We start from the raw sequence: 121896 nt of genomic DNA, 5'->3' as shown, positions 1-121896 counted from the left end.
CTTTGGTAAGGGAACTTAAGCTTGAGTAAATTACACACGCCACACAAACGGTCTTCCATTGATACACAGAAACTGATATCTGAAATCAAAGTCCCTTCTGGCCGTTACACATCACAAACTTCCAATCGTTTTATCCCACAATGTACATCCAGTTGACTTAAGAGGACAACGTTTACTGGTGGACAAGCAAACTGGTAAGAATGTCACATCAAACCTGCCTTCATGACACATACCAGCCATGGCACATCAGCTGAGTTTTAGATGGTGACCTCATTCCACATCACATTTCCATTTTTGTTTAAAAAAAAATCTGTTCTGAGGAAAAATCTAGCCTGCAAATATTATCCCTATCAGAAAAAGAGAGGATTTTTTTTTTTTTTGTTGCTGCATCTAATATTCCCAAAAGAACACAAAATAAGCCCTGGTGTCCTCATACAAATGCTTCTTTCAGCTGTAGCATATTAAAAAGTGCTCCCTCAATTATTTAGTCTCATTTTCCTGGGAGAACACATGCACAGATAAACACATGCTGTTTCAAAATCCTATCGGTTCCTGGCAGCAGCAGCCCAATGTGTTACATTAGCTTGAAGCATTCTGGCTCATGAAACACATTAAGGAGCACACCCATCAAGGAGCATCTGAAAGCAGAACTGGAGGCTTCAAAAGAAAATGCATGTACTAACCGATAGAGAAAAATCTTTGTGGCTCCTTGTATGTTTGTGGTATAGCTTGCTGGACAAGACTTGGCAATGGTCATCACTTATCTGACACTTGTGGTTTGGGTGTTCAAGTCTTTCTGACTTCGAGGTGTGCCTTCACTCTGTCAACCCATCTAACAGGTTAACAGCTTTTGAAATGTTCAAACTGCTAACAACATCTAATTTATAGTCGGGAGGGGAACTTTCCAATAATAGAATTTTCTTGACAAGCTTAAATATTAATTGCTCACACCTGTGATGCTGTTTTCTCTTTTCTGACATGGAGAAGGGAGATCCTGGCTCCTGGCAGCTAAATCAGAAGTAAAGGACATCTAGAAGGAGATAACATCAGTGTAATAGGGTGGAGGAACAGAAACTAAGAAGGGAAACAAGGTGACTGAAAATACTTGAAAACCTGCTTGCTGACTAGCCAAGAGTAGAAACAAGGTACTACACAGGCTGCTCAGAAAAGCTGGTCTTTTATGTAGAGGCTACATGTGAGGAAGCAAACAAAAAATGAAGACTAAATAGAAAAATATCCTATCACTATCCTAAGTTTTGCAAAGATTTCAGGGAGGGCTCTGTTCATATAATTATTTTTTTTTGAGATAAATGACTGGAACTAAAAGAAAAAAAGCGAATGAAAACATTCAGAATTTCAGTGCTCCACCTTGGGTGTAAAGGCAAAGGCTGCTCAATTCACTTGCAGTTCTTTTCAGGAAGAGCCTACAGAAGAGCAATGGGAAGTCCCCAAACTCCTGAAGACTTAAGCTACTCCTTGAGCCTTTGCTTTTTGAGCCACACACCATCAGACAAATGGAAACCGGCTTTCAATCACATGTGCAAGGTGCTGTTGCTTTCAGAGCTGGCACGATGGTGGGACCCTTATCTATATACAGCTGTTTGCTGTATATAGCCATCTTCTTCCCACGGCATCTTACCTTCATCAGCGTACCTACTTGTTGTTCTTCAGAAAAGCTCACAGAATTCCCTTCATCGCATCAAGACGGGACGTGTCACGGCTGCAGCACTGGAGCGCGGCGCACAGCCGGGCTCCTGCGGATGTTTGACCCAAGGCCACCGAGGTGGCATGGCCGCAGGCCCCAGGCCAGGCCGGCCTGGCTATCCAGAGCAGCGCAGGCTGCTGCTGCGGCGGGGGGACACGGATCCCAGCCCGGCCCCGGCGCCTCAGCTCTGCTGCAGAGAGGCCGCTCGGCTCCTCAGGGGCTGCACGGAGACCTCGGGGGTAAAACCGCTGTGTCGGTAAATGCGCAGCCGAAACAAGACACGCTCCTCATTTTGACACACTTTTACTGACATTGCTCTTAATGTATACAATAAAGAGTCTGTTTATTTTCCCATTTGTGAGTTATGCTCACACCTAAAGCATTTATTTCATTAAATCAATACGGCTATCCGACCTCAGGAAGTGAACCCTTTTTCTTATCATCAACCTAAAATCTTTTGTTTATTCCCCTGAATGCCACCTGTACCAGGGACCACACGTCCAGGTCTCACAAACAGTTGCCGGAACCAAAGCCTCGGGAGCGCGTTTCCGCCGGAGCCGGTCCGCCGCCGCGGCGCTGGGAGCAGGCGGCCGGGGAGGGCCGCAGCTATGGCCGACACTGCTGCGCCGCCGCCGGCAGTCGCCCCCGCTCCGGGGCTTCCGACTGCCCCCGGCAGCAACCCGCTGTCCCGCAAACTCAACAAGATCCTGGAGACTCGTCTGGACAACGACAAGGTGGGACGGGCGGCGGCTGAGGGGGCGAGGCGGGGGCCGGGGCCTGCCCGGCGGGGAGTGCCCTGCGGGGAATCGGCCGGATGAGCCGTCAGGGGCTGCGAGCCCCGATAGGCTCCGAAATTGGGACGCGAGCCCTGTCATACCCTCAGTTCCGCTGCGGAGTCGCAAGCTGACGTTTGCAGCGTTACTTGAACATAAAATTCAGTTTTGCTTCTTCGGTGACATGCCACGCACCTGCTCCTTCCCTTCAAATCGTAGGGAGGTTTGTATCGTTTAGGTTGGAGGGCACTTCTTAAGCTTTTTCTGATTTAAATGTTTTTTTTTTTTTTTTTTTTAATCTATGGATAGGTCATGCTTTAACAGAATGTAATCTTACTGACTAAACCTATTCTAGAATAGTAGACAAAATTGTGCGTTATACAAGAAGAAGAAAGACTCGGCAATTATTTTAACTATTTACCAACTGATCTGGAGTGTGTTTAGGTAGTTTTTTCTCTAAATTAATGTTTTGGTTTGCTTGTTTGGGTTTTTTTTCCTAAGACCGTGAACTTGGGTTGGTTACAGACTAGGTAACCCACTTCTTTGTAACTGCATGGAAAGTTAAGATCTTTTTTATTTTCTAGGAAATGCTGGAAGCACTCAAGGCGCTCTCATCCTTTTTTGTCGAAAACAGTTTGCGCACCCGAAGAAACTTGCGTGGAGACATTGAACGACGAAGCTTAGCCATAAATGAAGAATTTGTCCACATATTCAAGCAAGTTAAAGAGGTAGCGTTTTTAGAGCGTGACTAGCTATCTTGCAAGAGTACTGCTATGTAATTTAAAGTTAAAAAAAAAGGGGGATTAAAAGAGATTTTGACTTTCCAGGACAAATGTACTTTTACAGTAAAACTGTTTCATCATTTGATGAAAAGCCTGTGCAGAGAGAGGTGATGTTTCAAACAGATAAAAATCCCAAGTGAATGTTGATCTTTAGAGGTGCATTCTCGCCATTGATTAACAGGGAGCCTAGAGCAACTATGGTCCTTGTAACTTGGGCATCTGACTTTGGTGAGATGAAGCTGAGCCTAGGACTGGCATTTCTGATTTAAAACAGTTGTTATTTGACCTTATTTAGGAGCTTGAGAGTATAAATGAAGATGTGCAAGCAATGAGCAGCTGCTGTGAAGATATGTCCAGTCGTTTGAAGGTAATATATAAATAGATACACTTTGTTTATTTTTCCTTTTGAGGTGCAACTACTTTCTTTTAAAAAGATAAATAATTATTTGGGAGGATTAACAGCGACACTGAGATGTTTCCATAGTATGCGTATAGTGTTACTACAGGACATTAATATATTTCTTTTTACTTGTTTAGAAAATGTATTGAGAAAGTCATTTTAATTTCTTGTAAATTGCAATTCAGAATGCAGCAATATACTTATTTTGAGAATAGCAATGTGATATGCATTTGTATGTGAGTGGAGAGAAAATATTTTATTCAATTGGATGTGTGTGAGATTAAAGGGTTAATTACAGTTGTGTATTTCCATGTAAAATGTATGTGCCTTTCGCATTGAGGTATTTAAATGAACACAACAGATGTAGTCAAGTATGTTCATAAGAAAGTATCTTGTAACCCAAAGAGAGAGACAAATCTAGCATGCCATTTTCGTTCTATTGGTTTAGTTTCATGACATTGTCTCAAAATGCTGATATGCAGCAAAACCAATTCTGTTTTGTATTAGTCCTGAATCCATAATGTTCTAGGGGAAATAAAAAGTTGTGTTTTATAATGCGTTACTAAATCTGGCTTGGTTTTAGTGTACAAGTTCAGTATTTGATACAGTGATGCATTTAAAAGGTTTATGGATGCTGAAGTATAGATGTTTTGCCAAACCAAATCTGTTCTGAATATAGCACTTAAGTTATAGTATGTGAATGAGAATTCTTCACTAAAAAGTCCTGTGAAAACAGTTGCTTTTTCCCCTCGTAATGTGTGTGTGGGGACATTAGGTGTCCCCCTATGCGGATGAATAGGTTTCATAGTCATTGTATGTAATTCCCATAAGAACGCTTGTAGTTTGATTGACTTGGTTCCAAAAAGTGTGAGAGTACAGTGTAGCCCACTGCAGTACTTAATTTTCAATTTTGGAAGGCAGTGGGTAATAACACCTCAGAGGTCTCAAATCTCTTTGAACACTGTTAATGTGGATGTATTCCCTAGTGCAGTTCAGGAACTGTTTGATTAAACTCTTAGATGTGGAAATGAGTCAAGTGTCCATGCAGATTTTTGCTCTTCTCTGTCTTTAGATCATGAAGCGTAACTATCATCTGTGATTTTTTTTTTTTTCCCCAGAGTAGAGCCACCCTGCAGTGATTTCTTTTTCTATTAAAGTCAGTAGGTAGTGTCATTCCGTGCCCCACAGGAGGTTTCCTCCAGAGCCGTGTAGAACTTGTAACTTGTCTCAATTCAACCCGTGTTTTCTTTGTCTGTGTGAATGTAAAGTAAGTTAATAAGCCCATGAACTAGCACTCGGTTGTCAAATACTCTGGTATTTTGTCTGTAATAGGACATGAACACTTGCAAGCATGTGCTCCAGTGGAATAAGACAACAAAAATGAACGAAGTAGAGCAAATAGAAGATAGAAAGAGGGGTATCTATAGCATATAAGGCACAAAAGTGTGCTGAGAGATGTATTAAGAGAGCAGAACAAATACAAGATATGAAAGGGACTATATATTGATAAGCCAAAAGAATTTTTAACCTTTTTTATTTTGTAAGTTTATAATACCATCCAATCCAAATAACCAGATACTGTCAAATCTGATGTCAGGACAGTAACTTGATAAACGCAGTGGCTGAAAGGGAGAGAAGGAGGCAAGTGCTGGAGTGGAATAAAGCACGTTGAAGGATAATGGAAGTTTTAATTAGTATACTGAGGTGGGGGGGGAGAGAAAAATATTTCTATTTTGAATCTACAATAAAATAAACATCAAATATCAACTTTCTGATTTTTCTGGCATGTCTGACTCTTTTCTGCCAGTTACCTTGTTTTGCTTAGATGCAAGTTCTTACATTACGTACACACAGCAATGACAGTATCTGGCATGCATTTGAATGCATATAAATAAAAACTGGCTTCCTGATGTAGCAGAAGAACTGCTTTTCCTTCCTTTCTGCTGTCATGCTGTTAGCCGTCTTCTTGGCAATTAGTACTTCTGTCCAGAAAGTACTGGAAAGAAAGCAAATTTCTTCTTCTTTTTGGTGTATTAAAATCTGCAACTCTGAAGGAAGGGGGTAAAAAAATGTCTGGAATTAGTAGATAATTCAGTTCCAGTCTTTTTTTGTTAGGCTGAAGCATTGAAAATCAATATTACTAAAAAAAAAGTTTAAATACAAATAAATTAAAAAAAAAATAAATATTATTATTTATATAAGATATAAAAAAGCTTAAAGATATCTTAAATTATTTTGGAACTACTAAATGTTAAGTAAATTCTGTTGAGTTTTTATTAAATTTGCGTGCTAGTGCATGATAGTTTCCTTTAGAAAATTCAAAGCTGTCACCTCAGCGATGCCCGCTGTCTGTATTCGTGGAACAGCTCAATCTCCCTCCGATGACTGAAGTTGCACTTGAGTGGTTGCAGTCCTCCTTTCACCTTTCAAAGTGTTCCTCTACCTTGGCTGCTTTTCCATTGCAGCTAGTGCAGTGTGGCATATAGAAAGGCTGAAGTGAATCAGTGCACATGTATACTGGCATAAGACCTCTCACAGGCTTTGAGACTGGCATCTTCTTCAAACGCTGTGATTTAGACCCATTACAGCCTTGAAATTATTCACACAGAATATCTTTATGGCTGTTTCCACCTCTTCACTTGCAATATTATTTCATACTGAATGCATTTTGGTTTCAGGATTATTTTTTTGTTGTTGTTAAATCTTATTTTTCTGCCTAAGTGATAACTGGTAGTGTCCAGTGGGAAACCACAGTTCTGGATTTCTTTTATCTTCTTGCTGAGTGACAAGTTTCAGAACTCTTTAACTTCAGTTGCAGCAATCCCTCTAGTCATGCAGCTGGTGCCTGTAGCAGAATTGTTTCTACATGGATTCCCTTGCATTGTCATCACTGAACATTTAGGGCTATGATGAAGAACTTGAGTGCATTGCACTTGGTCTTTACAGCCCTATAAGCTGCTTGAACTGTAGAGATAAAATTTTAAGACCAGCAGAGCTGTATTCATGTTGTCTAAAATGGCTGGATGGACACTGGTCCTGAGCAGTTTAGCATCCAAAGGAACTTGTTTCACTTTTCATTTTGTAACAGCAAATGATTTACAGTTGACGGACAAACAGAATAATCAGAACTATTTCTAATATTTATAATAATGGGTTTTTATTAAATATAAATTAAAAATTAACTGTGAATATAAATGTATAGAAAGATGAAAATGTATATGGATAAGGAGATTAATTTATGTTTTCGTTCCTGAAAACAGGGAGTTAATACTTCTTTCAAGAAGGCTTTTTGTTTCTCAAAGAGTACACTCTTTAAACTGCTTATAGTCAGAAAGCTTCAAAAGTATTAAATATTTTAAAGGTTGTGTAATGCATTTGATATGTTTATGTTCTTCATATTAATGATTCTAATTGTATTCTAGGCAGCAAAGGAACAAACCCAAGACTTGATAGTAAAAACCACAAAACTCCAGGCAGAAAAGTATGTATACCACCTTATTTATTTCTTGAAGACATGACAGTACTGATGGAATTTTCTTTTAGATCTGATTCTGCCACTTTTGAGTAATAACTTCGGGGTTTTTTGTATTTGTGTTTCGTTTTTAACACTATCTGTGTTTGTAGCTCAATTGGAATTAAAAATACTGAACTCTTGAGTTTATTACTAGAGGATACAAAAAGGTAAGAACATGTGTTAGTGCTTATGTCATAAAATTGACCATTTAGGGAAGAGAATCAGTTACAGTAGTGCAGCATGCTGAATATGGATGTGCTTTACCTAATGTCAGTTAATAATGTAAGTGATATTGTTTTGTAACAGATACAGACCTACTCAAGGCTCTCGTCAGTTTCACAGTCTTCTTGTTGTTAATGCTTCATATCCAGTGGAAATCACTGTCTTGTTCAGGGACTGTATGTAGGAACAGAAAGTTGGCTTATAACCTACTCTGCCATATTTAAAGCTAACTGACATAGATAAGTGCTGTTTAATGAACCTAACGCAGACCACTTTTTCCCTTGGTGCTCCAGCCTCTTGTGGAAGAAAAGATTTGTATTTTGCTCTTTTCAGTAGTTTTATTCATGGGAAGAGGATAATAGCCTATGACAGACTCAAGTAATCTCTGTAGTTTTTACAGCTAGGGCATCTGGTTTTACAGCTTTAGCCTTTGCCAGTGTAGAGAAATGAATTTCCTTGCTTTATGAGCTTTCTTCTGAAAATTATATATAGTTCACTAGAGATTAGAAATAATTATTTCCAGTGATAAGTTTCTAGTAGAAATTATGATTTTGAATAACTCTGGATGCGCTTTCAAAATCAGTAGGTTCATGTTGTGGACTTCAGAAGGAAGTAGATTACATCCTGTGAGAGTCTGAATGTGAGGTTAGAGTGTGATCTGTACATATATTAAAAGTTGAATGTAGAATAACTGCATAAAATACCATACTGGTTGATATGAAATGGAGGATTTAGCAAAGTTACAGTTTAAGTAAGTGGGCAGAAGTCAAGTCTTAGAAAATGTATTATTTTAAATATGAGTATTTGAAGTAGTAGGACAGAGAAGTGGTCATCTTTGATGTAGCCTCAAGAAAAGGAAAGCTGCTTTGATTCCTTGTTCTGAAGCAGAATGGAAGATACCAAGACCAATCCCAAATGATGGATGTCTAATTGGCCTTAAATTCCATTAAAGGGGATTATGCAGGCTGTACATCAGTACTTTTACAATATAGTCCTTACTCGCACGATAGTTGACTTAAAAGACTTTCTGCTAATTCCTGTAAGAGACAGAACATCCCCCTGGTATGAGGAGGAAAAGAGGTTTAGGAAGTAGCCTCTCCTTCTAAGGGTCTGTGTGACCTTAGAGTGCACATGTAGGCAAAAGTTTTCTTTTGAAAGGCTATTTTGTAAGTATAAATGAAGTACCCACTAGCAAAAGCCAAACTATATGTGTGATCTTACAACATGATGCTCATGGAAGAATCATTTATTAACAAGTGTCATTTATTAACAAAGTTAACTTTTTTCCTGGCTAAGCTTGTGAAAAATTTAAGCAAAAGATTTTTATTTTTTTTTATGTGGGGGACATTGGAGTCACCTTTTCTTTTGACCCATTAGATGTTTCCTCTGATGCATCGCTTGGTTTACATCAGGTACATGAAGAGGCCTCTGCTACTGAATGTTAGGGGTTTCTTGAAAAGCTAAAATCTTGCTAGCAGTCAGACAAAATACAGGTCTTAAATTGGTGATTTCTTCAACTTAACAGGTGTTACTTCTTATCCTACAAAGGGGTAAATGTTGAAACATGGCTTCTCTGTCTTCTGAGGGTTGTCCTAAAATGTGATTGAAATGCAGAGATGAAAGCTGGACCCATCAAAAGAGAAGGCAATTGAAACAGTGACTGTAAAGCAAGAGCAGTCTAGGACAAAGCAGTATAATAGAATCATAGAATGGTTTGGGTTGGAAGGGACCTTAAAGATCATCTAGTTCCAACCCCCCTGCCATGGGCAGGGACACCCTCCACTAGACCAGGTTGCCCAAAGCCCCATCCAACCTGGCCTTGAACCAGTAATTGCTGAGCATAATCAATTTTTTAGAGTTCTTCCTATAAAAAGATGTCTCTTTTCTTACTATGAAAGACAAAAGTCATCTTCAGATTTGGTCAGTCCCAAATGTCTATGTCTACTCCCTGTGGTCCTGCCAGCTGTTTATTTTATGATAGGCTTTCCACAAGAAAACATGAATTAGGTAGACGTTTCTTGAAGTTTAGGATAATGGGAATTTGTATTCAAATAGCACAATGTAGTAGAACTTCCTGTGTAATTTTTTAATTTAACATCAAAATATTAAAAAAACCTAATTACATACCACCGTGTTTGTGAGTTGTTTTAGTTCTTAAATCAGTACTGAGTAATGATATGTTTTTAAACATTAACTTGAAAAATAAAATTAGTTATCTTCTTCTTTTGCACAATGATAGTTACTGAACATTTTGTAATAGCAGTGTCGTGGTTTTGCCCCAACTGGCAGCTAAGCACCATGCAGACACTTGCTCACTCCCTGCCCCCGTGGGATAGGGGAGAGAATCAGAAGAGTTAAAGTGAGAAAACCCATGGGATGAGATAGTTTAATAGGTAAAGCAAAAGCCATGCACGCAAGCAAAGCAAAACAAGGAGTTCATTCCCCACTTCCCATCAGCAGGCAGGTGTTCAGCCATCTCCAGGAAAGCAGGGCTCCATTACGTGCAACCATTACTTGGGAAGATAAGCACTATCATTCTGAATGTCATCCATCACGTGTCATCCCCATTCCCACAGTCACACACACACACACGCCGCCCCTTCCCCCAGCTTTATATGCTCAGCATGATGTCATGTGGTATGGAATATCCCTTTGGTCAGTTGGGGTCAGTTGTCCTGGCTGTGTCCCCTCCCAACTCCTTGTTGCACCCCCAGCCTCCTCCCTGGTGAAGCGGTGTGAGAAGCAGAAAAGGTGTTGGCTCTGTGTAAGCACTGCTTAGCAATAATGAAAACATCTTTCTTTTCTGAATCCACACCATTTTTGGCACAAATCCAAAACATAGCCCCATACTAGCTACTATGAAGAAAAATTAACTCTATCCCAGCCAAAACCAGGACAGAGAGATAATACATTCTGTCATTTTGCTGAGCCAGTTTTTTACACTGTCCTTAAGGTATTTTGATTTTGTCCTTCTCACTGAGTACTACATTAAGTCCCATTCTGACGTTTTTTAGCAGTTTTAAAAAAATTATTTCAGCAAGTATTTTCATTTGCAGTAAATGATTTGCTGTGCTAGCTATTGGTCAAAAAAAGTTCTTCTATTATGCTTAGCATTTATCTCATTTACTTTAGCTGGCCATTTTTTCATAGAAGGAAAATGTTATGATTTGATTCAATGTTCTAAAACTGAAGGGAGACAGCAAACTTTCAGATGCATTTAATGCATTTATGGTAATTCGGGATGTACATTTTAGAAAATATTTAATTTTTGTATTTGTCTGAAATTTTAGGGAAAATGGGCTGCTGTCTTCACTTGGATAATATGATGAAGACAGAAGGTTACTTAGGGAAATACCCGAGTTAGTAGGTCACAGCTTTTCATTTACTTCCCTTCATTTTCTGAGAATACATGTTAGCTCTGGCTTTGATGAAAGATGCGTAGTTGTCTTTCTGTAATAGTCTTAAGACTGTTTTCAGTAAATGACAGGTGGAAGCTTTGGCTTGGGTAAACCTTCTTCATGCCTGGTCAGTTCTTGTGGAAAGTAAATTTTGTCAAAAGATGTTATAATTAGTATCAAGGCAAACTGCAATTAAAAGAACAGACATTTCAAAACCAGAGAAAGAAAAGTCAATAGCCAAAGTTGTAACTTTATTCCCCTAGCTATACAAAGCAAATAAAGGGAAGATTGAAATAGTAAGTGAAGTATTTTCATAGGGTGCAACCTTGCAAATGTAAATTTCTCTTCAGAAGTTTTTCCCTATGTGGTATGTGAACCTGTGTAGTGTTTTTCTTTTAATCAAGAACTGTGTGACAGCACTGAAGAATAAAGTTTCCCGAACATGCAGAGTGGCCACTGGAACTTGAGTATGGGATGAACATTTTAAGTAAGAATGCTTGCTCGTGCTTTCATCTTTGCATGTATTCTTCTGCAGTACTCGCAAAGGGGTGGCTGCCTCAGTGGTTCTGTCCAGATACTGCTACTATACTAAGTAGTTTTTGTGTTGTGTTACCACCTATATAATTAGATATATTTCACGATGATTTTCAGTTTCCTAAGTTTCTTACCTGAACTCCTTTCTGGTCATCCTAGTCTCTCAAATCTGTAGTTTGAAGGTATTGTGGTGCATCTGCAATATCCTGTAGGTAATCCTGATGACTCCCTATCTTGATAAAATGTGTAATTTAAGACACTTGGTTAAATAGTTGGGGTGGAAAATAAGATGTTCATCTCAGATTTAAGTTAAGACTTCTGCATTCTTAGGCTGTTGCTTTGCAGCACTGTTTTTCTTGTAACTTAGTTTGTGAGCTTTACACCCAATTTGGCATAAATGCTAAATAGAGTGTGTTACTTAGATAACAAATTAAAAAAAGTAATCTTCCATCAATACAATTGCATTTTTATATTTGTGAACGTGGCAGAGTTGGTGCATTTCTTTGGTCAATTAGGTTGCTTGTTCTGAATTTATTTTCTCTGTAAAGACTAGTTAAAATTACTGTATGTTAGAAGCAGAACAGTTTTCTTTCACATTATTTAAGTTATGGAATCTGTTTAACATAGGAACTAGGGTGGTTTATTTTCCTCTTCTCTCCTTAAAATTGAGACTTAGCACAACTTAATAGAACCCATGTAGTGTGAAATAAAGTAGTCCAAACCATTCAACCTCTCTCTATTAACTTTATGTTAAGTTCAGTAATGTAAAGTCTTGAATAGAACGTTTGTTTTAATGTATTTCATAACAACTTTGATAATGAAGAAAAACCAAGGTAGTTAATTTAGGCAATTTCTGTGAATTGTTAAAAATTAAATTCCACTCTAGTATCTTCACTAGATTTCTATACATTTACCTTAGCACATTAATACTACTTTCAGGTTGCATTAGACTTTATGTACAGTAATGAGGAGATTAGTTTGTTTTCAAACAACATCTGCTGTGTTTTAAAAGATGTGGGTTTGCTTATTGCCCTTGCTAATATGCTGACAGAAAAAGGATCTTGCTCATTGAAGTGAAATTTTAATAAAAGCTCCTTGTGACTTACCAGTTCTCTTCCTGTATCTGAGTTTAGTTCTTTTTTACTTTGTGCGAAGCTATAAACCTACTTGCAATACTAAACTACTTCGCCTTGCATTGGAGACAAGTGTCCTGGAGTTCAGTACAGTTCCCAAACCAGAGAATAACAGTTCAGTTCCAAAATACTTTATGCAGAATGCCAGAAGCCTGGCTTCATAGTAGCTCTACCAGACATTTAATGGTAAGGTACTGTGCAAGATTGTCTTTGAGGTTAGCCACAAATGACAGTTGTGGATGTAATGATTGAAGAAAGAGACCAGAAGGTAATAGTTACAATATTAATTCTTATAAAATTAAATAAGAGTGATTCTGTCAGTGTATGTATATGCTCAGGGAGAGTACAGAAAATAAGCCTGCAGAAATGGAAAACCAGTGAAAGTCAGAAGTAGTTTTCTGGAAGTAAAGGTGGCTCTGAAAACTGCATATGAAAGAATGGGAATGGAAGTGGCTCGGACAGATAATTTTTGAGTCAGGCTAAAGTTTCAGAGCTTTCATTGATGTTATGCACTTGAACACCTTTACACATTATCTTCTTTTGCTAGTTTCTGTTAATTGTGTTATTAAACAGCAAAATATGTGTTTTGATGTCAGAGTCTTTATGAGTTACATCGATTCTGGAAAATTGGTTTCTGTAGCACTAGGATTGTTTCACTTTTTAAAAATACAGTTAAATATGATTCCCAAACATGTTTTGGAATGCAGCAGTGTGTATTTCAATTTATTTTAATTGAATTACATTCAGACTTGCTCTTTATTTAAATTTACCAAATACAGTTCTTGGAGTTCAGTGAATGATTTGACTGTCACCTCTGTGCTCAATACAAGGTCAAAAGTCTAAGGAAAAATGTTTCTTAGTGAACATCTGCTGCTTCAGCAGTGCTGTACTACGGATCTCTCATGCTTGTCTCTTTGGTGATGCTTTTTTCATTTTCTTTTTTGCAAAATACCTTTTTTGTCATAGTCAATTTGGAAATGATGCAGAAAGTTCACCAGTATTTGTAGCACGTTAGAGAAGTTTGCTTTCATCAGCATATGCCAAGAAAAGTGGTGATCTGGTGGTTTGTGCCATGAGATGTATTTCATGTCTTGACCTTTTGAAACTTGTAATTACATTTATTCCTGTGAATATGCTGCATGAGAAAAAGCAGTGATTGCCTAAACTGAATTACAAGTCATTGTGGGGAGGGTGAAGGTTTGAAATTCTGAGGCTGATTGTCTTCCTTGATTTGTACCAAAGTAAAGCATAGGTAACAGGACATAATACAGGTATCCAAACAGCTAAAGTGGATCTGAAGAAAACCCTAATTTGTCACATTCTAGCCATTACGAGCAGAGAAAGTGCAAAGCCTTATTTCCTGCCATCTTTTCTACCTGGCAACCATGTACTCTGTTGAGGCATGAAGTAGTCTTGATCAGTATGAAGTGAGGCATGGTTCTTACAGGTTGAGAAACATTCATCAGAAGTGCAGAATCATGCCTGACTGATGTTTGTCTAATCTGCTCTTAGAAGAAAAGTCCAGGAACAGAGAGCCCATGGGCTTACCTGGAAATTGATTTTGTTTTTTCATTATCTTCCTACTATCTGATTTAGTTCTCCTTTTGCTGCTGGTTAAGCTCATTTGTTCTGATCTTATTTCAGGTGGATGTAGAGAACAGTGTGGTATTTTCATGCCTTTGGCAACATTTTTTAATTCGATGGTAAATTTGAAGCTAGACTAAGCAGTCCCCTTTCAAATGTCTTTATATGAGATTGTAGAAAAGATTTACTGAAGGTACGAGTCTGGTATGATAGTCTCAACTAGCTGACCTCTATAAGATAGAAAATAATCTGTTTACTGGAAATACACTGCTTTTTAACTTACTCTCTGTTTACAAGTTGGAAACCGTATCTTCTATCTTAAACATTGCTAAACAGTGATTTACCTAATAAGTATATGTATCACGATTGCTGTGAAGTTTTGCATGTGCAAATTGCTTATCCAGACTGTTTTCGTAGATAAGTATCAATGATGCTTATAGGAAGCCCAGTCAGTATGTAGAAAACTATTAAATTATATGAGCTTGTTTTACAGCATATAAGCTTTTTTATTCTAGTGTTTAGTAATCTATTTGACAATGTTTGAATAATTTCAGTGCAGTTAGTATCTTCTGTTGCTAAACTTTTGATTTAGCCTTTTTGATTTTTACCTATTTATTTTTAGAACAGAATGTATTATATGCAGGGCTGCAGCACTGCAGGCTAGCTGTCTTTAGACAGGGATTGCAGATGGAAGAAATCTTCTAAGTTCAGGTCCAGTCTTCTGCTGCCAGCTATCATTTGCATGATGACTTTCGTAAACTCATCGACTGTTCAATGCATAACTAGTTAATTATTTTTGTATTTTGTACCTGTTGCTGTTCTGGGAACACTTGGCTCAAAAGCTTGTTCTTTCCAGTAAAAGCCTTTTTCTAACTTCCAAACTAATTCTTCTGATTCTTGGATAAAAATCGACTGTTTTCTCATCTTGTCTTTTATCTTAAGAGCTTCCTTTATCTCCTCTCATAAATTAGGTTCTCCATTCCCATCATCATCCTGCTAGCTCTGGTCTAATGGGAGTCCATTGTTCTGGAACACAGATGATCGGGTTTGTGATCTGTTTTCCAGATGAGGTCTCACTAAGGCCTTCTATAATATTACTGCTATTTTCCTGTATCCTGGGAATGTTAGATAATTCACTCTGATTTTCTGTGCCTTCCTGTTTTTTAATTAAGGACAAAATTTCATAATTATATTCTGTGATGGAATTAGTCACTGAATACCTTCTCACAATATTTCAGTTCTCCTTTAATAAAAGACGTGACAGACAAAATGTAGAATAAAACCATTTGTTCTCAGCATTTAGAAATGCATTTTTGTACCTGGTACTTAAGAGTGGTTTTCTAACAGTTACTTGTGTGTAGATGTTTTGTTAAATAGGTTTGTATATTTGCCTTCCACTAAAACCATCACAGAAAAATGACTTTTCCAGCTGCTGCTGAAAAGTATTTATAGATGTCTCTTAAAGATGGTTGTTATTTCATTATGAGATAGAAATACTCCATCTTTTTGAGGCTTTAAAAATGTGTTGAATCCTCATTACCACAAATTGAAAGTAATTTCAGAACATACTGCCAGGACTCGTCCCAAGTATAGGAAGCTAGCACATTTTTATGCTGTACTTGGTGGCAAGATAAAATTAAACTTTGGAAAAGCCTGTTTCTCCTCCACCTCATTTTTTGAGCTGTCTAGGTGATAATCCTAACAAACAGTGCACATTTGTACTTGGTTCAAGGGAAAAGTGCATGAAGTGCATAGTTTTCCCAGCCTTTTGAGTTCCCTTGCAAAAGAATTCTGTCTCCCTGGTAACGATTAAAACTGGGGAAATTGCTCTTTGTTGGATTCCCGTCCCCCGCCCAAGCTCCAAAGTCTACCAGTGCTTGGCACGTCCCCCTTTGCATTGGTGCCGTGTTCCCATGATCTGTGAGGCTTGTTCCTTTATGCAGGGAAGAAAAAAAACCCACTTTGGGATAACAGCACAGTGTGGCCTTTCCTCTGCTGTACTGCACAGGTTTAGAACACAATTTAGAAATTGTTATGTTTACAGAAAGGCCAGTGGGTCTTGAAATGTCCAAGTGTCTGTGCAGGTACTGATTGCTGTGGGTTATATGTAATATGCCCTTACTCTAGCTTTTGTTACATATTGTGTTTTGTATAGCACTTATCACAATGAAATAACTATAGCAAACTTGAGTGATATTTTAATCCATTTCCCTGCTTTAATAAAATTGATTAGATTCTAGTTAAATAGCTGTTAGCTTATGCCAGAGGGGGAAAAAAAATATATATGTGTATATATATAAAATTAAATACCTTTGCAAATCTATTGGTCTCATTAATACTGTATACTGCCAGGTAGACGTCAAGGATCCGTAGCGCTTTACATGTTTCGTTCCTGATCCATCATCTAGGAAATATGATCTCTCTCTCTCTCAGTTGGATTGATAACCAAGGCAACTTTCATAAACAGAGGTGGCTAACCTGGGTTTGGAAACTGTGTAGCTTGTTGAAATCCCACGTCCTTTGTAAAGAGCCCAAAAGAAATAGCTTTATCAAAATTCAGATGCGTGTTTTTAGTTTAGGTTTAGGATAGATGTTTCTCACTGCTTCTGAATCACTATTTTGAGAAAGATAGATGAAACGTTACTGCCACCTTGAGGCTGTTACTTTGTGATCACATTGTGGAACTTTTAACTTGGCAGTATGTTAGAGTTTAATATATTGACTCTGTTTTGTAAAAGTTAATTATTGGAAGTGTGCAGAATGTGTCAGTGAGCAGTTACAGTAGGTGTTAGCCAGAGACACAGCCAGGGAAGGGAATGGCTTTAGAGCATGATGTTTGATTGAGCCTTGTTCTTCGTAGCAGCAAAAAAGGAATGGAGGGAGAACTGTATGGAGTGGGGACTTGCAGGAGGAGAGAGATTCAGTAGTGAGATCTGCAATTGTTTGTTTTTATAACCACAGGAGTGAAGTGGGCACAGGGTTCCAGTATGGGCTAACGAGCCTGAAGTTTGTGCAGTTTGTGACTCTGGCTCTTGTTCTTTGAAAGTCTACAACCCTAATTCCAACAAATCTGCAAAGCAGACTGAAAAAACTGTTATGTTCAGTATACTGCACTTCTTCGAATCAGACTTTCCCCTACCCCCGGTTTTGTGAAAGTATGCAGGCTAGTGCTGAGAGCTCCTATAAAAATACATTAAAAAAATCTGAAGAATAGGAGATAGTAGTAAATGGAGATCTTCTGTAAGAGCACTTAAAAGTTATGCACACAGGAGATAGGTTCAAAGAACAGAAGAGTTTTTCAACATCCCATCTGCTCCTGTGTTTCGGGGAGATCTTGTTTCAGCTGAAACCAAAGAAGATCTTGCTTTCTCCAGTCTCTTTCCTACCTTCCTTCTTTTCCCTAAAGGGAGGGATAATCCAGTGTAAGTCTTTTCAGCTTTGTGGTTTTATATTAGATTGAGATTTCCATCACAAGAGGAGAGACTCGGAGCAACTATTAAATAAAGTTAATTCACTAAATTACATTGTCTGCTGTTTCAACCAAATCCAATGACGATGATGTTGATGGATTAGACTTCAACAGCACAATGGTGTGGAATAGGAGAGCACTGTTGAAAGCACCATCATTGGTTGAAGTTTTAAGCCTCCATGCCTGATTTTCAATTTGTCGTATACCTCTAGGTTTTTGGGGGGAAGTTGAAAGGGGAGGGTCGTGTTGTTGTTGTTATTATTATTATCTGACTGTTGAAATGACCTCTTTTTATACCCCAGAAGAGTTCTGAAGTGTGGTTTTCATGACTATTCATAGCAGCAGTGAACTAAGTAGTCATTACCCCCCTGCCTCTGGCAGCTCGCTCTGCTTTACATGACTTAGTACCCCACAGTCCTTTAGTACGGGCCTGTGGTAAACTGAATTAGAGAATACATGTAACCTCCTTCCAAGAAAAAAATTAAATAAAAACTGGTTTTGTCCTGCCAGATTTATTCCCTGATCCAATTCACTACATGATACTATAAACAATGGTTCTGGCACAGTGGAAAGGGCAATACAGACCAGGGATGAGCAGGGATGGCTGAGGCAGCCTAAGCAGAATGGCTAAGGCATCATTGCAATGATGAAATATATTACTACAGAGCAGACCTGATCCATCTTTCAGCTGTGTTGTGAGAATGACATAGTTATCATAAGAAAACCTCTGACAAGCCTAATATTTAATTAAAAATGCTCTTTTGTTGATTTCCTCCTGACTGTTAATTCTTGTTGAGTACGTTTTGTAGACAACTTCTCTTGGTATTTTTTCCTCTATCTTCCACTGAAGTTACACCATGGCTTCCTCTCTTCTGATTTTATTGCCTAATCTTCCTGCTGAAAATTTGTGGAATATGTTCAAAATGGTATTCTTCAGTTCTCCATCCACTATGTTGAGGTCTACCATGCATCCTGTCAGAAAAGCGTATCAGCAGGGTTGAAAACAGTGCCAGCTCTGTTTACTTTTGAAGACAGTCTTGTGTGTCCTCACCCCGACATGAGAGATTTACATAAAGTTACTCTAAGAAAAGATGGGGCAACTTCAGTCCCTTGAGACTCATGACCTTGCATGTCTCCCTTCTCTGCCCCCCAGAGTCTTTTGGTACTTTCCATGCTCTCCAAATCTCTTACTCCCTTTTTCCTATTCCTTGTGGTAGAAAACTGACTCCACCTCCATGCCAAACCATCATCATGCTTCTCAATCTCTTTCCTCTCTTCCAAATAACTTTTCTCACCTTTTTCTTCCTGTACCTGCACTTTCTCATTTCCAAGGTGCCTATGCACTCCTGAGCCCTCCCTTTGTAGACCTCTTCCCTGTTCTTCCTCATTTGCAGTGAGCTACCACCAGATTTCTTGGAAAGGACTATAATTTTTATGAATGCATCTGCTGTCATTGCCTGTTTAGTTGGCCAAAATTAACCTCAATCAGTCTTGTTTCTTCCCTTCCTGTTTCTTCCCTGAATTTGCAATTGTAGAGTTTATTTAGAGAAAATTAAATAGCCAGACAGACGAATTTTAAGCATTGCAAAACTGTCAGTGTAAAGGCAAAACAGCTACATCTGCATAGGACCCTGGGGAAACCAGACTTATCAATTAAAGATGTGGAATTAAAGCATTTAAGTTTTTTGTTTTCCCTTTTGCTTAGGTGTTTTCCGTGTAACTTAGAATCATAGAATCATTTTGGTTGGAAAAGACCTTTAAGTCCAGCCATTAACTTAGCACTGCCAAGTGTACCACTAAACCATGTCCCTAAGCACCACATCTATGTGTCGTTTAAATACCTCCAGGGATGGTGACTCAACCATGTCCCTGGACAGCTTGTTCCAATGATTTATAACCCTTTCAGTGAAAAAATTTTTCCTAATATCCAATCTAAACCTCCCCTGGCACAACTTGAGGTCATTTTCTCTTGTCCTATTGCTTGTTACTTGGGAGAAGAAGTACTGGGTTGCTTTCCCCTTTGATTTTCATAAATTCTACTTTTGAAACACTGTTGGATTTTATATTCCCATCATTATCACTGTTCACTATACTAGAGCACTGACTATTAGGAAACATTTCATCTGATCTCTAAAAGAGTTTGTGGAACTGCAGGATGGGAAGGCAGTCCATGTCCGCAGAAAGGAAGCCAGTTTTCCCTGCTTCTTACAGCTGAACGCAGTCCAGCCACTAGTTGGATAGTAGAGAGGTAGTAAATAAGTAAAAACTTACTTTTCAAGCTTTGATCTTGCAAGGAAATTTAATTATTGCAGTCAGTATTATAAGTGTACTTGCCTGTCTTACCGCCCTATAATAATAGTGTATTTGTCTTGCAGTAATTACATTGGAAGCTGAAATGGTCTTGAAGTAATTGACCCTGGTTCTACAAATAACTAATTAGTGTCTTCCCAGTGTCCAGAAAATGTAGTTTTTATTTCCTGGAATGCTGTATGCATTTTTCTGTTGCTACTGGAATTTCAGTCCCTTCCTGTGGAATAAAACTCTATTCATTTGGTTCCTTTTGTGGTTGTCTGTGACAAAACGTGCAAAAAGGTGCTGCCCACGAGATGGCGTTTGTGTATTACGTTGCTGCTGCGTTTATTTTGGGGAGGGTGATACAAGAGAATGAGCAGTTACCTTTTGATTGCTTGCGAGATTAGTAAATTTATATCCCAACTGTATGTTGTTAAAAAGAAATGGATCTGTTCTACAGAAAAGTAGATTAATCCAATGATCATTTTCTCATTTTGGGTGCTACAACTTTTTTGTATCTCTGAAAATATGAGATGAGATCCTATTCTTTCCTTGATTAATTTGAAAAGAAATAACTGCAAGCATTACAACTGTACAAGCACAAAGTATCTGGGTTAAGTAACTTGTGATACAAACACTAAAGGAGTATTTTTTTAAAGAACTTACTAGTTTTCAAATGTGTTAACTTACCTTTATATTGCTTTTACTCAGTAATCTATGTAAGCTTAATAGAAAATTGTATGTGAAGATACAACATGAGTGTTAAAATGGCAAGAATGTACTATTACAATTTATTAACACTGATTTCTAATGCTAATTATGTTTCCAAAAGTATGAATATGCAAAATAAATCAGAGATAAGCATAAAAAGGTAATGTTCTTTTAACCTTGTTTCATTACAGTCAGAGGCTAGAAATGAAAGCACAAGTTGCAGATGCATTCATAGCAAAATTCCAGCTGACACCAGATGAAATGAACCTCCTTCGAGGCACAAAAGATGAGCCAATTACTGAGGTAACTCAGTGAACATTAAAAGCTTTGCCCTGAACTAAAATGTAGCAGCATTGTAGCTGAATTGTACATGAGATCTTATTATCAGTTTGTAATTTAATTTTTTATGGAGGAATGTACCTTTTAACAAAATGGTGAATTTCTGATGAGTTTGAAATGTGTGATGAAAGATTCAAGTAACAAGAAAGAAAATCAACATTAAATTCTAGTTTGTGTAATGAATTTAAGGGGCAAATGAGGTATCATGTGGTTCTGCACTTCAAAAAGACCTTTGCGAAGCCTGACTTTTCAGTGAAGATGTTTTAAAACTTCATCACACTCAAATAAAGCAAATGAGAAATTTGCAGTGCTTCAGTAATATGTAGCACTACCCTTGTGCATGTGTGTGTGCGCTTTGCATGTGCGTGTATATAGGTATTCAGTGACTTGAAACAATGTAAGCTGAGGTTTTCCCTCATTATTCTTTGATTGATGAAGATATTAGGTGCTGATTCACTTTTACCCACTTTCCAAAACAAGATTTTGAATATGTTTATGGTTTAGATAAGAACGCACATTGTTCTGCAGTAAAAGCAAAATGAATAATGAGAGAACTGAGTACACTTAACAGATTTTTATTAGTGTAGTTGCATAGAAACTTCACTTAAATGTAGACTACCTGCTGAGACACACTATCTTGTTTCCACAAGCATCCTGTCTGCAGTTAAAGCATTATTAAAGCCATGGAACAGATAACCATAAACAGTGCTAATGAAAGCGTAAATGGAATGTGTTAAATGATTGTGCACTTGAGTAATTGCTGTATGCTTTCATACCAGCTATTGCCATGAAAGAACATTCAGGTTTCTAAAAAGGATGTGTTGCAGGGAGCAATGACAGCAACACTGTGACATTTATTCAGTGCTTGGTTCACAGCAGAAGGATTAGTCCTTTTGATACTTTGGTCTGCATAGAAAATGTGCAGAAGTGACTGAGATACAGTTGTGCTACTGAAATGGCAGACTTCAGTAAAATCGTGTGTGCTTTTCTCCTATGATAGAATCAAACAGTGTGCTTGAAACATTTTTAGTTAGGCTTCTGTTTTGGTGATTATTTTTTTTTTTTCCCCCTGAAGGAAGAGTTATTTTGGTTTTTATAAACATACGATCTTCAAGGCAGTAGGTTAAATCATTTGACTGCTTCACTTAGAATATGTATATTTGTATACAACTTGAGCCAGAATGGGACCATACTTTTCTGAAGCAAACCGGGTTGAGGTCACAAAAGGTGTAACAAACAGTTATATCTGAATTCTTTAGTCTCCCCCATGATGTTTGGAAGATGACTTCGTAATAAAATCTGCGTTTGAAAATGGTAGTGCATTGCCATTTGCTCTCTAAAACAGTAACAAAATAACCTGTTGGCCATATGTCTGTGTTTTCTAGTTGGTGGTTTGGGTTTTTTTCACTGCTGCTGCCGCTGAGTTATTTAGAAGGGGAAGATTGTCATGGAAAGCTTGATCTAGTCTATTGCAAACATTTATTTTTTCTTAGAGATTGTTACCCCATTATATGAAAACAAAAAAAAATCAACCTATAATCATTATACTTTATAACGTTTCAATTTGCTATTTAGTTGCTCATGTTAATAGAGGAAAGATGATAGAATGTATAATAATGTCCTCAAAGTCTCCCCAAAGTGTTAACTGATCAATGTAAAACACACACATGCTACATAAAAGACAGATTAAAACCACATCTTTGCTGCCTTTTTTTTTGGAAGGGTATGATGCAATGGGAAAGAGAAAATCTTAAGGCTATTAATGTGGAATGAAGGGTGAGATGCGAGGGGTGGAATTGTATTTTCAGAACAGTACTTGGAACACAGACCTGCAAGGAACATAAATATGGATTTGAAATGGGGAGTGCAGAATGCTAGAGGTTTGAATGAGAAGTTACTGCTTTTGAACACTGCTTTTGTTTTTTCTTTCAATTGATTTAGGATTTTTTCAAGGCTTTGGGAAGAGTAAAGCAAATTCACGATGATGTCAAGATTCTCCTCCGGACAAATCAGCAGAGGGCAGGGTGAGTACTACTTAAATGAATGCAAGATAACCATTTCCTCGTTAAAAGCAGAAGTTGCAGCAAGGTCTCATAATTTACTTCATATGACTATATAGGAGCATTTAACATAAACCCATAGTAACATATTTTAAAATTTTAATAATTTCAATTATGGTGTATTTTATTTTATTTGTACATGCCTTTGCTAGTACTACCAAAAATAGTATTTGCAAATAAAATCTTTTTTGTCTTCTAGCTTGGAAATTATGGAACAGATGGCCTTACTGCAAGAGACATCTTACGAACGACTTTACAGATGGACTCAAAGTAGGACTAAGAATGTTTTTATGTTTATGAATATTATTACGATGATTTCTTTAATTCCTTGATGTGGATTAAACTCAGCAAAAACCCTTTCCAAGATTCGGTAACAAGGCTGTGGGTTTCCTTCTTAGTAAAAGATTTGTTGTGAACCAAATAGTTAACTGGAGATTGTCTCCTTTTTTGGCCCAGTCTTATCTCTGTTTGTAAAACTGTATTATTTATTTGTATTTTCAGATAGTTTTCCACAGAGAACAACTACAGTTCGGTAGTCTAAGCAAATTGTTAAGTGTATTGCAATTCATTTTTTTGCAGGTCACAGAGAAGTTCTTGGTTTTGACAGTTTAGTAGTAAGATCTAGTTTAGTGTGAGGAGTGGTTTTTTACCTTTAAAAAAGAAAAATAAACCCCAAACTTACTTTATCAGGATGCTCTTTTGAATGATAGTAGATTATTATTTTTTTTCATATGTACTGTGGATCCAAGCATGTTCAATGTAATGTTTTGATAGTGTAAAATGTAGATGCTTTTGTATTATTTCTCTCTTCTCCCAAGACACTGGCAGGAAGATTTATGAAGAAAAGCTGGTACAATGTGATATTATATTAGTTAGCTGTTCTTCCGTGGATGCTGAAGCCTCAAATCATTGTTATGATTTCACCCTAATGAAAATTCATTATTATTCTGCTGATGTTTGATTTAGTTTATATGATTTCCACATTCATGCATGGAATATACATGATTATATAGTTGATGTGATTAAAGTTTAAAAATAACAAAACAAAACCAAAAAACTAAAACAAACCCACAGCTTGCTTCAATGCTCAAATGCTTGTGCAAAGCATTTGACGCTGTCCCATGTGATGTCCGTGTCTCTAAATTGGAGAGACATGGATTTGATGGATGGACCACTCGAAGGATAAGGAATTGGCTGGATGATCACACTCAAAGAGTTGCAGTCAACAGCTCGATGTCCAAGTAGAGACCAGTGACGAGTGGTGTTCCTCAGGGGTTGGTATTGGGACTGGCGCTGTTTTAACATCTTTGTCAGCAACACGGACAGTGGGATCCAGTGCACCCTCAGCAAGTTTGCTGACCACACCAAGCTCTGTGGTGTGGTCAACACGCTGGAGGGAAGGGATGCCATCCAGAGGGACCTTGACAGGCTGGAGAGGTGAGCCTGTGCAAACTGCATGAAGTTCAATAAGGCCAAGTGGACGGTCCTACACATGAGTCAAGGCAATCCCAAGCACAAATACAGGCTGGGCGAGGAATGGATTGAGAGCAGCCCTGAGGAGAAGGACTTGGGGGTGTTGGTTGATGAAACATGAACTGGCAGTGCGCACTTGCAGCCCAGAAAGCCAACCGTATCCTGGGCTGCATCAAAAGAAGCGTGACCAGCACGTTGAGGGAGGTGATTCTGCCTCTAGTCTGCTCTCATGAGACCCCACCTGGAGTACTGCATCCAGCTCTGGGGGCCCCAGTACAAGAGAGACATGGAGCTGTTGGAGCGAGTCCAGAGGAGGACCATGAAGATGATCAGAAGGCTGGAGCACCTCTCCTGTGAGGACAGGCTGAGAGAGCCTGGAGAAGAGAAGGCTCCAGGGAGACCTTATACCAGCCTTCCAGCATCTAAAGGGGGGCTGCAGGAAAGCTGGAGAAGGACTGTTTACAAGGGCATGTAGTGACAGGACAAGAGGTAATGGCCTTAAGCTGTAGGAAGGTAGACTTAGATTAGGCATAAGGAAGAAACTCTTCACTGTGAGAGAGGCGAGGCACTGGCACAGGTTGCCCAGAGAAGCTGTGGATGCCCCCTCCCTGGAAGTGTTTAAGACCAGGTTGGATGGGGCTTTGGGCAATGCGGTCTAGTGGGGGGTGTCCCTGCTCATGGCAGGGGGGTTGGAACTAGATGACCTTTAAGGTCCCTTCCAACCCAAACCATTCTGTGATGATTCTGTTATTAAATACTTGCTTTCTTTTTTCTTAATAGTTTACCTGAAATGTGGGAAATAATTTTAAAGGAACCTGACAGAATTCTGATGGTTGCATGATTTAACATTTGTACATGGGTGCAACCAGATACTAAGCTTCCTTTAATGTTTCTTATTGTTGAGATTTGTGATGGGCATCCATTTTACAGCAAAGTACTGTTTATGGGGGAATTTAATTACATTAACTTGAACTAGGCCAGGTAGCATATTCTGAAGGCTTCAATTCAAAATTAAAAACCTTTGACTTTTTAACTCCTTTTCTCATTTGACAGCCTGTTATAAAAGGTATTACAGCATAAAGAATGTGCTTTTATCTGTGTTGATATTTTATAGACGAATGCAGGACTTTGACGCAAGAATCATGTGACATTTCTCCAGTTCTTGCTCAAGCCATGGAAGCCTTACAAGATAGGCCTGTCCTGTATAAGTAAGTAAATGTTCATGATTATTTCTAACATAAATTAGTATTTCCAGCCTATAAAATTTATAGGCATGAATTACAGTACCAAGGATGGTGGCAATTTAGTCTTATGTCAGATTCAAAAAAAATAATAATAAAAAAATCATATTTCAACTTCTTTGAATTTCAGAAGTCGTTTTAACATGATTATGATACAGTAAATGTCATTGGACTTTTTCCAACTTACTGCTAATTAAAGTAAAATGTCAGACTGATTTTGTTTTAAGCTAAATGAATTGTGAACTTCTGCTCTTCTTGTAGGGTTTTTCTGAAGAAAAAACTGTTGTTGAAATCATGTGATTGTCTCATTTAAATTCCCAAAGTAAAAAATTGATAAAGGCTAATTAGTTTTTACTGAAGTGCTCCTGGTTGTAAGAATGTCTTCCATTATGAGTTGAACAGTAATCTGTTAAAAACAATCTTCTACATATGGGCCTTTAAAGCATAGAGGTACTTTTATTTATATATATGTGTGTGTGTGTGTATATATATATTAAAAAAAAAATACAGTAATGTTTAGTTCTTGTTCAGAATTTGCCCAAGGGACTTTTTAACATAATGAAATAGTAGTTAGTAGAGACAACTTAACCAGGAGGTGGCACTGTAAGAACTGTTTTTATTGGGGTGACCATACCTGAAGAAGTACTTCTAATGCTATTTTTTTTTTTTTTTAAATGCATTCATCACAATTTGCAACTATTGCAAATTACTTTTAGCCACAGGCATCCAGGAGAGCAGAGTACGAGGCTGTCTTTCAAAGTCTACCCTTGTCTTTGATAGTCTCAAGCATGCGAAGGTGGGGGTATGTGACATGGAGCTCTTCATGCGCAGAATGCATAGTGCAAGTGGACCTTAAAAATTGCATCAGTATAAGAGAAAGTGCACATCTCGACATGCTCAGTCAGTTCAGTTAGTTGATTCAAGGGGAGGTGATGTCACTCGACCTCCCCACCTATTGCATGTGGTACGTTGCAGTACATTGGGCCATAGCTGGGGATTGCGGAGTCCTTTTTTGCATTCCCTCCTCCAGGCCCTTTTTTGCAGCTGTAAAGGATCAGTCACAGCTGTGTTCACAACATTTTATAGGACTCTTTATAGATGCAGTTTATATTTTCTGTAATAAACATTTTTTTAAATTAGGTTACTTTCAAATGTCATAAAACTATTGTTTTGCTTTCTTAACAATTATGGGGAAAAACCCCGTCTTCTAGATAAATCCACAGCTGGCGAGTTTAAAATGAATCTGCAAAAGAGACTTCGTTTTTCTTCTGACATCTCTCCCACAAACAGCAGTACTAATGTTGCTAAAGGTAGAACTTGGTAGGTAGGACGTTTCTTCTGCCAATAAAGGTAAAAGTAAACATTACTATTGAAGATGCAGCCGTATGTCTCTCATCATAGATAATCATGGTTAACTACTTACTACAGCAGTATTGTCAAAATGGCAGTACTGATGCTTTACATTATAAATCTCAAGGTTTAGTTTATTCCCTTCCAAAATTTTTTATATTCCTTTAGTACATAACAAACTGCTGAGTTCAAAATGTAAAACAGTATGTCATAGAAGAAAGTAATTTTAAGTTGTTGATTTTATGCACTTTTCCTCTAAATCACTGTCCTTGCATCTGATAAGGATTGTGATTTCATTGGGTGAAAGTGAGTAAGATGGAGAAGGGCAGGACTTTAGAAACAAAACTACAAGTTCTTTTTTTCTTATATTAACTTATGTCTTGTTAACTTTAAAGTGGCGGAAAGATTGCACCATGGATGGACTTTTGGGAACTGTGGTCAGTAGGGATCCGAAATAAACATTTCAGTTTGGTTTTCACTTCCTGGTTCTAACAGAAAAATTGAAAACTGTTTCGTAGAAAATACATGGAGTCATAGCTCAAAGCATGTTCCTTTTCCTTCCTCCACTGTGATTTTCAAAGGTTTTTGTTCTCCACCTCCTTCTTCTACCCTTCCAGTGATCGTTACTTTACTGGGTTTTAGAAAATTGAAGCTGGGTTGAAAAGAATCCAAATGTTGTTTTCTTCCCCTAACACGAGTATGTGTAATAGCGTAGTAGTAAATACTGTGTTTCTAGTGTAAATAATAGTTATTACTGAATTTTTTAAAAATGCAGCATTTTGTCATAGTTATATCCTGTTCTACTGAGAGCAAAAAGAAAATTAGTAGTCTTTTTCATTTTAAAACAAAATTATCATTATTAAATGCTGTTTTCTAAACTAATAACAAGATCACAAGATGTGTTTTGCTGCTGTATCTTTAATGATCATTATATAGGTGTTTATTGGAGGGAAAAAAAATCCAAACCTTAGCTGGTTTCTGTAAGTACCTGAGATTTTTCACTACAGCACTGCTACTCCTAGACTGTAGGTAGTCAGCAGATCCCAGATCTCTCCCACTTTTCATTGCATAAATTTTGTAAATAGTAATTTATTAAAGACTTTTTTATTAGCCTTTTTTTTAAAAAAAATTGCAGATATTTACTCTCTGAGTTAACAAGTACAGTGTATGAAGAAAAAGATTTAAACAGAAATTTCAGGATTATTCAGTGTGCTTTTTTCCCCCTCTGTTAAATAGTGATGTAGATTGAAAAGAGAAACAGTTTATTATTTTCTTTTGTATTTTATTCTCCACATCTGTTTAATTGTGAGTGCAGTACTCATTTAACATCAGTCAGTGAGTAACATGATTTTTATTATTATTATTTTTCTATCTGTTCAGCTGCTGGGTGTCATTGGTAAGTGACACCATGCTTACTCTTTGGCATTTCTTCAATTGTATTGGAAAAATAAACTGTCGTGTTGGGTTTTTTTTCTCCTTTGTAATTTATGTGTTTTGTTCAAAATGCTTAAATTCAGTTTTTTAAAAAAATAGAAGTGTTCTGTGGCTTGCAAAAATCCTGTTTCTAAGCAGATGTAACAGAGATGTTAGCATTTCCCATCCTTCACTTGCTATCATGCTTCAGCCCCAACAGGAAAGTAGCGTGCTCCAAAAATGAGCCTTGTGTATGTTCTTGGTACTTGTACTACTACTAGCAAGCCATTTGAGATTACACACTCTGGGCTGTAATTGTCCCTCCATTAAGTGTCTAACCAAGTCTGATTTGATTAAAACCAATGAACAACTATCAAATGAAAATGACTTTTTTGCTACTAATCATGCGGTAGCTTAGAAAAAGGAGAAAGCCTTGTGTTCCAGTGCAGTAAGTTGCTGCTTGTGTCTGTCAGCTGGACAACATGTGAACAGGAGTCCTAGACCTGCCAATACATACTTACATGTACAAAAATGTGAAAGCTGGTTTTACATTTATGTATTTATTTGTGTGGGGTGAGGGAATGGGAGGGTCAAGGAAAAGTTGTCTTTAGTGTCTGTTTAGAGGAGGCAAGAAAATCAGATGGTTTTGAATGCTTCATAGTAGAAGCATTGATGCAAGATTTCAAGAACTATAAAAATGGTTACTCATATTAACTGTAAAGCTGAGCTAATAAATGATGATGAGGTGAACCGTTTTGTTTTACCCATTTTCATGTTTCAATAACAGGTACACCTTGGATGAGTTTGGAACAGCTAGGAGGAGTGCTGTAGTCCGTGGCTTTATAGACGCTCTTACTAGAGGGGGTCTGGGAGGTACTCCCCGCCCTATTGAAATGCACTCCCACGATCCTCTGAGGTACAGTACTAGCAAGAATGTATATGAAATAATCCTTCTTTTGCTTGTTAGCACTTTGAATCCCTGACACCATAAACTGCTGATTTACACAGAAATTTCTGTGTTTATTTAGGTACGTAGGAGACATGCTGGCCTGGTTGCATCAAGCTACAGCTTCTGAAAAAGAACACCTAGAAGCTATGTTAAAGCTTGTAACTATTCAAGGTAGTACCAGGTTTTTTAAATATAAATTGGAAAGTGATAGAAAGTGAATGTGTTGTAAGTCAGAAAGTGTGATTAATGTCTTAGGCTGTACTTCAGCTATGAGAGTCTGAGCTTAGATTTTCTTTGAAATAATTTCAGAGTAGCTGGTAGTTGCATTTTGCCAGAAGAAAGCCCTTAATGAAGAAGAGTATTTCAAAATGCACTCTTCATTTTACTGTGCTTATAATAGATTTACACTAAATTTACAAAGGGACATGTTAGACTAGTTGAGAGTTCAAAAATTGTCTCTAATGTATATGAATACATACCTCTGAAAACATTGTAGGGTTGCTTATTGATATGTTGAGGATTCCTGTTACTCCTTTTTCATTTGTTTAGGGGTTTTTTTTTTAAATAATTCCTTCTTCCTATAATTCTCTTCCTTCTATGCTACAAGTAAAATGGAATTTTCTTCTGTCATGTAACATGTCATTACAGGTTTACAGAGGTCAAAGTGCTCATGGACATGTGAAGCTTTTTAATATCAAAGCTCTCCTTCATTAACAGAACTACAGATACTCATGCTTATTCTTCAGCCCCTTTGCTCTCTTTTAAGTACATTGGACCTCTACTTTTAAGACTTTTATCCTGTAGCACCTGTAGTATGATTTGCCTCCATATCTTCAGCCAAAGACTGTTGTAAATAAATTAAGCATGTGTACTCAGTTGGAACAAACTCGGTGTAAGAACTTATATTTGATCTGGATCTGGTGAGCTCTTCAGACTGTATGTCTTAATTGAGTCTTGCTCCGAGATTTAAAGTTAATTTGCATTCTCATTTCCCTTACTGCTGGAAGTAGTAATTGACTTTCCTAATTAATGGTATATGAGCAAGGAGGCCGTTGTAAATCAAACCAAAGGAATGTTGTTGGGTTTTAAGCACAGTTACAGCATACTACAGAATTGAATTTAATATTTTTTACTGACTATCTCAGGAAGACAGGAAAGCGGGCCTCATGATGGCTGTAAGGTAGAGAAAAAGACATGGCAATTCTCTGTAGATGACTTATCTGATACTTCTGCTGAACTGGGGAGTCCTTCCGGAAAAGCTGGCCACATAGAGGATGCTACTGTATCTGGTTCTGCTGTTGATAGTGCTACTGCTGCTGCCCAGGCCTGTGTTCACTTCTGAAATTGTCCCACCTCCTTGTGCAGTGCTTTATTTAGCTATTAAATCCCTTGGCCTTCTGGCAGGAAGTCAATCTGAAATGCTATGACCACATAATCAGATATATTGAGAGCATTTCAGCCACAGATCAGAGCAAACTACTTGAGAATACAGATAATATGAATGTTTTGGGGAAAAATGTTCCAAAAAACCCACCAAGACAAAACTTTTTTCCAAAGAGACTAGTCAAGTATAAACAAGAGAGTCAATATTTCTGTCTGAAGCAAAAATATGTTTTCCTAAGCTCTCCAGGAATGGGTTTGCCCTCACTGTTGTGCAGTTTTCAAGAAATGTAAAGAATGATTCCTAGCTTCATGTTGGGAATGAGAAAGCCTGGGAGATGCTGTCCGTTAACTATTCCTCTGCATCTTTGGGAAGTTTTTTTTGATTACAAGGATGGTTATGCGGTAAGATCTGTAAGGTGAAAGTAAGTACTTTATGAGGTACCACTGAGTTTGACAAGAAACATTTATGGGAAGTGCAGCCTTATGTAGTACCTTGAGATTATATGCATTGTATAAATACAGATCCTGAGTTGGTAGTGGCTAATTGGTGAGTACAGTGTCTACGGTACTGAGAGATTCAAGTTGAATTTCCTGTACTATCGTACAGTCTCCAGGTGTCTGGTAGTGCAGGCTACAGCAGAGATTAAGTTAATTTCACTTCGCCATTCTAAAAAGTGAACATCTTGTTTATTTGTGTTTATAGATAATGACAGAGATTTGCATCTCCAGAGGGTAAATCTTAGCGACAAAAGTTAGATCTGAAGTAGGCATTTCTGCAGATTTTCATCACAACTGTTAGAGGTTTTTTCCCATTCCCTATAGAGGGAGCCCAAGCAAGTGGTATAGATGAGACATCTAGTTGAGAGTCTAAAGTTAGGTGAGATGTATCTTTTTCTGTAATATGTGTTAACTTTAGTTTCAACTTCAGTAGCTTTTTGCAGATGGAACTAGTTTTGTTATTTTAATTCAGGAGTCTCTGTTCTGAGTTCAGATTTCTGTTTAAATTCTCCTGTAAGCTCTTTTGTCATTTCAGGACTATGGAGAATGTGGTAAATCACAGCTACACAAAAACTTCCCTTCTCTTCTTAAAAAAAAAAAAAAAAAAAAAAAAAGAAGAAGCAGCAGCCACTTGTATAGCTATGGATGAGATAGAGGTGGATTTAGTTCCAGTGGAAGAAAAATTGTGTGAATGCCACATTTTTTGAGAAATGTTTCCATCTTGCTTTTTACTTTAAAGAGAACAATGTAGCCCATAATCAAGTATTCAAGAACAGCTTTTAAAAAGTGTTAAAATTTTAAGCTTGCAAATGTTAGCTCTTTAAAATTAATCTGACCAAAAATGCTGTTAAAATCTTAAGAACTAAAAACACATTCAGAAAAGTTTAACTATTTTGATTTGTACTGGCCAAGCATAAAGCATCTGGTTCTCTTCTGTGGAGCTTAGGTATTCGGCTAACAGGAGCCTTCCAATGTTACAGAGATCTTGCACTTGAAAGGAAGGGAGAATTGCAGGCATTCTGTTTAGGAGAAGCAGTAGAAACTCATTTTTCATGGAGTTACAGAAACCCAGCTGGAGAGCACAAGCCAAACAAAGTTCAAAAAAGATCTCTCCCTTAAAGAAGGGCATGCAGACAAAAATGATACGTGGTGTGTAGCAGGGAGCCAAAAGTGTATTGTCGGTAATTGACTGTTTTCTAAAAGTGATTTTGGGTCTCTAAGAAATGTCAGCATGACGTACTATTACTTGTAACAGTTACATAACCAATTGTGCTGGAAGATTTCTTTTTACTGTTTGCTGGATCTAAAATATCTTAATTGGATATGAAAGTATGTGAAAGCACAAGCATATGATATATCAAGATTGTAATTCTATGTCCCTTGGTGTTTGAACTTGTATATTTTTGCATCTAAAACTTTCATGCCCAAGAAGTTGTTGTTAAGTCAATCTGGTCTAGATACACGATTGCAAATATGTGCTAGGTGCTTGTTATATTGATGAACAGTAAAACTGTGACTGTTCCTACTAAAAAAATGTGTAAATTGTTAGGGTGTTTCTGGGAGCTAGTCATTACATAACACACCATGCATCTTGTGGTTTGTAATCTTGCTTTCTTCCTTGATATCGTACTCACATATACAAACATATTTTTATTATCTTACCAATTTAGTATGCTGAAATTCTTACAGCCACCACTTAACGTGGCTTTTCACGTATCTTGGTGTAAAGAGACATTGGCACACATCTCTGATCTTTTATAATTTTTACTCTCAGAGGTAATCTCTTTTAGTCTCAAGAGCTGCAAAACAGAGCTTCAGGTCACCTGATTTCTATCACATGGCACAGTCAGTTTGTTTACTGTTCATTGCATGGGTCCCATCTGAAGATGAACTCCTGTTGACAAGTTTTAAATTAGAATTAAAGTATTGCTGTCTCCATAAATCTATTCTGAGTTGTTACTGAAGTGAGAGCTTGAAGATCTGTTGCTTTCAGTTTGATTGATTTATGACAGTACCAGTTGCCATGCAACAATTCATTTGTGTTCCATGATAAGATAGGGCAATATTCACTTTGGTATATAGTTCTGTGAAAGATGAGTTTCAATTGCTGCTGGGGAGGAAGCGTTTGCTAATGCTGCAGCACACGGCAGTGTGGAGGTACATATGTGATTCAATTTGTAACAATGCCGTGAGCACGTCAGTACCAAATGCTGACAGATGCGTGCATTTTCGGTTCAGGCCTTTCAAAATGGTATGTACTGTTGCTCCTTAACCATCTCACTGGCCTTTTTTTTCTGTTTAGTTTTGTGAAGTGCTAATATTGAGCTTTAGTGTGACAGTTTCTTGCTAGATCATTTATTCTTTCCCTTGCTCCTTCTCCCTCAAATCCCCAGGCACTATGCTGTGCTTGGAAGCAATCACATAGCATAAGGTAATGACTCTCCAGGACTCTGTTTTGTCATGCAGGTATTTCTTAATGCCTAGATTTGAAGTTCAGTGGAGGTGTAAACTCGTCTTGTGGAGAAAAGAACATGCAGTTCATAATGCTTTTTATGGAGGAGTAGCTCCTACATTTGTTTATTTGTTTTGTGGTCTTGAAGAAAAGAGAATTACATTTGCATAATCTTAGCATGTGTTTGCGTTAACCGTAGGTGTAGAAGAAAATATTCAAGAAGTAGTTGGACATATCACAGAAGGTGTCTGCAGGCCTCTGAAGGTGAAGTATTTTGTTTTCCTTAGCATTCTAAATATAAAAATTGTTCTGTCCTGTTTTTCCAGAACCTGTTCCCCATCTCTACAATGTATTTTCATCACCCTTGGTTGAGAGTCAGATTCTCAACTCCAATCATAAACCCCTTCAAAACTAAAGATTCAATACTTCATAGATTTCTGGTTTAAATAGTCATAGAGAGAGATACTAGGATATTAAATCTCTATCTTGATTTTTCTTCCACTTTCCCTAAAAGCCAGGAGTCCTTATGTACAAAAATTCAGCTTTGCGATAAGAATATAGGAATGACTGTAGTGGGTCAAATGACAAATCAATTTAACTTACTACCCTGTTTTTCATAGTGACCAACCATTAGCATATGCTTTGGGAAGAGTGTACAGGTTATGCAGTTGTGTCGTGATACTTCTGTAGAATAGTTTCCTCCCCCATTTGTGGGCTTACTAAGGACATCCTGAGCCATAGCTGCTGTCTTTGTATTTATTAGATCTTGATAGATTTTTCTTATATGACTATGTCAAGCTGATATAAATTGTTGATATTCATAACATATCCTGCAGGAGGGAAGTGCATGTTTTAACTGTGTGCTGTGTCAAAAGCCAGCTCCTTTTGGTTTTGTTTTATTTAACAACTCCAGCTCTTGTATTGAAAGAAATCATGAAAAATTGTTTCCTGCTTACCATCTTTATGCTACCCTGATTTGCTGTATTTCTGTCTCATACCTCCACAGTTGTTGTTTTTCAAGCTAGAGTCTCAGCCAATTTAGGGGACCCATTTTATAGAAATAATTAATAATGATCCATCAAATGATTGACTGTCTTATTTATTGGATGTGCTTCGCATAAGCACAAAATAAAATAATCGACATGATGAAGCTGATACCAATAATTGCCTGACCATGCAGTGTATTTTAGGATACTGTAGCTATAACAACTGTGTCCAGTTGCCAAATACTTAGTCTCAAACATTAACGGGTAGGTTCTGTATGCTCTGCTTAAGTTCCTGATAAGAAAGAGATAAGATCTGAAGAGAGGTAAAAATCAAGAAAGTGCCATTTAGAATATTGCAGAATCACAGAAGGGTTGAGGTTGGCAGGGACTTGAGGTCATCTGGTCCAAGCCCCCTGCTCAAGCAGGGCCACCTACTGCCAGTTGCCCAGAACCGTATCCAGCCAGCGTTTGAATATCTCCAAGGATGAAAGACTCCACAGCCTCTGTGGGCAACTTATGCCAGTGCTTGGTAACCCTCACAAGAAAAAAGTGTTTCCTGATGTTCAGAGGGAACTTCCTGTGTTTCAGTTTGTGCCTGTTGCCAGATAATTATGATCAACTTTCACAGCCTTTAGTTTTTGACCTGTTGAAAAAAAACCTGTCGTATTAGACAAATAAGCTATTATCACAATAAGATCCTTCCTTGGGGAAGATCCTTTCCAAGCTTTCTGTGTTCTTCTTGCATGCTTTAGTTCTCATAATACTGAATGCTGATGTTTTGAGTTCAGTGTTTCTGTGCACTCCAACAAAGTAATTAGGGATAGAATCAAACCTTTGTGTAAGTCAGAGGGAGTTTTGATCTTGTTTTGAGTAGTTGGGTTTGTACAGTTTGGTACAGAATACCTTCCGATTTGATTGCCAAACTCTTTACACTTGTATCCTTCTGCTGTCTGTAGAAATATCCCTGAAATATCATTAGTAGTTAGTTACTGTGCTAATAAAAATGAAAAAAAAAACAAAACTAGAGGAACAATTAAAGACTTCCCATTGTATTCTGTATTTTAATAGGATGCAACTTATGTTAATTCACTGCCAGTCTAGACTTCCCAATGTAAAATATGCAGTACTTATTGTTTCCCCTGGGGAAATCTTCCATAGCAAAAAAAAAAAAGAAAAAAACCAAAAAACCCCCAAGCAGAAAAGCCTTCATACAATGCAGTTAGATAATTGCAAGCCATCGTGTTGAGAGGAACAATAAAAATAGACTCAGTTTGGACGAATCTTTTCTACAATACATTGTTCTTGCTGAAGATTGTCCACAATAAGAAAAACAACTGCATTAAATTCAGGGAAGACACTCTTTGTTGTAGTTGTATGGCACCACAGTATACTGCTTTTCTAGTGGATTTCTGCTGATGTTTGCAAACCTGTCACTTTGATTTGAGTTGATGCTGACAAACAAAGTAGCCTGATTAAACCCTAGTCATAGCATTTCCACAAGCACTTTTAAGTACTTAACAGAATTACGTAGAGTTTTCTTACGATTTATGCCGTTCCATGTGAATGTACAATATGATACAGTTTCCTTACTTTTGAAGGAGGATTATGCTTATATGCAGTATAATTTTTCCACATTTCTTACTGATAATGATTTGAGTTTTAGGCATCCAAGTGAATCTTGAGTAGTCACTAGTGGTGGATCTTACCACAGTCTTCTCATTTCAGATGGAAATAGGAGAACCCTAAAGACATTTAAATTAAGGTCCTCATCTTTTCCATAGCACTTAATATGAGGTCAAAACTGAAAAAAACACTTTTTGATACCTTACATAGACTTCTGATAGTCTTTTATGGTCAACTGACTACAGGACGCATAGGATTAGGAAACGATAAAAACTGTAAGTCCATGACTTCCATGAGCAGGTTAGGTTTAGTCGCTTGCAAATTGTGGTTTTCCTGTGCAGTGAAAACTTCTGTATGGGAAGCAGCAATGCTTCTTTTCCTGCTTTATTTGTTTAATTCTTATTTTTGTTTCCTAACCCTAAAATCTTTGGGTTTTTTTTTCTCTCCTCCTGCCTATTCTATCTTTTTCTATTTCTTAATTCTTTTCTTTAATTTCAGTTATAGCTATTTTTTTGTGTCAATATTTTCATTTACATCTTTTTCCCCTGCCTGCCTTATTCTCTTTTGCTGTACACCTGGAGTAGACTCAGTATCCCTCTCCAAATGACCCTTTAGGCACCATTGGAGATAGCTATTTGTGTATGTACCTCTGTATATACATATGCAGTTAAGAGCAGAGTTCACCTGAGTGTTGAAATTAACTGTGCGCATTGAGCTTTGCGAATAAGAGTCAAAAATTATTCTTATTTTTGGTCTCTGACTTAGATGCAAAGGGGAGAGGATTGAGGAAGTGTAATTTTAATTAATTCTCCCTGCAGCTGACTCTGAGGAGAAGGCATTACTGCCCATCATGCTCCATTGAACTGCAGACAGAAAACTTGGGAGAGCGGGTGGCGGCTGGTGATTTGTGTGTAGCCCTTTCACATGCAGGAACGTGGGAGAACAGAGCAGTGATAAGTCACTGTCTCTCACTGCTTCATGAGTGCCCAAAGACTGACCCTGGGGCAGCCTTTTATGAGAGGATCGAGACTGCGTGTACCATGGAGACAAGACATCAACTGTCCAGCTATAAAGACAGTCAGCACTGTTTTGGTCTGTGTAGCCAGTATCTCCTCGTTGAGATAATCAGTCGACATAGCTGGTCGTTTGTTATAAATATATCTGATTAAATACCAGTAGGAAGTATATAATCTGTCCTTTAAGTGAAGGAGAGATTGATCCAGGTGAAATTTTGTCTTTTGGGTAAAATATCTAATACTTTGGATGTTCTGAATTGCTGCATGATGCTAATGATCAACTGTTGTAATTTAGGGATTTTGCAGCTTTGTAGCTGTTCTTGCTATTCAGGGCTGAGGAGAATTCCACTATGTACTGGTATTAATTCATCAAATGAACTCATTATTTTTAAATTTTCAGTAACAAGTTGCAACAAAAATCTATAGGGAAATGAGATTTTTTAATTTTTTATTTTTTTTTTTAAGAATACATATACCTGCTTGTTTTCTACCTGGAGGCATGGCAACCAAGAAGCACTTTGGTTCAAGCAGAATGTTACAGTTAACTGGACATTCTCTTTTTAACTTTATTTCTGGTTAAACTTATTTTCCAAAAATCAAACATATATTGCATATAAAATCATAGAGGTTGGCTTTTGAAATGTATGACCTGAAAGATGCTTATCTTTCTTTATTCTGCAGGTTAGAATTGAGCAGGTGATTGTTGCCGAGCCAGGAGCAGTTTTACTGTACAAGATTTCTAATCTTCTCAAGTTCTACCACCATACAATCAGGTATGCAAAATTACAAAGTATGTTAAAAGTTGTCATTTTTTTTATGGTATGTATAAAAATTAATATAGTTAAAAGAGTATTTTCGTGGCTTAGTTTTTACTCTGTACAATGGAATCAAGGAGAAATGTGCATGATATCAAGCAGATGCCATTTATCTGTTGTCATTCCTCAATTTATATGAAATCTGCTTTGGAATATAGTATCAATTTGCCACAGAAACTTTCTTTATTGTTCTGTGTACAGATACAAATAGTACATGAAAAAAACTACATAAAACATTTAAGATGACAAAGTCAAGTCCCCTTTGAGAAAATGTTAGAATTAAATTATCTCTAGAACTTGAATTTGTCTTTTCTTCCTTAACTGTTATTTTGCTACCGTTTTTTCTAATTGTGCACATGCATTTTTCTATTGGAAAGATGCTTGCCTCATTCCGCATCTCGCTGTTGAAGGTGCACCAACCATCTTCCAACCTTCCAGATGCCATTGGGAACACAGAAACTGGAGAAAAGCTAGAACCACTGGGTTTATACATTGTGGCATTTGCAGTAGTTCATATTGGATAGAAACAGCAATAGCAGAAAAATCTTCCTCCGCAGCCCTGGACTGAACTGCTGAGAATTTGAATCACTACTATGAATACTTGAGCTTCTTTTCTGTCTGAAAAGACATTTAGATGTTGGGCAGGCTGAGATAAGTGGTTCTTGGGCATCTCATGCTGTATTTAAAACCCTCGATTGTGATGGCACTACAGGTCTGAGGTAGAACACCTATAAGAGCTATTCCCAATTTTTTTGTCAAAAAAAGCTGAAATATTTTTGCTGTCATTTTTCTGTCTCCAAAGTTTGTGGTTCCCAGTGGTTATAAAGCTTGGTGCAATTGAAAATGTGATGTTAAAATGGAAGGTCTTAGACAGTCTGATCTGTTGCTTTCTGTGTTGTTAATGCGTTGTTTAAAGACCACTGAAGTACCTTCTGCCAGCTGAATAATTTCTTCTGTATAGAGTAAGTGCACCCAAGTAATGAAGGGAAAATGCAGGCTGAGAAACTATTAAATGCAACAAGATTATAACCTGAAAATCAAGCTACAAGTTTAAATTTTACTTTAGACAGAAGGTATATCTGTCAGAGGAGCATAGTCATGTAGTGCCATTTAAGGTTTATGCAGTACTCATGCTAAGTGTAATAGCTTGACACATGGAATAGCAAGGCATGAATTATTATATTTTTGGAGATGCCTAACATCGTAATGAAGAAAGAGCGATTATACTATCCCTAAAGGACATAGGACAGAATAGTTATCCACCCTTTTTTATTTATGTAATCTGTTTTCTATAACAGAAGGAGATTTTCTGAAGAACAAAACAAAAATCCAGTAAATTTTAGAATTTTACTAAAAAGTTCATGCAAAAATTTAGATATCCTGTACGTAAAATCTGCTTAATGACATAGTTGATGATGCTTGTTCTCACGGTCGTCTTACGAGTGAATCTCTCAGCTAATATGGAGACTGTTCCCTGCAATTGTTTGTTGTTAATTTTCAACTTTGAAAGTAATTTTATTTGAAATGCTGTCCAAAGTACCTGACACTGTCATGTTTCCCCCAGTTCAGATTATTTAATTAATCTTAATTTTGTTTTCAGTGGTATTGTAGGAAACAGTGCAGCCACATTGTTGACAACAATTGAAGAAATGCATTTGTTGAGCAAGAAAATATTCTTTAATAGCCTGAGTCTTCATGCAAGTAAACTAATGGACAAGGTTTGTTTCAAAATCATACAGCCTTCATGTTTCAAAACACACTTTCATTTCCCTTTTGTCTAGTAAGGTTGTTCAATGAATAGCTGGTTTAAATGTCAACATTTTCTAAAACTGAAGTTTTGTAGTTTCTATATTTTAGCTATGAAACTACATTAAAAATTCTTGTTTATGTTTTAATTCTGTTAATAGTTCTATTTTTGTGAAAATATGGGTAAAATACTGTTGTTAGCAGTATTTGTTTACACAGATTTTACATAATTTTAAACTCTAAGAGAAGTAACAGAATTAGGAAATTTCCCTAAGTGTGGTAGAGCAAAGTCAGCTGATTGAACCATATAAGTTATATTAACGCATCATCAGATCAATAGTTAATTACTCATGTGCATAATTCCTCTCTTGAACTTACAAAATATATCCCAAGATAGTAAAGATAAGTAAAACCAAAACTTAGGCTTTTCTGTCTTTTTTATAAAAATAGTTTTACCACATGAACATTGCTGCCATTAAAAGCAGAATATACATTTGTTATACCAAACAATTGTACCTGAGCCAACATCATTTTCCTGGTATCTTTTCCTCTCCTGCTGACCGCTTTGAATTGCGTTTCAGTGAACTTCCCATTATTCAGTAACAAATACAGTTCTTTTTAATTTCTCCCTGTTCTATTTGCATCATGTTGCTGTTGGTGGATATGTCCATTAAATCTCACATTTCTAAAATCTAAGCAGAGTCAAAGAAAATTGTTAGGCTACACATCCCTACACATTTAATGTTCATCCAGCATCCCTGTGTGAGATGTGGTGAGTTGTCCAGGCCCTAAAACCAAGGAGAGATGCCTTTATTATTGCACAATCCCAGAGTTCAACAAAGCTCTCACATTACTGTTTTTACCATTTAAAAAAAAAAAAAAGTTTGAAAGTGGAAAACAAACAGTGAAGTTTTGTAAGTGTATTTCTAAATAATTTGTATTTAACCTACAAGAAAAATTAAAAAAATACATAGATTTACATAAATTATTCTTTGTACAAAGCCTCGTAATTTGCTGATCATTCAGTGGGGTTTCGTGAGTTTGGTCAGCGTTGCTCTGTGGTCTCAAAGTAGTTTTCTCATTCTGCACAGTTTGTGTCTGGTCCCAATTTCTGTCTTTCTGCAAGGGCTGAGGAATGACTTTCTCAAAGGAACAGTTGTTCCTCCTCTTCTTCGTTCCATAGACTCCCTTCAGTGGTTTCATTCCTTCATCGGGTTACTCCTTTGTTGCTACCACCCACAGTCCATACTACTGAAGTCCTCTTAGTACATTGTTTGTCGTCATGGGGTATTTCCATTTGAATGCGGTGTCATCAGAACAGTAGTTCCTCTGCTACTAATGCTTCTTCAAGGATCCATTAAAGCTTGAGTTCATAAAACATACAATGGACAGGGACAATATGAATTTACTAAATAAATAAATAAATAAATAAATAAATCTTACAGCTTGCTATGGGCATATGCTAGCTGTATATGAATTCCTCTAAACACTTACTGATACATAAGCTAAAGTAAAATATCTGTGTACTTGTTCCTTTTATGATGAGAAATCAGTGACAGACCTTAGCGAAAATATATGACTACTCTTTACTTACAAAGAACATGCAAACAACGTAGTGCTTAAAGAAAGAAATTTTCTTGGCTTGAAACTGTAAGACAGCTGTGTATTCGTCTCTGTTGTATTTAGCTCTGTTGTATTATCCTCCTTACAGGAGGTCTAGGGAGGAAGACCCTTACAGGGTCTTACATCTGTACTCAAACAGGATCCAGCATAATTTTTCTACTCACATAACTCACAATCTTTGTACTTTTGTTTTGAGTGATATGCTGTTTTCAGTATGGAGACACGTAGAATTCAGAAGGAGGAGAGGTGATAAAGGAATCGGATCTCCCAGTTCATAGTGCGTGTTCTTTGTATTGTCACTCTGGGAAGGTTGTGCAATCCTCTTTGCCCTCTTAGTTCCCCTTCCCTCAGCCCCAGCCTGGATGTAACTGGCTCTAGATGCTGCCATTGTTTTATAAAGGGGTCAAATTTGGTTTTACTGACGTTAAATGAAGGCGGTGATTGCACTGCCACCTTCAGTGGTGTTTTATTACAAATAATGAATGGCATACCGAGCCTGCTATGTAGTGTAAAAAGATCGTAATATTGCTCTTTCTCATAAACACATTTTCTAAATTAAATATGAAACATTGACAGTTTTACATTGCATATGTGCCCTATGAAGATCGTTCCTCAGGATATAATTGAGGTTAAAAGCTTAGAGACTCAGAAGAGGATTAAATATATGAGTAACAAAGGCATCCACAATTATTTATTAATCTCTGTGCTTCAGAAGTTAACAACGAGGTAACTCCGTCGCTGAGAAGGAATCTTATTGTACTGATGTGTAGTTCTTGTGACTGAGGTCTAGATAGTCCTTTGAAGCACTGTATATTGTTACCCTTTATGAGTGGACTACAGAGTTGATAGAATAATGCCTTATCTCGTCATGACTGAAATTAGTTTTACTTCACAAAAAGTACAAAATTAATAGGCTGAATTACACTCGGAGAAACATGTTTCCATGAGATAAAGACCATATTTTATCATAAATTTAATTCTCCTGTTACTTAGTTTATTGTGTGTTAATATACAGATAACCAGCTTTTATGCCTTTTCTTAGGTCTTCATTAATTTAGTAGTGAATGTCACAATGCTTTTACATTTTGAGGAATCTCAAGGTTGCTTTTTACCATCGTTTTTATTAATGTGTATTCAGACCAAAATTGTGTATATGTATTAGTAGGATTTTCTTCACTTCCCAACTTTTTACCAGCATTTTGCTAATTGTGTATGCATTGCAACTGCTTCCAGAATTTTATTTTCAAAGAAGATTAAAGCACTGAAAGCAGACCCTTTGTGCTTACATGTGTGATTGCAGAGGCTTCATTGCTGCTCCTGTTATGCACAAAGAGAATACTCTCTTGTAAAATCAGTAAATTACTCTTCGCTTGGACATTCTGGAAATCATGGTTCCTTATTTCTGCTTATATTTTGCATCTTAAGGAATTGATAAACTTGTTTCAAACAATATCAGCTGTCCATTACTTTGATTAAAATATGATTCTTAAGGCAATTTAAATAACTTTGGAAATAGATTAAAATACAAAGAGAGTGTTCCTAAAATATTTTTATCTCTATAAACTTAAGTGCCTCTTTTGTTTAGATCATTGGAAAGTGGTGAATACAGCCTGTGCGAGTTACACCATTGTAACCAGAGTATTTCCTCAGTATCATCAGATATTGCTGATAGTCTGAAAATCATAAGCAAGAAATTCTGAATGGAAATCAGTTCTATATTTTTATTTAATTTAAAGAGAACTTTTCTTAATTGCTGTTTGTAGATACAAAATTCCAGAAGAGTAGGTCATAATTACCAGTGAATTTGTAACTTCACAAGAGTCTCTTTAGCCCTGTGCACATTCTCTTCTGCTGTTGTGTGGGGAGAACTGTCTAGAAACACTGGTGTGTTACTGTGTCTTGCTGTGGTATGCTTTTTTAATATCTACAGTCTATCTAGTAGTTGATAGACCAGAATAGTATTTAAGCAAATCTTGCTCTTAAGTGTAGCTAGTTGGGAACTTTTTTTAGACAAAGCAGGTTTCATTAAATATACTCACTCCTCAAGATCCCTTCCTTTGAATGTAGACAGATGACAGGATGATAATTTGACTCTGATGTCCTCATCACCACAGACAATTTTGTAGGTTATTGATTATGCTGACTTGAGCATTGCCTTCAAACTGCCTGGAATTTAATTTCTGAAGCACTATGGGAAACTGAGACTTCAGACTGTCCTTTCTAGGATGAGAAAATAGCTTCCTCTTCACATCTATTTTTGAGAAGAGTCCCATATTACATAAGGAGTGTCACAAGCAGAGAGCTGTATGGAAACTTAAAGGCAGTCTTAGATCAGGATTCTCCCTCTTGGTTGTCAAGCCATCAGTGTAAATGATACAGGGAAATCCCTGGTTACTTCAGAGTACTTACTGACTTGCTCAGAAGCACTTTCCTATTAACATTTTCTTTCATTACATCAGAAAAATCTCAAGCATCCTGGTTGTAATCTGAAAATAAGGTAGTCGGCAGTTCTCACAACTTCAGACTCTTCAGTCTGAGAAACCCTTTTTATGGTGTTCTCGTTCAGACTTCTCAGGTAGCTCTTTACGAGCTGAAATCTATGTAACAGAAATACTCAGCATATTGCCTGAAAGTAAGTCCATTGTTATCACAAGGGAGTCTCTCTGTCGTGAAGCTTGGTAATAGAGTCATTGCAAAGCCACTTTGTTTTCAGGGTTTAAAGTGCCATTCATAGCTTTGAGATTCTCTGGTCATCGTAGAGCTCAACACTGACATCATGTACAAGCTGTGCACCCTTCTCCTGTGTCACTGAAGGTTCAGTGCATTTTAATGCAAACGCTGTCTCTCCTTTGCATTGCTGGTTCTTACCTTTCAGAGGCAGTGTTGGGCAGTCCTGCCAGTGTTTTCTACCTCTGGTAGCAATTGGTTTGGCCCGGTTGTTGGTTCAGCCAGAATGTTGTTTGAATGTTAGTGTCCCTGTGCTGAAAAATCGTGCTTGTATTTGTTTCTTTTTCTCTTTCTGGAATCCAGCCATGGGTCTACCAGCCATCCTAGTTAAGCAGATCAGAATTATAGGTTCAATCCTTATGTAGCCTTTTATATGTTTCCTTTGACCCTGCTCTAATAATTGAAATGTTTAGGGATTTGGGATTCTGCTTGCATTACTCATTGTCTGGATCTAACTAAGAACAGCCTGGTGCAGATTACCATTTTACAGATGATGATAAATCCAAGAGAAAATACTAAGTTAAAATAATTATCAGAACAACAGAAACTGTTCCAATGAACTGGAAGCAAAGTTCAAAGTGCCTCATGCACTGGAGTTGATGGACTGCTCTTTCAGTTCTCTCGTAGTGAGAGAATTGTCATTTGCAATTGTGAGTCCACTGGTGAGGCATTTTAACAAGCCTTTTAGACTTACCTATGCCAGCATGTTTTATTGGACCAGCTAATACATGAGGAGAGTGAGAATTTTCAAACACACCTGTCCTTACTCTGGCTTCAGTAGTACTCTAGTCCAGTTATTAAAAGAAAGAATAATCGCAAACATTGAATTAAATGGAATGAGAGTTATCATAAGGGTAATAGAGATTATGCCAAACTAACCTGTCATCTGCTGGCTGCGCTGTTAGAAGACTATTAGTAGAGTACCCCAAATCAAGTTTTGGGATTGTTATTCCTTAGTGGTGTTCTTTTTAGAGTAGATATATGCAAATTAAATGTTGTGATGGCATTATCTATTAAGTTTGTCAGTAGGAGGGGTATTAAAACATTGCATGGGAATAACTGTAAACTTCTCCCTCATAATTTGATTCCTGTCAGAATGAAACCAATTAGGTTTCTGGGAAAGCAGATATGAGGCAGATTAAATGAGACTGGTTGATGTTGTGATCTGAATGCTGTTGTGGTTGTGAATGGATCCATGTGAACAAAGCAAAGCTAGCAAGAATTTTTCTGTTGTCTTTTCTTTCATGACCAACTTGATAGCTGAAAAGCATTAGGCATTCTACTTTGGTGATCTCTGTAGGATCCTAATAGGGCTCAAAAGAACTTAGGACAGCTTCTGTGAAGTTTCTCTGGTAGACATGCACTCAAGTTTCTTAGACTGCTGCTGTTTCATTATGGTGAATATTGTCTCAATTTGTAGAATAAACTTCTGTAGTTGGTGCTACTCAGTTGTGACTGACAGGATGAAACATCCAGATACCTTTTTACAAGGTTTCACATCTGTAGTGCTTTGTCTCTACCCCCTGCCAGTGAGGTTTTTAAAGGACTATATTAAAAGCTGATTAGGCCCTTAAAAAAACCCACCAACCTTTTGTTTGTCACTCTAAGCAGTGCTTTCTCCAAGGAGTTCTGTGTTTAAAATTACCTTCTTGTTTTATTTAATACTAGTATTACAGAATTGCAGAATGGATGAGTTCAGCAGGAACGTCTAGAAATTGTCTAGTCCAACCATCTTGCTCAAAGAATATCAGCTAGAGCAGGTTGCCCTGCTCTCCAAGGATGGAGACTCAACAACCTCACTGTGCAACTCTCTCCAGTGTTTGACTAACGTCACTGTAAAAAATCGGTTTCCTGTGTTTCAGTCTGTGCTCGCTGCCTTTTCACCTGTCACTGGACACCACTGAGAAGAGTCTGTCTCTCTTTTCTTTATCCCTCCCATAAGTGATTTATACACAGTGATAACACCCCTTCTCTTTTCTCCGGGCTGAACACAGCCTCTCCTTGTGTAGGAGACATTCCTTCATTAATTTTGTGGCCCTTTGCTCAACTTGCTCCAGTATGTCCATGTCTTTCTGTACTGTTAACTTCTGATATTCAAGTAGGATAGTATATAAATAGTTTTGCTTGCTTGCCTTTTCAGTATTTGCAGGTGCACGTATGAGCTTCTAACAGAGCTGCTCCTTAATACCTGCTCCAGTCCTTAACAGAACTAACTGTATTTACTAGGAACAAAAATGGCACTTTTTTTTTCATTTAACCTTCTTTGTAAATGAGAAAGGGAAACAATTAATGTACATGCACTCTCTTCGTGATTGTTGATACTGACTTTTCTTTTTCTTGTGTTTTCCTTTGCTGTTTGTTAAATCCTTCAAGATATGCTTTGAGCTATTTGCTCTCATAGACAGAGAAGCCTGCTCTGGTTTGTATATTTGGAGGAAGATTACTGGCTTAGTAACTATTCCCCACTGACTGATATGCAGAACTTTAAATGAAGATAAAATCTTTTATACTCAACCTCATGTACAACTTTTAGTGTCCGTTGTAATTTTAGGAGAATTCATTTCAGTTTTGTATATTGGATTTTAAAAATTGGAAATTTTGTCTTGTTGTCTTTGAAAGGCTGAACAGCTGATTGGCCACATTTCTGCATGACTGCACTGCTGGTTATAACTGATTAGACACTACTGTGTGAGAGTATGTTTTAATGCTGTTGAACTAGTTGCTACAGAATTTCTCTGATAATTTTTTAGTTAGCCCCTGTCTGGTTTGCATCTGAAGCAGGTATTTCAAAGGTAGAATTCAGCATGCATTTCAAATCTATTTTTCTGGAAATAGCATCAGTTATAATAGTATTTTAGTGCAAATAAAACATTCAGGGCTCCATTTTTTTTTTTTTAATTAAAATAGTGATTTAGCTCTCATGAATCGGTAGGTTCATCTATAAATTAGATACGTGTTTTTGAATTTTCCTTTTTAATTCTGAAAAAAACCCATCTATAGTCATGTGCAAAAGTGTCCTGGTTCTGGCAAGGACAAAAAGTTAGAATTTTCAAAATTAATATAGCACTGCTTTAATTTTCCTTCCCCTTACTGATAATTCTGCCTCTATTGCAGTAATCAGGAATTTCAAGCTAACCCCAATAGAATCTAATGATCTAAACCTTTATTCCTTGCTGTATTTTCTTCTTTCATAATGTTGTTCCTTGCTCCCATCTAGAAGACAGTGGACTTTAAAAGAGCAGATTAAATGAAAGATGAAGCTAATTTAGAAGCTTCTGGCCATCAGCTACTTCAGGAGACAGAAATTCTGTGCAAAGAACCCTGAAATTATTATTGCCATGATGTATGTGTGTGTTGGAAGTGAAAACTTCATCAAACTCTAGTCTCAAATTAAAGCCAAAATATCCCTGAACACGGTCCAGTTCAGGTCTGAGAACAGTGTGTTCAGGGCACAATCAATACCCCTAATAATAACAAGAATAAACAAGAAGAAGGTCACTCAGTGCTGTAAATTTCACTGAACTTTGCTACTAATCAGCACTGAATAAGTGTCTCTTTCTGAATTACTGTTACTTCATTGCTAGAATATTTGTTTTATGCTTTCAGGACTGCTTAGGCTGAATAAGTGTTCTCTGAACCTATTAGATTGAGTTTTCCATTAGTTCCTCAAATTCAGTGTACTTTCTTGGAAAGTGAGAATAGAGGAACACTTTGTATTCAGAAGGATGCAAAAAAATTTTTGTTCGATCTGTCTTGGTAACAGCGAGGGGACATGTGCAGTATCTCAAATGTTTCAGAACACACAAAGCGTGAAAGCTAGGCCTGGCTCCAGAGAGAGTTGTTTCTTCTTTCTCTTGTGGCATGTTCATTAGGTAAAGATTCATTTCCACAAGGCCCTGTAATGCTCCACTCTGAAAATGCCTCTTAGGCTCTCCTTTGTTTCTTTGGCCATCAGCCTCTGCCCCTTTGATATTTTTTTTTCTTCCTTGAGGACTCAGACATCCATGTTGTTATGCTATTAATCAGTAGTTTGCATTTGGGAAGGTATGGAAAATGTTGCCGGTGGCTTGGGGATCCATCCAAAGCTGCCGCCTTTTCTCATTGAGCTGGAGCCTTAAGAGCGTTGCAGAAGTGCACGCTGCCTTGCTCTGCTGCACCCAAACACCTTGAGGGAGATGCACAGGCCAGTTCCAGGCCAGGCCAAATTTAGTTCTCCCTGCATCCTTCTGGGAAGAGATTATGCCTTGAAAAGTTCACTTATCCTGTATTGCTGGGGATCTCCTTACTCCCACGCGATCCAGCCAGATCTGTGTTTGCCCGTGGGTAGGCAGGAGACGGGAAGGTGGGAAGAGGGTTGTTGGCAGCAGGGAAGGAGGGCAGCAGCCTGGGCTGTAATGAGGGTCTGGAGGCAGCAGGAAGCCAGTTTCAGGCAGCATGGAAGACACGAAGGTGCAACTACATTTGGAGTGGAGCCTGAGGAGTGTGGGTTGGGAAAAAGAGATGTGCTAGTTTTTATATTATATAAACATTTTATGAAGCATTTGGTAGGTATTTGCCTGTTACAAAGAATGCCTAAAGCATATGAACCTGTGTTAAAAATAGTGTAGAATTTCAGTTCATTTCAGGTGCTCCAACTTTTCATAATTTGACTCTGAAAGTGTGCTTTTTCTATGAGATTTACCAACTTTTATTCTTTCTGGTTTTTAACCATCTGCAATTCCTACTTCTTGTCTTTGATTTAGGCCTGCCTTCCAGTTCTTGCAGTATCGTTGCAGTACGAAGGTGTACTTGAGTTAGCTTGTACGCAGTTCATTTGTATACTAGTAATTTAAGGTTAAAACTTGCTAGGGATTAAGACTGTTGTATCTGTGACTGCCGCTCTCATACTCAGCATGATAGGGGCTGTGCAGCCTTGTCAAGAAGATGACTTCATTCAGCTGTTGCAGTATGGCCCTAATATCCCAGAGCTCTGCCTGCACTAGATTCTGGAGTGTTTACTGCTCAAACAGTACTGCTCTGGAGGTCCTGCTCAAAGTGAACTCAGTGGTGCCAACAATGTGGCTACTCTTTGGCACCTAATCTAGCAAATGTATTTTTTTTACTGCTAAAAATGGTAGTGTTTGGGTTTCTCTAGATCTCTAGATCATAAAATAGGCATAGTCTAAGTGAAAAAAGAAATTCAGTTTTGCTTGTTTGTCACTGAATGGGATGGTTCCATTGAAAGTTGCAGGCGATTATTATCTGCAACATGCTAGATTTGTCCAGTATCAAATTAAACTTCTTCCCTGAATGCATACGTGTAATTTTATTATTAGCTGTTTGCATTTGTGCTAACAGATTGGATGGTGTTTGCTGTAAATTAAATTTAAAAAAACCCCACAAACAGATAATCTTGTTCTTCAGGTTGAGCTCCCACCTCCTGATCTTGGCCCAAGCTCTGCACTAAATCAGACGCTTAACTTGCTACGGGAGGTTCTGGCATCTCATGACTCATCTGTTGTTCCACTGGATGCCCGTCAAGCTGACTTTGTGCAGGTATAAGAATGATTGCCTTGAAGAGGAGGGGGCAAAAAAAGTATGTGTAAGTTAGTCTCGGTACACAAAAGATGGGTGAGATATTACTTTTTTTCTGGTCCCATTTTGGAGCTTTCTAACAAACCTGAGTTTGTAAAGATGGTGACTAACAAAGTAGATAATTACAGTACAGTATGGAGTGCTACTCTTCACACAGTATCTAAATTCTGTTATCCAATTACTAGTCCATTAAGTAAATACACCCTCAAGATGGCACAATTACCAATTATCTAATCTGGGTTACTCTTTCTCCTGCTATGTTAGAATCTGTTCTCTGGTTTTTATACTTTTCCCATCACTATGGTAGCTGATCACCTGCTGACAAACCCAGTAGAGAACTGCTTTCACAGTTGGAAACTCTGATTTCTCTTTATTCTGCTTTGGGGAATAAATACATGATAGAGACAGAATGAGCTGAGAGGCCTTGTGTGACATGATTTCCTCCTTCCCCTCCCTCTTTTCTGTGTGTTTTCTATTTTAGGTTCTGTCTTGTGTGCTAGATCCATTGTTACAGATGTGTACTATGTCTGCTAGTAATTTGGGCACGGCTGATATGGCAACTTTCATGGTAAATTCACTTTATATGATGAAGACTACTTTGGCTCTCTTTGAATTCACTGACAAACGTCTAGAAATGTTACAGTTTCAGGTAAGCTTTAACAACCCCAAAAGGAAATTAACTTATTACTGATTTTTTTCAGACTATAACTTGTGATGTGAACCTATTTATCTTTGATAATGTTGGCTTTGGGTCAATTCTAAATCAAGGAATTGGGATAAGAGGGGTTCTTATCAGACACCAGAAACAAATAGCAGGTATCAGAGTTTATGGTACACAGCATCTTTTATTTTAAACAGACAAAAAAATGATTAGAAGATTTGGTTTGGCTTGGTTTAGTTGCAGATAAACCCATATCAGTGAACATTTTCGTTATCCTAATTAGGCTAATACTTATCTGCAAACTTTGTGAGAAGCAGCAAATGGAAGTTGAAAGCTCAAACAGTCAAATGGCTGACTGTATTCCATCATATAGGTAATACTAGATCATCATCTAGTTTATATTAGAATATAGTATAGCTGAAGTTACTACTTCAGTCCTTCTTTCTCCCTTTCTTTTCTCATTTGTTCAATTTCACCTAAAGTGCCAGGATAGTAGTTCATATGTGGTACCAGTTTGAAATGGAAATGTAGTTTATAAACCATTGACTTGGGAAAACTTATGCCCTGCCCGTTTATAGTTTTGCTGCATGAACATCTCTGCAATATATCTCAGGAGAGCTTTTGGAGCTGGGGGGCTTAGAAAAAAGTCACGACTTCTTATTTGAAGGCATCAGTAAAGATTGGCTGTGAGCCATTTTTCGCTTTCTACTCCTAATTAGAATTTCTAACACCTTTTAGCTCTGAAACAAACAAACAGACAACCCCACCAAACTGTCTGGGGCATTTCTGATTCCTATTATCAGAGTTTCTTTTTCACAGTAAATGTTGCAATTGATTTATTCTTCAAATAAGCAGTAGAATTGAAGGTTATGCATTTAATACCATTTAGTTTCTTCAAACATTTTACAAATACAGGAACAGACTGAAAAAATATCTTTAAGATTATACATAAGTAGGTTATTAAAGTGGAGTTAGAATGGCATATTTAATAAGAAAAACTTTTTTTCATAGAAAAAAAAGAACTCTCTAAGACAGTTAAAATCTCCAAATTGAAATATTAAGAGTTCCCTTATGATTTAAAAAGTGCATTTTTCTAAACAATTTTAGAAAAGAAAAAGGTGAACTCTTAACATACCAGACATGGGACATTTTACTAGAGTTTGATATATTATAAATTTTTGCTTTTCTTTAGGATTGGAAGAAAAATAAAAGAAATGTGGGTACTTATCTGTAAAAATGAAGTAATAATGTTTATATACCCAAATATCTTTCAAGACTACTCAAAGTGAAAAATGATTGCTGCTGCTGTGACTGGATTTATTGATTATGTTTCTTTGCAAAGTGAAAATTATACTAAGAATGTAAAATACGTTTATGACATTTTTTCATATGAAGATAATTAAAGCAAAATCGATAGCTGTAATTTCATTGTCTATTGTTCTTTCAGTTAACTTTTTTCAAATACATGTTTATCAGTATTGAATTTAAAAGCATTACTGATTATGATTCAGTTTCAGTTTTACTTTCCTTGTAAAAGCCTGTCTCTTTCTCTTGTTTATTATAAAACTGCCATGCTATTGTCAATATTTTCAACAAGAGTTGGATGATTTTTATCACATATTTTCAAAGAACTATAGCAAAATAAAATTATATAGCAGATTTTAAGATTAGAGCTTTGGTATTCTTAATTTTTGGTGCTGTTGAATTTACAAATACAAAAAAAATAGGTTCTGTTAGTCAGACATGAAAAATTTATCGATATTTTTATTATTGGCTCTTTATAATATGGAAGATATAACTGGATAAAATATGCTGTATCTGTTTTTGTTTTTTTCTTGTTTGTTGATCACTCGCCTTTTCTTTGGGTTAGTTTTTTTTTGTTCTTCTTACTGTGTTTCTAGACTTTTTAACCCCAGAGCTTGTTCTATTTAATATTCTCATGCACATTTTATAAATATCTTATGCTTAAAATTTCAGATTGAAGCTCATTTAGATACACTCATAAATGAACAAGCTTCCTACGTGTTAACAAGAGCTGGTCTAAGTTACATATATAACTCTGTGCAGCAACACAAACCGGAACAGGTAAGCTTCTATAACGTACGTGCTGAGGAGGTACTGCATACCTGCCGACTAGAAGAATTTTGGCACTAATATTTTTGAAAATCAAGCTTCCTCTGAAAGCAAAAACGCAGTAATATCTGTTGGTTTTTCACATGGGAGCAGGACTGCTAGACAAAGGCACCTTGCTAATACAGATTTTCCCGATATTGTACATTCAGCAAGCCTAGCAGGTCTGGTGTGCAGCAATCCTTCTGTGCAGCTTATCTGTGTACCATCAACAGACTCCGTACACCACAGACATCCTGTACATTCTCAGAGTAACTGTATAGGTAGTTTAATATGTTTCAGAAAGTGTCAGAGTCAAGCTGGCTCTAAACCACAAATACTGGGTATGTATACCACTTCCATGACATCTAGAACATATCAGATCTACAGTGCATGCAGCATTTGGGTTTCTTCCATTGCACACCGTACACGGAGTGGATGCCATGCATGCATTAGGCAATTACTGCTTTTTTTCTTCTGTGTTAAGTTGGCAGAGGAGTTTAATAGTAATTTGGAATAATTTCTGCTTTTGTCCTTATTCATTGCTCTAGCTATTCCAGCACCAAGACAGTGAGATTCTAAAAGTGAAAACTTCCGATCTCTTAGAGTGAGCTGAAAACTGGAATTCAGAGCTCATGCTCTTCCTTTCCTGTGAACCACAGTTGTTAGGTGTTAAAACAGCCCCTCTCCCCTTCAGCTATGACCATGTCCTTTTGTGATCTTTTGTGAAGATGAAGAACAGTGTTTTCTGGAGAAAGCAGAACTCTGTTGGAGAGCTTTATGTTGTTTCTTCAGCTAATAATTTTGCATAAAGTGCCCAAACTCAACAGATTTTTATGTATAAAGATGAATAAATAAATGTATAAATAATCTGATTAATAACTCAGCTTAGTTTCCTGTTCATGAGCCGATCTCCTGTTCTAAAACCAATTTCAAATATACCAGGGCACGTTGTTTAATGGAATGTAGGAATTTTCATTTGTATCTGTCCAGCTGCCTGGCTGCAGAGGTGACATCCTCACAGGATTTGCTGGGGGGCTAGGCAGCACGTATACATAGTAGCGCCATTCCTGCACAGAAGATTTACTGGGAAGCAGGCTTGAATTCTGCACAGTCCCAGAACAGATGAACAGAGCTAGGTTGTCCTCTGTAATTCTGGAACATGAAGGGGATGTGGCCAGTTTGTAGTTCAGTTTTTATCATCAACTTTGTGGAAGGCTTTTCAGGGGGTGTATGATTTAATGGGGAAGAAGGAAGAAAAGGACTTGAAAGGATGTATTAAGAACTCAGTATTCTGATTTTTTTCATTTAAGAGAGTGGTAGAATACAAATGAACTGTTACAGCATTCCAGTATTGATATGGTGATTCAGTTTCCAAACAAAAAGATTCTGTAGCAGGATGAAATAATTTAGTACTGAACTGTTTGTAGAATTTATTATTTCTTATCTTTTTCCATATGCTAATATGACCTTTTTTTCCACCCCTCTTTGGCTGCTGATTCTTAGGGACCTCTTTCAAATTTGCCAAGTATGGATTCCGTGTCCCTGAAGGTCGCAATGGTAAGCATTTTACAATTTCATATTATGGTGCTGATGCTGTAACATGGGAAAGAATACTGTTAATTGTGTGATGTAGTAGATATTCATCTAACCAGTCATAGTCTTTAAGAAAAGCTAAATTACATGTCTGGGAATACTTTCTTCATTTGTAGTAATTTGACCACTTGAAGTAATAAATACATAAATTATTTATGAATGGGTGGTAATAGAATATTAGTTTCTGAGCCCTGAGAAACAGAACTTTACTTACAAGACTGTTATCCCATGAGTCATCTTAAATTGCTAAAAGCAAATACTTAGCTCTAATTAGTTTTAATCATTGAAGGGGTGGTTTTGCCTGTATGCTTTGAAATATAGGTTCTGCTATCATTTATAATTTTAGTCCTAAGGCTTTGATTTTATGCAAATAGTTCAGCTAAACTCAGAAGTTAGGTGCTGGGCATATGTCGCAGTTACATTTTTTAAGTCGAAAGCTACAATATATTTTAAAACAAATTATCAGCTGATATTTTTTCTTAGAGTGTGTGAAGGCTATTTTGCATAGAAATAGCAGTATCACAGTTCAGTAGGCAATAATATATGATCTGTCACTCTTCTTGCTTAGCCAAGTTTAGCTTTATTCTGAAAGTTTAACTCTAAGGCCTGCTCATCCAGCAGTACGTGTATACCCCCCTGGAAAAAAAAAGGGGTTTTTTAAAATAATTTATTTTTTTAAAAAAGGTCTTTTAAAAATGTCTGTGTTGAATCCCTCTTGATTGGGATTCAGGTCAGTGTAGCCTGTTTTCCTCCATTCAAGGTTTAAAACAGTGATTCCCAAGCTGGTTGGATGGACAGAGTTCTGGCACAGAGCACTCAGTGGTTTACTCAGATCAGCATGCATTCTTATCAATATTTATAATTTTTGCATTTAAATATCTTCTGTTTATCATGGTCTTGTAGACCAACGAGGGATTTGAAGAATATAGCTTGGGGACCATCTCTTTAAATTATATATATGTAACTCTATTATCTGTAACAGTACATAATAATTTCACTTGAATAGTTCGAGAAGAATCCAACTGTTTTATTTTGTTCATGACTTTCTTTAATCTCTACTTGTGTGAACATACTTGAACCAGAATGGAACCCAGCATGCTGAAATCAAACCCACATAAATCCCATCTATCAGCCTAATCTGTTGGCTTCCCAGGGTTTAAACCATGTGAGGGAGTACTTGCAGGCAGATTCACTGCCTCCCAACTTAACCTGACAGTTTTCCAGGTCCCAGCCTTTTAAGTTGTTGATGTGTGCTTACAAATGCTGTTCTAGTAAAGTCCGTACCTCTCTCCCAATTAAAGCTCCCTTGCTTTCTGAATGAGGGTAGATAACCCCAAAAACTTAATTTGTGAGAACTGTAAGTGACTTCATTAGTCATTTGTGCCCACTTTTTGCACAAATGGGTGTATGTATGTGGATTTTAGGATTTACCAGCTTGAGAAGGTTCATCCAGTGTTCAGGAAGGTTGCCATCATTAGATAAAGTTGCCAAGGGCCTTGCCTTAGTGAGTAATTCCAGGGATGGAGATTATACAGCTTTTCTGTGTAGCCTGTTCAGTGTTTAATGACACTCCTGGTGAGAATTTTTCCTCTTACTATCTAATCAGAATTTTCCTTAGTGTAATATGTGTCCAGTATTCCTCATGTTTTCACCTGTGAGAAGGCCTGGTTCCATCTTCTCTGTAGTCACCCATTTGATCATAGAATCATAGAATGGTTTGGGTTGGAAGGGACCTTTGAAGATCATCTAGTTCCAACCCCCCTCCCATAGGCAGGGACACCCTCCACTAGACCAGGTTGCCCAAAGCCCCATCCAGCCTGGCCTTGAATGCTTCCAGGGACGGGGCACCCACAACTTCTCTTACAGGTAGTTGAAGACAGCACTAATTTTCTTTCTTAGTGTTTTCCACTCCAAACTACTAAAATCAAAGCACCGCAGTTTTTTTCACTATATTATATGGGGGGAGGAGAAGTAGACCTAGAAGTAGTTTGAGGAGCCTAAGCTAGGTCCCTTGCTCTTGTTTTTCCCAACATAATTGCTTATTAGATTATTAAGCAATGACTCCCTGCCAAAAAGTAAAAAGAAACGTGTAAAAAGAAACATGCAACATGTCTAACTTGGACAGACTACATTTCTGTCTGGAGGCTACTGTATTCCCTCTGCACTGAATAGACTAGGTCTGATCTTCAGAGGTTCATGCATACATGCACCAGCTGCATAGGAAACTTAGATGGATAATTATGGAAGCTGGATTCTCATTATTTGCCCTTCCACCCATACTTCTCAGAGTCAGAAACTTAAAATGCTGGTGACAGAGGTGCTGAAGTTAGACATTAGGTTTGGACTATTAAGTTCTACCTTAAACTTTTGTATAGTACGTTAGGCTCTATCTTAAATATATAAAAATAGAAATTTTTATCAAATAAGGTGGCATTTTAATGTAATCACTATTCAGAGATCTGTGTTTTTACCTATTTTCATCTAACAGCAACTTTTTAATATGTTGATCTCATATTCTCTTTTTTCCCCCCACCCTTAGGCTCAGTTTGATCGCTATCTGTCTGCTCCAGATAGTCTGTTAATGTCCCAGCTGAATTTCCTTCTGAGTGCCACTGTGAAGTAAGTACCTTACCTTTGAATTTCTATTATGCCTGCATAATGATCAGAAAGATGAATTTGGTTAAGTTTTAGTGGCTCATGATGAGAATTCAGGTTATCAGCTGTAATCACATTTGGATTGTCCTTCAGGTCACAATTCAGTGTTGTTCTGACTCTCCTCTTCTTGAACAAGCAGTGAGGAATATGTAATTCTGTAACTTTCGGAAGTAGTTACTCTTGATTTAACGGACATCGTCAAAATGAATTACATTCCTCTATTTTCAATGCGTTCCACTGTGTCAGCAGTTTTTTGTCAACTTAGTTGTGAATTGGTTTAGAACTATTTTGTAAGCATTCCAAAGACAGATAAAATATGTAATTTTCCACTCAAGATTTCTTTTATCCCCACTGCTCCTTCAGGTCTAGAATTTTCAACTTTGTTGTCTTCTGCTGTAGAGTATTGGCATTCTGTCTCATTGAATATTGTGCTGAGATACTCTTCACCTATTTTTTTTTTTTTTTTAGTGATTTCTTCTTTGAAATATAGAAGCAGGAACTTTATTATTTATCTCTTCTCTTGTTTTTTTGAATATAACTAAACCCTAAGGCTAGGGAAAGTGCCATGAATTTCTTTCCAATTAAATGCAAATCATATGAAGACATTTTCTAATACTTAAACTTAGAGAATTATGTGCTGCACTGATCAAAAACCTTTCTTGACATTATTTTTCACACTTTTGTGAAGAATGCAGGTTACAGAATATACCAAAAATTGAGACCAGCATGTCACATTTTATATAATGCAACAATATTTGGAGTCTCATTGCTAGTACCTGTCCTCAGTGGGTTGTATTACAGCATTTTGCAATTAAAAACTGACATATGTCAAGGGAAAAATATTTATTGTTGAGAATTTATTAGACTAGAATAGAATAGTTCAGTTGGAAGCGACCTACAGCAATCAGCTAGGTTCTCCTGCTGTATTGCTCAGGTTCTTCTCATCCAAAGACTTCCAGTTTCATGCCACATACCTGGTGCATGGCTTGGCATGGGGGATGTTGGTGCTGTTCAGTAGTTCATTGGGTCTCTGTGCTTGGGTTACCATTCCTGCGCCTCACCAGTGGAGCTCACCCTGTTGTGTGAGAGCTCTTCTGCACCAGTACAGATCAAACAGGGTAGCTTGAGCAGTAATGTCAGTGAAGCATTGCAACTTCTACTTCTAGATGTCAAGCTATTAAACCTGTATTTAAGCTCTTGGTACTTTTTTTAATGTAGGTCTATTTAAAAATCATAATAACAGTAAATGTATTTTGAAAGCCTCAATTTTTCACTGCTAACATGGAAGCAATTTTTCAGAGGTAGACTTTATGCTACCATAAAGACTCAGGCACAGTGAAATTACTTTGACTTAATCTTTCTTCTGTCAGATGAACCAAGGTAAACTGGTCATGTATGCACTCTTAGCCTTATCCCATTGATAAGCTTTATAAACCTCTTAGCACAATTTAAGCCGAATTCGTGTTGTCTTGCAAAAGTGGGCAGCTGAGAGGTGAGAGGGGAGCCTGGGTGAGGATGATTACTATAGCTCAGCTGACATGAAGGATTTTATTAACCTGCTATAACTCAACACTATAGATCGGGTTCTGCTTAGAATTTAAAAAAAAAAACAAAAACCAAGATCTGTTAGCCTGTTAACCTTCAAACATGTAGCTATAAACACTAGCAATCCTTTTGAAGTTAAAATACCTATCTACAGAGATGCATGCTTGTAGAATCACAATCTTGATAATAAAATTTTCTGTGGTAAGTAAACCTTCAAAATTCAGAAGTTTCTCAAAATTAAAGCAAAACATTTAACTAGTACTATAATTTTAATCTCTGGCTGTAGTAGTTGAAATTTTCAAGTTAGTTTTGCAGATGTTTGATGTGAATTTTGAAGATGTCTTCCTTGAAATCACATAATTGTGATCCAGTGTTCCAACAGTTGAGCTGGAACCCAAGAGTTCTTTGGTTCTCAAAATCAGACCACATGCTTTTGATAAGGGACCAGTGTATTATATCCTCACTGGCAATATCATTTAAGCTTTACAACTACGAAGAGCATTCTTTCCAACATTTGCCAGTACATGCTCTTGTCTTGCAAATTCCTTTGCTCATTTAAAAAGTGTTAAGCTATTTATTTATGTGGTTGTTGGTCTTGTAAAGTTCTTTTCATTCGTGTTGGATCACAGAAACTGAATGCTGGCATTACTATTTTTAGAAAGTGCTGCCATTTGTGTTAGTGATAAAATGTATCATGTTGTTATGGCAACTGAAATCCTAATGTACTGATTAATGACACTGAGGTTATTTGATGGAAAGACTCACTGGATGCTGTTCAGTCCTCTGGAATAGTTTAATGAACTTATTCTTTTAATTTAGTATTATTTGATGCAATACAGTTAGTTTTATATGAATTCTGTGTGCAATACTTTCTTAAAAGATTGTCATGTTACAGTAACTGAACACCTGGAATATATTTCCCTTACAATAGCATTTTTAGATTTCCTATTATAAGGCCAGTCTTTTTTTCAGGTGTTCTAATAACCTAGTAATACTGGCAGTTGATCCTGTATATCAAAAAAATGGATAATGTGCATCAGAATAAAATGCAGGTTTTACCTTTTAATGTTCTTTCTCATAACTTCTGTTTCTTAGTATTTCCTGAAAAGACGAAGATCTTGGTCTTTGAGATTTCTTTAACTTGTCGATTCCTAATGGTTGGTGAATTCAGCCCTGATTTTAATGGATGCAGTTTTGGTCTTTTTGTTCCTTTGCTGTGTAGTACGGCAGGTCTGAATCTGGATTCATGGTTACCTTGGTTTCCTCAGCCTCTCCTGGTGTTCCACTTGCAGGGGTTTGGCTGTAAAATAGTTGTAGCTGCTCTTTCTGATAGATAAAAATGCATCTGCAACTGTAAAGACATCACCGTGGTGATTGAAGTAAACTGAATCAAGGGGCAGTGTAAAATCGAACTGTTAGTTTCTCTTCAAGAAATATTAAACTTTCCAGTTAAATTTAGCCTCCAGTCTCTGTGCATTAGTACTCATTTAGATCCAGAAAAATAACAGGACACAGACTTCATAGCGTTGTTGGTAAAAGGCTGTAGCAAGTTGTAAATCTCTGACTGCTATCGCTTTCAGCTCTTCCTTTTTGACCGATCAGTCAGGTGCTGTTAAAATAAAGCAAGTAGAATGTATTTGCTGGTAGATGAAAAAAATGAGTGTATTTACAAAGGACAGCAAGAATCCACAGGAGGTAGAAAGTAGATCACTGAGATTATCAGTCTTTTTAAAGATGCAGGGGAGTGCAGGTGAAAACCCAATGCGGGCAAATTAAAGCCTTCTACTTTTTTTTTTCATGATTGCAGAATTAAGCTAATTTCTTGGTTATCAGGATCATATATGAGTTTATGTACAATACAAAGAGATGAAGAAGCCTTCTTTTATTTTAAAACTTTAAGCTGTTCTCAGAGTTAAAGTAAAAGGGCTTTTTAATGTAACTGACAGTGATTTTTAATGTGTATTTTTAGTGTATATCTTTAATTCTTTGTTTGTACATTTCCTACAATTTGCAAATTATGGTTTGGTTTTGTTTTTTAGAGAGCAGATAATAAAACAGTCAACAGAACTGGTCTGCAGAGCTTACAGTGAGTTATATGCAGCTGTGATGGATCCTTCAAATGAATATAAGGATCCAGAAACCATACTACACAGATCTCCTCATCAAGTTCAGGCACTCCTTTCATAGTCCTGCTTCTGCCAGATTTATCAGAATCCATGGTTTTGTATTGTTTGAGTATTTGCATCGAGTTATTTTTCTGTTTCTAATTTTGATGTGTAACCGTAGAGTTAAAATATCTTGGAATGCGGTTTTGTTTAATCTGTTTGTCAGAAGTCTAGTCTTTCCTGTGTCTTTGAATACCTTCTATAGGCCAGAAAATAGAATATAGATTAAAAATTATTTTAATGTATTTCTCTAGTGGAAATGGACTTTGACAACATGCAATCTCTTTGAGAAAAAGAGTAAAGGAAAAGAGGCTTTTTCCTTGCTGTACATAATCCTTTCAACTAGAGATCGAACCAGTGTCTCTTACGACCTCACCAATTTATTTTTTTTTTGCTCTTCTCCCTGTTCTTTCACTCTTTTTCTCAGCCTATTATCAGTAAATGCTGATAACTGTAATTTTAATACAGCTGATATACTTTGAATGTCTTAAGTCCATCACTTTTACAGCTCATAAATCATTTCAGAATATTTGATGCTGTTTGAAATCCTGTTAATTATATCTTCAGGGCAAAATTTGTGTGCTGTTTTGTAATCCATTATTGTTGTTGTTAGTTCTGGTATTTTCTGTAAGAAAAAGAAATATTTGAACTACATGCATGCACATAACCTGGAATTTAATGCTTTAAATTATTTCTATAATTTTGTTTTACTGGAAGGATTTTGTATTAGTGCAATCGTTCTGCAGGAATTCTTGTATCAGTTGAAACTTGCAGATCTCTTAAGGCTGGGACCAGTAACAATGTGGGATAGGAAAACGGTTTGCACAGCGGTATGGCTATTCCTCCTTCACATGTACGTGGGTTTTGTTTTGCTTTTTTTAAAATACAGCAAAAGTCCGTCTGCACTAGTACAACCATTTATTCAGTTGTTAATCCACCAAGAGATTTTCATGGTTTATATGTCTGCAGTGGTGTTCCCAGGAATTCCAGTTAAGTTCACCTGGGGCAGCCACAGGTTCTTCTGGGAATTATGTGGGAGAGCCAGGGTGTGTGGTTGTTCCAGGCTGAGGTGTAGAAGGCCATGAATGAAGGTTTCATTTCTTTCCTCCTTTGATGCAAAGGTAAACCTCTCTGTGTAGAAGCCCTAATTATATAGAGAGTTATGATTTAGGGGACCTTGGCTTCCAGTAAAAGAGGAAAATAGATAAGTAGGACACTTGTTCTCTGTTGGGCCTTATGATAATTTTCTGCAAAATTCTTTAAACATAATCTTCTTTCGGGAAAGCCTTGTTATAGAGAAACCTTCAGGAAATCAAACGTTAGTAAAAAGAATTTGGGATGTTTGGGGGTTGTCTTGTGTGGTTTTTGTTTGGGTTTGGGTTTTTTAAAGGATAATTTAAGCTGTTTCATTGGAAGCATTTCACTATTTTTTTTCTTCTTTGTTGTTGAACGGGTGCCACAGAGAGTTATGACAGTTGCCTGAGTTTATGCTCAGATATGGCTTATTTATATACATTAAGGGGAAGATGAGCAGTCATTCATATTGAATAACTTACATATTTTATTTTTATCAGTAATAATGTTCCCCACATAAAATATATACTTTGTGGCAGCATTATGTGTAGGTATGCTTGCAAACGAGCAAGAAATAGAGAAGAGCAGCAGCAATACATTTTAGTCTCTCAGAAAACTCATTGCACAAGATATATCCAATGCGCTCAGAAATCGGCTTCCTTGGTAATGCCACACTGAAGCAATAGCTCCTTTTCCATATGGGCATAATTTGTTGGTATAATAGAAGAATATTTGAAAGTGTAAGTGTCCCTGGAGTTCTTGGATCAGGCTTAAATTCTTCTGTAAATGTGAATGTTAGATTTATTCTGTTTAAAAACTCCAGACTTGTAAGACAAAAAATTCTAGAAGCTTAGAAAAGCTCTAATGGAAAATTATGCTCTTTTACTAGGTAAGGCACTTTAAATTACTCAGATTTTGCATTACCAGAGTATACATTCAGAAGGCTGTTCATTGTTTAACAATATTAATATTGCTTAATATGCCTATAATTATTATCTAATATGTGAAAATTACATCAGTTGTGAAAGCATTATAAATTAGCTTGTTATTAGATTAACATACTCATAAGAGTGAACTTTTTCCTGAAATTACAGTCTCCAATAATCAGTAGTTTGCATGAAGATTAGTAAGAAGTTGCTTCCTATCTTTGAGTCCATGTAGAGACTTCTCCATGATTTCATCTTCTCTTAATAAAAATGCAAAAGCTATAGAAGTTGTAACTTAGAAAAATTAAAGTTAATCACTAATTTTGGTCTGTGCAATTAAAGTAAATGAAAAAGGATCACAAATGAGAAGAGATGTCAATAAAAGCATTTGATTTACTGACTTCTGTCTTCCCTGTTGTTATTTCCTCTTGCCTGCCTTCCTAAGAGGAGGAAGGAAAGGGTGATTAGATTGACATTTTCTAGCTTGGCATTTCTGACCTTTTTATTTTACAAATTTCCAGGATTTACACACCAGGAGCAGTGAAGCTGCAGTCTTCTAGTTGCTCGGTTGGATGGATGACCCATAAGCGTTGCAGTAAATGGAATAATTCTGGGTGTCGGTACTGGGTCCGTATTCGGACTGATTACTGCAGGTCTGAAGAGCATCAGAGTGCGTGAAGAGATGCTCACCTGGGCTGAGTTAGTCAGTGCTGCTGCTGTTTGTCCTTAAATGCTTCATTTGGAGGGGCATGTGTGGTGGTGCAACCCTCCCCTTCTCCTGAGTACGTGGTCTGTCTCTCCCCGCCACTTCTCTGGGCCGCATACCTGAGCAGCAGAGCAGAGCGTCAAGGTGCCCCTTTAATGCATCTGGTTCTCGCTCCCTTGGTAACGACCTGGTACATCTGTGCTCGAACCGTGACATTCTTGTTGCTCCATTACTTGGGAACAATAGTGTCAATCGATCACCTCCTGACAGCCTGGTACACCTGCGCCTGAGCCATGGCCCAAACAGGGCAGATGCCAGAAAAGTTCTGAGTCTCTGCAACTGGTGGAAAGTACCAGAATGTTTCACCATCCGAGCTGGGCCGGAGTGGAAAAGTACCTGACCAAAGTCAATTATCTCAGACCCTATCAATAGCAATTCTAAGTGAGACCCCCTCCTGGATGGCAGCAGGCTGTGACCAGTATCCCACCTGAGCTGAGACACCTCTCAGGCCGGAGCTTCACGAGAATCATCTGCCAGGGCAAAGCCAGCCGTCTCCAGTCTAAACTATCGCCTGCTGAGGAATGCCGATGCGTTGTGAGTATTTAAACTCAAAGAGGGAAATTTTATAAGGTACCTTCCAGCCTTCTCGAGTCTCAACTATCACCTGTTGGGGGGTGCTGATTCATTGTGAGTATTTACTCTAAACTCAAAGAGGGAAATCCTAATGATATGCTAGCTTCCTTCATCCACCTTTCTACTTACATAAAATACACACATTTGCCTTTACGAGTGTGGGTGGTATATATCACTGGGCCCTAATACTTCTGTTCGTGTTTGTTTGTCTTATGTATATATAAAATATATGTTTCTACCTATCTATACACTTTGATTTAAGATACCTTATAGTAAGTTAGTGTGAATCTTGTCATCTTCGAATCTGTATTTAAGTCACTGTTTTGATCGTATTTACTGAATTACTTGCAAATCTTTACAATTATTAAGTGCTGCTAAATTTTAACCTTTGATTTACCTTATACTATTAATAATTTCTAAATCGGCTAAATCGTAACAGTGTCAAACACCTTTCATCCACAACAGCATGCCTTCAAAGAGCGAGTTGTAATTCTGTGCTGGGCTTCGGAAAACTGGGTAGAGAGAGGTGTGTGAATACTTAACTGCCTATAGTAGCAGTGCTCTCGGCGTTTGATGCTCTGACAACCCAATTCTGAGAGCAGATGCATAAAAGGCAGCTTTTTGCATCGTTGTCTGATGCAAAGAGCGCTTTCATGGGAAGTGGGAGAGCTGGGTTCTGGGCCAAAGGAGTTTGGAATCAACATCTCCCTCCTTTCTGGAGAGCACCCAAACCCTTGGCTGTTGCGTAGTTTGAGATGGGGCAGCTCTGTTTCTTCTCTTGAATTTAGCAGCTGTGTGTAAATCAATGCAAAATACGGGAGGCATGAGAGAAGAAGCAAGGAGGAGTTTGGCCCTGTGGTGTGTACGTGAGGGCTCTCCTGAGGTCTCCAAGGTCTAGATCTTCCTTCAGTTGTTACGTGGGGGCTTTATCTTTGACCTCCAATACATGAGTCCCTGAAACAGAATCAGGATCCCAGGACTTTATCACCCACAGAATATCCAGCAAACAGCAAACTGCGGAGTTGAGTTTGGGTTGGACCCATGGTGGTTCATCCACACTGGTGACAACCCCTCTGCGTTCAATCCTATGTATACAATTTTCTTCTCACCTCTTTAGAAATATGCACACGGCTATGGAAATAAAATATAAAGATTTTCACTATAGCAAGCACACAGCAGCCCAGCCAAAGTGATTTTTTGTTTTCTATTACAGGAAAAGAGAAGCTTAAGGAGGTTTGAAAGGTGATACTACATTTGTTTTGCAGCATTTCAGAGTGTTCCTCCCTATTCTCTGAGATTTATGACTCTAGCCCTGCATTTTGTCTGCTAATAGTCTCAGCTGTAATTATTTTTATTAAAGTTTTTGAAATATGTGTTGGAGGAAAATACTTTCAGAACCGCTGAACTTTTCCATTCGTTTAAAATACCCTAGCTGTTCTTTGATCCCTTTGCTTGCCTTGCTGAGTCACTTTCCAGGCAACCCAGGGGGTGGGAAGCTTATAAAATTTTGAAAATTAAACGAAGAGGTTAGACATATTTCCATGAGTAAAACACACCCTCCAGAAGCAACACAGACAGGGTGTGGGTTTGTTTGAAATCAGCTGCCACCTGCTTCTGAGGGAAAACACCGAAGTAGAGCCATTGGTTTATGATGAGTGCGCCAATCCAAAACAGCCACGGTGGGGTTAGATGCTGTAAACTGATGTTAAATTGATGTTATGAGTAGTTCAGAGAATTTTCAAAATGCAGATTAGAAGAAACTTGCAGTGGAAGTAAAAGGTATGTCATGTAACTGAACTCCCCTGCATGTTGGGTTTACTTGTTAAAGGTTTCCAGAACATCTACATCTTTTCCCCGCTGTTCTTAAGCACTTTGCAAACTAAACTTTAAGATAATCCTGCAACAATTCTAACCATTGGGTAATTTGGAGTAAAATGAGATGCATTGAGTCACCTAGTGACATACAAAGCAGTAGTTGAACTCTGAGCCAATTTGCTTCTTGAAAGAATTTCAAAACATGGGAAATGAGTGTAACTTGAACTTGGATATTTGTCCTGAAGAGTAGGAGAGGCAATGCCCTTCGTATGGCAGGGTAGGTCTCTCCAGCCATCCGCTACATGGTACAAAGCCAACTTGAGTCTTTCAGAATCAAACTACTTCAAAAGCATTTGAAAGGCATTTTAAGGGTGAGCATGTGCTCCTGTGCTGCCCTGCTAGGTTGCTGAGGGGGTGCTCCAGTGGAATGTCCACACTAGCCCAGTAGGTGTGGTTACCAAATGCTCAAAAGGTGGGTGAACCTCTTGTCACACAAAGGTCATCTTCTGATACACCAGGAATTTACATCCTTGAATAAAGAGCCACTTTATACAGAGGTGGTGTGAGGAGAAATGAAGCAAACCCAAGACATTGCTTCTGTCTTGGCCCTTGACCAACTGCTCAACCCTTCAAAGATGATGCGGGTAAATCTTCAGTAATCTGCAGAATCCTCTAGTGCAAAGCTATGGAAAGGCAAAATGCAAAGGAGTCCTTTACACCCAAAAATGTACGCTTATCCCTTACCATATGTACATTGATGTGCATCTCTTATGTATATTAAGGTCTAAATCAGGGTATGACCCCCTCACACTGCAATTGTCACACAGACTTTGCATGTAATGAAAAGATGAACCACAAAGGCTTTTCTCTTCAAAAAAAATTGTAGGTTTTTTTTACTACCTTGCTTTAGCAGTAAGGAAACCTTGATCGAGCAAGATATGGCTGAAAGGTGTTTGATAGATTACTGCAGAGCAGCTGACAAAAAAGAGAGACTTGCATGTTTCGTATTCAGACAATGAAGCTTTCATTTGCTGCCTAGTTCACAGATGTGGTATTGTCAAATTGCAGGAAAATGCCTGGCAGACTGTATCATTGACTATATTTAGGGAGAAAAAAAATTCAGAACATGCTATTTATAGAAGCCACACAAATAAGCACAGAGTTCTTATCAGCCAAAGATAACATTAGTCGTGATTTATCAAAGTAATCTTTATTTTATGGAAAATGGATAATAGGGTGTAATTTAATCCTTTGTGAATGTAATGTATATTTCAAAGGGTTCTTTTTTTGTCAATAAAATCATTTGTCGTACTTGTTAAACTAATTAGTCTTGTTGCTGTTGCTTAGGACAGGATAAAAGAAGCCTATTAATGAAAACGGGGAGGAGAAGATGGGTTTGAAAGTTTGTGAAATATTTTGTACTCCTTGCAAGCCAGTTTTCTGATCAAAACAAGTTTCGCCTCTTTCGCTGCAAGCCTGCGTTAACTGAGCTTGTGCAGAACAGTACATTTTCCTTTTTTAATTCCAAAATGGATTACCCCAAAAATTAATTTCATCTCTGGGTGGTTCAACTGCTGCAAGCATCAGGGGCTCCTCCGACTTCCCTGGGTACCGATGCTGGCGTGAGCCGCCGTGCCTGCTGGCCCCGCAGCCGAGCGCCGGCAGGGAGGGTGACGTTCCTGGCCGCTTCTCCCTGCTCTTTGCATTTTTTCCACCATGTGCAAACACATTCCAGGAGACACGGAGAAGGCGAAAAGGGAAGAAAACAGAGCTGCCTGGGCATGTCCTGCACTGGTCGCTGCCCGGCCATGCATCTTTCACTGGGCGAGGGCAGGTTTTGCAGGGGCAGAGCGTGGGGCTGAAGCTGTGCCGAGTCTTGGCTCTGCGAGAGTCCCCGGCAGTGGTGCCAGGCTGCAGAGGCAGGACATGAGCTCATTCTCTGGATCTGCAGTTGACCTTGAAAGATCAGAGTCAGAAGTGGGCAAGAGCCAGAAGAGGACACGTATTTTATCATCTTTTCTTTTTTTTCTTAGTGTTTTTGCTGTCTTTGCTTGTAGCCTAGCAGTTTCATGAACTTCTAATAGGAATTTATGAATGATTTTCAGAAGGTGACTCTTTTAAGAGTGGCTAAGCTCTTAAAGGTCCTTCTCCCTAGAAGTGGCTCAGAAAATGCTCCTCAGAAGACCAAGTTATGGGGAAATCCTTAAAGAAAGGTCTTGTCCCTACTGTCTGTATCAGTTCTGCATAGTCATCCCAATTCCTTGATTTCCTTTGTACCCTCCATTGTAAAAACTGTCTACATACAACACTTCTAATCCTGAATTACTGCATCCAGAAGTTTCACAGGTCTTCAAATCTCCTGGACACAGAGGTGAGGAGAAGCCTTGGTCATGCTTTCAGCTCCCATTGCTCCACTGGAGAGATCGTGGAGCAGATTTCCCTTCTCCAGCCCTTCCCTGCCTTGCTCCAAGGGCTTCTGCCTACTTCAGCCGGAGAGACTTGTCCCTGTTGCAGACAGACAGTGCTTCTGCTGCCTCTGTTACCACCGTCCGGAGCACAGGGCAGTAGGCTCACAGCTTGGGGTAGGGCTGTCTGGCTCCTTCTTGGCTGAAAATAAGAACAGGCAAATTACCAGAGAAGCCAGTTGGTCTGCGTAGATGAAATACAGCCTTCCCTTCAGCAAACACGAAGTCAGAAATCTGAATGGCATGGCCAACCAGTCTGCTTTTGGGTCAGGTGGACCTGCTGCTCCATACCTAAATACTATGGGAAAGACAAACATTTATCCCTATGAGGATCCATCCCCATCTGTGCCTTGGGTCTGGTGCTCCAGACGACAACAGCTGAACGGACTGTCTGTCTTCTTACAGCAGCCGTGTTAATGCTGCGAGGAGGAGCCAATGTGCCCCAGGGACTTCTAGGACAGTGACCCAAGCAAATGCCAGGAGAAGATCAGCTTGCCAGCACTGTGACTTGGAAACTTGCACTTGAACACACTCTTGCACTGTTTGGTTCATTTATAAAATACACCAATTCCTTCAGATCCCCTTCCCCACACCCTCTTGGCAGCACACAGGAATATCACAGCAGCGATAAAAATGAGTCAGCTGTCTACTTAAATGGGATCAGTTTAGAGAGTCCTTTGAATTTTATTTTTTATATCCATAATGACAAAAGAACTGAAAACTCTTTCACAAAAAGCATAGGAATTAGACTGCCATGTGAGGAGTGCCACCAGTTAGTCTTTGTTCTTCTAATGAAAGGAGATGTCAGGTTATTTCCAAGCCACTTGCTTTGGGTGTGCAGCCCAGCTACGGTAGCACCTGAACATAAAGCTGTGGTTCAGAGGGTAGTTCAGAGCACTGAATTACACCAAATACAGAGTGGATCCTGGCATCTTACCGAGTCAACAGAGAGAGCTGGGTGGTTCCTGGAGGCTTCTGAAGGGTGATATCGTGGGTCCTTGAGATGGCGAATCCACTTTTTGTGTGCCAGTATCATGTCAGAGCCATTGTGGTTGCACAATGAGAAACTCTGTACAAGGTACAAGCTCCTACTGCCAGTCCAAATTTAGTTCAAGACAAATCAGAGGGTTTTGGAGGGGTTATTTTGCTGTAGCAGAGTTAGTACTGGATCATGTTGTTCTCGTGCCTCCCGAGGTTTTCAGCCATTTATTGTATGTCTTTTCCTCACCTAGACGCAAAGCTCCTTGGAAAAGTAGTTGTGCGTTTTCAAAATCATTATAAGGCATCGTACTCTCAAGGTTTTCTGCTGTAGCCCAGAAAGTCCTATTGAGTACTAAACTGAGACCACAGAGCAGCAGCCGCAAAGCCCAGCTGCCTGAAGGCAAGACCACGGCGTGTACGGCGAGAGCCGCGACTGCGCCAGGCACAGAGCGGTCGCTGCCCAAACCTCCCCACCACTGCTGCGTGGTTGGGGGGGGGGGCAAGGTGATTGCAGAAGAGCACAGGCTTGGGATGCAGGCTCGTTGCTGCCATGGTGTTTTGCCTTTCCCTCCGATTCCCCTTTTCCTTACAAAGATCGCGCACTGCCGAAGCAAGCGGCTATAAATGAGACGGCGGTCATGACTTCCCGCCTGTGTGCATCCAGCCGCCTCCTCGATTGCTAAGGCAGAGCACGGAGAGGGAGGCGATCGCCGCACATGTAAGTGCAGAATCTGCTCCATTAATCCCTACTGCGCAGAGGAAAACAGCAACCTTCCTTTTTAGCTTTTGTTTTTATTTAAACACTGAATGATGTGGGGTTTAGTTCAGGGAATTGATACGGACTGAGAAAATTGCAGAAAGGTGAGATGCGGTATTTTTTGCCAGTATTTTTTCTGTCCTGCAGAACCCACGTTGTCTTTCGTAAACAGGTGAGGAGGTGTCCGTGGCTGTGAACATGTTCTTCTTTTTTCTTCTTGGAAATCCACTCTCAATTAGTCTGGAACATTGGATAAACTGGTGCTAATGAAATAAAAGGGTTTATTAGGTTACACAACGGTATGTAGTGGCTTAGGGGACTAAAAGTTGAATATTTACTCAGGCTAACTTTAGGAGAGAAAACAGCCAGGGAGCTCACAAGTGAAACGGCTGAAAGTCAAAATTTCATCTATCATCAGGCAGATTCGCAAGTTAAATAGGAAGATAAATAATGTAAGGGTGTTATGTGGAGAATACAAGGGTGTTAAGGGGAGAGGAGTTCATTTTTTTCTGCCTCCCCATTGCAAGTCTTTGCAGTTACCACTTTCCGTCCAACCACCTGCTACATGACTGAATTTCGGCATCAACTCTGCAAAGCTCTTCAGCATATGATTAAGACCAAGTGGCTTCATGGGAACGTAAACATGTACTTAACTTTAAGTCCAACAGGTGTCTCAGACCCAAAAACGGCTCTTGTTGAGAACATAACTCCAGCAATGTCAGCGGCACAAGACTGGGTGCTCAGAGCGATGCTTTTCTGATCAGGTAGAGAAAACTCCTTCAGAAGAGATTAACTGTGCTGTAAAAGCGTTTGTCTCTCGCCCTAGACAGTACAGTGGGGACCAGTTCCAAGACAGCCATCTGCACTGGGTCCCGCTTTGTTTTCCCAGTTAAGTAAGGAAAGGGCAGGATCAGAGAAAAGCAAATTGAGCAAGCTTGGCTCCACACGGAACCACCTGGAAACTCAGTTTGCTGTGGCTGGCACAGGTTTAAGTAAGTAAAGATCCAAGGATGGCCTAAAACACCCTTAAATTCCACAATCAAGAGAGAAATAAAATAATTCAATGGACACTTAAGCAGCCAGATACATGCACACGCTCCTCTCTGCATTTTCCTGGACAGAAAGTGTAGGTTGTGACCTCTCCAAGATCTTTTTGATCACCATCCTTCCTGGCATGTCTGGGATGTCATGGGACCTGAGCTCTGCAAGTCCCGGCCATGGAGCCCGGCTCCCGAGCAGCCTGCTGCTTCACACTCCTTGTTCAGCAGGTGCCCCATGAGAAGCTCCAGGTGCTTACACTGAGTGTAGCTGCACCAACGTGAGTACATACAGCAAAAAATGAGGCTGAGACCCTCTAATTACCACTGTCACCTCCATCTGAAGACCTTGACAGCCAGTGCAAATCCCAAAGTCCTGAGTACAGATTGCTTGACATGAATTTAGTAGGGGTCATTTCTCCCATCCCCTGAAGTCATATTTTCTCACCAGGTAAGTGCTTGTTGCTGGGAAATGAGAATGGACCAGCACCATCATTTCTGAGATTGATCTTCCTGATTTTCTGGATGTAGTGGGTTTAAAATATGTTGTTTGTGTCCTACGATACAGAAACAGAAGTTTTTTAGCTTCCCAAATATACTTACCCTGCATGCATTTTCTGGAGTCAGATATTCTTGGTCTTGAAAAGTCGCTAAAAGTGTTGCCTAAGTGGAAACCAGAGTCAGCTCAGAGCTCTGTTGGGACTTGGGTGGGATGGCAGAGGGCGAAGGGTGGGAGTGCCTGATTTTTTAATAGTTTATTTTTTCAGTATGTTCCTGATGCTGTAGAAACTTACGCACACATTTCAGCACATGAGTAATCCTATTGCACATACATATTGCAAATTAAGCAGGGCATTTCAAAGGAAGGAGGCATCTGCATACGTATGTTCTCATGAACTCTTACTACCCAGGGATGTGTAAAGCTGCAGCCCATCTGAAGTTCAGTCTCTCAGCAGAGGTACAGTCTTGGAATAAACTCTAAGAGTATCCCATCACATCTAAGTTATTTCTGGCTGCAACTGAAGATGGAGAAATAACATTCTTCTGGTCAAGGACTGAATCTAACGTGCTTAGAAGAAAACTCCCAGTACAGATCTCTCCATGAGAGTGAGTTTTTAACAAACCAATAGAAATTGATTCTTTCTGCATTTAGGCATGTTAAAAATATGAGCAAAATTTTATACATGTATATTGGCCAGTATTTACACTTTCAAATAATCTTTTATTAACCTCAGTTAAAGCTAATCTAGTCATTGCATTTTTTTTTAATCCTCTCCTAAAAGGAGAAAAAGAGGTGGATTTCATAATAAATTGTGTTAACTTGGATATTGATGCTGCTTGCTGTTAAACAAAGAAGCATTGAACGTGGCAATCCTCAGTTATGGTTCTTTTCCATATATCTATTTTCCAAAACCTACTTTTTAGTGGTCCATATGTTTAAAGCATAATCTTCTCTAAATGTCCTGATTTCTCCTAAGCAAATGAAAGTACATAGAGTGCTATCAGTTTAGATCCATATTTTTATGATGCCCATTCTTTCTAGTTTCAAGACTTAATATATAGAACATTTGCAACTTCTTTTAGAGTCTCTTATATATACAGTGTTATTTAATACTCAAGCTGTTAAGTGTGTCACCTGTAACTGATTCCTTGTGAAAAGTCTTAAGTGCAGCAATGATTGAAAGCAGGTTTTGGTCCAAAAACATGAGGGGGGGGGGAAAAAGCAGGAGAAACCAACATGTGCAATGTAGACTTTGAGTGTAACAGAGCAAGAGTTAGCTTATATATGCTTTAATCAAAAGGTCAAAAGCAAATTGGTTTGGCAGTTTATATTACATTGTCTGAAGATCCTGGTTCCTGAGAACAGGAAGCCCTAAAATCCCAAGTCAGTAAAGAAGAGATTCAGTAGGATCGGAGGAAGCATTAGGGACCGGAGAAAAGAAAGATATATGGTCTGCAGAAAGACACGACATGGAAAATGCTCACCAGAGGCAGAGATTACTTGAGGCAGGAGTTAAGATACAAGTGGCACAGAAAATATTACAGGAAGCTGCTCTAGACCTTGATGGCAGAACGAAAAGACAGAGGAAGGGCTGGTAAGGGCAGATAAAGGAGGCAGTTGCAGCCCGGGCGATGGGGACAGGGACTGTGCCAGGGCTGCCGGGGCGCAGGGCGGGAGGGAAGGGTGTTTCTGCAGATAGCGGGAGGCTGTTTCTTCCACGGTTTGGGGGGGGCAGTGGCAAGATCAGAGGCTGCTCAGAAAGTCATTCTGAGCAATGAAAGAGAGAGGAGAAATTAACAGGGAGCTAGCAATCATTCCTGAGAGAAGGATCATGCCATGCATTAAAAATAGACCCTGGCATGCAAGAATAAAGGCTTTTCAGGTTTCAGGTAATGACACTCCAGACAGGCCCATCTATATCAGAAGCCAGAAACATCAATACACTGTATTACAGGTGTTTACATGCCAGACACAAACAAAAAAGCCCCAGAAGTCAAGCATTCATTTAGAAAACACCGAAGTTACCTTCACCTTTGCATAAGCCTCAAAACCATGCAGCCTGCGTGATCCTCAGCCCCGCTGCAGTGCAACAGGATGTATGATGCAGCCTGCAGGTGACGGAGACATATGGGGTCTGTGCCTGCCCCCTGCCCCTGTAAGAAGGTGGGGAGGCTCCAGAGAGCCTCGAGGGATGCTTGGGAGAGGCAGTAGGGATGCACGGTGCCAGCGGGAACCTTTCTGCTTTGGGCACTGGCACCTGAAGTCAATGAGCTCTGTGGGAAGAGAAGGGGAGGTGAGAGGGGCAAGTGGACTACTAAATGCCATGCCTGAGCCCCAGCGTCCCCACAGCAGTTGGTTGCTGATGATGTGGAGCAGTTTGCTCGGAGCAGGGGGATAAGCAAAGGAGAGTTTTGCAGACCCTGTGGTGGAAAAATTTGTGGTTAAAGCCCAAAATGGTGAAGCAGGAAATCTGGGTTTCTTTCCTGGTTGTCACCACTGGAGGGGAAGTCACTTAATCTCTGTGCTTCAGTTCCCCAGCTCTGGGTGTCGTGAATAGCTCGACTGGAGTCAAGAATAGCCGCCTGCCCGGGCGGGGTGAGAGGAGGCTGAACATGCGCGTGTGTGAGGAAAGGGCCTCTTTGCTGCGTTTTCCCATCTGAAACCACAGCATTGAATAAGCAGATATTTTACTACCCTGATGTTGTCAGTCTAATCTGAATCTTTCCGCTCTGTTTGTGCCCTTATCTGGCCACAGCCTGCAGAAGGACGGCAAGGAGGAGGATCTGCTTAGCCCTCCCTGTGCATCCCCTAGCATCCGCTTGCAGCAGAAGAGTAAATCTGCTTATCTGACCTTCTTACTCTGCCTCTCCAGCAGTGTCGTAGATGGATGCCAGATCACTACCCTCATCTGAAATGCCATTTAGCAAAGACTATGAGGTAGTAAGGCGGTAAGGATAGTTGTACAGTTAAATGCCATGTCAGGTCCCAAAGCCAGAAAAAAACCACAGCCTAGTGTCAAACAATACAGAAGGTAGCTCAGGTCTAAAACCTGGGTATGTGCCTTTTGTGGACCATACCTCCAGTGGTAAAATTGCATATTTACAGGGCATAGGGACAGAGCTTTGGCCCTACCTAAACATCCACTTGAGGCAATTGCAGCTTTCAGGCTTTTTTTTTTTTTTTTTTTTTGCTGCTGTTCATGTTTATTGAAAGAGATTATTTCTTCATTTTCCACCTAGACAGATGAAGGTTTTCTCTGAGAGCTGTGTCTAACATCTAAATAATTGCTTCTTGTATATTAGAGGAAGAGCTGGCTTTCTCCAGCCCCACATGCTGCAGGTCCACCCTACAAAGATTGTTAAGCTGGTCATGCGGAGTACAGATGGGGCATATTACACAGATATTTACCCTCACCTTTGTTGTCCTCGTAAATCCTTAAGATTTTTTACCTGATGACTGAAGATTTGTTCTACATTAAAACGTCCTTTTCCTCTTTCCTTATCTTCTTCTGGCCTTATCTTTTCTATATCAGAATTACCTGACTCTCTTTATCTTGTCACTTTGGCTCCCTTTTTTTGTCACTGTTGCAGTTTCCTTCTTAAACCCCACTTCCCTTGTAAAGCCTCATTGCCTCTGTGCTTTCTTCCAGGAGCCCCGTCTTCTATTGCAAACTGGAGATCATATCTTTTAGCCTTCTCCCATAGTGTTTGATTTTCATCCTTGGTCCTAGTCACTTGTGACTAATTAAATTGCTTTCAAAAAATCATAGACATTTGCACTGGGATTTTACCCTGTGGTAATCTGAATTTAAGTAGCTCCGCTGTTTGTTGTTACTACTTTCAATCACTTTCTTTTTACTGTGAAAAATTAGGTTCAGGGTGAATTTTCCCCCAAGTTCTTTACTTTGCATTCAGTTGTATTCTCTATACTAGAGGATTTTTGTTTGTTTGTTTAACCTTCTCCTTTGTTTTGTTTTAACAGCCATGAATTCTAGGAGAGAAATTTTTGAATAATTTTCCCTCTCTTTATGCACCCAGCAGTTGCTCAAGCTCTTTCTCCTGTTTTCCATCTCTTGGCTCCTTGCCCACAGGCACTGCCTGTGATTTCTTCACCATGCTGCACTGTATTTTTACCAAGCACTACAGCTTTCTCCTCTCTAAGGCCTGAATATCAAATCTCTAATTATTCCAAGCATCATGTTCTTCCTGCTCTCACTAGCTTGTAACTTCTCCACTTTCCAGTACCCATCCCACTTCTTGTTCTACCATTGCTTTTACCTACACATATTTTGGAATATTTGATGCTCTTCTCAGCATCCTCTATCTTGATTTGGTTGGGGTTTTTCTGGTATACACTACATGTTATACTGGTGGAAATAGCCACGCTGTAAAACCTTGAGTATTATGTGCAGCTCTGGTCTCTGCATCTGAAGGATATAGTAGAATCAAAAAAGCTATAGAAAATGGTGATTAAAACAGTCAAAGGAAGAAAGGAATGATGCAAGCTGCTTATGAAGAGAGACAGACAAGGCTGGATTGCTTCAGTTTGGAGAGGAGAAGGCTGAGGAAGGATATGACAAAGGCTTACAAAACATGAAGGCAATAGTAAGGGGAATGCAGAGATATTGTTCACCTGATTCTTCAATAGCAGAAGTGTGGGCACTCAAAGAAAAATGAATGAATTTATATAACAGATAGTAGAAAGAAAAATTTTACATGGCAAATGGAGAAATTTGGGAACTTGCTGCCGCTGGAGGTTTTGGAGACACACAGTACTATCAGGTGCAAAAGAACTGGAGAAAAAACTCATGACCAACAGATCCATAAACAGATCCTAAAGAAAAGAAGCCAGAATGTACCCTTTAACATCCCTAATCCTACAACTGCTGTGTAGGGCACTATGAGGACAACGGACCATGGGTAGAAGCAAGATTTGTGTGCTCTCCCCAGACCACCGGACAGGTGGACACTGATCTGACACGGGAAGGCATGTCAGACACTCTCCTGTTTTTCCCATTTATTGCTAGTGATCATTAAACAACAGGACTCACACTGTTCTGAGAGCAAAAATAGGAGCAAGAGCAAGACCCTTCAGGATGGATGAATGCTCAGAGGTAGGCAGAGTTACTGGGGGTTGCCAAAATTTCATAGAATGATAGAATGGTTAGGGTTGGAAGGGACCTCAAAGGTCATCTAGTTCAAAACCCCCTGTCACAGGCAGGGACACCCTCCACTAGACCACGTTGCCCAAAGCCCCATCCAACCTGGCCTTGAACACTTCCAGGGAGGGGGCATCCACAGCTTCTCTGGGTAACCTGTTCCAGTGCCTCACCAACCTCACAGTGAAGAATTTCTAATCTAAATCTACCCTCCTTCAGTTTAAACCCATTACCCCTTGTCCTATCACTACGCTCCCTGATGAACAGTCCCTCTCCATCTTTCCTGTAGGCCCCTTCAGGTACTGGTAAGCCACAATTAGATCTCCCCAGAGCTGCCTTTTCTCCAGACTGAACAACCCCAACTCTCTCAGCCTGTCCTCATAGCAGAGGCGCTCCAGCCCTCTGATCACCTTCATGGCCTCCTCTGGACTCGCTCCAACAGCTCCATGTCTTTCTTGTCCTGCAGACCCCAGAGCGGGACGCAGTACTCCAGGTGGGGCCTCACAAGAGCGGAGTAGAGGGGCTCTCGACCTGCTGGTCACCTCCCTCGACCTGCTGGTCACACCTCTTTTGATGCAGCCCAGGACACGGTTGGCTTTCTGGGCTGCAAGCGCACACTGCCGGCTCATGTTGAGCTTCTCATCAATCAATACCCCCAAGTCCTTCTCCTCAGGACTGCTCTCAATCCATTCTCTGCCCAGCCTGCAGTTGTGTAACCTGTATTTGTGCTATTTCAGAACCTGTATTTGTGCTATTTCAGTGAGCTCAGATGAGAACAAGACACCAGAACCCTCAGTGACAGAAGGCAGAGGGAAGATCTGATGGTCAAAGACTGGAGCCTCACTCCAGCGGGTGATGAGAGAAAATATGACTCCTTCCACACCGAGCTATCTTGTTAGATAAAAATTTCAAGACAGGAACAACTGATTCGTAGTTTTTCCCCATTACAACTTACTGTGGGTTGCAATGATAATAAAAATAATCCATAAAGGAAATAGATATGATATTCCTAACCAAACCATTAACAAATAGAGCTCCTGTGTATTAAAGGGAAAAAATTTTTCACACAAAGGGATAATTTGTGATTGAAGCCAGGTCCTGGTTTTACCCAGCCTTCCTCTATGGAGCATCTGACTTGCATTGAGAGGCTGAATCCATGCTGTGATTCTGTTAAATAATATCTGTTTCCCCTGGTCTTCAGCCTTGTCTGCGCAAACTGTGAGCAGTTACAGCCAGGGACCTTCTCTTTGTATCCAGTATCTGAGAAACATGATCTTAATTAAGCATAAAATACTATTATAAAAGCACTTACCCTTTGAATGGATGTGCTGTAGTGTAAGAGTACGGGAATCCAGTAAATATTTCCATTGATATTAAAAGGTGGGAAAATCACAACTGAGGAAAAGTATTTTCATGTTGTGTGTAATTAAGCCATGGAAATCAGAAACAGAGTGGTGGCCTGACCCAGTATCTCAGCAAGTTTTAAAGCACCACTGGGCTTGTATAAGCTGAACAAGAACATCAGAATTTTGTCGCGGTGAATAAATGTGGTGCAATACTTACTATATTTCATGTTTAGACAATCTCCATCTCGTAATGGGGCTGGGGACCTTGTGTGAAGGTAGATTGCCTACTGCTCCCCTTCGTGAAATCATGACACCTTCTGCTTGGCCCTTCTCCCAGACCACTGTAAGCAGGAGAGGAATTGGCTGAGCTTTAGGTCTGGTCCAGGATGGCAGATTTGCAACTTCTGCTTATTCATAACACAGAGAACGTCAAAACATGCAAGCATAAAATTGGTAAGCAAAGAATAGTCTTTTTAAAAACAGAAGGGTTTTTTGTGAAAACCTCTTTCTTATTGTCAGCATTTCTGTATTATTTGTATTTACCTTTTGATAGGGAATAATTTCGCAATCAGTTTCAGCTAGTTCATTTTCCAGAAACCCAGACTGAAGCTTAAAAAAAACCCCCTAACTTCTAAAAACAACTCCAAAATATGCACAAAATAGGAAAAAAGGAGGGAAAGGTTTGCCTTGAACCCTGATAAAGAGGTGAAGTGTAATACTGCCCTGTTCTCTATTTACCCAGTTCAGCAGGCAGCTGCGTTTGGTCCTGCCAAGTAAAAACAGCAGCAAAATGTTCCTGTTGATATTGGTGCTTATTTAAATCTGTTTTGGCGGCTGTTTGCTTAGCTCTAATTTATCAGGAAAGAGACACCAGGAAAGAGTGGTTCCAGTTGAAAACCTTGAGGCAGTGAACTTTGCTGGCATCAGCGGTGCCGAACGAAGTTGTCCAGAAAGCCATCCAAGGCTCAGCCAGAACCGAGCATTGCTGAACCCTGCATGTTGAATCTGGAGGGAAGGGGGAGGTTGAAGTCTGGACACAAGCCAGAGGTTGTAAAAACAGGACACTTGACTCCTGCTTTACTGCAGACACTTGTGTTAACATCTTTTTCTCCTGCAGAAACCTTCCATCTGCCCATGCTACTTAGGGCCCAGCAAGAGCTAGACTTGGTCTCAGCCACTAGTCCCTTCATCACTGACCCCCTCTGTAGTTCTTCTACGGTCTAAAGCTGATGATTTCTTTTTAAATGCAGTTCCAGCCCTCATGCAGGCATGAAAAAAAACAATCCAACAAACAAACAAAAATCAACTCAAATCCTTGTTGCTTATGATTTGAGCTGTCAGAACATCAGCACTGGAGAAACTGGATACCTTTCACTTCAGCAGTGGGGGGTCCACTTTTATCACGTCCTCACATCATGACTGAGGATTTGAAAAAAAAAAAGAAAAGAAATAGAAATGCTTCAAGTTCAATGAATCCTCTAGAGGTGCTGCAATTTGTCAGATTAGATCAAGGCTTTCTGAAACTTTTGAAGTATCTTCAGATTAAAGGCTTTCTTGGAAACCAATGTTACTCTCTGCTGCTGGTCCACACAGGACTGTAAAATACAGCCTTAAATTCATTGTGGTTGGACTACAGAGAAAGAAATCACCACCCCAGGATGTCATTGCCCTTTAACCTGCAGTTTATAGGAGCCAGAACTGTATATATTTGTTGGAGTAAAGTTGCAAGCTAACCTTTGCACTTTCAGCCAGTCTTGTTTTGTTTCTGGGCTGTTGATTCTTGCTTGGCATAGTCAGTTATAGTTGTGCATAGTACCGTGATTGCTACCTGCATAGCCTCTGTGATTCCAGATTATCTGAAGAACACCATGCTATTGAGATACTGCTCAACAATGCAAATACACACTGTGGGAATGCCCAGAAAAGACAGTTTCCCATCTGACTTTTATTTTTGCAAAGGAAGATAAACTTTAAACAGTGGAAAGAACAAAAAACATGTTGGGGGATGTGAGCAGGAGGCAACAGGAGAAGATAGAAAAGTTCTCTAGATGAAGATTTTTGCAAAACAACAAATATGCTTGCCTTGAAAGTCACAGACGTTGTTTTCACATGAAAATAGCTCTCACACAGGGTCCTCAGGCTCAATGTAATCTTACAAGGTATTTTTAGACCAGGGCGGCTATTGCCACTATCAGTGTGTCTAACCTCAACTATCCATTAGCGTGCCAATTGCTTGCTTACCTTTCAAGTCTCCTGCCCTGGCCTTCCATAACAGCTAGGATTTCTCAGTCTGCGTGTATGAGTAGAAGACTTCCCCTGGCAAGAATAGTGGAGGAATGGTGCAATCTGTGGAGGAAAAGAAATCCTGTGAGTTCAAAGCAAGGTTTAAGCAACACCAATACATACAAATGCAGAGATGAAAGACAGAAAATTTGAAGACCATTTAGAGGGCATAATTATGAAAAGGTGAACAATTAACTACTTCTTCTCTGCTCTTTTTGTATGATTAAAACAATGTGGACTTTTACAAGGATATGTTTTAGCTATACTTTGTGTATTTAGGTCCATCACTGTCTTCAAATAGTTGAGAGCTGTGGGCATGAAGGGTTGTGGTACTTCACCCAAAAGCTACTTTGCAAAGCACTTTGATGCAACAAACCATCAAGGTATGAAAAAGAAAAAGATCTCAGACCTGAGACAACTTCAGTGTGACAATTCTGCACTTGGAAATAATTTCTAGCCAATGCAATGCTGTTCATTTACAGGGATGGGACTAGGATCTGGAAGAGATCTGGCAGGCAAAACAATGTGCTCAGTGGAGCTAAGCCCTTACTGAAAGTGAAGAGAGGGGATGAGGCAGTGTGGCAACAAGAGCTCTAAGCAGTCCCTTGGCAAGCCAGGCTGGAGACCAGACTTGAACATAAGTCCTGAACCCATTTCAGCTATAAAAGATGTCACCAGACTGACAGATATTTGCTAGCTGATAACACCTTTTCTCTTACTGCATGAGTCACCCTGGTTACAATTAATACCTCAGGAGCTACATGTAAATTTGGGTGTAATTGCCCTCAGATGTATCCTACAGTCAAGGAAGAAAAGAAAGAAACTCCAAAATCCATCACAATCTTCTTCTGCAGGTATGTCTCCCTTTCATGGACTGTGCACCTACAGTTGTGAATCAGCCTCATTTGGTGTCTAAACTTAAGTAGGACAAATTGGTTTGGAGGTTGTTCTGCAAGAGGGCAGAAGGCAGCAGTGATGGAGCAGGAGATAAAGCTCCACAGAGGGATGAGTCAAAGCAAGAAAGGATACTAAGGCATGGAAATAAGGAGATGTGTCTGCAGAAGGGCATGCATTCTGCTGATACCATGTTTCCCAGTAGATCTCCTTTCCAGTATTCTTCTCAAAGTTTATACAGTCCTCCCCAGCAATACATCCAAGTGTTTTCTGGAGGACACTGGTGACAGGAATGCCATCTGCCACAACAGGCTTGTTTGGTTGCATCCATAACCCCAAAGTTAATTTCAGGTGTTCAGCATATACATTGCAATAGTCCGTAAGTTGGTGCCTTTCCTCCTTGGCGGGATGGAGTCAGTGTCTAGGTCTAGTGTTAGGGACCAGAGAGAGCCTTCAAAGGGTAACCCAATGTCCCAGACACTGTACAGTGTGCTGGGGATGTCTAGCTAATGGAAACACAGGGTGTGCATCAGTCCGCTGCAAAGCACACCTTCCTTCTTTTACATTCTCCTGCTGATGTCAGGAACCTTGATGCATTCTCTGAATGACAGCCCAGCTTCTTAAGATCCTCCAAGGCTCTGGAAAACTGGTGCCAAGAAAAAATAGAGGCGAGATGTGTCTAGTGCCGGAGTGATCTTTGAAGACAAGGATGGCTTACCTTTTCTTTCCAAGAAAATTGGGGCATCATATTACCTCTTTAATCTCAGAGCTTTGTGATATCCTTCCTGATTCCTGTAATATTTCAAAATGTGTGAGGGGTATTTGGGACAGCTTAAAATGTGTACATTTTTATACTCTTCCCTAAGCATCACTACATCAGAAACAGGATCTCTGGGCTGCATAGACCTGTCAATCCTTGTCTTCTTAACATGCTCCTATTTATTTCTATGCCAATATTTTCCACTAGATGAAAGAGCTTTTTGGTATTTTACTGTAACATATTCACAAGAAACAAACATATCCCCTTTCTGTCTTTGATTTGCAAGACTAAGGAAGCTGACAGCTTTCCCTGTCCACTCCCAGAAAAAGTATCCTTTCCCTTAAGCATCCCACACACTGAGAACGTGTTATGCTTGGAGAAGCAGAGGGATTCCTATGAGTACACTGATGCACACAGACAATTACCAGGCATGAAACATTTCTGAAAAGTAGTGTCTTTTAAGGCATCCTATAATCAGTATTTTTTTATTTTTCCTTCTTAACACCTTGAGGCTACCTAATAAAATGGATAGATGCCCTAATAATACTATTCCAAATTTTAAAATGAAATTTCAAGGAATACAAAATCTATAAAATATTTGTAACGTTTTTTAAATCTAAACATTTTCAGTGAAAGCCTTTCTATAAAATATACAACCTTATAAGTCAACCTTATAAGGATTGGCAGCTTCAAGGATTCTTTAAATTAAGCTGATTTATACATGTGTTGTTTAATATCTCTAAGCAATATTTATCTCACTTCATATAGATTTCAGGTTGCTTTTGGCAGTTTATATATAGTAGATTACTCCTTAACACATTTGTGAATCTGATTAATTTACTTCTAGTTGTTTATGACAAGTTAATATGTTTCCATAACTAGCAATGATGGTAAAGCTCTCCCAAAGCATGCCAGTTACAGATGCCACCATTATAAAGACTAAATAGTGTGTATCATCTTATAAATTTGTCCTTTGAGATAATGCAAAATGAGGCACAGTCAGTTAAGATATTAATCGTGTATGTTTAAAGTCCCTGACAATGAAACTATTTTATGAAATAGCTTTTAAGGCAGTTATAAGAGCGGTTCTGTCTCCATTAACACCCACACACACGTTTCATAAGCCTCCATTTCACTTCGATAATTTTAGAACTGGATAGCTTTGTTGTGAAGCCGAGAAAGCAACAAACTCCCGTGTTCCTCCTGTGCTGCCTGCAAAATGGGGGAGATGATCTCCAAAAGCAGGTGCCCCTTATATAAAAGAGAGCCGTGGATAGCAGGGCTTGCACCCAGGTGATGCCTCTGTGTCTTCTGAGGAGCTGTCATCATTTTACAAGGGACAATTACTACTGGGATCCCATGTGCGCATTTTGCAAACATCTAACGGCATAAAAATGACCTGCTGATGACAGACGTGTGACTGGGTACAAAACTGCACGTCAAAAGCTGCATCAAAATGGTCCATTCAAATTCATCCTGAAGGGCATATATATATATATATATATGCGCATACATATTCACGTGGAGCTTTGGTGAGACACCGAGAGCCAACACGATGATCTGAAGAGGTCAAGAAAGGCAGTGGGGAAAGGCAGACCTCCTTTAGAGGGCATGCTGTGGCTACAGTAGATAGTGCAAACACTTTCCCTCCTTCCTCAGTGTTGTTTACTCTTGCAAAGCTGCTCTGCTGCTGCTACTGCTCCCCCCTGTTTCTGGCTCTGGAGCTGGGATGCTGTAGGTACCGCTGAGTGAGCGCCCACCTCCCATTGGAGCTTGAGCAGGAACTGGATCTTCAAACTTCTCTCCCTCTCTTTTTCTCTCTCCCTCTCCTTCTCCTTTCCCCCTTCTCCTTTGCTCTTAGAGCTCATTAGCTCAGCCAGCATGCTGTATTTCTATACACTGATTTCAAACTTGGTCCCAGCAGGTTCTCATAGATGCGGCTGATGAGCAGTTGCTGATCTGCACCGACACATTTTTCTGTTGTTATCTGGAAGGGATTGCTGCTGATTGATTGATAGAAGGGTAAACTAAGAACCAGCGAATCTTCCCCTACCTTGTCTTTCATCTCCTACCAGCTTTTGGGCAGTAAGAGGGAAACAGCTTGTGCCACTCAATGAGGATAAGGCACCAATATGGGTCATGAGAATATGCACAATTATACGAGATCAGATAAGAAGCTTAGGTATACATTTTGGAGGGGAAACTCAGCTTGTGACTCATAGGAGCTCAGAAGAGACATCTGCAGAGGGTTGCAGAGTTGTCTGCTGTTTAGTTTCATCCACTTGCAGCTGCAGTGAGTGCTGCTGAGGCAGGAGACTAGCCAGCAGTGCTGGAGCAGCGTGGCTGCGGGGAGGTGACCCATGGATGTCCATGCCCCACGCACAACTGTCAGACCCCCAGGCACCCCTCCACTCCCTTCCTGGCCATCATGAGGAGGGCCATCTTGAGAAACTATCATGTATCTTTTTCGTTTTGACAAAAGTGTTTCTTCTCTATGCCTACATCCGTCTCAGGGTTTTCAGAAAAAAACCAGCAGAATAACCTTTCCAGAGTAATGCCACCCAGCAGTGCCAGTGCTGCTGGGCAAACACAGGCACTTTGGGTATTTTTCAGTTTGTGGTTCAGGTGCTCATGAAGCTCCACGTTGACCCCAGCCTGACATTTCAGTCCACAGCAGGATGAGATCCCAGTGCCATGAGACACTCCAGCATAACCGCAGCGCTGAGGAGCAGGCACGTCTCTAGAGCACAAAACCTGTTCCCAGGCAAAGCAGAAGAAGTGTCACTGGTTGCCACCATTTCTGCTGGTTTTCATGCTGGTGTCAGCCAAATGGATTGAGGACGGCACAAGAGCAGTGGGGGGAAAGGGGAGCAGCTTTGCCCCGCAGGAGGTTGGAAGGGGAGCGCAGTACAGCCTGGTGGGAATCAGGTGTGGAAACAAAGCAGAACAAATAAATTAGCACCCTGACCCCTGTGAAAAGTCTCCCTACGCCAATGGAAAAGTCTCACAGCCAATGGAGAAAATGGGTATTTCTGGGCCACTGCCTGTGTGAGGGAGGGATGGAGGGTGGCCAGCTCTGAAGGGAAGACCGCAGTGCCGGTGGCTGCCTCCATGCAGAGAAAGCCCGTATCACAGTGGCCTCTGCTCTTCCCTCTTGTACATAATTATTTAGATTATTCATTTCCTAATGTTTGCTTTAGAGTAACAGATAGATGCACCACATGATATTCACTTGCATTTTGCCTTGGTGCCAAGTTCTATTATCGTGTATTCTCTGTGTTGAAATGTAACAGGGGACACCACCTGCTTGCTAAAGCTTTCTCTCTCAGCACACAAGAAAGACAAAAGACAGATCGTTTCCTGCAGTTTTACACATGGGAGGATGAGCGAAATGTAGGGTTGCACTTCAGCAACTCTTGAGCACATCCGCTTTACAGCAGCATGTGCTTAAGTGATTTGCTAAATCAGGACCTTCAGATTGGGCCAAAGCCTTTCAGGAAAAAGGTCCCAGTGCCAGCTATTAGATGGGGGCTGGCCAAGTCCAACTTTTCTGCCTTAATTATAGGAAAGTGTTTTATTTATTAATGCATTCTTTCAAGTCATATATATAACTCTTCCACAAGTAATCCAGGAGATCAAGAAGACATTTTTCAAAGCTCCCAAGATGCAAAGGGACAATAAGAGGAAACAATTATTTTTTCCATTAAATGGCGAAAACAAAAAGAAGGGTGCCACTTCTCTGGAAAGTCACGTTGGCTCTGCTGCTTCTCTGAGGCTCTTCTAGGAAATAGGATCGGGTTCCTCTGGTTCCCTTTGAAGAGGGCAATGTCACTGAATTTCAAGCCATTCATTTGCAGAGATGAAAGACAAATATTTTCCTGAACTTTGACTACCTGAATCAAGGGTGGGGGGGAAAAGTTTATAAAGAGACACTGATGTTATTGATGATATACTTGGCTGAAATCACAAAGGCTTATCAGTATTCAGGGGCTTCTGAAGTAGGGTTTGTAAATGTCTAATATGTGTGTAAGTGAGCAATTTCCTGTAAATCAATGTACCTTACTTTAGACTTCAGCTTAATAGCAAATCTACCCTCCAAAACAAATGACACAATCATTGCTTTATCTTTACATGAACGCTGCCCCATACCATTTTGCTATTTTCTCTTTTTCTTTTAGCAGAAAATTTGTACTCATCATAAGCTTCAATTATGGTAAATGAGCACTATAAATCTGGAATACCTGAATGTATAATCAGCAAACAAAAGCTGATTTCTTGGATGTTTTTATTAAGAGGATGTACCTTAGTAAATAGATAGCAACAAATGCTAGAGATGACAACAGCATGGCAAAGTGAGGACTTGCTTTTTATGGTTTTAAGAGTGCCTATTCTGATCATTTAAGAGACCAGAACAGTAAAATGGAGCAAACGCACTGATTCAGAGAGCAAACAAAGAAAGCAACCACATTTCTTCTTGGCCTTCAGACCACAGAAGGCAGATGGATAGAGTTTCCATATTCTGGATTTCTGGTATTAGCAATATTTTCATGACCTGTCCCCCCACCAGCTGATGTAAACAGACAATATCCCGAAGTTGCTGGAGCCCAGCCAATTTATCAGACCCCAGGGTGCCCTTCTCTATTTTTCAGAGCTGCCATTTGGAAAGTACACTGTTCAGTCAAGCAGCAGAATTTAAGCAACAGGTTGAAGTAGCTCTCACGCCACTGATAAGCCTGGTCCTAAGCTTCATCGTGCACTTTATTTCCAAGGCAGTACCAAGTTCGAACGCATGTAATTTGTCCTGCAGACCTTCTGGAGTAGACCTGTTTTGTCATTTCCCAGCCACAAAGTCGGCGAAAGGCAGTCTGCCTGTCTCTTACAGGGCTCAGAGTGTGCCAAAATGAATTGCCATAAAGTGGGAGTCTCCAAAGCCATGGCTCAGCATGAGCTTTCCCTTTTATAAAGAACCCGAGGAAAGCAAAGAGCCCAGCCTGGCTCCCCTGTGGGCATCGGTGTGCCATGGGGTCCCTCAGGAGGCTGACCCTTGGGCCCTGTTTGCTGTCACGTGCGCCAGGTGATGTAGGTAAATATGTGATGCTGTGCTCTTTGGACGGGTGCTGTTTGCCAGCCTTTGGGAGAGATCGAGGCTCTTGTTTCACAACCGAAGCGGGGGAAAACTAAGGCATTTGGGAGTTGTCCCCATCTGAGTACATATGTTGCTGTTGCTTAATGGGACGTCTAAATTGCTGAGTCTTCAAGTATTCATTTCCATCAATAGTATAGGGTTACACAGAAACCTCTCCCAACAAAGCAAAAGACAAAAAAACCCCCCAACAAACAGCAAGGGCTTAAGATCATTTTGAGACCTATGAGTTTCAAATTATCTTCTCAAATTCAGAAGGGTTGCCTAAAGAGAGGGAAGAAATAACCTGGACCATCTCATGCATCTAAGGCACTAACCAGGGACAGCAGAAGCTAAAACAGACCTCCCTGAGTAGTGCCGTGTATGAAACTTCTTCTCCAGCACCATTTGCCCGTGTGGATTCTCTGATGTCCAGACAATGAGTCTATTAGCCACTGCCTGACCTGGTGCACAATAAGGATCTCAATGATAATTCTGTAATCTCATACCTCTCAAAAGTAAAGAATTAAACCACTGGGTTCACACATTATAGAGATAGGATAGACACATGCGTGCCTGCAAACGTCCTAAGATCATGTATTAACCTTAGGAAACAAGGGTAATTCATCTGCCAGAGCAGGAGATAGTACAGCAGCTATTCCCAGCTCTGCTAAGAGCTCACTGAAAACCCTAGCAGCACCTATGCTCTTAGCTAAGAGGAATCCCTGTTATGTATCTTCACCCATACAAAAGACAAAGGATTCACAGACACATAGCACAGATAACCACTTCATGATGTCATTGAAATCACAGGCAAAATCTCTTGCACTTCAGTGGAGCACTCAAGTGCATATTGAGCTCCTGCCCAGCCATGCAATGTAAAAGCATGAGGGTATCAGAGAAAATGTTGGAAAAATCCACTCCCTCCATCTAAACTCATATCCCTCTGAACTGCATGCAGGCTGGATGCAGGGTAGCCACTTCCTGGAGAATGGCTGTGTGTTTGTGCCTGGTCTGGTCATGGTCACCGTGAGGCATTGCATTGCCCTGCCATTGCTGGTGCTGCACCAGGAGAGCTGGACACGCAGCACCATGCTTCAGATTCTGGTCTTTTCACCAAATACCTGCTTTTGTGCAACTAAACTGATGAAATCTTGTCTAAGTGAAAGCCATGGGCCTTTCACCGGGAACCCAGCTGGGGCAAGAAGTCAACAGTGCCGTAAGAGGCCCATAGTCTGTGAAAGCTGCTTTCATCGTCATTGCTCAGCAACCTTGGCCATGATTTTGAACAGGTCTACTGAACTTCTCCATCCCCAGGGGATGGCTGCAGCATGCTGCAGAGCCACAGAGATGCGGGTGGACCAAAACATCCCATGGTGCTGCTCCTCCAGCCTGCACACTGCCGACTGGGCACTGCTGGTTGAGTAGTCCTGAGGCCTGGGAAGGTCTAATGCCCCGGCAGGAAAGCATGCTTGAAGCTGAGAAGCGCTGCTCATGGCCTGCAGCTCTTCTTTGTGAAGACTCAGTGAATGGCTGACGTATGCTGAAAGATTTAGGCATGAGTTCAGCATGAGCTGTGCTGAAAGATTTACGAATTCATTCCCTCGCTGCAAGCTCGGTGAGGAGGATTTTCTCTGTAATATCTGAATCCTGCTTTATAGTAAGAAACTAATTACCTTAAATGAAGTCTCAGTGCAAGTAGCGAACTACATGTAATGTATGATCATCCCTTATATCGACAGGATAGCAGGTAATTGGCTACTTTCCTGAAACCTTCACCTCACCTCACCTTGGTATATAATCACTTCAGTGCTCTGCCTCAAACTTCCCTTCTGCACCAAGTAAATAAAGATACAATCTTTTCCATTAATTTTGAGAGACCTGGAAGCAAGCCCTGCACATGTGGGAACCACAGCTGCAGTGTGGTTGTGCTGGCTGCCATCTCTGCAGCTCTCATTCACAGAACTCATCACTTATTAGCTCCTTGTGAATATACCTGCGATGTGATTACAGCAGGACAACAGATTTTTGTGAACTGGTATTCACTGAAAAAGCTGATGCTTTTCACAGATGCAGGTCACCAAGTCTTACCTAGTAAAGCAAACTAAGGTCAGGCCAAACCATTCAACTCAATCAGCTCATAAGAGTGTTTCAGCAATGCTGTGTTTGGGATGATTTGGTGAAATGAAGCAATTAGTGCATTTCTGATAGTTATAAGAAGCTGGTGTTTCCTTTTCTGCTCATACTCCAGGATGCCTTGGGGTTTTCCAGGTTTACTACCTCTGACTGCCTGGAGAAAACCTGAGCCTGCCTTACCTGTTTCCTTGAGCAGTGTGCCAACCACCAGCTGGGGACTACTTTCCGTGGCTGATCCCGGTGTCTCTCCCTGGAGTAATTTACTCCATATATAATATTTCAGTAGTCACTGGAGCAGAGCCTGGTCCCCAGCTACCAGTATACCTTTCCTATGGCTTTTCTGTCCTTGTCATTCTGTTAATGTCTAAATATTGAATAATTATTCTTTACTGAGAAATATTTAAGTGGGAGAGGTATGCTTCTGAGGGGTCTTGCAACAGAGATGGCTGAGGTGAATTTAAAAGAGAGGGGAATTTGATTTGAATCCAAATGTAAATCAGAGTGAGGATTTGGCCTGCATCTCTCATCCTGAGATTGAAAAGCCCAGCCATGGGTCTACGGAATTGAAGAACAACACTATTGCACTTCACTACAGGCAGCCAAACCCTTGGAGGGTATTTGTTTATTCATTTTTCAGATGTTTATAAACATGTTTATTCACATTTATTCAGAGGCTGCATCTCTGGGATCCCTCAAAGGCAGTGTCAGGACCACTCTCAGTCAAATCCAAACCCCTAGAAGAGCAGAGACCCCCCCCTGTAAATGACATCACCCTGTCGTGCCTTATTGCAGCTGCCTTGGACGTCAGGTACTCTCCCCGAGGTGACAGCAGTGTGCATAGCAGCTGTGGAGTGCCTCAGCAGCCACCCTGGGCAACAGAAATCTGTCCCCAAGTTTTGAAATCCCACACCTGAGAGACAGACATTTGCAATTGAAAAAAATTTCCTCTTTGGTCAGCCATTAAAACAAAAAGCTTTTGTTTTGAGAAGCTTTTCTTTAGCCTAATCTGGGTAAATTTCTCCCCCCGCCCCAGGTTTTGTTTCAGGCAGTGAAATGCCTGCTATCTGTCTTTTGGCACTTGGAAAATTCAGTGTGCATTTGCTCTTTGGATTTTATTGCAACAGGCCCAGTTCTCTCTAACTCCACCAACCTGTTTAGTCCTAAAACTAAATATGAGAGTCAACATATTCAGGCTTATTTTAATGACTTTTTTTTTTCCCAGGGATGCATGATCGCTCTTTGAAATGGCACAGAAAACAGTGGTCATACCTCAATGTCACTGTACATTTGTTGCTATATAACTGCCTATTTCAGTACAGTGCCCCTATGGTACATGAAAGACACCCTCGTCCAGCAGGCACATGTCCACAGCTTTACTGAGATTGCAAAACGAGCAGGGACACTGTGGAGCGATGACGCAATAGGACCATGCTGCAACCTGTGCCTCCAAATTCCTGGGCCATCCACTGGGTCAGCCCTGATCTAATTTTGCAGGAGTGCTGTGGATACTGCTCTCTCCTTTGCCTTATTTAAGCCATTTTAAAGCATACATACAGCCTCCTTATGAATGTCACTCATAGTAGCTTAGTCTGGGGTTTTTTTGAGAAAAGTGTCAAAACCCAACAGGAACTGGGTGCCCAGGTCTCTCAGGCTCCTCTGAAAATATCTGACTTAAGTCTTATTTGCAAAGGATGCTGAAACAGGTGCAGAACCAGTGCACTTGAACTCAGCACTTTTGCATAGAGATGTTCCCTGACAACACTGGTGGCTTTTCTGCACTCTTCCCTAAGAAAAAATTAAGAGGAACTCCTCTTCCTCTTTCCTCATTCTGGTTGTGGAGCTTTCTGTCTCTCCTTGCCACTGTAAGCCTCCACATTACCTTCTCCACCGTGCTAGGATTTGTGTTTATTCGAGTCTCTCATTCAGGACACAGTAGTCCTGACTCACCCAAACAAGGATTTTACCTTGTTTTTATTTGTAAAGGTGCTGAAAGGTGCACAGGATCACAGCTCTGGAGCCAGATGAGTATCTCATGGCCCTGTGTTATGCCGCAAGCAGAGGAAAGGGCATCACCTCTCATTCGGATGGGGGGATAGTAATTCACATGGGAAGAGAGAAAAGAAACAGTTTCTCATGAGGAGAGCTGGTCAGGAGCACTAAGACTCTGCAGTTGTCTCCCTGAGGGACATTTTGCGTAGTAGTTGAGCACTCACTGAAGTAAGGACTGAAATTCAGGCGTACCCTTTCCTTGAGGTGTGCCTTAGCCATCTGCTTGGAGCCACCCTTACCTGTCCTCCAGCCCCCTAAGTGTCTGGGAAGTGGGACAACTTCAATTGAGAAGGACCACAAAACTGACCAGAAGGTGATCAAGGTGGTTGGAGGACTGCAGGAGATATGCTTTCAGCTCACCATGAGGCAGGGAATAGAAAAAGGCTGCCCATCCTTCAGTCTGTGAGAAGATCAGTCTGGTAGTTTGCTCCAAGGTCACCTGCCAGCTCCTTGCCACTGGGATGGAGCAGGGGAGGAGTTTGTAGGTCCCAGCTTGGTTTTGTTTGACTCACTGCTTAATGCTGTCAACATGTGGCCAGTTCTGGAGCTACTCAGAGCCAGAGTGCAGGCTGCTAACTGGGATTTTGCATCTTAACTTTGTTCACAGAAGCAGATTAGCTGGTTGTATCCTTTTGAAGTGCTGGTCTATAGTATCTCTGCTTCCCAACCGTAAAAATAGGATAGTTCCCATCTTTTGGGACTGTTTGGAAAAGAAAGACATTTCCAGCTGTGAAGGAGCTCAGAGTCAGCACTACAAAGTGTGCATTGGTGTACATGCACGTGTCTCAATAAGCGCCTGGGATACAGGTGTTAATAGATGCCATGGATACAATAAAGCAGAAGACTTGATCCCTGATGCAGTAATATTTCTTTCTGTTTATTTATATCACACTTATTCTAACACTGTCAGCATGAAGAGGGTTATAATAATGAGGGCAGCAGAGATAAGATCATGTGCCTGCACAGGATACTGGTACCTTGCACACAGCTTGTTCCTATTCAACAACTTAGATGTACTTAAACTCTATCCTAATATTTTATCACTTTAAGCCTCTTATGGCTTTAATGCTTCAAAAAGATACCCCGGGCCAATCAGCCTGACGAACTGGAAAGAGAAGAACAGCTGAGACTTTTGATGGCACTTGGGGCTTGTGCCTTGCACACCCAGCCTAGGGGAGCTGGAATCCTCAGAAAAATCTCAGCGGCCAGGCAGGGTCCCCCCAGGGCAGGGGGGGCTCCCTGACCCACGTCTCTGGGGAGCAAGGTGGTGCTGAGGGGGCATGAGCATGGGAACGCATCCCGTGCTGGGAGAGAGGTAGGTTCATGGTGCCGTAAAGGAAAGCCTCTGCTCAACAGCGGGATGTTTGAAAGGGCGAGTTCCCCCCTGGTGCTGGCACCCTTGCTCTTGGAACAGACACAGCATCAGAGATCCACGTCACTGGCATTTTAGGGTAGAAATTTTTAGGTAGGGATTATTTTCTAGTCTGCGTGCTCACTCTGCTTGGCATGACAGATTCCCCGCTCTGGCTGGAGCCTGTAGCTTGGACTGGAATATGAAGAAAGAAAAATGACAGCAACATAGTGACTCTGGGAATTTTTTAGGGTTTTTTTCTGCAGGGAGATCTTTTTTGCCTCTAAATTTTGAGCACTGTGAGTTGAGGGAAAGGCATTATTATCTACCACAGTTCCTTTCCTGAGATGAAATAAGACTTCAGTATGCTTGGTATTAAAGTATGCTTTTAAAGTGTTCTTTTGCAGTATATTTTGTTACATATATCCACCAAGTGTGGGAATAAAATGTCATACTTAAGGGTTTACTCATCATGTGGCTTCTCTTGTTTCAATGAAAATAATTGATCCCAGGCATGCACATGCAACAGTGCTTTGCAAGGAGCCACATACTGTACCAACTGCTACATACTGTACTCACAGACTAGAACTTTGTGTCAACCCATGTGAATTATTTGCAAGGCAAAGTACAGAGGAATTCTCTCCAGGGTAACACTGAGGTTACAGCAGTTCATTTAGCAAAGGGGAATCAGCTTCTGGGCTGTAAAAAAAGTGTTATATGATCTGCTTGTGGAGTGGTTATGGTTCAAATACGAGTGTGCCAGGAGCAAATACAGTACTAAAAGGAAGATTAAAACACATATTACAGAAGATCAGCAGCAACGATCATGTTCCAGTGCATGCTGCAGACAGCCCGCCGGGGACGAGCTCCTGCACGGCTGCATGGGGATGTAGCACACAGTAACGCCGGACTTTGACAGCACCGCGGTGCCGGTGATGCACGCTGGGCTCACTCCCTTCTCTCCCCCTCACTTCCCCAAATGTGGCTCGACGTACTTGAGGGTGGCAGAGCTACTGGGATGACAGGGCGATGACACCCACACACCCTACCTATGGGTGATGATAGACATGCATGAGGAGGAAGCATGTTTTTGGGTTAGACGCTACTTCCCCACCCCTGCCCACTCTTGTGACAGCACAGCCACTTCAACCTTTAAGCTCAGACACCCTGATTCACCACTAAACTTGTACCATCCTGCAGAACCCTCTCATGTTGTCAAGTCAGACCTCAGTGAAATTGCTCTCTGTGGGCTAACGCTCATAGCTGCTGTGCACATCGGTGAGAGCACGCATGTGTCAAACCAAACTATGCACCTGCCAGGTGTACTTGGACTCAAACTGCTGTCAAATAATTTGATTTTTTTTTCCACACTGAGGCCCCTCTGGCTGCATGTCATCCCTGTACAGCAGAGCCTGGCCTGGGAAACCTCTCTTGTGCACTGAAATGCCAACTCGGTGCAGCTCAGATCCCAAAAGCTCTATGGGGTGTATATGAGGTGCCTTGCAGCCTTTTTTCCCTTAGTCTTGTACCATATTCCTCCTCATGGTAAAGATGCAGTGCTGTCAATGTTAAGTCTTACTCCCCCTCTACCCTCCATCCTGATGCGAGTTTGTCTTTTCTCAGGGAAGCCCATGGGCTCGTCAAACTCCCTGACCCTCCCTGTGCCTGATGGGAGAGCAGAAAATGCAGGAGGAACTGCAGACCATCCAGGGCCAGAGCGTGCCTCCACATCTATCGAGGGTTGGAGTTACCAGCGATCCAGCAGCAACAAGCCACGGGAGCTACAGACTGCTCAGCACTGCGCAGCAGGCAGGCTTGATTTGTTTCAGCAATGGTCAAAATGAATACACTCGTAAATAAGCAGCAAATTTGGGGAAATCTAGCTTCCCTGCATTGTTTAACAGTTACATAGTCTTTCTGATAGCATGTCAACCCCAAATTTGCATTAAATAGAAAAGGGTTTTGTTTGTTTGCTTAAGCTTTAAATTACTTTTTTTCCCCCTTAACTTTCATGTCCTTGCTTTGTCTTTGTTTCCATCTCTGCTTTCTCAGCCACCACTCCAGCACTGAGAGACAGCCTACCTTTGCAATATTTCTGATGTGACTCAAACCAGAAAGGGCTGGCTCTACATGACAGAGATTTCCAGCCTTCAGAGCATGAGCAACAGTTTTCACATTACCTTCCCTTGCCAATCCGCTGCCCAAGCAATCCCAGGATTTGAAGATGAACAGATATTTTGTGTACAGGTAGTCCTAGAGAAAAGAAGAAGTCCAGGTAGGGGCACGGAGTAGGACTGTGCATGAGGTCTGCTGAGGAGATCAGCACCTCAGAGCCAGAGATGGGCCTTTAACTCCAGTTGGTCCAGCCTAAGGAGAATTGTGTGCATTTGCTACAGTATGGATAGCTATATTTGTTCCTTTTTTTCAAGCAAGTGTAAGGATGTCTCCCTTCAAAATAACTCCATATAGCAGGTCAGTGGGTGGGTGGGTGTTTCTTATTAGATACTTGAATTTCTACTGAGTTAGGAAAAGCAATGACCTACAGAGAATTGATATGATCCTCTATTAGCTGCATGAAATGTGTTGACATTAAATAAACTGATCCTTTTGTACTTTGTGACAATTTGGGAAATCTGCCTGTGTCTATCTTTTGAGCTTGGTTCTGGGGACCAAGTCTTTCTGTGTCTATCTTTGTCAGACTTTAAAACTGGTGTTTAATTTGCCTCTGAATGTGTGTGTCCTTTTTTTTTTTTTTTTTTTAATTTTATTTTCTTTGACCTTATGTATGAATTCCTGAAGCCATAGGAAATGGAGGGAAAATTCTTGCATCAGGTATAGAGGTGAAAACCACCTTCATAAATGTTATTCTTTGAAGAAAACAAACTAAAAAGCAAAATGATGGCATGCTGCGACACACCAGAATTTCCCATGTGAGGCAAGTGCTGAGGGAGGGTCTAGGCGGGGGAATCGTTATTCCCCGTGTCTGGCCCAAACCCCTGCTGTGAAGCAGGAAGGAAATTGGGGAAGGGCAAAGCATGCAGGTGTTTTATTATGTTTAGACCTCCTGTGTCTTTCTTGGGCTGGCTGAAGCATCTGCAGAGCAGAGCCACCGCTGCTTGAGCAATCTGGGGCTGGGACAGCCCCGGGGGTGTCTGTGCCCTGTGCCGGCTGCGTCTGTGTGATGATGAGGGTTTGCACAACCTGGGCCAGACAGTTTCCCCCCGGCGCAGAGCAGGGCGAAGCAGATGTTGTGAGAGCTGGCTGGACAGCAGTAAGCTGAAGGCAAGTGAGAACCTCATTTCCCATCCCCTGCCACCCCCTGACACAACCCCACTCCTGGCCTCGCACTGCAGCTCCTCTCGCATCAGGGTTCACCCCTGAAGAGGAACTGCTGCACCAAAACAGGGATGTGAAGGGATGAGTGTGGCAAAACCAGAGCCCCCCCAGCCTCCCCTGCAGCCCCTTCTCCCCCTCTTCCTTTGCCCAGGAAGTGCCTGGCTGTTTTTTTGCGAACGTCTGCTTTCTAAAAATTACTTGACCATTCATTCTTTCCATTTCTAGACATCACTGAGAAATGGAGGGCTGGGAGGGAAGCTGTGGCCACTCAGTGCGACTGCCAGCAGCTGTGGTAAGCCACTTGGACCTGAAGCAAGCACAAGGACATCTGCTCCAGTGTCCTCATACCAGAAGCCACAAAAGTCCCTGCAAGATGCTAAAACAAGCTTGAAGACTTCAGTAACAAAGACTCAGATGCTTAAAGTCTTCACTTGTACCACAGCCAGAAAGCAGGAGGGGTCATCTACATCTTAAGTCCTTTCAGTACAAGTAGATCATGGCCAATAATGCTGAGGAATAAAAACAATCCTTTCCACACTCCAAGAGCCAAAGGCAATAAGATGGCAATAGACATGTATCTCAAAGATTAGGAAAAAAAAGGACTTTCTCCTAAATTGTACTGGCAATTTTCCTGCAAGAATTAAACTTGACTTGTCCCGCGGATTGGCTGCTGCAGCTCAGAGAGCTTCCCTTGTGTCTTGGTTTCCATGTAGCTGAATACTCATGCAAATTTTACAGTAGCTACTCAGCACGCTTCCAGGTCCTGGTCGAAAGGTGTATTTTAAAGTGGGATTAACAAAGGCAACACATCTGAGGTCAAGAAGATTAGCAGTGAAATTTTGTTTAGCTAGACAGATCATTAACTACACTGTACTGCAAGATTTCCAGTTTAGCTGGCATGGCCCAACTGCTGAGGTAACAGAGCAATTTTGCACCTTTCAACAATGCTGTGGGTTTATTTCCCAGCAGAAATACTTGAACTCTGTCCAAGTGTGTGATTGAATACTGCCTCTTGCTTTCCCCCCACAGCACAGGAGGACAAGCAAGCCCGCTTGGAAGAGAGCTTGCATTTCTTTCCGCCTTGCTCTCTGAAGTCATGTCAGCTCAGCTGCGTCTTATCACTCCAATCTCTGTGGGTCTGAGTCTCTGGTGTTAAGAGAGTTCAGGACCACACAGAATCAGATGTTACATTAGATGGATAACATGAGACAAGGACCAAAGCTGAGGCTAACCCTGAGAACTGTGCAGTGGGAATGCAGATATTGCATGAGCTGAGTGTCATGGCTGATGCTTTCAATACATACTTTTTCAAAACCATGATGCTATTTTTTTGTATTTTCTAAAAAACAAATTGAAAACTGTGGCAAGATATTTGGCAAAATTCTGCGAATCAATTTTTGGTATCACTATGTGTTTCTTCTTTTTTTTTTATCAGAATGTTACCCTGTCACTTATTTCACCATAATGATTCTTAAAAAAGGTCTAAAAAGGTTAAATCCAATACTCCAGTGTCAAGGAGCTAGGCTATGAAAACATAATTTTACAAGCTGCTGCCAGACAGTGAGTTATGAAAGATTCACCGTGACCAGCAAGGAGACCGGATATGACCTTTTCTAAACGTCTTTGGAGTATAAATATTTTGTATCAGCTGTAAAATACCAAGGCAATGAGTCTCTGTAAGAATGCCCACCAGGCTGCAGCAGATCTGACTGACCACAAAGGCAGCCTGGGACCAAGAAGGCTGTGATGGATGTGGGCTGGGAGTCTTCTCCCTTGGGACAGGCACTGACAAAGGGTTTCTAGGATTATTCTAAAAAGTAGCATCACCGGACTCCTGAATGCAGAAGGACTCTCATGGCACTCACGCCCCCTAAAACCTGAGTTGAAAATCAATGTTCTGTTTACTTAAGCACCTCCCCAGTCCTAAATCAGCACCTGCATCAGCTCTCAGGACAGGCAGTGCAAAGGCTGAAAAATGGAGTACTGGTAGCCCAGAGACATTCTCCCAGTGCTGGTCACCTCTACTGTGGTACTGCTCCAGTTGTCACCAGGGAAAAGCTGTCAGTGGCATCTGCTGCACCCTTATTTTACACTTCCCCCCCCCCCTCCCCCGCCAATGTATGTTATGGTAAAAGGAGGAATAGACAATACAACAAATAGACAATATGAATAAACCCTGTGTTCACTGAAACCCAGCAGTGAAGCAGCCTTAAGTAGGAGGATTTTCCGAAATTTCAAGGTCTACTTCAGCATTTCATTTTGACACTTGTTTGCCTTGATCTGTGAGGGACAAAGGAAATCTAGTGCTAACTAGCTTGGAAAGCCTTTGTTCCCTATGGATTTGACAATATCCTTGCTTGAAAGCTCTTTGGTTTTCTACATAATTCTCTTCTCTTCCCCTTCCCATTTCCTTCCTAACTGCTTTTGCTCAAACTTGAAAAAACCCACAGCAAACAGCAACATTTTTTTTCAGAAATATGGATTCCTAACAACATTATCTCTGAAAGAACAAGTGGACAAGAATGGCTCAACAGGAGCCATGTCTCTGCTCACAGATGCAAAGGGGACTAGCCAGCTGTAAGGATACTGCAGTCACGATGATGGTGAGAAGTGTGCTAAACCAATAGCAGAAGGGTTCCGTGCTCTTTTCATTCACTAAATCATCTGGTAGTTGTAAGATGTAAGGCAGGTTTGAACCATAAGAGCACTCAAACGTGCCCCGACCAAAGCTCCTTGTATCTCAGCACCCTTTCTCTGCTAGTGCATTCTGCAGGTCCTCAGCAAAAGGGGAAGAGTACGAAGGCACTTTCTCAGATACACTCTCCCAAATTCCAGCTGTCCGTGACTCAGGGAACTAAAGCTGTCCTTGTTAGCCCTTCGTGAACTCTTCTTCCATGAATTGGTGAAAATTGGTTTACTGATGCTCCACTCTTTTCTCTCATATCTCAAAACAACATGGGAAGTTCAAGACATAGAAGGAGGAGCTGAGGGTCATGGCCTCAGATGGGAGCAGGAGTGCTGGGAGAAGAGTGAAAAAGAAAGGAAGCAAAACAAGTTTGCTGTGTGACATCATGCTATTTTATGGCTTTGCAATGTCAGAATCAGCTCCTGCTTGTGAATTCCAAGAGTTTCAAAGCTTACCTTTTAAATTTATTGTTGTTTCAGAGAAATACTATTTCTACCAAGCATGTATCTATATATTTTCTAGTTGAGTGCTGGCTCTAAAGAAGATACAGGATAAACACTGCATGACTTGAGTGACTGACTGCACTTCATTAAGAGCAACTATTGTATATCTAAAAAGTCCAAGGCGGGAGTAGCCTACAGGAAAACACATTCCCGTAATCCTTAAAAATAATCAACCAATTCCCAGAAATTAGGGAATGATTGGAAGGCTATACATATTGAGCGATTTAGCCATAACAGATGATTTGGTTACTCTAATTAGCAAAAATATGTGGAGAGAAGCTTGAAAACCACTTAGGTGCTGAATCGCTTAGCCCATCGGTAGTTGTTGCTTGTTTTTATTGGCCATTAATTAACTGATACATTTAAAAAGGCTACATATAAAAGGGCCCCTTACAAAAAACGACAGCGGCAAACCGCATGCTTTGTTTCACAGTGACAGCTGGAGTAAAGGTCTCTGAGCAGTTACTGCCATCACCCTAATTCACTCATCTGGAGCCTTTGCCGCAGTTTTACCTCTGCCTGCTCTGGGTACGAGTGGTCTTTGTCTCGGGGCTTCACGTCCTGGTGAGCCACGGTGAGCGTTGGGAGCAGCATGGGGCCGTGGCTGCGATATAACCTACCTGTACGCTGCGTGAGGCTTTTCCCCGCAACAACGGTAGAGATAGAATTTAATTTGACCACAGAGCTTTGGTCACACTTGTCTGCACTTCTGAGCACGGGCAGCTCGTGCCGCCTGGCACCCCAACGGAGCCAGCGGCAGGTGGGTGTTTGGGGTGGGCTGCAGGAGTTTCTATATGTATTTATAACTTTATGGTGCTCTGAGACCGGAGGCAGCTGACAGCAGCAGACAACAGGAGTGTGCCCAGAACCCTCATGCTCGCTCTCCTGCTAGCCACTGTCAATCAGGACGCTGCGATTTAAAATTCATGAGTTAATCTGGTTCGGCAGTGAAATGTCTCTCAGCTGGAAAATGCCGGTTCCATGAAGGCAAATTTTTTTGCAGAAGATTTTGTTTTCTTTGATGGAAGTTATTTTCTAAAAACTGGTCAAGAGCCATCAGTCAAAAGCATTCCTCTTCAGCTTCTTTGAGACAAAATTTGATTTTGCGTTTCAAAGCAACTTTTCTATTTTGTATTAAGAACTTTTCAGATGTTCTAATTCCCAGAAAAACAAAGTATTTTTATTTTTGTCCCCCAAAAAATTATCTGACCAGAAGTATTATTTTTCTTTTTTCAATTTTGTCTCCTAAGCAATTTATGCTTTTTTTAGTCTTTTTGTTGTTGTTGTTGTTCCATTCCTAAAAGGAAATTTTTTGAATCACCAGCTTTCCTTTGAAATGCAAAAAGATTGGTTCCCACACAATCCTATTTAATAGAGGGAATGTGTTTCAGCAAATATCCCTACTATTAGGAACTACCAGACAAAACTTATTTAAAAGTAATTTGATTTTGCTTTCCTTTTCTTCACAAGCTCACTATTGTTTCTAGATCTCTGTTCTTCATTCACAGCAGACCTCAAACCCCTCTTCCCTCTAAGCCTGGGAACAGAGATTCAAAACTCCACTGGATATTGAGTATCATGGATTTGGTGGAGATACTGGTTTTACAACCTTCCATAACTGTCCTCTCCCCACTGAAGTCTCCCTGTCCCATAGGCTATACATTAGGAGGCATATTGCCTCTCTTTCCCCACCGGTCCCAAAGATCTCCTCTCCAATGCTCTGATAAATATCTTATTACACTCAGGGCAATTGTTCACAAACTGTATTTAGCTTTGGAATTTGCTGCTTTCATTTCCACCCAGGAAAACGGCATGTCTATTTGAAAGCTTGTCTACTTTTTCAGACTACTTGTTTATCCAATAAGAGATAGTATCTCTACCTACAGACTTTGCCCTGCCTTTTATTACAGCTATATTTTACAACAAATATTACTCACAGGGACAGATATAGTGAAGAAGAGCACGAGACAGCAGGAGAAGAGCAAAACACCATCATTATGCCAGTAGCCCCTGTGTCATAGGCACTGGGATAAGATTCAGCAGAGCAAATACAGACATCTCTGTTGTTTGCATCTACTGTCTTCTGAGATGGTCCTGCTCTGGCTGTCAGGATAAGGCCAGGCTACTTCACACGATGAAGCCTTGCCCTTCCATAAGATCCCACTAGAAATTGAGAGAACTGACCCCCTGTGCCTTCTCCAGCTTGAAGTGAGAGATTAAAATACAGCAAGAGGGTCTTTCAATTTGGTGAAACCAGCGCAACTAGAGCAGAAAGCCCTTCTTCGAATATCCAGCAAAGAACAATCCTGTTTCCAATTCCTCATCAGATGAGAATGTTTTGTGTACATTGGACGAATTTATTCTGGAGCAGGGAAGTTTGTAGCCACACACAGCCCACCCCATCGTTTCCTGTGGGAGTCATTGAAAAGTCTTCTGTTCTCCCATTCCCTGGACCAAAATATTCCTAAACATTCTGGGAGGATCTTGCAGGCAACCATGTGACTACATCTAGGAAGCAAACAGCCAACTGCAGGCAGTCACCAGAGGATGCACATTTGTTCCTGGTGTATCATACTGAGGCTTTTATGAAAGAGAGCTTAACCTTTCTTTGGCTTGCCGAGCTCTAACCAATTAATTGCTATTTATACAAGCTAATTCTTTATAATTATAATAGGAAAAAATTTTCCCCATCCAAATCCTCAGAGGGCATAAGGCGTATAGGAACAAAAAAAAGCATCTAGCCTTGAATATTTGACCTGTTCTACTAAATTTTAGAATCAGAGTGAAGTAATTCTTCCAGTATAAAATCACTTCTATTTCAGGAGAGAATGTGTACCTAGGGAACCATAATGGCATCGTGCATTATGTTGGTCATTTCCCCCATGTAGATAAGACCTAAATCTTATTTGCCTACAGTTTCTCAACTACTGTCTTGCTTCAGGAATAGTTTAAAGAAATGTGAATTCATTCCATATGCACAAAATCTTCTGCCAAATAAAATTCAGTAGGGTATTCTGTTTGTAAATCTTAAAAACTATTAAGTGATATAGATTATTCAGCAAATCTCAGAGATAATGAATTAACTTGAGAGCTATATTGAAGAGCATCATCCAAATAAGATAAAATATCAAGCAGAAAGTTTGTAACAAAGGAGACTAAGCTGAAATTAAGCCTGTGGGGAAATCTTTCTTCATAGTTTGAAGTTTTATCCTCTTCCTAAGCCTGTTTCATCATTATAATGTGATTAACAATAAATGGCTCAAGTAAAAGACTTAGAGTCCATGAGCTTCATTTTGGTCTGCACCAAGAAAGGAGCTGGATCCTGAGAGAGCAACGCCTGGATTGCCTCCAGCTCTGCAGAAAGCTCCTGTTGGCACCGGGTGCTGCTGCCTCTGGAGTGCACATCTATCCTTCACAGACATTTTAGAAGTGCTAACTCTAACAGCTGTCTGCAAAGCCTGGGGCAAGTCTTCAGTGGAGTGTCTGAAGAAAGTTGCAACAATGGGAGGGACTCATACTTGCTTCAGTTTTGCATGAAGAGTGGAGGTGTAGGGGGAAACCCTTGCTATTCTGTGCCATAACCCACTTCCTTGCACCAGTAACTCCCAGTGGGTCCTGCAAGGGAGGTTTCTCCAACGCCCAGATTGTTCTGGGATACAGGAATATGGTGGTTACAAGGCATGCATTATCTGAGCAACCCCTAAATGTCTGTGTGGAAGTGATGAAGGCAAATGATGTAAAACAAAACATGGCTTTCAGTCTGCATCGAGTGCCTTGCCAAGACCGAGAGAGGGCTGCAGCAGAGGGCATGCCCAGATTGGCACAGGTCCCATGAAACAACACTTCTGCGGGATTTACAGGAGGGAGGATCTGTCCTCTCCTCTGCACACAAATATTTAACCTTGCTTGTTTGGGTTCATAAACAGCTTAGGAATTGAAGGACATATCCAAACTTTATCGAGAGCTTCAGAGGAGCAGCAGCTCCCTGAGATGCAATCTTTGGGCAGTGACTGAGCCAGCCAGGGGCAGGTGAGACTCCCCCTTCTCCTGGCTAAGATGTGCAAGGATTTCCAAATCTCATGACTGCAAAAAACATGAATTCTGCAGTGTTCCTTGAGTCAGGCTCCTCTTCCCCTCACACTGAAAGCAGTTACAGGAGCACTAACAGAAAATGCTGTTATTCCAGAGCTGTCCTCCACCTCATCAAAGCCTTTTCCAGCTCTTCCCTTACCCAGCTGCCTGCCACACTTCGGAGAGATCAGCCACCTCCTCTACCTATTTTTACTATACAAGAACCATGAACTAAAGACACTCTACATCTCTAGTATGGTTTCATCTCCAATTCATCAAGCAGGAATTTCCCTTCTCTTAGTGCTTTGCCCTTTCCTGGACAAGGACACTCAACAGACATTGAAAAACAACTTCACTTTTTCTTTCTATTTTTTTTATAAGAGGAATTTCATGCTTTCACTAGTTCTAACCTACAGGATTCCTCTTCCTGTCGCCTATACAACTGTTTTGTTACTAAATACAAAACATGACACATACAGCTAGAATAGCCACCAAGCTGGTTTTACACAAACAAACCTGTTTCAGCCTGAAAGACCTAGCTTGGGCCTTCTCCATTTATACCGTGCAGGGTTGTGATTCAGGCCAAGACAGCCAAATGACTCTGTTTTGGAGTTGTGTCCTTGGACAGAAGGGACAAGTCAGTATATTTTTTTGCCCTTTACAAGGAGCAGAGAAGCCTGTAGCAAGTTCAAAGACAGCACTTGTTCCTCCAGAACCAGGAATGGATCTCGCCTGTGCACGCATTGAGTCTCAGCCTGCTGTAAGAGCCTCTCTGGCCAATGTTAGAGGAAATACAAGAAAGTCCAAGCGTGCTGCCATCTCCCCCTCCTCCAGCAGCCCTGCCTTCCCCTCGGGCTACAGACTGCCTGGAACTGCAAAAGCAAAATGTTTGCAGCACTGCACCAGCTCTCCTGCTTTGTGCATCAAGAAAGAGATGGGGCCCAAAAACCTCCTGCCCCATTGCTTCTCCCTCCCTTCCTTTGTTCACTGTCTCTGGAGATGAACGCTTCCGCCACCCCCAACCCTCTGTTTTCTCTTTGCTTTGGACTGAGGTCATGAGCTTTGCCGTGTCATGGGAGCGTGCTGGCTGGGAGAGAGCGCTGTGCGATAGCATGGTTTGTGAAGCCTTTGAACCTGCACTGAGTGTGGTTGGCATCGTGGGAGTAAGCACAATGCCTAGGTCCCTGACACACCGGTGAGCAGCGGCGTGAGATCTGCCCTTGCACAGAGAGCTGGCACATGTCCTTGGCCTCACAGAGGCTTCGGGGAAAGGAAACAACTAACGTGCTCACAGCCAAAGCTTTAGGCAGAGTTGTCTGAGTATCTGTCCGCGTTCAAGCCAGCACATCATTAACAAACAGCTTTATATTTCATGGGCAGATGGGGATACAGGGGAATTCTTCTTCAGTCTATCAGTCCTGATGCAGTGGAGCTTCCTGGATGGCTAAAGTGGGAAGTACTCAACCTTAGGAGATAAAAGGAGAGGACTGTCTTACTTGGCGCTATATCCAACAACGTGTCTGCAGCCGTACCAAGAAAGCTGCCATGGCAATTTAGCACTGCTGCAGTGAGAGTTCTGAACACTGCGTAAGTTGAGCAAACTTACAGAAAAGTTATAGCAAGCTTGCAGCTGAGTTGTAGGAGCTGGCAGACAATTAAATGACGTGCTGTAATTTCTTCTAGGCAGGACAGTCGAGAGACCGGTTTCTGAATGCTCTGAACTGCAGCCAAATAAATTCTCCAGAACTGCAGTATATAAAAAAATATCAAAGCCATCGTCCTAGTTTCACAAATATGTGATAGCAGCCACCACATCTCTTATTTCATCATCATCATAACAGGCACTCCATCCTCAGACAAGCACTACTTTATTCGCAGGTTTAACGCAAAGAATCAGATGTAAGACTGGATATCTAAAAAAAAATTAGTATTTCAGAGAAGTACCATGTAGTGCAAATATCCAGGCTACCCCAGAGTATCCTAAAAAAGTGGAAGGAGGTCTCCTCTGAAAGTCAGGGAGTTTTGCTGTTGGCTTCAAGGAGATCAGCATGTAACCTGAAAAGGTGCAGCATGTTCAAGAAGAAAATCAGAGGTCACCATTTTTTTGTCATGCTTTTAAGGTGCTTCTGCTACAAAATAAAATCCTCTTTGGTGCCATTAAAACACCATCCAAAACATTATAGCCTTGATATTGTTGAGTCTGCAACAGAATATAAACACACTCTATTGGCAATGTTGCATAAAATAACCGCCTTCAAGTGACCTTCAGAGCGGTAACACAACAGATCATATTCTTCATTATTATTATTATTTCCAGGCTGTTCACCATAATATCTCAAGTATGAGCCAGATAAGCAAAATTGCATCCCACTGAGATGATTTTTAATGTCTTGATTTGTCGAGTAATAGGGTGGCTGCTGGCATACATGATTCTCATTCACATACATTGGTGCTAATTGCAGGAGAATATCCTGAGCAGCTATTTTTCAAGCACTTAATATTTACAATTATTGTGAAGAATTTCCCAGCCTGTCCTGGATATAATTAACAGCTTGAGCGAAACATTGTATTTACTGCTATTGCTAAGCTTTTCAGAATACACTTCCAGTTTGAGGGTGGTGAATTGACTAGTGCATGTAATCTTTAAATGATCAGATTGATAGTGCGTGCTAAGAAGACAAAAGACTCTCTTTGACAAGTAACGAGAAGAAACATGGCTTGCAGGATTCAATGAAGAAGTGCTTCAGGTATTAAGAGGAATAAATACCAACATGTGGTGGGCTGTATTTTAACTCTGGGTATGGACTTGATCAACAGCACCAGAAAACTCTTTTAAACAGTAATTCACACAGATCAGGAGGGGGAAAAAAGCTTCTGTTCATTGTTTGCACATTAGAGTAAATAACATTTGATGACAGGAAAAGGAACATTTGGCTCTTTCCACCCCAGGACTCTGAATTTGTCTTTTAAATTACTCACTTATGGTTATGCAGTGAATCCTTTAATGCCTTTTTTGTAGCATCCTGTTTTCAGAGGCTGCTGTATTTTCTTTTAATTAGTGCATCCCTGGCCCGCCTCAGGATGCTCGGCGGGGACTGGGAAAGGTACAGTGGCTGAATTGATGCCCGCCTCTGCCTCACCGGAGCTTTTGGCTTTTAAAATAACCATGCTTGATTACAGGATGGCCATGGAGTTATTGACTGCAAGGGCCCAGCTCGTTAAAACTGGACTTGAATAATACAGCTTGACCCACTCACACAACCCAAATGATCACTCACTATTTTTACAGAAAAAAACTGGAAAATGTTTAAAGAAGCTGAGGGACGTCTCCAGTGCAGATGGGTTATTCTCCCCACCAGCTTCTCCTCTGCCTCTCACCAATGTTTTTTTCACTAAAACTGTCAGGTTTAACGTACTGGTATTTTCTGATGAAAAAACCTTTTTGTCTCTCCAAACCCTGGCCATTTCTCACCCGTGGGTCTCCTCAGCAGGTAATACTGCTTTCTGGGGACTTGCCGCTGGGGTCACGTACGGGGAGTGCCACCTGCAGAGCAGGCTCACGGCCGTAGGACTACACCTGGGGTAAAAACATTTGATTGCTGTTAGCGAGCACTCAAATCTTACGCTTAAATTTCACTGTGAAAGCTCCCCCTCCCTTCTCCCTCGTTTCTCCCAGAGGAGAAGATGGCTGCCAGCCAAGCTGCTTTTTTAAGCCATGTTTTTTAGACAGGTGCTTATAGATCTTTTTTTCTTGGGGGGGGGTGGGGGGGTGGGAGGGGGAGGTAATGCCAGAGGAAGCCATAGCTGCCGAACCTGTGCTGGGTCACGTAGACCCTCGCAGCAGTCTGCGTCCCAGGAGGAGCTCAGCCCCGCAGCCGGGGAACCTCTGCACCGACACAGAGCTGCAGTGTGACTCATGGTCACCCCACCAGGAGTGTTTGCATTCGTGTTTTCCTTAACCATTTTCGTTAAAGTTAAAAAACAAACCAGCCGTAAATCTTTCTATTGGTTTTGGTGCCTTTTTTTTTTTTTCCCCCAAACCCCAAATACAGAGCTGAATCGAACCTGATAGTGTTTTCTTTATGTTCATCATAATTTTGCTACAAATTCACCACATGCTTTGCTGGAAATCTGCCTGACAAGTGTTTTTAATTTGAAGGGAAAATACCAGAAGAAGTTGTATCACTTGCAAATTGATGAATGTGATTTTTTTTCTTTTTTGCAAAATGATTTGCTCTCATTTCCAACACGCTCTTCTTGAAGATGTTATTAGTATGAGAAAATCAAGGTAATGCTGGAGTAGACTGTTCACAGTTAAGCTAAGTATACCTCTGTCCCTTTACATGTTTTTTTTTTTGCATGTAAGTGCATGAATGGTTTACAAATTCAGCAGTATCCCAGAATGTGACTTTAGACAAGATTCTGCCTCTTCATCTCCCATTATATACTGTGGTACTGCAGCTCCATATACCATACCCTGGCTAGCCAAGGTGATAGTTAAAATCATTTGGGTTCCTCACTCCTGTTGGAGTGGACTCTTGTTCTTCCTCAACCCCAAAGTGCCCTAAACAAGCATCCTTTCTTACACTGTTTTCTCCAAAACTGTGGATTTTCACCCAGTTCCACAGGGACCCAGGAAGTCAAGTGGAGAGACAAAATCTTTGAATTGTCCTAGTAGAATAATTACAGTAACTTGAGTTCAGACCACAAAAGAAAAAAGAAAAAACAAAACAGGAAGGCGGTGGAGGGAAAAGAACTTTGAATACATTCAGTAGCAAAATAAAAATCCACTAATGAAGCCGGAATGAACACTTCAGTGAAGACCATTTCAGAAAATAACTGGGAAACATAAACATATGCTCATCTCATCTCCTTTAGGGGCCTGTTGGAAAGGAAACACAACTACGGAGGAACTTTCAAAGCAAAGCACAGGATTTCTGGTCCCTCTCCTGTTTTTTCTCTCTTGGCCACAGACTAGAGCAGCGCAGTGGTATTCACAATAAATATTCCTTGTTGGTCAGTGCCAGCAAGAGGTACAATAGAGGTCCAAGCCAAATGGCATGACTGACCTCCTGGCCTGTCCCTGGCACCCATCACCCTCTGCGTGGGGAGAAGTGGCAACCAAGAACCATCTACCTGTACACTCCTGCAACACGGTGCAAAGCAAAGGCATGACGGAACACTTCTTATATCGGTATATTTCCCATATCTGCATTGTGTTTGGGCAGAAATAATCCTTTTGATCAGATTTTTGAAAAAGAGCTTCAGCCACAGGTCAGGCTGTAACTGTAGGGCACTGTCGTGGTTTAACCCGGCCGGCAGCTAGAACAACCACACAGCCGTTCACTCATTGCCCCCCGCACAGTGGGATGGGGGAGAGAACTGAAAAGAATAAAAAAAGGTAAAACTCGTGGGTTGAGATAAAGAGAGCTTAACGGGACAGAAAAGGAAGACAGTAATAATAATAATGATAAAAAGATATAGAAAACAAGTGATGCACAGCACAACTTCTCACCAGCCCAAGCTGATACTCAGTTCTCAAGCCAACTGCCTCCCGGCCCACCCCCCCAGTTATATACAGAACACGATGTCATGTGGTATGGAATACCCCTTTGACCAATTTGGGTCACCTGTCCTGGCTGTGTGCCCTCCCAACTTCTTGTGCACCCCCAGCCTTTTTGTTGGCAGGCCAGTATGAGAACCTGAAAAGTCCTTGACTGCTTGGCAACAACTAAAACATCAGTGTGTTATCAACATTATTCTCATCCTAAATCCAAAACACAGCACTATGCCAGCTGCTAGAAAGAAAATTAACTCTATCCCAGCCAAAACCAGGACAGGTACAACAGAGGCTATGAAGGCAGGGAATATACTACACACAAATACAACATCCATCCCAAATCTGGCAAGGGATTAGTGAGTTATACATTTACTAACACATACAGTACTTTTTAACAGAAAACCTGTCATATTTTGGCTCAAACACTCTAATTGTATACAATAATATAAACTGCTGACAGTAAAATTCAGTTCAGTAGCTGCTGAAGAAGCTGTTTTCACCCAGGAAAGGAAAGAGCCTCTTACCAAAGCTTGCTATTACTGCACTGTAATGAGTTAATACAGACTGCAGCTTGTTAAAAGGGCTGAGATGAACCAGCAGATACATGTGGGGAGGTTTATGCTAGCACCTACTCCTACAGGGTATGAGTCAGGCTAGTGCTGTTGCTCTTTCACTTTTATAAGCATTAAACTTCTTTGCAAGTTCTTGAGCTACTCTGAAATTTCAGGTACAGATTTTTTAACTGACTAGCCAGCTAAAATGTCTGCAGGCTGATAAAAATGCAAAACAACCTTTAAAAAACCTAACAGAGGTAAGAGACTAGAAGAAAAAATGATTTTGAAAAAAAAGAACAAAGTGAGTCCATGTAGAAGTCATGGTGCAAGATTAAAACCAAAGGTCTAAAGTTTGAATGCTTGAGGCATTATACAGATATATAATATTTTAAAGATGATTTGTTAACTTGTCTCATTCAGGGATTTACTTATTAGCTATAATCCAGTCCAGCCTCTTTCTTAATTTGAGCTCTGACCCATGGGGTTCAGAGTATATAAATTCAGTGGGTACCGTTCTCCTTTAAAGCAAACAATAAAAAACCCCACCCTTAAAACATTGATCGAAGCATTGCAATGTGCAGCGGAGATGGGACACATCACGTCACCCCGCTGCTCTGAAGAGAGAAGTGGCTGCTTGAAGGAGGCAGGAAGGTGAGAGCAAAGGCTTGTGTTTGAGTCACCTTCTCACCGTGGCTGAAGTAACTATTCTGACTCCTCTGACTTGTGAGGAAGCTGAGAAGAAGCAGAAAAGTCAGTCTCCGTTTTGAGGTTTGTGTATCTTGTTTCCTAACCCATTGCAACACAATCTACGCTTTCAGAACTTCTTTTCCATTGGGTTTCTTCTCCTTCAGACAATTAAGTATTACAAGTAATTTTTATTTAGCTGCTTTTCGTTACTATATACACTTAGAAGTCATTTTTAATTCCTCTTCAAATCCTTCTAGAATGTGCACATACATGGAAAAGGCCAGATTAACTTCAGAGCTATACCTAAAGTTAAAGGGATGATAATGGTACCCGCCACCTTACACCTAACATATGTGCAAAAATTGGTGATGTTTGGGATAAATTTGAGGTTTAGAAACTGCCCCCAACCCATCAGCAAGAAATCAGAGAGCGCATAAGCATAGGTCTGCTACAGATCCTCATCACAACATGGCTCAGACCTTCTGTGAAAGGACCAGCAACCCAGCCCTCTTCAAATATCCTGATGGACATACTGAGCCTGGTGGTTATGGCACTCCTGAAAGAAGGGGGAAACGTATGCCTTCTTATAGTCCTTAAGCCTGGTTCCCAGGAGCTATATACCTGGCTGGGAGATATTTGAATAAGGCAGTCTCATCCATGCTGCCAAAACTGGACTCCTGCACAGACAGGAAGGTGAACACTGAGCAATCTGTAGCAGGTGACAGAGAAAGCACAGGAAAACAAGGACCATACCCTGGTGAGCCACGGCTGAGACGCATCCCTTGCGACGCTCCCACCAAGAGAAACAGAGACAGAGCTGGCATTCCTGGACGTTTTAAAGGAGGTACAATTGTGCAGAAAAAAACCACAAGACACCTTTGACGTAAGAAGAGCCAGGACCTTCTGAAGATTTTTTTTTTTTCCAACACACCGTTTGTTTCTCTCTACTCAGCCATTTCCAGTTTCGAAGACTTTGTGCCTTTCTTCCTTCACACATAAAACTTCAAGTAATAATACTTTAAAAAGTCTACATGTCAGACAAAATTCAACACCTCTCTGGGTAAATACATCCCACTGTACCCCGTAGCTTTCATTGTGAATCAGAAGAGATGACTAATGCCATAACTGCTTATTAAAAAGAAAATTAATCATTTCTTTGTGAGCTAAAGTCTTAGAATTTTTTTAACACTCTAAAACCAAGGAAAATTAGCTTTGATGAGATACAGCAGAGGCATTTGGTTTTTTGTAGATGTAAAAGAGCATTTTGTTCTCAGCAGCTATTGCTGATTTTTCTTTTTGCTTGACAGATGAGCTTATCAAGTGTCACTGACATTTTTGCAGTACTGTGCTAAAATATGTTTCATTTGCTACTCATCTGAGAATTTCAGATATGTGTTGTTCAGAAGGCACTAAAGGATTGATCCAACAAATCATGTGGGCTGGAAATGCCTCAGTTTCCTAGAGACCTCTTGGTTTCACTCTCGGTGCCTACAGCAAAAGTAGCAGATAACCTGGTGAATAGAGCTCTTTCCCAGGCAGTGGGAAGTGATGATTTGAACCTCCTCAAGCTGGTCCACGATGTCTTTCACCACCTGTGATGGAAAGCAGTTTTACACTTTGCTCACTCTGTAAGGAAGCTCAAGGATATACTTAGACATTCAGTGCTTTTATGGGCAAGAATAAACTTAAACAATGAAGAGGGGCTGCATCCATTGCTTATTCTCTGCACCCGTGAGCACTTCACCCTCAAAAACCACCAGCCATTCTAAACAATACTGTAACTGGGACCTCAGACAATAATACTTGACTGACAAACTAAGTAGAGATGAATAGAAAAAATTAGGATCATAGAGACCACTGCAGTCACCTCACACAGCCTTGTTCTCAAAGGAGAGGCATCTTCAAAGCTAGATCAGAGGCTGGAGGGTCCTGTCCAGTTAAGATCTGATTATATCCGAGGATGCAGATTTCCCTACCCTTTTTGGACAACCTGTTCCAGTGAGTGACCAACCACCCAAAACTGGACACAGTTCTACAGGAATAGTTTCACAGGTGCCAAATGGAGAGGAAAATCACTTCCCTGAACCGGCTGGCATTTGCTGATGCAGCTCAGGATCCTGTTGACATTCTTCACCCAAACTTGTTGTCCACCTGGACCTCCAGGTTATTGTCCGCAGAGCTGCTTTCCAGGGAGTTTGTCCACAGACTGTAGTGGTGTTTGGGGTTATTCCACCTTTACATTCACCTTCATTGAACTTCATGAGGTTTCTGTCAGCTTGTTTCATCAGCTTGCTGAGATGTCACTGAATAGTGGCCCTAATTTCTATTTCCAGTTTGGTGTCATTGGTGTACTTGCTGTGGGTTTATTCTGTCTCATCACCCATTAATGAAGATATCAAACAGTATCAGCCCCTTTATCAAACCCTAAGGGATGTCACTCATAACTGGTCACCAGTTCAAGCCATCGGCCTTTATTTTCTCAGTGGGGCAGCCCAGCCAGATTTCTTTATCAGCTTCGTAGTCCATTCACCCAGTCCAGACCTCCCCAGTTTGACCACAACAGATGTTGTGTCTAAAGCCTTGCTAATGGTTTCTTTCTTGTTTTTCTGAGCCAGTCATCTCATCAAAAAACACAATCAATCAGGCTGGTCAGGCATGATTTGCCCATGGTAGATCCATGCTGGCTGTTGCCAGTCACCTTTCTCTCCTTCATCTGCCTGGACATGGCTTCCAGGAGAATTTTCTTCATAATCTTCCCAGGGACTAGGTTTGGGGTGATCCTGACCAATAATGAATTGGCTGGTTTGTTACTCATTTATGAAGCAAAGCTTCATACTCTCAAGCCATTCTTTTGTCCACAGTTGAAGCCCCCACTCCTCAACACCTCTCTCTGACCTTTTTAAAGACAGTCCACGGCACCAGCAGCCAGACTCTCCCATTGCATCTCTGCGATCCCAATGACACCATAACTCCGTGACTGAGCACGGACTTCTAATTCCCCCTTTAGTTTCCCATGCTTTGTATTTTGCCATTTAAGAACACAAGATGGGAAAAAAAATAATCTATCAGGCTCTGAAATGACTTACAGAAGTGCAGAATTGGTAAAAAATGTCAAAGTACAGAAGGATTTTTTTCATTACAATGCCCATAAGATTGTTCACGTTTTTCCTCAGAATATTCTAAAAACCTCTTTTGCTTTTGCAAAGAACCTAGTTTTTCAGGACAACTATTTCTGCTATGGCTAAGAGGTAATAGCTTCATTAAGTTATACTGTAAACCATTTAAATACACGCAAGTAAAAAACACTAAAAGATTGTGACAGGAATACCATTTGCTACTGAGTATTTCTATTTCCTTCTCGCTCAGCAGCAGACACAGGCTTGAGCAGAAAACATTCAAAGGGTGATATTTAGTTCCAGAGGTTATATTTGTAGTTTCTATTACGAGATTAAAGCACATGAGCTCCTTTGCGCTCCAGTACTGGTTTTCATGGGCTTTGCAGAATTTGAGGACTCTTAACTGCTGGAAAACAGTCTTAATATATCGCATCTCTGTCAGTAAATGTATCCTTTCATTGAATAGATTTGGTTGTTAAATTTCTTTACTTTACGGAGATTGATGAGATTTACCTTACACTTAGGGCTATGCAAATAATTGATTTTGCAGTTCAGTGGCAGAACACAGCTAAAGCCAAAACCAATATTTTGGGTGTTTTCTTGCCAAAATGAAAACCTGAAATATTTCACTTTCTTATTGAAAAGAACATTGAGCTCAACCAGAAACCTAATGTTTTACTTTGTTTTATTTTTAATAAAAACAAAAGAAAACTAAGGAATAAAGTCACAAAAACAGCATGGGGGGAAATTTCCATTTCTACCCGGTTTCCCACTGTTTGGCAGGCTTTTCCAGATCTCAGGATCACAGAATCTTTGAATTTGGAGGGGACCTCCAGAGATCGTCTAGGCTGAGCCCTCTGCTTAAAGCCAGGCAGACGAGAGCAGCTTAATCTGCAAAGCAGGTTCAATACAGGTCCACACCTTCCACAGGATTTGGATATGGACAATCCCTCCATCTTTCTTCCCACGTGTTTACAATGTCACTTAACTTGCACCAAGCCCGAGTGACTGCAGGAAGGTTGAGCAGAAGGTGAAACTTCACACAGGGACTGGGATATAGGTTGTTACACTAGTTAATGAGGTGACAATCCTTCTCTAAAAATGTTTTCTTTTATACAACAACAGAAGAAATCTTAGCTATTCTGCTACTTTATACTTTTTTTGCTGCAAAGAGAAGATAGATACACAGTAGAGAACAGGGAAGACAGAGCAGTTTCCACACTGCTGAAAAAGGTTACGATAAAGCAGGCTAGTCATGTCTCTTCCAAAGCATAAAACCTGATTTTTTTTCTGTTTGGTACTGCTTTTCCACAGTGAGACTCTATTTAAAATGAAGAATGGGGTGGGGTGGGGTCTGGTCCTGGTCCTGCAGCACTCACTTCCCCCTTGCTCCTGGTCAGCAGAAGGGGAACTTTGTGTTGGAAGAGGCTACATGGGCAAGGAGGTTTGTGCTCCCACAAATGCTGGGTCACATGCTGCTGTACATTTGTAGCCAGCCCTGGGTTCAAGGCTGGCTCTAAATGGGACGCTCAGTGTTCATGGCACCCTGAATCTACAGTGCTTTGTATCGATTGTTATCATAAGTTTGGCCAGAGCTGAACTGTGGGAGAAAGATATGAACTTAGCAGACTTGAGGACATGCTGCTAATACAGCAGAGGAGCAGGGTACTGAAACAACCACAGCCTCAGCTTTCACCCTGCTGAGGAACAGGTTTGACTACTCTTTTCATGCACCCTGTCTTTAGCTCATCCCTGGAGAAGGACACTAAGCATGCTCCATGGGTGTGACACACACTCAGTAGGGATCAGATCTGTTCACTCGCCTGCAAGAGCTGCACCATTACCTGGCTTCCCTTTTTTACTAAGGAGGTCACATGGATGTGGTGGGTTGACCCTGACTGGAAGCTGTTTCCACACCTGAACTGTGGCACATTTCAACTGGAAGGTTTTGGGGAATGGCTCAGGCCAACATTCTCTGGGAAAGACAGGAACTTCTGCTCTGGCATGGTGTTGGTCATAATGGTGGGCGGCAGGCTGGATGGCCTAGATGATTTCTCCAAGCTCTGTTTCCTATGATGCTTCTCTTCAACCCTACCTTGAAACCCCTCACCCTTGTTTCTCCTCCTCTGCCATATATTCAACTCTGACACTTGCAAAAGGCACTGTGGAGAATCTACAGCTATTCCAAAGGTCTAATGTGTAGGCAGAAGAAGCAGAGCCAAAGAGCAGCTCCTCTACAAGCCTACATCCAGCTTCCTCCAGTGCCATAGTCACAGCAACCTGTTCATGGTATCCAAAATCTCTGTGGCATGTGGTGAATGGGAGAACTGCTTTTCTATTTAGTTTTGAGTTATAGCTGAAGAATGTAAGACTAGTAGATTCACCATGTAAAACAGCACTGCAGTGCCTGCAGAAAGAACAAGAATTTTGCCCACAGCCCCAAATTTTAAGCTTTATTTCTTCAAGGTGTTACGCACACACCTTGGATTGCCGATGTGGGAACGTGGGGGTAGAGATAATTAAATGACTCCTCAGACAGCACTTTTCAGTGAGTCATTAGCAGGGATGGCTATAGAAGTCAAGGACCCATGATGCTGAGGCCTGCACATTAAACCACTTGTTGTCACTAGGTCGTACTTGTTTTTTGCCCTCTATTTTAGACATGAATATAATATGGTTTATAAACAATGTTGCAGACATGAACAGTATGACTTTTTAACGCAGCTTTACCAAAACAGAGAGAAAGTGTTAAAGCTGGTTGCAAGTTCTTCTGATAAGTGATTCAGAAACAGTTGGACTCTACAAAATTAGTCATTTATTAAAAAGTGTAAGAATCATTTCTAAACCTATTAATGAATACACCCTACTGTAAAGCGTGACTAACTTCCCATAAAAAGAGATCAAAATTGTGGGTGCACATAGTCACTTTGTTATCTTCCTACCATAATTCTGTCTGTTTCTGCACGGTGCATGGGCACATCCAGGAACCGAGTCCGCAAGCGCTCGAAGGCTCTTGGCGAGGGCTGACGCTCCCTGAAGAGAAACCTTTTCTCGGAAAGTCTCGCTCTATGCTTATTTGGAAGATGGGGAAAACAACAGCAGCCTCTCTCATCTGCTTCACCAAGCCTAGACCTGTTCCCAGTCATGCTATTAATCTCAGCCTCTTTTTAATTCTTGTGGCTTTTTTTGACCCAGTCTTTATTTTATATTTAGGCCGTTTTCTTGTAATGAGTCACAGCTGTGACTGTCATTTTACTACAGTGAAATGTGTCGACAGGACCAAGAATAGCAGCTGTCTGTCAGACCTGCACCTAACGCGTTAATGGAGATACCAAACATTGGAAACAAAATGAAAGGCAGCCAAACGGAGAATGCGACTCCACAGTGAAAGTCATCTTTAAAACAGCATGCTTATTTTTTTTCTTCCCTAAAAAAAGGCAATAGAGATTTTTAAAAATGAAGCTCACTGGGGCTTGCGGTGCCCAGATCAATCTAAGGTAATGGAATTTACTGGGATAAACCCACTGCTGGGAGGAGTGGAAGATCGAGGGTTATCTGTACTTCTTCAGCATCACCACAGCGGGCTATTATGATTGATACCAGCTAAGAACTTTTCCTTTCCAGCTTCATAAAAAAATACATATATGACCTGAGAGTGTAGCATGAGACTTGAGGGGAGGTTGTCTCAGCTCTGCACCTTCTGCACCCCTAAGGGTGCAGAACAGCTGCCTCAGTTCCAGGCAGTAAAACTTTCCAGACACAAAAACTTTCACTTCTGCAGGAGCTGCTCAGTTTTGAGATGTTGTGGTCAGTGGTGCAAAGGCCAGCTCTCACTTAGTAGCTACTGTGGTCCCTAAAGGATCATTACTGGGACCAGTACAATTTCTTCATGTCCTCATTAATAATCTGGATGATGGGATAAAGCGCACTCTCAGCAAGTTTGTGGATGACACCAAATTGGGAGGAAGTAGTCGATACAATCAAGGGCAGGGCCACCATTCAGAGGAACCTGGATAGGCTGGAGAAACAAACTTCATAAAGTTCAATAAGAGGAAGTCTCGCATCTGGAATGGAAGCAGGACAGTCTGAGAGGTGCAAAACAGCTTTGCATAAAAAGGATCTGGTAGGCAACAAGGTCAACCACCTCCTGGGCTGCCTTAGCAAGACTGTAGCCAGATAGGCCCAGAAGAGTGACTGTTCCCCTCTGTCTGGCACTTGTACGATCACATCTGGAACATTTTGTGTCCAATCTCAGGCAAGGGCCAGAAAACAGGAATTGTCTCAGCTAGGCTCCTTGAGGACCTCACCTAATGAGTGCTCTCAGAGCGTAGCTATTTCAAGTTAGCAGGTTCGGTGCAACAGGATTGCCAATGGCAGAGACCTCTAGGTCTTCAGGTAGTGTCATGCTGGTGTTGCTTATCCCACTACTGGCAGTAGGTTTTCACTGTTTTTTTTCTGGGAGGGAAAAAGGCCAACAAGTGACTTTCAGGCCACAGACTGAAGGAGGTCTTGAGGGGTTTAAGGGCAACTATTATTGCTGAAGTGATGTTACCTGATCAACAGGTGGGCTGAGGCAATGCAGAGGCTGATGTGAAATCCAGATCTTTATCTATGGGTGGAAGTGGCCCAGCAAATGAGAATTTGGTTTCCTTCCTACAAGGGGGCCTGGGACTGCTGGGCACCACCGTTATCACTGACCTGCAAGCAGTTTTGGAGCTTGCCTGTCCCTCAGCTGCTATGGTATGTGCCTGGTTCCCCTCAATCCCATGCCATTTGAACATGAAGCTGGGCACTGACCAAGCTGTTGGTCAGTGTATGTCTGCAGGCAGCCAGGGACCAGAGCCCAGCGCCATCCTGCACTGACGTAGCTAGCTCATCCTGCCTCTCCTGAGCAGAGGATTACCCACATCCATTCATGGAGCTGCAATCCGCTCCACTCTCCTGGGGGGGCGGGGGGGAAGGCAATACACAATGTGAATCAAATACAAGAATTAAGAGAGAAAACACTGGAAGGGGCAGTGGGTCTGGCACTCACTTTGGAGGAAAGAACCCTCAGTCCAAGACCATTCCCCTGTTCTGGTCAATGAAAAGTAATTCAGAGAGGAATCCTTGACACTGGCCTTTCATTATCATCTATCCCTGGGCTAGTGCTTATCAACTTTAATCAGCTCTATGCTTAGTGTTTGTCTGGTTTGGATCCCTTTCCAGGTTTGATCAACTCTCCCAAGCACTATATAGGGTCTATGCATCTCACACCAGGCTATGAATTACACTTTGAAGCTGAGGCCATAAAGCTGGACCTTGTGGCATCCTCATTGCTCAGATGCGCAAATCTTTTATTTTATCTGCTAATCAGTTTCTGCACACAGAAAAGCCACAAAGATTTCCATGGTTTTAAGGACTAGTGTGTAGTAGTAATAGCCTATAGATGATGATGACAAATGATGATTAAGTGAACCTTCAGTATCTGTCAGGAAAATTTCAAATGCCTTGATAAATCCTGCTTCCTGAACCCAAAATATACCATAATAAGTCAGTAGGTTGGGAGGAATTAGGCACAAGCAAATAAGAGAGTCTGCATTAGCCTGTCTGAGTCACTAGTGTTGGGACAAGTTTGAAAGGCTACAGGTCCCCTGAGGTACAGATCCAGTGGAGGTAGCTGAAAGCACTTCCTTCTGCATCTGGACTGATGCTCCAGTGGTTCATGCTAAAAGATTTTATATCAGGGTTCCTGACGTTTTCTTCTGGGAGGGCTGTTCCATGAGCTGAACATCAGGCTGGGGCCAGATAACAAACTTCATGTGGAATGTAATTCCCTTCTGTTTAAGAGTGTAATGTAATGTGCTTTACAAACTGAAGCTGAAGTAGAGCAAATACAGAAGTATTTTTCCATGTTTGAGGGAGATGTGTGTAGGTCACTTCATTGCCAATAATTTGAGACAGCCTATATTCAAAATGTGCCTCAATGTGAAGGACTGAGCAAAAGCAGTCCCCAGCGCAGCTCTGCACATGCCACCCATAAAGGAGATTCATCCTGATCCCAGCAGCACGATGTGTCTGGAACAGACCTTGAAGAAGCTTGTTAACACAGCATGGGGTAACAAAAGGGCTCAGAGGAGTGCTTAGGGACAGGAAAGTAGCAGAAATTAAATTCATTATTGCCCTTTTTGGGAGCCAGTCTGAACTCATCAATTTTGTATCATATTGCGGTGTTTTGTGGTAGGAAATGAAAAAAAAAGAAAGAAAGAAAGAAAGAAAGAAAGAAAGAAAGAAAGAAAGAAAGAAAGAAAGAAAGAAAGAAAGAAAGAAAGAAAAAGAAAGAAAGAAAGAAAGAAAGAAAGAAAGAAAGAAAGAAAGAAAGAAAGAAAAAGAGTGGTACAGTAATTTATGCTGTGCCTTTCAAAGAAGGAAGAATAGCATCAATAATTACTATCATGTTGCTCTTGATCATACAGAGAAAGAGTGTACCAGCTTCAAGGACACATTCCCTCTAGTACTGATGGAAGTGGAGTTTGTTCAGTCCTAGACAGTACCATATGAGCATGATGGACCTAGTTAATAGATTCTGAGAGTCTAAAGCTGGGGAAACCTGAGATCTTTTGTGAAATAGCCCATAGTGATGCACTCTGTCACCCTTAACTTGTGTTCAATATCTGGGTCTGGCTGAAAGCTTATTTTTCAGAATGATAGCCAGACATGGCAAAGCCATTGCTTCTTTCCATAGTTTGTTCCACTGATTAACCATAGTTCTCTTTTGAGATCTTGGCCTTTCTGATCTGCAAGTCTCTGACTTCTGCATCTGTACATTGACCTGAGTTCTCAACCAGACTGAAAGCCCTTTTCTCCCAAGAGAAAACAGTACCTATTATGGTAATTCTCAAAAAACCCCCACCCCAAAACAACAGGTCACATTTAAGCCTTGGCTTGGTTAAGCGGACCTAAATCTTCAAGGCTTTCCCTGTAAGGCATTTTATCCAGACTTCAAACCATTTTTACGACTCTCATTGTGACCTTGGACACAAATATTGTGCTCCAGGGAACCTCTGGAGAGTGAGGGCTGAACATGTGACAGCGTGGCTCTGCCTCAGATATTCCTGTAAGAGATAAGAGAGCCGGATGAGAAAGGTATGTGTTCCCTGGAACAGTGGTTCCTTGAGAGGCAGGTTTCAAAGCAATGCCTGGCACACAAGATGCCTACTGCTAATCTGAATTGTCTGAAATACTGAAAGTAGCTCAGATACTAGTCTTTCAGCAGAGCATAAAAAAAAAAAAATCAGATCCAATTGACCATGCAAAGAGTTAAATCAGGCAACACAGACAGATAATAACTAAAAAGTGAACTTGTATTTATGAGCTTGTGTTCACAACCACCACTGTCAACTGATTGTACCACGTGCCAGTAAATAACAGGCAATGTTGAGATCACACTCTCCTATTATTAGAAATGTAATAGTCATATCTTGTTTAAAAACCTGTTTTTAAATCTGTTGCCACCTGGAAAACTAGACTAAACAGATCAAGAGTTAAGGTTATCTACAAATATTCTGGGCAGAAACATAATTAGGGCTGTAATTAGCATTATCATTTAGTAGGCAATGTAGACAAGCCTGAGAAGATAAGCCACTATCAGTTGCTGTTGAGGGCTAAAGTGATTATTAAGCTCCTAAGTTTGGGCCATGTGTTTTCCTGGCAATGTAGAAATAATGTTGAATGGCTTCCAAAAACCCAAGGCAGGACTGCAGGTTGTTTCTCCTAAAAAGCTTTCCCAGCGCGGCACCATCAGCAGACAGGTAAGGTGCTCGCGTGTACCAGAGCCTGCTTGCGGCAATCCAGCACCAGGGCAGCGGAACAGGGAGGATGAGGCTGTAAAGTGGGACATAAAGCTGCTTGCTGAGCAGCCCCCTCACTAGTCCCTCTTGGCATGACCCCCCCCCAGGGCCCATGCTTTCCACCCCCACCGAATCACTCACATTACTGGGACACAAAGCACCCAGCACTGCTGCACAGCACCAGCAAGATCAGGTTGAAGACTCCTCTCTGCAATAAGAAGGAACTCTACCCTAAGGTGGAAGAGTAAAATCATTTCGTAGCAAACCACGGCAAACAGGCTGAGCCCTTAAACGAGCATGTTGCAGGATGTGTAACAGGCTGAGAGCTCTACGTGCCCCTGCAATGCATGGCTGGAGGACATGTGGGAACCCTACTTGGAGCATCTCCCAGACTGCTGTAAGGTGACAGTAGAGTCCAGCCAGCTCTGCAGCACCAGGTGTCCTTCCCCTCTGCTCCCACTTGCCTGCCAGTGAGACAGGCAACTTCTCAGCACCCTCACCCTTCCCTGGAGCTGGATTTCCCAACTTTCCCAGGCCTTTACCACACCTGCCACCAGGGATCCATTGCCGCAACCTCTTGCCACATGGAAACCCTCGCGGTACTGGGACCTGCATGCTTCCACTCCGCTCCCTGGCACCCGCAGGGGAACTGGCAGCACTTTATGTGCAATTCAATGTCTGGATTGCACCAGCAGCATGGGGGAGTACCCAACAGGGACCTTCCAACACACAGCAAAGAGCTGGCAAAGAGCAGCTTGGTGCCACAGGCAGCTGGCAGAGGTCAGCACGTCTCCGCAGGGGCTATAAGGGCTAACGTGGCTGTCACTTGCTCCAACAGGCTGACAAATCCAGAAGGCACAGGCAGCTCCCCGGCAGCCCTCTCTTTCTGCTGCTGTGGCTGCAATCAGCCCAGGAGACATCAGGAGAGAATTAGGAAAGCAGCAGGTTTGAGGGGGTTGGTGGTCTCTTCCCTAAATAGTCATGTTCCTTGGAGCAGACCAAGCACTCTTGTTGAAGGGAGCAAACCAGTAGCAGCCCTCTGA

General features: G+C 40.5%; 1 protein-coding gene and 1 long non-coding RNA gene across 5 annotated transcripts; one reads left to right on the top strand and one right to left on the bottom strand.

Annotated features, from left to right (window-relative positions):
- The first annotated feature begins 2219 nt into the window (after positions 1–2219).
- Positions 2220–62916, top strand: COG6 (component of oligomeric golgi complex 6). 2 transcript variants are annotated; one of them, XM_075741937.1, is made up of 19 exons: positions 2220–2439; positions 3063–3206; positions 3556–3627; positions 7083–7141; positions 20709–20820; positions 22798–22880; positions 23116–23186; positions 25504–25597; positions 29181–29309; positions 29422–29513; positions 33875–33939; positions 37982–38073; positions 39716–39833; positions 49615–49746; positions 50267–50434; positions 52424–52531; positions 54062–54115; positions 56691–56770; positions 60391–62916. In XM_075741937.1, exons 1-19 carry the CDS (start codon positions 2314–2316, stop codon positions 60536–60538), a joined length of 1947 nt encoding a protein of 648 aa, XP_075598052.1. In that variant the 5' UTR covers positions 2220–2313; the 3' UTR covers positions 60539–62916. The 2 variants fall into 2 exon arrangements, with proteins under 2 accessions (XP_075598052.1, XP_075598053.1); XM_075741938.1 differs by having other exon boundaries at positions 2272–2439; positions 3063–3197.
- A 3949-nt stretch (positions 62917–66865) lies between these two features.
- LOC142599897 (uncharacterized) lies at positions 66866–94586 on the bottom strand. Of its 3 annotated transcripts, none has more exons than XR_012833342.1 (3): positions 94519–94586; positions 80158–80262; positions 66866–68277 (listed from the first exon to the last, which is right to left on the bottom strand). It is a non-coding gene; the product is annotated as an uncharacterized LOC142599897 (long non-coding RNA). The 3 variants fall into 3 exon arrangements; XR_012833341.1 differs by lacking the exon at positions 66866–68277 and adding an exon at positions 69935–70136; XR_012833343.1 differs by lacking the exons at positions 66866–68277; positions 94519–94586 and adding exons at positions 69935–70136; positions 81812–81867.
- Between the last annotated feature and the right edge of the window lie 27310 nt (positions 94587–121896).

This window comes from Balearica regulorum, chromosome 1, assembly GCF_011004875.1.
Source record: "Balearica regulorum gibbericeps isolate bBalReg1 chromosome 1, bBalReg1.pri, whole genome shotgun sequence".
Classification (NCBI taxonomy): domain Eukaryota; kingdom Metazoa; phylum Chordata; class Aves; order Gruiformes; family Gruidae; genus Balearica; species Balearica regulorum.
Note: the sequence above shows the minus strand (reverse complement) of the source record. Positions and strands in the feature narration are given on the sequence as shown.

Bases quoted from the DNA above. Each gene is read 5' to 3' on its own strand.
- COG6 (XM_075741937.1), top strand. From the start codon at position 2,314: ATGGCCGACACTGCTGCGCCGCCGCCGGCAGTCGCCCCCGCTCCGGGG. The intron at 23,187-25,503 runs GTAGGACTAAGA...GATATTTTATAG, and splicing joins ACTTTACAGATGGACTCAAA to ACGAATGCAGGACTTTGACG. The intron at 39,834-49,614 runs GTTTGTTTCAAA...CTTGTTCTTCAG, and splicing joins CAAGTAAACTAATGGACAAG to GTTGAGCTCCCACCTCCTGA.